This window comes from Rattus norvegicus, chromosome 16 (genome assembly GCF_036323735.1).
Source record: "Rattus norvegicus strain BN/NHsdMcwi chromosome 16, GRCr8, whole genome shotgun sequence".
Classification (NCBI taxonomy): domain Eukaryota; kingdom Metazoa; phylum Chordata; class Mammalia; order Rodentia; family Muridae; genus Rattus; species Rattus norvegicus.
Window position 1 is genome coordinate 78482451 of NC_086034.1, and position 144179 is coordinate 78626629.

The 144179-nt window shown below is 39.3% G+C and overlaps 1 long non-coding RNA gene across 4 annotated transcripts; it reads right to left on the reverse strand.

Moving 5' to 3' along the window:
• Nucleotides 1-41750: 41750 nt before the first annotated feature.
• LOC108348424 (uncharacterized) lies at nucleotides 41751-106500 on the reverse strand. 4 transcript variants are annotated; one of them, XR_005495061.2, is made up of 6 exons: nucleotides 106311-106500; nucleotides 96935-97067; nucleotides 83887-84039; nucleotides 53097-53196; nucleotides 44943-45056; nucleotides 41751-42168 (listed from the first exon to the last, which is right to left on the reverse strand). It is a non-coding gene; the product is annotated as an uncharacterized LOC108348424 (long non-coding RNA). The 4 variants fall into 4 exon arrangements; XR_005495062.2 differs by lacking the exon at nucleotides 83887-84039 and having other exon boundaries at nucleotides 106311-106484; XR_005495064.2 differs by lacking the exons at nucleotides 41751-42168; nucleotides 44943-45056; nucleotides 53097-53196 and adding an exon at nucleotides 81718-82535.
• Between the last annotated feature and the right edge of the window lie 37679 nt (nucleotides 106501-144179).

The window sequence follows — 144179 nt, forward strand, 5'->3', positions numbered from 1 at the left end:
GCGCTCTTGGGTTTCTAAGACCCTTATGTATCTTGCATCTCTGGTGCTATAGATTCTGAGGTGGTGGTTGTCATAACACAGAGAAGCTACTGATCCTGGATTTCTAAAACCTGATACGTGGACAAAGCGATAAGCCTAGAGTAGCAAGATTGTATCTGTGATCAACAGACTCTCGTCACTCTTGGTAGGTCCTCTTATCCCACTGCTGGTTAAAAACTGTTGACTAGAAGGACTGCCTGGGCTGACCTCTAGATGCACCTAACCCTTGGGAGACTTGAGGCACCAGGGAATGGGGAGGCCTGGAAGAGTGTCGGGGGTTGGGGGGACTTGGGACTGTAAGGACATCCTCTTGGAGATGGGAGAGGAGGAATGGGATGAGGAATTGTCAGAGAGCAGAACGGGAGGGAGAGGATGACTAGACTATAAAAGATGATTAAAGATAATGATAAAAATCTGTTGAGTAGATTGCTATCACTCTAAGGTAGATTGTTAAGGTCTGTCAATCTCAAAGACTTTAGAACAATGGTTTTCAATCTGTGAGTTATGGCTTCTAATAGGGTCAAATGAACTTTCAGAGGTTACAGATCAGATATTTACATTACAATTCATAACAGTAGCAAAATTATAGTTATGGAATGGTAATAAAAATAATTTTATTCTTGGGGGTCATCACACACAAGGAATAGGATTAAAGGGTCATGGCATTAGGAACCATTATTTTACAATCCTATTTTTGAATTAGCAATTCATCAGTAGATGTCTGTGCCTAACCTTGCACCCATGGATGACATTTTTGCTGCTCCCAATGGAAAGTGCTATTGAAACTAAAAGTATAATTCAGTGTACTCTGGTCATTATTCCAGGACAGGTTCTGAAGTATACTTTCCTCATAGCACTTCAAGTAATTCTTGTTTATAAATGGATGTCGATGATGCTTTTTCCTTATTAGGAAAATTTTCTAGGAATAGGGAGACAGCTTGGGCAATAAAGTGCTTGCTTCACATGTGTGAAGTACTAAAGTCCTGCAATCCCAGCACTGCAAAGGGGAAGATGGAAAAAGGGGGATGACTGGCAGCTTATGGGTAAGCTAAACATGGCAAGAATTATGTCCGTGAGAGAACCCACCTCAAAAAATAAAAGTGAAAGTTACCTGAGGACTACCACTGTTCCTTAATCTCAAGCCAAAATTGAAGGCACTTGTATGCACAGGTGTGGCCATTGTCCCCACAAAAGAATGGTTCCTATTCTATTCCTAAATTGTATAAACACACACACACACACACACACACACACACACACACACACACACCTCTTTCAAGATGTTGAGAAATATTATACTTAATGTTTTTAAATTAATTAAAAATCTTCATATCATTGATGATTGAGAATTCAATGGCTTTTTAAAAATTCAGTGATAAATCCAATACTCTTGAAATCCGGAAGCTTGGCAGTTCAGCATTTGACCATTTTCTGAGAACCTAGAATTAAGAAATCTACCAGGGGTTATTAAAATCTGATGAAAAGAGTGTTTTCAAATTTTTCCTTTCTGTGTCTCTGGCCTTAGGCCTTACTCATTACCCCTGATTTTAAATTTTCTACCAGACGCCCTACTACAAAATCAGCTGGGTTCTAATCAAGTCATTTGCTTGCACATTGTCCATCGTTTCGTTCATTTTCCTGCAGGTTTTGATCATTTGCTTGCTTTATTCCAGAGTCATGCCAGATCTTGAACCTAACAAGAGATGGGAAGAAGAAAATAGTGGCAGCACTGACGAATTTCATAATCCAGTGCAAGAAATAAGAGAACAAAATTTTATGAATAATATGAGATTCCCAACTTCTAGTATCATAGCTTGCAGGTATTCAGTAACAGATGAAGGGTGAGTGACGGTGAATGCTACCCTTCTCTGGGAAATCTTGATGTTTGCAAGTGTGAGATATATGTCAGAAGTAGACAAAGTCACAGGATATGAATGCTAATGACGTATGTGGAGGCATTGAGTCTTCAACTAAATTATCTCCGAAATGATCACAGGCTGTCACTGTCACTGTCATCACTGTGAGATTGTTTACTGATTAAGACTATTCTCATCCTTCAAGCACATGGGCATCCTAAGAATGTGGCATTTGGCCAGTTTGAATAAACTGTGTGTTTGGTAGTTTGAATGAATAAAGTTTCCCCATAAGCTCATGTATTTGAGCACTTAGTCCCCATTCGGGTGCTACTTGGAAAGGTTTTGGAAGCTTTAGGGGGTGTAGACTTGGGGGGTGAAGCACATCCTTGTGAGCTGGCTTTGAGGGTTTATAGTTTCACTGTACCTCATCTCTTCTCTGCTCTCTGTGTCAGATAAAATCTAGTTAGCAAGCATCTTCCTCTTTTCTGCTGCTATCTTGTTGTCCTGCCTTCCCAACCATGGAAGACTCTCCTTGTAAAACACAATCAGTCAGAATAAACTTTCTTCCTTCAGTTGCTTTTGGTCATGGTGGTCTTTTGTTGGAGCCACTAGATAACTAGTCATGCTGTTTCTTTCCACGTGCCTTTGACACTTCTCCTCTGTGCTCTGCTCTTCACAGTGTGCACCAGATCTCTGTGTACTGACAAACATCAGACTGACAATGTTTGCAACCTGATGAGGCAACACTTAATATTAACTATACCCAAACCCACATTAATACATAGAATTTGCAAATTAGTACCAACTATAATTTGCAAATTGAAGCTAATTAGAAAGTCCTAATACAGTGCCTCCTAAAAAGGCCAAAACACTTTGCATAGAAATAGCCAGATTAGAAGTCTCAATTTTCCAATTGCCTTTTGGCACACAATTACCATTCCTCTGAGCTGTCCTCAGGACTGAAATGATAAACACGTGATGTTAGTGAGGGCACAGAACTTGCCACAGAAATTTCTCTTCCTAGGATCGTGTGTGAGCTGCCCTTCTGCCATGGAGCCCACTGTTAGCCAGTGAGAGAATTTAATAACTTCAAGTTTTATGGTAGATAATTCCTGAAAAGAAAGATGGATCATGAGTAGAGTTTAAGAAACAGCAAATATATGGTGATATACAAAATATTTCCATGAAAAAACGTTATTTTTGAAAATTGTACACACACACACACACACACACACACACACACACACACACACACTTGTATTAGTGCTTACAGGGCCAAAAGAGGGCATCAGATCACTGGCCCTGGAGTTATAGGCAGTTGTGTTCCCTCCTTTCAACATGGCACTGGGATCCAAACTCAGGTCCTCTACAGAGAGGCATGTGCTTTGAACTGCTGGACCAGACTTCTAATTTTATTCTTTCTTTTTGTGGAAATTTTAGTGCTAACAAAGAAAAAAGATCAATAACCATAATAAATTCATAACTAATAAAACTTATTCAAAGTTAAGTCTATCAAGAATAAAAATCAAGAATAAAAACAGAAAACTAGGGCAATGACTCAACATTAAGAGAATTGCCGCTCCCCCAAAAGACCTATATTCAGTTCCCACCACTGTCCTTGGTGGCCCATAGCCATCTGCAGCTCTAGCTCTTAAGGATTTGCCAACATCTTCTGACTTTTGTGGGCACCTATGCTCACATGTCATACACTACTCATATAATCACAGAGACATGCACATATAAATAAACAAACACTTAAAAAGGAATATAAGTAGGTACCTCAAGCAATGAAGTAGAATTATGCATAATAAAGTACTAGGCCAATAAGAATGTTTGCAATAGCAAGGAGGAGCATGTTGAAAGGAGGACAGGAGGTGTATGTAATACAACTGACTCTCCAATTCTTAGAAATCACAAAGAAAAGCAAAATATTTTCAGAAATTGAAAGTGTTTTAGAAATTAAAGGTCAAAGAAATGTTTGTAATGACATATAAGTAAGTAAAATAAAAATAGGCAATTCATAAAATTTAGACTCATTTTGATATTTCCCAAAACAAATCAAGATTTTTCTAAGATCAAGGACAGATAATATTTAGACTAGAATCAGGGATTCCAGACAAAGTCACAAGAATGAAATAGGGAATAAGCACATTTTAAAAATGTCAGAAGACATTCTGACCACCATCTACAATTATTAATAAGAACCTGAAGGAAAACTGATGAATCTGGCAGCATTTCCACAGACTCAGAATGGAAAGGTCAGAAAACCATATACCAGTGGTGTAGTTTTGTTTTCCCAGGGTTAAGAATTGATTGCTGGAGTCGGGGCACTGGTTAAGAATACTTGTTGATCTTAAAGAGAGCAAGAGTTTGTTTCTCAACACCCAGTTTGGGCAGCTCACAACATTCTGTAACTCCAATTCCAGGAGCCCTAATACCTTTTTCTGAACTCTGTGAGAAACTGCACAAACCCACACACTGATGCATACACATACATTTTAAAAATAATAAACATAAATCTTAAAAAAGAAGTAATTATTAGACTGATCTATAGTCCAGTATACCCAGTGCTTAAATGAAAGCTAGGGATCTAAGCACAGTTACAATTTTGGGAGGGAAGGCAACATGGAGATACACAGGGAGAAGGGAGTCATGCCGTAGGTGTAACACATCCGTATGTCTGAATACAGCCAAGGAATCCTCAGGTCAAATCGAGCAGGGAAAGATTCTCCCTGGAGCTATCAGGAGAACATGACTCCTGACCTTCACCCTGTACTATAATCCAACTTCTAGGAGTAAGAAAAGAAGAACTTTTTTCACTCAGAATATCCGTGTGTGTGTGTGTGTGTGTGTGTGTGTGTGTGTGTGTGTGTGTGTGTGTGTGTGTGTGTGTGCATGTCCGCACGCGAGTGCGCACTTACATGTGTTTTGTTATGGCAGATCTGGGAAACTTCAATTACATTGTTCTGAATATTTTCGAGTAACCACATCATACTTAAGTATGTATGTGCTTCAGAAATACTGAAATCCCCCTTCACGGAGCACACCACTAAATCCCCTTGTGATGTCAGTACAACCATACACAACCATTATATTGGCAAAAATTAAAAGTTGAGGACAATTTTGTAGTTCATTTCATAAATAAATTGAAAGTCCCTATATTAGGATACTATGCAGAATTAAGAAATACTAGTCTTTTCTATGACGATAAATATGTATAATTGTGTCGGTGTACACATTTTAATGACGTTTTGTATGAGTAGAATTCACATAGTGTAAATGTTTTTCTTCTGAGACAGTATTTTTCAAGGTAACATATCCTACTGTTTTAATCAAATACAGCCAAAATTTTCAAAATTTTAAGCAGGGTTGTATCAAACATGTTGAAGGTTTTAGTAAACTGAAACTCTGAAGTCTGATTGTTAAAAAATAACAAAGCTTTTTTTTTAAGTTTTAAAAAGGTTTTTGATTGGCTTGAGATTTTTGAAAATTTTGGAAAAACACAAAATCTTGATAAATAGAAATTTTGTGTAACTTAAAGTTTTGGCAAATAATCTGCTAAGAAGAGGTGATAATAAGCCTCAGATTATTATCAGGAAGCAGGATGTATTTTAGACTCCTGTCCTAACACAGGATGCATGACATCATGTAGACCATCTTTTAAAGACCATGAAATATTAGTGAGCTATGTTTATGGGACACACTCAGAAGTTTATTCTCAAAAGAAATGTTTAATATAGGTTCAAAATGTTCAAAAGTGTTCCCAGACTAATTTCATCTTATCCTCTAGGGGCATGGAATCCTATGTGAGCATGCACACACTCCATGGGGCTTTTATAGGTCAACACAGTCATTTACGATAGAAAACAGACTTGGTGAGGACAATTTTGGTACGGACCTGATGGTGAGAAGCTGGTGGTAAAATTTAGCTCTCCAGAATCTCCATGTTATTACAGAGCCAGGCTTCCAAACTGGCATTTGGCTTACACATAGTCTATGTGGAATAGGACCCTCACTCCATATGCACTTCTACAGTTTACCTTATCTACTCAAACCAGGGTTCTCAGGAGAATAAATGGAATGCAAAACATACACATGGCACGAACACACACACACACACACACACACACACACACACACACACACACAGAGGGGGGCGGGGGAGAGAGAAATAACAAATACATGGGAAAGAAATGTGGGCCAATCAGAGCAGGTGTTGGCCAATCATTTGCTATCAAGGTACAGTCATCAATGATAAACTTTCAATAATACCAGAAAAGAATAAAAATAAGGGTTCTAATAGTAAAAAAAAAGAATCTTTGTTCTTTTTATTTTATAATAAGTAATTAAATTGGTTTTGGCTTGTCATTGAAAGCTAACGTTCATCTAGAAGGGTTTGAGGAGGCTTGTTGTAGACAATTTGAATATTCCCCTTCATATTCATGTCTGGGAATCTCAGCCTTGGTGGAATAGATGGTTTGATAATGGAAAGATCACTCCTGGAAAAAAACTGTAGTCTGGAGCTGGCAGGAAGAACTCTGAATTCCTTCCTTTATTTCTAAATTTATACAGTAAAATTGTGTAGCTTTTTTATTATACCATATGGACTCAATACGTGTTGTGAACATTGAATTAATGCCATTTTGAGGTTTTTAATGACAAAGATCATGATTAATGTTCAGAGTCACAATTTTAAGTGTGTTCAACCCTGAACGTTTCAAGGGTGTATTGATGAACAGTTCCTCCAATTTCAAGTCCTGCTTTTTTACCTTGAAACCAAGAGCCTGTGAACAAAGGAAGGGAGGTGTCCTGAACTCAAGCAATACAGTTCATTCTCATGATTGTGAAACTACACATTTGGATATAAATGCTTAGGGTGCCCAGTGACTTTATGCTTATTGTAGTTCCTACATTTATTCCATGGGTTTTGCAAAAACGGTTGACAGGAAGATGATTATTAATGAAATTCCTTTAAGCTGTAGATACAGGTCATCTGGAACTAGAATGTCAAAGATCATCATGTACCAGATACCTAGGCTGGATCTGCAGACCACTTGGGCTTTTTATCTTTTAGTTTTTAAGGTGGCTCTCTTCTCTCCTGGAATCTTGCACACGAGTCCTTTTATACCAAACGATTGTGGAGCTCTTGAGAAAATAGTAAATATTTCTTAGAACATTTCAGTGACTCTCTCTGTCCATGCGTGTCTGTCTATCTGACTTATTTCTATCTTTGTCTCTTTGTCTCTTGAGACAAGGAGAGGGAGGGGGAAAATAACTGGATGGTCTGCTATGAGGTTTCAGTATTAGGATTTAATTTTTCTCTAACTGTAAAAGAGAAAGGGCCATTTTCTTGCAAGTCTGTGTGAGTCAGATATTTCTGTCTGCCCCAGTCCTCATGACAGTTATGTTGGATCATTTCAGCATAAATTATTCAGAAATTCTTTAGACATTTACACTTTCATATAGCTCCTGCACTTATCTCTGGGACACAGACACAAGAAGATCCCAGATCTGGGCAGACAGCTCCAATAATCCAGCGAAGGACTGAGACCTTTCTCCCTTCCCTTGGATAGAAAGTAAACCCTGCTGTCATTAAGAGGCTGCCAAGATGGTGGGATGGTGGCAGCTCTCACAAGGCACTGTCTCGCTGTGCCCACTTGGAAGTCACAATCTTACCATGGGAAATCATATCAATAGTTACTTCTGTGTTTTTTATTCAGTGTGTATATAACAGGCACCTACTCATTACTGTATTTTTAAACAATTCTGTGCAAGGTAGAATCATACAGTGTGGTTTATTCAGTTACCTCAAAGATATGTTCATTTAATAAAATGGAGCCCCATGCTTCTTTTCTAGAGACATTATGTACAATTTAAATTCTAGGTAGTATTTGTTTTTTTATTATTCTTTAGCAAACTAAAGAAAAGCTCTGCAGCAACCCCTATTGATGTTTTGAGTGATGCCAGGTTCAATTCTGATTTACTTATTTCAATGTGTTTAATTTATTTTGTCCTTTTATAATAACATATCACTATATTATATATGAGATGTGTTCTTAGTAGAGAAAGAAACACATAGAAGACAAGAAGAACTATTTCATTGTGGCTAATATAAGCTCCTGGTAACTTGATACCTACAGTGTGCTCTACTGAGGCTTCCTATAAAGTATATTTTTCAAAACACACACACACACACACACACACACACACGAATATGCACATGCGCACGCACACACACGAATATACACATGCACATGCACACACACACACACACACACACACACACACACACACACACTCCTAAAAAGATTTCTGCAGGAAAGGATCTTCAAGGTTTTATTGCACTTAAATTTGGAGTAGTAGTCATGTTATTTATTGGCTGTTTTAAGGTTTTATTATTTGATGGACTTTGTATTATGGGAACTTAGTTTCTCTTACAGCAGTTTTATTCTCCTCAAATGTGTCCATTGTATTTGTAGTCCTTGTTGAACCCACGCACTTTATTACATAGTCTCACTGGAATGTGACTCATTAGACCAACTGTTCTTGTGAGATCATTCTTAACTGGTGCTCATGAATGTCCTATTCAAACTTCCAATATACCTCCTTCTAAAATATCACTCATTTTAGGTCTTGTTAAGTGAGAGGAAGAACTTGTATAGCTATAACATCCTCTAGTGCCTTGAGCTGATATAAAGACCATCTTTGGATGGTGCCAGTTTGGCATCCCATCTAAGCAATTCATGCGTGGATTCTCACAAGCCCTGTTTTGTGTTGTCACGGTGACTTAGCCAAACCTTCTTAGTCCAAGTGTGATGGGGGAAGGATGGGGTGGCTGACCAGAATTCTCGTCATCTCATTCTTATCCTCCAAAGATGTTAGATATTATTAGTCATATTTATGCTCACAATAAATTTATAATTACGGATCGTAATATATATCACAGAACACGAGGAAAAGCATTTGATTACGACAGTCATTCTCAACTTCTGTTGTCAGCTGAATGACTCCAACATTAAAAGGCTGCTTAAAATTGCCTGTCATAGCTCAGTTACTTGGATTGTGTAGCTGGACCATTGTGTAGTGGAATATCCCACTCAGAACTAATCATTCCAAAGCCTAATGTGAAGATGGTTTAATAGTATCCAAAATTTCATCAAAGACATCCTTTTAAAATTCAGAAACAGTTAAGTCTCATTTTTATTTATATTTTCGTTTAATAGCTTCAGTGAGTCACTTAGATTTTAGAATGTGTTTCAATCAAGGGAAAGTAAGATTAGAATTTAATGACATATGTTTGGATAATTGGTATTTTTAAAATAATTTAAAGTGAAAATTTTCAAGGAAAATTATGGATGATTGTAAACATTTTAAAATTCAGGTGCAGTATGATAGGGATATTGTATAAAATATTCATTCTAAAGTGTTGATTAGTATTTAATAAAAGTTAGATGAAGATACCAAATCACATAAGAAAATCTAAATTTCAAAATACTCCTGCTGTATCTGAATGTATTTTTTTGATCAAATACTTTACAAAATAAATTCAACATTATGGAAATATATCCTTTCTCACTTGGCTTAAGAATTTTCATTTTTGAAGCCTGGTATCAATGCTTTAAAAGGGGAAGAAGCACCACATGTAGCAAACTCCGTGAATTTAAATTATTTGTTCTAGTAACAGTTTATAGACACCAGTGCAGTATTTATGCCACACTGATGGAGCTTCATATCAGACACTAAAGAATGTTTTTCTTTCCATAATAAAGATATACTAAAAACAAGATAGTTTTTGTTTTGTTTATTTAATTTTACTCCTCTTTGAGACAGTGTTTCATTATATAGCTAAGACTAGCCAGCGACTTCTTCTGTAACCTCCACTGGCCTCCAACTCATCCTTCTCCTTCCATTAGGATCACAAATAAGCGCCACCATGAGTGGAAACATAACTGCTTTGACTCAAGAAAGCAGTAGGTACTATTTGATGATAACCTTTCTGTTGTTTCATCATCATCTGAGCACTAAGTAAAGCCCACCTGTGTATTCATAGATGCGTGTGAGTGTGTGTGTTTGTGTGTGTGTCTGTATGTGTGTAGTGTATGTGTGTGTACATGTGGATGTGTGTGTTTTGCATGTGCACACAGGTGCCCATTTTGTATAAAATTAGCTGTGAGCTCACATACAAAATCAGTTTATTTTCTTTCTTATTATTTAAAGAGATTGGGTTCCAACCAACAAAATAAAGCAGATGAAGGAACTTGTTTCCAATCATGAGTTCTATCTCTCAAACCCACACGACAGAGGAGAGAACCAACTTCTGAAAGTTGCACTCTGGCTTCCACATTGTGTTGTAACACATTTCCACAACAGTAACAACAACAGCAGCAGCAACAACAACAACAGCAACAACACACACACATACATACATACACACACACATACACACACACACACATACCCCCCCCCACACACACACGCACACACACACACGTTAGGATCTGAATAGATAAGAAACAAGAGTTCACCAAATACTGATCCATCCATGGCTTACTTTCCTCATCAACACAGGCAGGGATCACTTTGAGCTCTTTATTTACCACCTACTAGGTGGGTGGTTGGCAACCTTCCTAATGCTGTGACCCTTTAATACAGTTCCTCATGTTGTGATGACCTTCAGTCACAAAGTTATTTTTGTTTGTTGTTTCTTCACAACTGTAATTTTGCTGCTGTTATTAATCATGATATAAATATCAATGTTTTCGGATGGTCATAGGCAATGCCTATGAAAGAGTCATCTGTTATCCCAAAGAGGTTGTGACTCATAGTTTGAGAACCACTGTATTAGGTTGAAGATTATTATACAAAATAATTCTGAAACTATAATGTATTTGCAGGTGTATTCTGGAGTACATTTTAGGAGATCCTATAACAGAGACTCTAAAGTGTGCCACAGTGGACGGAGATGGAAGGAACCATGTTCATTGGCTAAGGAAAAAGCCAGAAAGATCTTTGAATGAAGTCATGATATTTGAACCCAGTCCTCTTAAAGCACTAGGCTATTCAGGAGAACAAGGCACCCACATACATATATGTGTCAGTGTGTATAAGAGTATGAGAGAGAGAGAGAGAGAGAGAGAGAGAGAGAGAGAGAGAGAGAGAGAGAGAGAGAGAGTGTGTGTGTGTCATTGGTTCAATACTGTCTAGAACAGCGGCATTGTACAAGGACAATAGGTTTATGACCTACCAAACAGTATGTGTGAATGTGTACATCAAATAATAAAAGCATTGCTTAAGATCACTTAACTAAAGAGTTAAATTTTCTGACATGTCAGGGTTGGGAGACTCAACTGGTTATTTAGATTGTTTTGAAACTGAGAGCTTATGTCTCATGGCTCCTTGGACATTCTTGGCGTTTCTCATGAACACAGCATGAAGAGAGGTCATACTTGATCGTATTTCCTGTAAAGCTTTATTTCTTGCTGAATATTTCTTGAAGATACTTTTTTTAAATACCAGGAAGCTGGTGTTGTGAAATCTTAGACACAATTTGGCCTCATTAAGACTACATTACTAGAATGTTTTATTACAGCATTGCCTTTAGTATCCTTACAGGATATCATGTAACCTATTGTAAAGGCATCTGAAAGAACATGTATGCTAATGCATATGACCGTGTGCTCTTTGGGAGGTTATAAGCAGATGGCCCTCAGATTCTGCTGGAGCTACCATTAGTCAGCTGAAAGAACGATCTGTTTTATACCATTATTAATGACCAGTGTTCACATGTCAATGTATGTAGGAACTTATGTGTATGAAATATGCAGATACGTTTACATTTTTGTAAATGACAGAGTTATATGCCTCAGCGAAATGCATGCTTCCTGCATGGCAGTGGAGGGTGTTGGGATGGTCAGGGTTTACGTAGCAGTCAGTCTTGGTTTTGGTACAGAAGAGTCCTGAATATAAGATTGTTATAGTTATTTTCATGAATCTTGTAGGCATGCCTGTTCAAGAGAATTAGGTAGATTTATGGGAACTGGAATGTAGTTTTTATGGTCAGAGTTCAATTTGCTTATCAGAAACTAGCCTGACTTTCACTGTACCCTGATCATTCTGCACTCCCACAGTGAATAGGAATTCCCATGATACACTGTGGTAATCACAAGGTTAGGTCAAGTTCTAGGTATCAGGGAGTACAGATGCAATGCAGTAGCAGATGCAATAAGATATTCCCTTGCTTTGAAGCCTCCTGATAGCAGGATGATGACCACTGTATTACCTGTGATTTACTGATGAAGTAACTCTTCAGAGCTTTGACTCATTTGTCACTAGGTTATTTGTTCTGTTGTTTTAAAGTTCTTGGCCTGTCTTGCAGTTTTTAAAAACCATTTTATACCCTGTGTCTTTTTCATCCTGCAAACCTGCCACACCTTTTAGTCTGCTCTTGCGGAGCTGATCTCCCTAGATCAGATGACAGCCTAGTAGCAGAATCAGTCTTTTGTTGCAGAATTCAGTTCTGTTTTAATTCTTTTCCAACCAGTTGGTCCATATCCTCCCTCAGCCCCTCTGTCTCCCTTTGCTGTAAAGTAATAGGTTGGGCTATGAAACTCTGAAGAAAGTTTGCCCACTGAAGACATTAACACCCTAGAGATCTTTTCAAAACGCATTTAGTCTTGAAAAACAACTTTGACAAAATGTTAACTAGATTGATAACTTTTTTCTTTTTTAAAATAAACTTTTGAATGCATTGCAGAAACTAATTTGTTTTTTGCAGTCTTTAAGTACTGCATCAGGGAAAATTTATACCCCCTATGTTAGGGGATTGCCTAATTAAACCAGGCTTCATTATAATAAGAAGTCTGGGAACTGAACATCACTTAATAGAAAAATTGAATTTAAACAGAGAGTGTCTATACAACTCAACATTCAGTGAATTTATGTTTACCGTCCTCAAAACTTCCTGCTGATGTTCTCTATTAAATGCACAATGGATTTCTTAATTATTTCGGACTACTTGTGGCTTGAAGTTGGATTTGTCAGATACTCCTATTTGTCTTCATTTCCCATTTGCCTAGAACCCTCATGCTTTTAGTCTGCGTATCTTTGTTATCCTGAGTTTCTTGCAGACAACAGCCAGCTGGATTTTATTTCTTCTATTCAGCCAGTCTCCATCTTTAATTGGAAGATTGGGATTGGTCACATTTACATTTAAGTGATTGTTAAGTTTCACAGTTTAGTTTTTCTCTTCTTCATCTTGGTAGTTTATTGTTTATTGAGTTAGTAATTTTAACTCCCCACCCCAAATTCTCACTTGTTCAATAATTGTTCTAGTGAGATTTATGGTATCTCAAGCTTTCATGATTACATCTACCTTCCACCCTTATTTTCAGATAAAGTATTAGTGTCTTCTGAAGTGCTGGCTTAGTGAACTAATTTTAGTGTGACTGTCATGGAAGGTCTTTTTATTACTCCAACTTGAGAGAACTTTTTATGAATACAATAATCTCAATTGGAGTTGGTATTCTTTCAGGACTTCAAACAGGCAGTTCAAGTGCTCTCCTGGCAGCATTTGGGGCTCCAGCTGAGAATTCTGATATCATTGGAACAGTGGTGCCTTCGTGAATGAATTTTAGTTTCTGCCCTCCAGCTTTAGGGTTTCTTTGTGTATCTTAATTGAAATAGATGCAGAGATACTCTTCCTGGGCACATCTGAGTGCTTTGCACTTTCTGTACTTGATGCTTCTTTCTGTTCTAGTTTTGGGAGCTTTTTGCTTTGTTCACCTTTAGATGAACAGTTTTTCTGAATGTTTAGTTTATACTGTAGTTTCTTTTCAGCACTAAGATTCATGTCCTCCAGGGATTTATGTTTTGGGCAGGAATGTCTCCCCCTTCCTTTTATTTCTTCTGAATAGAATAATCCCCAACCTAGTCTTCAATCCCTAACATTCTTTCTTATTACTGTTTCTGTTCATTGTTTAATTTTTCAATTTTACATTTTATTGTATTATATTTTTCATTTTTCATTTTTTCAGAATTTTTTCCTCTTTGCACCTTTGCCTATCCAAATCTAGAATCCACAGCTTTGAAGTGATATTTACTTGACCGGTCTTTGAAGTCACTCGTTTCCAAACCTGGACTTTTGACTTCCTCATTTCTCATTGTCTCTAGGTCAGTATCTTTGGATTCAGCTGATGATATAGATCATGAACTTTTGGAGTTGTCATAACTTTCTTTTTCAGACATTTTTGTGTTTCTGTGTTACAATATATGCCTCTTTGTGATAATTTCTCTTCCCTATTTGGGGAAATCTTCTTAGTGAGAAGCCTTGTCTTGATGTGTAAATACTCAGGATCACTCATAAAAGAGAAAATAAACTGCCGTCAGAGTAACAAAATTAAAATTAACCTAATATAAATATGCAGTAAAAACAAAATAAAGATGATTACCATGCCACAAAAATAATCACATAGAACCCTGGAAAAGAGATAACATTTGAAATGTAAATAAATAAAATAACCAATAAAAATTAAAATAAAAGTAAAATAAACATTTTAAAGGTTAAAATAAATAACTAAATAAAAGCCTCAAAGATATTAACTTAGCAGAGTACTACCTCTGCCAATTGCAGAGCTAAGAATGTCTGTGGATAGCATCTTAGGCCTATAGAATAGCTCCTCCATCTTTTTCATACCTCTCAATGGTTTTGAAACTTGTCTTGATCTGTGCCTTCCTTTGTTCTGTACAACTGTTTAAAAAATAATACTGTAAAACTGTTTCCATGATAGAAAAAAAAATCACATAATAGAAAGCAGGTAACAGTGTCTATCTTACTGAGAAGTTAAAAAATATTAATGTAAAAATGAAAACAATGAAAGCAATTATAAAAGCATGAAATAAAAGAGGAATAAGAAATGGGAAAAGACACAATGTTAAGTAAAAGGAAAAGGCAAAAATGGGGGTCTGAGTACAGGCAATATTAAAATATTCAGTTATAAATGAAAAGAAATGTGAGTGAAACTAGGAAAAGAGGAAAATAACATTAAAATAAAAAGTAAAGGATGTAAACCAGAAAATATGTTTATGTGTATAGAAATGGAGAAAATTGTTTCTAGGTTATCTAATACTGGAGTCTGATGGATCCTGGGGAACAGTGTGGCAGGTATTATCTGGATTCTATCATATTTCTGCTCCTACTATACAAGTTGATGTTGTACATAGGCTGAGAGTCAGTAATACTATGGCTATTTTGTCACTATCAGAACTCAGTTCCTTTAGCTCTCCTTTGCACAGTGACAATTTCTGTGCTTATATTACTACTTCTTCATATGCATTGTCTCTTATGTTGTGGATGGCATAACATATCAATGACTGTTTTAAATTTACTGTCTGACAACATAAAAATCAATGTCATTCATATATATTTTTCTAAACATATTTTATCTATGAAAATTTTTTTCTAAATTGTATATATAGCTTTCATATATGTATATATGCCTATTAGATTTAGAAAAACATATATATATTTTTTTTCTAAAATTGTCTGTCTCTTCAGTCTGTGTTCCCTTTGACTTTTATAATCATCCCCAGCCTTTTGTTGCAGACTGTAAATGAGATGTAAGACAGCAGAGGCTGAGATGATGCTGAGAGGGTGGGGTTTTACATGTATTTGAGGAGGGTTTAGCTGATGAACGTTTACTTGTTAGTACTTGCTGTAGATGTCAGACTTTTGTTTGCTGCTCTCCTGTGGTGTTGAGCTTTATAGTAAGTCTTGCTAATGTAGAGTATTCTCATTAGACTTCTACATCTGTAGTGACTCACTTTCTCTAACAAGGCCACACCCCCTAATCCATCTAACCCTTTCAAACAGTTCCACTCCATTAAAATATATGAGCCTATGGAGGCCATTCCTAGTCAAACCATCACACTGTGTTCACATTTTCTGAGAAAAGCCACCTAAAGATGAATTTAGTTTGTCTCAAGGTTTGAAGGTCCTGTCCATCCTGATGTGGAAGTCAAAGCAGCAGGAGATTGGAGAGGCTGTTGAAAGCACACCCACAGTCAAAAAGAAAGGAGCAACAACTACCTTTCCTTGGCTAATTTGCCTATGCTCATCTAATTCTCTCTTTTTTATGCAGCCCTGGGTCTCAGCCCAGTGAGTGGTGCCACCCACAGTGAGTGGGGCCTTCTATCAATCAAGCTATTTCCTCACAGACATGCCTTTAGTTCTGTCTTCCTGTGATTCTAGATATCATCAAGCTTATAACTGATAACTAAATTTAACGATTATGTGCCTGAAATGCAGTGTATTGTATAGACAGTATGACCCAGTAGCCTAAAGATGCTTGCCAGGCAAGCCCAAAGACCTGACTCCATTCTCAGAACCCTTGTAAAGGTGGAAGTAGGTAACTGACTGCACATAGTTGTCCTCTGGCGAAAAGCTCTCACTCCCTCTCTATCTCCCCCTCTCTCTTTTTCTCTGACTCTGTCTTTCAAACACAAATACAAATCAAATCTTAAAAAGGTATCTATCTCTTAGGATCTAAAACTCAGGTTTACCTAGTATCCTGTATTCTATCTGCCAGCATCATTGGGAACATTTCAGAGATGTTGATTCCCCACTTCAGATCTAGGGAACCAGACTTTGTATTCTAATCATAATGTGATTAGTTGGTCACCATATTCAAGGCCAAGAAGTCCCTCTCCTCTGGACTAGTTTCCTTCTGCAAGGAGACCCTTGTGGCATGAGGTCCTTTGCTGCTTACTGTCAGGGTAGCCATGGGAATTGAGTGTATTTGAAAAGAAGCTAGGATCCTGGACATTACACATTTCTTGAAGTATCTAATTAAACAATCATAGGGTTTCATTAATGTCATATTTTCTCAAAACAATTTACAAATTAAATATAGTTTGTGGTATTGAAAGGTGTTACAATTTTACAGCAGGAAAGCATTAGGGCATTTATTACTTAAATACCATTTTCTGTAATAAAGATACTTCCGTTTTTCTTTACTCTTTCTTTTGAGAAAATTACACAAATGAATGTGTGACCAAAGCCACCATGGGAGTTTAAATCTCAAAGCATTTAGAAATATATGGAAATGCAATCTCATGTTTCATTGGGCTGCCCTTTCCCTTATGGCCATGTGTAATTGCTTTCATTAATTACCTCAGGTATTTCACCTCAGTGTTTCCACAATAAACATTTTTCTATAAATTAGATAGACTATTTTTGTGTAGACATGTATAAAAATATACCCAGAGTCGCAAAATGTATTAATACACACACACACACACACACACACACACACACAAAATCTGCTGAGTCGGTTTTGGAGGTGTTATTTTGTGTACAACTTCAGACCTAAAACTCTGTATTTGTAGCCAATTAAGGGCTCATCTCTAGGAGAAGCTAAATCTCCCTTTCTCATTCATTAGTCGCCTATATGTTTCATTTTTGTTGTTTTGTTTTTGTCTAGAATGAGGCCTTGTGAGATTTTCCTCTTCCATATTTGCATGTTTCTTGGTATTGCTTAGGATTTTTTTTATCCATTCCTCCTCTGTTTCTCCTGAGAAACGGGAAGATTCCAATGGATATCAGCCAGCCCTGGCACATTGCAGTAATTCTAGAAGCATGTTCTATTAAGGGTAGAAAAGGCAGCCCAGTAATAGGAAGGAGTCCCAGAAAAGGCAACAGAGTCAGACCTTGCCTCTGCTCCCCCTTCTCAGAGTCCCACATGAAAACCAAGCTACACAACTGTAACATATGTGCAGATGTCCTAGGTCAGTCCTGTGTGTGCTCCCTGGTTGGCGATTCAGTTTCTTTGAGCCCCTATGGGCTCAGGTAGTTGATTCTGTAGGTTTTCTTCTGGAATCCTTGGTTTATCTGTTTTTTAATCTTTCCTCCTTGTCTTGCACAGGGCTCTCCAACCTCTGCCTAGTATTTGGCTATACGTCTCTGTATCTATACAGAGTTGCTAGGCAAGGCCTGTCTAATGACAGTCATGCTAGGCTCCTGTCTGCAAGTATAGGGAAATATCATTAACAGTGACGGGGTGAGCTTCCTCTAAAGACATGGGCTTTAAGCTGGACAAGTCAATGTTTGACTGCTCCATCTTTTCCCCTGCACATCTTATAGGCAGAGCAAATTGTAAGTTGATGGTTTTGTGGCTAAGTTGCTATCCCAAACCCTCCATTATCATCTTTCTTGGTTCCAGGAGATGACCGGTTTGGGTTCCATATTCCCCATTGCTGAGAATCTTAGCTTGGATTACCCTTATAGATTACTGGGAGTTTCCATTGCCTTAGGTTTCTAGCTCATCCTAGAGTTGCCTCCTTCCCTATTCCAGTTTTTTCTCCCTCCATTCTCATCCTTCATGTTTCCATCTCCATCCCCAACCCCTGTCCAATCTGCTACCCCCATCCACCCATGACAATGTTCAGTGAGATTCAAGCACACCTACCCCCACAGCCTTGGGCCTTCCTTATGTCTAGGTTACTTTGTGTCTGTGGATTGTAGCATGGTTATCCATTACTCCACAGCTTTTATTCTTTCAGGGATCATAGTTCCTATAGTTTATTCAGGACTTCTTTAGGCAAGCACATTATTGAGCTGTCATTGGTATAGCTTCCCTATCATTTCTATAGGACCCCTTCTCAAGGTAGACTTCATGGAAGACATTCTCACAGAAGAGGTCTGACTCAAAAAGTCTTTCCATGCCCTTTCCTACAGTGTTTCCCAAGTTTTACATTCAGGAGTTGTGTTATAGATCTATAGATTATAGTTGTAGGACTGGGAGTCCCACAGTCAGTTGACCATACCATTATGACCTCTTGTGGTTTTCTTTTTGATGGCAGAAGAGAAATATGCTTACCTATGGTTCTAAGGATAAGTTCTAGGATGAAATTTGGAATTATGCTGGTCTAGTAAAGTAGCATTTTGTAGAAAGAAAATCTTGTGTATTCTATGGATGCATCACCTGTCAATCAAAGCTTATGGCCTATGCAATAGGCAGGAAATAGAAGGTAGGGCATCCAGGAGGACAAAGAATTCTGGGATAGAGCCATGTGCAGAAGATCCACCCAGAAAGTTGTGAGGAAACAGACACATGGTACCCAAGCACCTATAAGGCAGAATATAAATTAAAATAATTTGTTTATCTAAATTATGATCTAGTCAGAATAGAGCATATAGCCAAGATATTTGTAAATATATTTTGTGTCTGAGTTTTATTTCTGGGAGCATGGTGCTGGGAGGAAGAATCAATCATAACTTCAACAAGCACTTGTCAATTCTCTAAGATCTATGACTTCACTAGCTCTGGGTAGTTGACTGTTTAGCACCAGCCATGGTTTCTCTCCTCTTCAGTGGTCCTTAAATCCAATTAACCAGTTGTTGATTAATGACCAGATATCTGTGCTATTTCACACTTAGTGACTTCTTGCCATGCTGGTAATTGTTGTGGTTCATACGTATCATGGATATGCTACTGGATGCTTATCTCTCTTGGCCTCTTGCACAAAACCTTCTGGTACTATGAAAATAAGAGTGCAGTGATGAGGCTTTCAGGTCAAATGTGGCTGAGTCTTCTGTGTCCTGATTCCAAAGTTATAGTATCTTCATCAACAAGGACTTAAATTCAGAACTCTGAAGTTTGACCAAGGGCAACAACAGTAGCCTTATATTGGCTTGATCATCACTAGGATTATGCAAACCAACAACTCAAATGGAGGTGTCTATTGCTATGTACTGGGGCTTTTGTTAGATAGTCCATAGCTCTTGAGGGAAGCACTAACAGTCCAGGTGACATAATTTTCTTAATTATTTATCTATAAACAGCCAGACAAGAAGACAGATAGACTTATATGTCCTATATGTAATTTTAGTTAGTAAATTTAAATTAATATGGGGATGGGAGAAGGATGTCAGTACAGAAGTGGAGGCAGGCAAATAACCCAAGGGATGTTTGACTTTTTTATTGTATATTTGAATTTGCTTTTTCTTTTCTTTTTTATTGGATAATTTTTATCTACATTTCAAATGTTGTCCCCTTTCCTGGTTTCCCATCCATAACTCCCCTATTCCATCCCCCCTCTCCTTTCTTATATAAGGGTGTTCCCCCACCCAACCACCCCCCATTTCCTACCTCCCTGCCCTGGGATGTTTGATTAAGTCTAAAATTATTGTATTTTTTAATGTGCCCAGGGAATGATGTCAGCAACATGGCAGAGCTGGTAGCACCTCCCTTTTGTCCTGTTGGAAAAATACAGATTATACCATAACTTCAGGTGGAGGGTTGGGAAATAAAAAACCCCACAGGAACTGTGAATGTCAACTTCATAAGAACTCTTGAAAATTAACAAAAGCATAGAGTTGCCAGATGAATGGAATCAAGAAAAGGGAATTGTAAAATGGGTGGAACTCATGAGCATGAGTTTGAGTTTGTTCTGTCTAACCTCTACTGGTGTGGCAGCAGGGTGCAATGGAAGCAGCTATGTAGATGGGCTCCTTGTCCAAGAGGGACAGCAGGGACAAATTCTGTGTCTACACTGGCAGAATTATTCACCTCTAACTTCACTAACTCAGAACTGAGTGTAGAGGGAGGCACATTGCCGATGCAGATATCTGGATTAAATGTGTACAGGCAGTCAAAAGTCCCATAAGTGTGAGGTCTCAGAAAGCCTTGGCAATGCTCAGAAGAGAACTGAAAGTCCTTACTACCTCATTGTTAATTATTCTTACGCTCAGCAGAAACATGGCTAAGTGCTGGAGACAAGAATAGATTCTATCGGAGGTTATTAATCTTGGGTCTGGTGGGTGTGGAGACTCTGGTGGAATTATTAATAAGTATAAATCCAGCTCAGAAAAACGAAGACAATTTTGACAGATGTAAATGTTGTGAAGAATTTAAAGCTCTGTAAAATGTGATTAACAGCCCCAAACTGTATTTTAAAACGTCAAGTTAGAAAAAAAACCACGTTGCACAATATAATGTAGTTACATCATGCATAGTATTATATTTCTGCCATGTTAGTCTTACGTGAGTGTTACTCCTTGGTGACGAAGGCATAGGATGATGATAATCAAGTCCTCAGTATGAAGTGCCTCTGGAAGGTGGACTCATTTTACCACTGATATTTTTTCCATCTAACAAAGACTCTGTCTTACAACTTTTGTTTCCATGTTTCACGATGAATAATGTAATCGTGCTGATTTTTAGGTATAAAAATTAATTCTCACCATAAAGAAGCCAAACAATAGCAAATAAACCATTTTATTATATGCTTTTTAAGCAGAGAATAATGTTTCTAAATTTGCTTAGAATTATGGAGCATTTAAATTGTCATGATTTTTGTTTATGGAAATCAGTAAATTTGTGGTTTACAGCAACACAGAATTTCCCTTTGTGTTCCATTAAAGTAACCAATAAATCACTTTGTCTTTGCTAGACTGTATGCAGGAGACTCTGAGTAAGACCCTATCGGGGATTAATGTGGGATTAGAATTTATACCTTTGAAAATCAGTTGAGTAATTCTATCTGTGAATGATATTGATCACCATGATAGTTTACAATTGAATAGTTCACATGTTAAGGAGTAGATGTGGATTTTCCTATCATCAGCAAACAGTGTTAAGATACCTGAGGAGACTTACATTCTTTCTCACAGTGGATGTACTCTCCTGGGTTTACTTGATGAACCAACCACAGGGAGCTGAACATTTTATAATCATTGATAATAGCAACCATCAAAATGATTAGGCCACTAAACACTGACATGGTAGTTGTAGCTTTGTAGGTAGTGTTGTGTTAGGCCCTACATGACCAAGAGTCTCGAAATATCACAAAAATAAAAACTTAAGCAAGAGCCCCTGTGTTTCTATGCTTAGTTTCAAACTGGCAGATTTAGCTGAATAAAGTCTAATTAAATCCCAGTGGGTAGCCATGGGCTGTTTGATGCAGGCTCCACAGGATAAGTCCCACCATCTGGAAGGCTTCATGCTGCAGACATTATACCCATGCTGACAAAGAAAACGAATGGAGCAATAGTTATCAAGCAAAATGTATCAGGGAAGAGGAATAAATAAAGATGATTTATTAAAGGTGCAGGGGGTAGGCATGTGACTCGAACACAAGACTTGGACATTGTTCCAACATCCCTCTGACTTGGTGTCCTTCAGCTGTAGCTACAGTAGTAGGTGGAGAGGCTGCCTGACTTATAACACTAGTGGGAAAGTGTGCTAACAATGTAGCCTCATGGAAGTGTGTGATAAAGAAAACTGATTCGTTCTGCCAATCGCAGCTAATGAAGTGCTGTAAGTCAGGAAGCCTTGCTTCTGCTGTGGTAAAAGCAGCTTCAAAGGCAGAAAAGTGTAATTTGGCTCACCATTTGAGGGAGGGAAGGCACACAGCACTGTGAGGTAGCTGGTCACATTGTGTCTATGCCCAGGAAGCCATAGGCAGTGAATCCTTGTGCTCAGCTCACTTTCCTCTTTATGCAGTCCTGGACCTCAGCCCACAGGGTGATGGCACCCACAGTCAAGAACAGTCTTCTTCCTCTTTAATTAAATCTTTTTGGAGATATTCTCGTGGAGACAATGAGTAGTATGTTTCCTTGATGACTCTAAATCTAGTTACTATGTCACAGTAGCTTGATTTGAGGACTAACATAAAGCATAAACTTTATTTCACACTTAGTCCACAGATCAACACGTCAGTTGAAAATACTCAATATCACAATACCTTCATTTAGGATATCCTGTCCAAGAGTTGACCACAGGCTTGTTAATGATTAATACTGATTATCACATTGACCAGCTCTAGACTCATATGGGAGCTAATTTTCTAGGTAAACCTATGAGGAATTTTGCAGATTAGGTTAGTTTTTGGGCTAGAAGGATTATTTGATTAGGTTAATTGAGGTGGGAAGACCCACCCTAAGATAGTTGGTATCATTCTTTTGGAGCCTACAGTGACAAAAAGGAAGAAACATTTAACACTCACTTTTTGACTGTGGACTTGATGTGCAAGATATTGTCACATTGACACTCCCACCAAAATGGACTCGACTTTAGCCTGAAACAAAGCTTTAATCTTTAAAGGTATTTTGTTAGGATATTTTAGAACATTTATGTACTTACTCACTTTGCAAGTCTATATCAGCCCCTCTTCTCCTCCCAGTAGGCCCTCACACAAGTCCTCTTCTCTCATTCCACCTCCCCCCTTCTTCTGAGAAGGAGAAGTCCCCCTCTGGGTGTTACCATCAACCCCTCCCATCAAGTCACTACAGACTAGGTACTGAGATCAGACAAGGTAGTCCATTTAGGGGTGCAGGACCGACAGGCAGGCAACAGGTACAGGGAAAGCCCCTGCTGCAGTTGTTTTGGGACCTGCATAAAGACCAAGCTGCTCATCTGCTACATATGCACAGAGGGGGATAGGTCTAGCCCATACTCACTCTTTGGTTGGTGATGCAGTCTCTGGGAGCCTCCAGGAGTCCAGGTTAGTTGACTGTCTTCCTGTAGAGTCCCTGTCCTCTTTGGGGACTCATTTTCTCTACACTTTTATAAGACTTCCCAAGCTCCATTTAATATTTGGGCATGAGTCTCTGCATCTCTTTCCATTGGCTTCTGGGTGGAGCTTCTCATAACTGGGAGGACAGTTATGCTAGATTCCTGTCTGCAAGAAGAATAGAGTATCATTAACAGTGCCAGGAATCGGTTCTTGTCGGTGAGATGGGTCACAGTTTGGGGCTGTCACTGTTTGGCCATCTCCCTCATCTGCTCTACCTTTGTCTATGCACATATTACAGGAAGGACACAATTTGGGTCAAAGGTTTATGGGTGGGTTGCTGTCCTTATCCCTCCACTGGGAGTCCTGCCTGGCTACAGGAAGTCGTCACTTTAGAATCTATATCCCCCACTGTTACAAAGCTCAGCTAGAGTCATCCCTATAGACCCTCTGGAGCAACCCACCAAACCAGGTCTCTGTCACATCCTAGAGTTTGCGCCCTGCCACCAATCTCTCTTCTCTCTCCCTTGTTCTCTATATCTGTATGATCTCTTGCTCCCTCCCATCCTGATTCCCTCCCATCCCCACATTCACCAAGTTCCCTCCTTCCATCATTATGACAAAAATGATAGCCTGTCTGTTTCTATACCAATGCCATGCAGTTTTTATTACTATTGTTCTGTAGCACAGCTTGAAATCAGGGATAGCAATACCTCCAGAAGTTCTTTGTTCAGGATTGTTTTAGGTATCCTGGGTTTTTGTGTTCTTTTTCCATATGAAGGTGAGAATTATTCTTTCAAGATCTGTTAAGAATTGTTTTGGAATATTGATGGGGGTTGCATTGTATCTGTAGATTTCTTTTAGTTAGATGGTCATTTTGACTATGTTAATTCAACCTATTCATGAACATAGGAGATCTTTTCTTCTTCTGGTATCTTCCTCAATTTCTTTCTCCAAAGATGAAGTTCTTATACTATAGATATTTCACTTGCTTTGCTAGAGTTACGTCAGGGCATTTTATATTATTTGTGGCTATTGTGAAGGTTAAGGTCTCCCTGACTTCATTCACATCCCATGTATCCCATGCGTGGAGTATGTCTACAGATTTCTTTGAGTTAATTTTGTATCCAGTCACTGTGCTGAAGGTATTTATCAGCTCTAGAAGTTCTCTGATAGATTTTTTTGGCTCCCTTGTATATACTATCATATCATCTGCGAATAGTGATACTTTGACTTCTTCCTTTCTAATTCGTATCTCCTTAATGTCCTTTAGTGTTATCATTGCTCTGCCTAGAACTTTAAGTATTATATTGAAGAGGTGGGGGAGAGTGGATGACCTTCTATTGTCCCTGATTTTAGTGGAAATACTTAATTTTTTTCACCATTTAATTTGATGTTGGCCATTTGCTTGCCATATACTGCCTTTATTGTGTTAAAGTAGGCACCTTGTATCCCTGCTCTCTCCAAGACTTTTAACATGAAGGGGTGTTGGATTTTGTCAATCATTTTTTCCAGCATCTAGTGAGACAAATATGTGTTTTCTTTTTTCTTTTATTTTTCCTTTCAGTTTGTTTACAAAGTGGATTACATTGATGGATTTTCCTATATTAAACCACCCCTGTATCCCAGGGACAAAGCCTACTTTATGATGGTAGATGATGTCTTTGATGTGTCCTTGGATTTGGTTTGTGAATATTTTAATGACTATTTTTGCATCAATGTTCATACAGAAAATTCGTCTGAAATTGTCATTCTTTGCTGAGTCTTTGTGTTGTTTAGGTGTCAGGGTGACTGTGACTTCAGAGAATTAGTTTGTCAAGTTTCTATTTTGTGGAATATTTTAAGGAGTATTGGCATTAGATCTTCTTTGAAGGTCTGGTATAATTCTGCACTAAAACAATCTGGCCCTGGGTTTTTGTTTGTTTGTTTGTTTGTTTGTTTTTTGGTTGGGAGGTCTTTAATAACTGCTTCTATTCTCTTAGGGGTTATAGGACTTTTTAGATAGTTTATCTGATCTTGATTTAACTTTGGTAAATGATATCTGTCTAGAAAATCATCCATTTCATTTAGATTTTCCAATTTTGTGGACTACTTCTTCTTCTTCTTCTTCTTCTTCTTCTTCTTCTTCTTCTTCTTCTTCTTCTTCTTCTTCTTCTTCTTCTTCTTCCTTTTTTCTCTCCTCCTCCTCCTCCTCCTCCTCCTCCTCCTCCTCCTCCTTCTGCAAACAGAGTGGTGAAGAGGAACTTGAGAAGCTGCTGGATTCTGAATTCAACAGAGAAGATGTGTGAGGGCATCACAGAATGCCCATGACTGACAAACTGAGGATATTCATGAGAGTATTGCATGCATACTTCCATATGTACATAACACCCATATGCCTTCATTCAAACATATTCCTACTTGAAAAAGACAAGGGAATGAATGACCGTATAGAAGTGTGGATGTTTTTCCTGTCAAATTTGTCTCTCAGTTTTTACCTTATTAAATGTTTTAGAGGTATGATTCCTGCTCCGTTCCATTTAATTCAGTGGGTATGCATTTTATTCTTAGTGACTCATTAATGATCAAATCATTTCTTCATTTTCTCTACTGAGAACAGTACAGATAACATCCTTATATGTGTCTTTCTGTTCGTGACAAAATTATTATCTTTATTCATCAAATCACACTATGCTCATTTCCTAGAACCATAAACTATAAACTTCCTCTGTATTTATGCTCAGAAAAAGGTCACCCTGCTTCAAGAAATACCATTTTTAATGTTTTTAAAGATATGTAATATTTGACTGACATAGAATTTATTATAAATGTAGTATGTTGTTAAAATGTGCATATTTTAAGATTGTGATTTACAATAATCACCTGGATTATTGTAATCCATAATTATATGGATGTTACATGTGTAAAGTGGTCTGAAAACTCCTTATAAATTTAAACATCCATCTACCCAAGTTGTTTACTTATGGACAGTGAAGATATACATGGCTATAAAAAGTTAATGGTTGCATCATTCACAATAACACTACACTAAGCTGGAAACCCCAAAAAACCCTTCAGGAACCAAACAGTTCTTCTGCATTGTTACTTACACTGCAAAGGACCCACTGCTGGTAGAACATTATGGGTGATGCTCAGATAAAATAGGTTAAACAGGATGGGATAGACACAAAACTATGTTCTTTGTCTTTTTATAGATGAACAGGTCAGTCTAAGCCACAGTAAAAGACATAGAATGTGATTGATCTGAGAAGCTTACTGTGTGCCAATCATTCATTAAAAAAATTGATATTGACCCAAGATAGAATGGACATGTTAACAGAGTCACACTTTTCTGTCTACAAGAATTTGCTTTGTGTTATTGTCATGAAATACTGGAGGAGACAACAGATGTCAGAAAAAAAAACTGTTCTCTGACCTCCAGACATGCTGTTGCATATCTTCACATGTGTGCATGCACACACACACACACACACACACACACACACACACACACACAGAAATAATTGTAAAATAGTAATAAGAAGTGATAGTATAATGATAAAATGGAAAATAGCATTTTTGTTAAATTTATTCTGAGAAGTGATAGATTGAATTTGTATCTACCTACCATCTGTCTAGGTGTATTCTCTACCAGTTATCTATCTCTCATATAAATTCATCTACCTTTCATCCACATAGATATTCCTTGGTTTTGTGTATCCGTGCGCACGTGCCCGCGCGCACGTGTGTGTGTTATATGTCTGTGTATGAGAGAGAGAGAGAGAGAGAGAGAGAGAGAGACAGAGAGACAGAGAGACAGAGAGACAGAGAGAGACAGAGAGAGACAGAGAGGGGTAGAAAGGAGGGAGATATATATATATATATACATATATATATATATATAGAGAGAGAGAGAGAGAGAAAGAGAGAGAGAGAAGAGAAGAGAAGAGAAGAGAAGAGAAGAGAAGAGAAGAGAAGAGAAGAGAGATTGGTAAATCTCACAACCTTATTTCTATAAGCTTGAAAGCCAAACTTGTTTAAGGTTAGACCCTATTCCCACACACACTATAAAAGTTGAATCTTTATTAAGTCAACTTACTGAGACACTAAACCTTTCCAAAGCATTTCTTCTAGATCTGTCAACATATAAGGCTTCTGAGCACCCTTTGCTTTGTCAAATTGAAAAATAATAAAACAGGATATAATGGAAAATACAGTGAGAAAGTACATTGTTACTCATATAACAAAACTACCCTTATATAATTTACCATCATGTTATTCCTAATAAAATAAGAATAGTTGAACTTCAAAGATCAAGTGTAAATTAGTCATGAAAATTGTCCCCTGACTTCAGTAGGACTGGAGATATTTATGCAGGAGAGATTAATATTAGGATGTGTGTCTTTTCCCATTAAGTTGGACATGGCATTTACTGTTTTCAAGCTGAGTGGCTATGATCCCCCACAGAGTGTATCGTAAGATCAGGAATGAGTCTGTTAACATCCCCACATTTAGAGAAGTTGGAGCCCCAATGGGGTTATTACACAGAGATCACCAGGTTTCCTGCAGTCCTCATGAAGCCCTACCAGAGGTTGTATAAGAGCAGAAGATTAACAAGGGAGGAAGATGGGAATCCATATAGTGTAGCCACATTTAGACCTATGAATGTGGAACAAGCTTTCCTGAATTTTCCATGGTTTGGGTCAGGTTCTTGAATTTTAGAGTTACCCTTACATCATACCTCCATGTGAAATAGCTTCCGCTGATGATCCCAGTGAATGCTTGAGTCATCAAAAGGGATTTGGACGAGTCTTCTCTTCAGTGTCTGCTCTATCTAGAGTGATTATGTATTTCTTTATGACTCCCTAGGGAAATCAGGTGGTTCTTGTCATTGTATCACATGACTTCTTTGAAGTACAAGGATGAGGTCATCTTCTGAAGATCAGGAGATGTCAGGTGCTCAGAGCTATGCAGGGAATAAGGAACATCTGGAATTGAATTTTTTTCTGAAAAGCCCAATCTGAAGGTCTAACAATGTATCACAGAAATTAAAAGTTGCCAAGGCTAATCAAGCCATCAAATCTAAGCTAGATCTTAGAGTAATAAATATGCCAGGAACTTTTGGATAGCTTTGTTTTGGGCAGCAGCAAGACAGAAGAACTCCTGCTGTAGCCCTGGTAGAAGCAAGGGATTTATTTTCAGATGACAGTGTTAATCCTCAACCTCATTGAATAGAGAAGTATCTCCATGGAAGACTGGCTCAGGAGGAAAAAAAAACCTGTCCCCTATATAGGTGGCACCATCTCCATGCTGGAGACCTGGGTAAAACAAATGGGGTGCAGGAGAGAAAACCAGAAAGCTCATAGGCATATTATTTTCTCTTCTCCCTACCTCTTCCTCCTCGTCCCTATCCCCCTTTGTTTCCAGACCAAAGATAGGTGATTGGCTCACAGTCACATGATTCTGCAGAGATGTTCTATACTGACTTGAAACCATAGGCGGGAAGCTCAGGAGCCATAGTCATGTGAAAGCTGAGCAGATGGCTTTGACCATGTTTGATTTCCTGTAAATAATTTCAGTTATATTAATAATAGCAGTTACTATTGCATATATCATGCAGACTGTCATGCAGAGATGAGTCTCATGAAGCGCTACTCCTCACTGGGCAGTCAGTTGGTGCTGATGAACCAGGTGACATTTTCCTCAGTGGTATAGTCCCCCACCCTCACCCCCACCCCCAACCTATTCAAGTTAATGCCACTCATTCTTCCTGCAAGCATCTGTGATTAAACTCAGTGGATCAAAAATAACAGACATTGAAGAAGGAGAGGTTTGTAGGAGGAGGAGGGGAAAGAGGAGGAAAGGGAGGAATTTCTTAGAAGAAAGGGATGAGGGAGAGTAATGTGGGGTGAAATGACTAAAAATTCAGTGCATATGTTTATGAATTTGTCACTTTTTAAAAATTTTTAGTTAGCATAATTTTTCTGTATACTTTGCAGGGTACACTTATAAAACTTACTTTGTCTGTATTGTGAGAAACAAACTCAAAATTATACTCCAATTTTACATTTTTAAGAAAGGTAGTTCCTGTCACCGTTTAGCGTGTCTTTATCATTTCTGATGTATCGTCTACTAAATTGTACAGAAGGGTTATCCTACATTTAGTGAGAATATTAATTTTAGTCTGCAGAATCCAGGTTAGGAGTCTGTTAATGAGCTGTGGGCATTTCAAATTTATGATTTATTTTTATTCATAATCTATGTGAGATTTTGCCCGTGTATACATATACAAATCATGTGTGTTAAGTGCCTGAGGATGCCAGAGGAGAGTGGATTGCCTGAAACAGAAGTTCCATATGATTGTGACCCACCATGGGTGCAACCAGTCCTATGTCCTCTACAGGAGTAGCCAATACTCCAAACTAATGAGCCCTCTCCCAAGAAATGCTTTCTAAAAGGCTTCCACCGCTGTAAATTTTACAAGTACTCTTTATTTCCAAGTTCCAGAAAGATTCAACAGAGCATTAGATCCACGTGGCTTACAGGGTATCTATATAGCCATTTAGTTTTAAAGAACATTTAATTGTTCAAGGCTTATTAAGCCTTTAATTTAAAATAAAACAGGAAGTATTCTGTGATGAGAATGTTCTCTTCCTGTTGAATCAGATGTTTAAAAGCTAGGGAAATTCTTTCTTACAAGCAAGTACAAGTTGGGATCGGGCTAAAACCAACACAAATGATGCGTTTTTCTTGAATAGAAATAATAAAATATGTTTAGTTCAGATATCAAACCCATGCAGACATCTTCCAGGATAAGTGGCTTTTATTATCCAATGACTATGTTTTTCTAGGTGACAAATCCAAATCTTGAGCAGGCCCTATGATTTGGGTGTGGTAACCATGACTCATTCAGAACTCCTTGTGCTGTTCCTAATGGAGGGCCTCCTGAATTATACCTTGCCAGAACCAAAATAGCTATTTTTAAATGTTCTAAAAAGACATTCTGGCCGGTTAGGACTGCATTGTTAGTGTCACAGTTGTGATGTTTGGCTGTTCAAATAAAAATGCTGGTCATAGACATAGAGTGTAACACCTGTAGGATTGACCCATCATTGGGTACAGCTCCCGGACACACGGAACTACTGAATGTGTTAACTCCAGTAAGGAAACCGGGTGGAGTTTGAAAGAAAGAGGCACCTCAGTGATACCTTCTGAGATACACAGCCATGGTGATTCAGAGAGTAGAACAGAATTATGTTCCTGTCCTGTGACATTGCCTTTGTGCATCACAGCAAATATTGCAAGTGCACTGAGATCAAACTGCAGGTGCAACAAGAATTCAGGCATAGACGATAGATATCCTAAGGGCAGGGTTCTCTGCCAGGACAGGAGAACTTTTAAGTTACACTGATGGGGTGCTGGTGCATGGGAAGGTGAGGGTCATTGCTGTGAGAGTGGCGGACCATGCCTTAGACCTCCCTCCTGGCACACAAACCAGGACACCAGGTGTGAGTAGTTTCAGGCCGTCTTCAGTGAAGACACATACTCTCTTCTGTAAGTCTAAGCTGTTAGTATGTTCCAGGAGTCATGTGATAGGAATTTCCTGGCTAAAAGTCTCAGTGATCATCACAGAAATCTCATGAAGTGGTGGTTACACCCTATTTTCCAGGGCTAGAGAGATGGCTCAGTGGTTAAGAACATTGACTGCTCTTCCAGAGGTTCTGAGTTCAATTCCCAGCAACCAGATGGTAGCTCACACCATCTTTAGTGGGATCTGATGCCCTCTTCTGGTGTGACTGAAGACCGGGAGAGTGTACTCATAAACATAAAATAAATCCTTTTTAAAAATGTTTAAAAAGTAATCTACTTTCTACAGATGAGATAAATATGTGACCCAGATCAGTTCATAAGTAATTGAGCAAACCAGCTTGTAAATGGGGGTCTAGAAATGGTATGTCTGTGGTGACTCGTAATCTAAAACTTTTTGACAGTGTGGCTACACTGTCAGCATGATACTTTCTAGATTTCCCATATGATTTTCTAGTAAAACCACAACCTGTAAAACCACAGGCTCAGGGACCAGTTTTTATTTCAATACACTTTAGAGGTGTATTTCCTCATACATATGCCTTTTAAGAAAAAAACAGCATTACACATCTAATTAAAGAAGGCATCATAAAATTTTGATTTCGTCGCTTAATGGTAAAGCTGAAGACAAAAGGAGCTTGACAGGATTCAGCTTCAGAGAAGCGTACCCCAGGGCTAGAGAGGTGGCTCAGTGGTTAAGAGCAATAGCTAATCTTACAGAGGACCCAGGTTCAGTTCCTAGCTCCCACATAATGGTGCACAACCATTTTTAGCTGCAGATCAAGAGGATTCAGTGTATCTTCTGACCTACTTCATTCAGCTCCTACATGCATATGTGTAGGATATGTGGTGCACTCAGGTGTACACATGTATTCACAAATAAATACATACTCTTTAAAGTGAGACTGCCCTAGCTATATTAGAGGGAAAAGCACTGCTCTGAAGAATAGTCGTGCATGAGGCAGGGTGAGAGAGGCAGGACCAGAGACCACCCAACAGCCACAAGTACCACACAGTCTACCTGGTCATGCTTCTCCGCTGCTGGATCTACTCAGGACACATTCAGCTCTGACTGAGCAGCATTCTCTACTGTTCACTCCTATTTTGGAAAGCTTTAAGCAGCCTCACGGTCCACCATGCCCCTCACCAGGGAACCCCCTCCCATACCGTTGTCTCTCAGTGAACACTGTGTCTGGGCATGCGTACAAGAGATTTTCTCACGCTACTCCAGTTTACTTTCCAGCCTCTTTCTGGCTATTACCTTGACTAAGCGCTCACACACACACACACACACACACACACACACACACACACACACACTACCTCAGTGTATTCCTGGTTAAGCAGAAGGAATAAAGCAAGATGAGTTTTCTCATGAGAAATTCCCCCAAGAGGCGACTGTAACCAGTTGTTCTAGAGAAACTAAAGCCAAATGTTAAGAGCAGGGTAGCAGGGTACTTGTGGTTCCGTCTTCTACTTCTTCCCTTGGGGCGTCCAGGTATTGCTGTACATGTTGACTCTTGCCCTGACGTGTCTGGGTCAGCAGATTCCTCATAGGACGGTGAGTCGAGGGAGATGGGAGTGGGAGTGAGTTGTGGGGGTGGGGGCGGGGGCTTCTCCAAGATTTTTAGTGTTACAGCTCTTGGGTTACAGCTCTTTTAGGTAATAACATTCAGCGAAACGGCTCTCTCGGATGATATTCAGCGAAGCAGTTTGTACACATACACTTTATTTGGGATAAACCAAGGGGTATGTTTATGAACCTTGGAGAGCGGGAAGGGGTTCTTCTTAGGCTGAAGCTTAAGGTTCCCGGGGATACCTCATTTGCATGGAGAGGCATTCCAGGAAGTTGAACCTGTAATTTCACCGAAGATGACATGACATTCTTCAGGTGGAAGATTGGGGGTCAGCCTGTCCCCCATTCCCTGATCAGGCAGAGAAGAGGAAGCTCCGTTAAGAAAGGGAGTCCTCCATTTTGCACCCTGCTGAGGAAGCCTGTTTAGACCTGGTAGACAACAGCTTTATTAGCAGGGAACAACAGGTAGTCAAGATCAGATAGGACAGGTGAGTTCTAAGACTCTTTTACCCCCGTGTTTACAGATAATTTCTCTCCTCACGCCAGGCTTCTCTACTTCAGTTCTATATTTTCAGCACACAAGGTCATAGCTTTATTTAGAAATGTACTGTTTTTTCCTAATTAAAACAAGATATGCTAGTGAAAGGGCGACTTGTGAAGAGCTTGTTGGGGGTCTGGCACAAGAGTGTGGTCTTGAGTCTCATCCAAATGTGCTGAATGCATGCACCAAAGTTTAAATGAATAAATTAATTTCAAAGATACAAGATGCTGGACTGTGATAAATAGCCCTAAAATAAAGTGGCCGTGGATGTTCTTCCACAGAGAAAATGACGAATGGGATTAAAGAAGCAGGGAAGGAAAGAGATAAGAGCCCGCAGCAAGGAGGCTGTAAGGAATCTTGCCCTCCCTGAAACACTCAGTTGGGAGGAGTCAGATGGTGAGTTTTCCCAGCTCCCTGACTGCAGCTGTGGGCAATGTCAGGCAATTCTGGTTGGAGATTCTAGGCCAGTGCTCAGTCTTAGCTTAGCCACTGAGAGGTGCAAGGATGGTTCTGGCTGGGAGAACTAGGAAGGACTTAGGGGAAAATCCAGAGTATAAATCTTACTCCTGTGAGTAGCTATGATCCAGATTTCACTTATACACAGAGACCCAGGACTAGAAAACCCCATAAAGGACAGATAGGGACGTTGTCTCTATAGCTCTATAGGGGCGTTTTGTACCATGCACTTACACCTAGGAAATGTTTTTATTTCCTCTAGAGGAGGTACAATTCTGTACCAGTGTGCCTGTTCTGTGTCCCTGGGCTGTGTGTCCCTGTTCTGTGTGCCCCTGATCTGTGTGTCCCTGTGCTGTGTGTCCCTCTTCTGTGTCCCTGTGCTGTGTGTCCCTGTTCTGTGTGCCTCTGTGCTGTGTGTCCCTATTCTGTGTGCCCCTGTGCTGTGTGTCCCTCTTCTGTGTCCCTGTTCTGTGTCCCTGTGCTGTGTGTCCCTGGTCTGGTTCTGTGTTCCTCTTCTGTGTGTCCCTGATCTGTGTCTCTGTGCTGTGTATCCCTGGTCTGTGTGTCTCTGTTCTGTGTCCCTCTTCTGTGTCCCTTTTTAAAGAAGTGATTTACTTTATTTTTAATTATGTGTAGCTTCTGCATCTGTACATGTATGTGAAGTTGCTTTGGAGTCCAAAAGATAGTACCAGACACCCTGGGAACAAACTTAGGTCTTCTAGGAGACCACTCTACCTACACCTTTAACCTGCTAAGCCATCTCTCCAGTCAGTAGTATTTTTCTTTACGTTTCTAATTACTTTTACTCAAAGATAAGTATTCAAGAGAGACTACATTAGTGCTTGCATTGCATTGAAATCCCGTGGTATTTTTTCCTGCTCTTGTTTTATGTAATTTCTGAAATCAAGGAAGATATTAGAGTCCACCCACACTGGTTATGATCCCCAGTGTCAAAATTCTAGGCTGATCTCCATGGTGCAGCCATCAGTGCTTGGTTTCTGACAGATGGGAAAAAGTCTCAACACATGTTTGTTTGTTTGTTTGTTTTCATCTGTCAAAGGTCTGTACCACGTGGGCATCTGGAACCTGGCGGCCTGTGACTGGGTTTCATGTTTGAAGCTTTAGTTCTGCTGTGAACAGCCATCTCTTCTGTCTTACACATTTTCCCTTATTTCATTCATATCATCTCATGGTTTAGAACGTTCTCCTCCTATGCTAATGTACCCAGCCTCTTTAGACCAGCCTGGAAGCTAATGTTATGGTTATAAATAAGTCTTCAAGTACAAAATAACCTGTATTTGTTCTTTATTTATTCTGAAGAGGATGTACTTTTATTTTATAGGAACTCTTACCACGATACTTTATTGCACAATCAGCTGGTGACACTTACATAAGTGTCTCTCACATTGAAAATACTGGAGAGAGAAGTCGAATTGTTGCACTCTTGCCTTATTTACTGCAGAGAGTGGGGACACTTAACTAGACACGCTTTCAGAAAATATCAGGGCTTAACCATCATGTCTTCTATAACTCTGTGGTTTGGAGGATCTGAGATGAACTGAAATTAGGAATAGGCATCCCTAACGGAACCCCACAGACTCAGGATAGGAAGCCGTGCTGAATCCAGGCTCCCCATCAGGAATCAATGCGGAAGGTCATCAAGCATGAAGAAATCTGAAGAAAGAAAGCTTTGACTGTGAGGTGACAGACATACAGACTGGCCCTATTGTGGTTTCCTTTCTCACTGTGTCAATGTTCCAGAATATCAAGTTGCACACTTGGAATCTATAATCAACTTCTCAATGATACTTCATAACACTGAAACAAATGACTATGCTAATAAGAGGGGGAAAGAGAAGGAAAAAGAAAAGAACAAACAAAAATATCCACAGGATAATATTGTCATTGTTCAGCGCAGGCACTGAGACCCAGGTCAAGTTTGGCACCAGCTGGTTATTCCTTTCAAACTCTTAATAAGGAGCTGGAGACAAGGAAACTGAGGTCCATTGGATTTAAGGAACAGAGAAATCATGTCCTATCAGGGATCAAGACAACTCATCAACTTCCTCTACTCCATCTCACTGATGACTCTTCCTAATGCAACACATTCTTCTCTTTTAGAAAATGTTTGGTTTAAAAACATATAAAAACATTCCATCTGAAGACTTGAGGTGAAACTTAGTAGAAGATGGTTCCCGTACCATTTGCAAACCCTGGGTTCCATCCTTTGTACTGAAGAGAAAGGAACAAACAAAACAGCTTTGCCATGTACAGTGCTATGTTTCGTTCATTTTTAAGATTGTACTTACTGAGTAGCCCTTCCCACAGGTGTTCTAGATCTCCTGCTTTCTTTGTGGGCTCCATAAGCTGAGACACTTCCTTTGATTCTGTGGAGACTAGCCCACATCTACAACTTTATGTTAATTGAAATTATCAAAGAGAATAGATTATCCTTAAAGGCCTCTTTACTTGTACTGTGGTGTCTTCCCTGCAATTTCAAAGAGCTGAAAGGAATGTTTAAAGGTCAAACAATGCCCCAGGATTTCATTTCTGTATTTTAATTGAGGGGCGTACAAATGCATAGTTCCCATGATCCCAGAAATGTGTCTAGGGACCTGGAGGCACAACAATGTTCATTCCTGCTTGAGTTGGCTTTCTCCATGGCGGAGAACATGACCAGTGAAGAGTGAATGGGGTGTAACTAAATGGTGAGCATGAGTTTAACATGTGGGAGGCAGCAAGACACAAGGCAATGAATTGCAAGAATGAAGAGTATTTACAAGGAGACAACAGGAGACTGTCAGGCATGGGGGGACTTAGTGTTTGAGTTTTTGTCTCACTGAACCAAATTAGAGTCTGTGACCTACCCCAGGGATGCTTCTCTTATCTATACAATAACTACCCCCAAACACTCTCTTCAAGCCCAAATTCTTACTCCATTTTCACTTAATTAGGCAAAGTAAACTAAACTGCCAACCCTGGTAGTAGTGAAGATACAGACCAACATCCCATATAGATGAAAAAAAAAAGTTGGGGATACATATATTAAGTTCCAGACATCTGTTCATATTATTATATTACTTGATGACAGCAGTACTCATAAAAAAACCAACCAACCAACCAAACAAAAAACAAACAAACAAGCAAAAAAGCCAGACTAGTTCATCCTCAAAGTCCAGTAAGCAGTAGCTTCAAGAGACCAAGCACAGAGTGTTGGTGAGTAGAGACATCCTGCGGAATGTGTGCAGCTGGTGACTACAGCCTGGGAATTCAGTGCACCAATATTCAAAGTAAGGACCGGGAGAAATGCAAGATCTCAGCAGCTGAGGGATGAGTAAGTGCTTACCAATCCTGCCTTGCAGTTGTTCCAGGAGCATTTAAACCAGTGGCCGTTCTTAGTGTAGTCTTCTTAGTCCTGAAAACCAGATGCCCAGTGAGGATTGTTGCTGGGAGCATCAGGAGAGGGCAAGGGGGGATTTTTTCAATCTTCCCAAGCCTTTCCTTTCCTAACCTCCTCTTCTCTTCCCCATCCCCTTCCCTTCACTACACTTCTCTTCCTTCCCTCCTCTTTTTCCTTCCCTACCCCCTCTTCCCTTTCCTCCCCTCTTCTTCCCTTCCCTCTCCCCCTCTTCTTTCTCCTTTCTCTTTCCCCCTCCCCTTCTCTTCCCTTTCTCTCCCCTTCCCTTTCATCCTCTCCTCTTCCCTTCCTCTCATCCTCTTTTCCTTTCCTCCCCTCCTCTTCTGTTCTTTCTCCCACCTCACCCCAAAACTTAAAGTCATTCCAAGAAGTAATTTAAAGCTAACAAACGAACACAGATGTATGTTCTGACATGTAGTGGATTCATTGGTGTCCAATGAGAAGGTGAGTGACTGGGATTAAATGAATAAGTGTACTTCTTTGCCTCACACAGAGACATTGCTGTTTTGACATTCCCCCATGCACCAGCATTAGTGTAGAAGAATCAACCTGTGTCCTGAACCCACTAGGTAATAGCCACGTAACAAAATACACTAAATACAAAAATCAGTAGCAGGCAATTAAACTGATTTCTAGAAAATGAGTTCACGTCTTCCTCCAAGTGAACAGAGGGATTGGCTGTATAATCTTTGTTAGTGACCTGCATCCATGTAGCAGGAACAGTGGGGCCACCTCTATGTAAATACTGGGGGCCAAGGAGCCACAAAAACATCTCTTACAGGAGGACCTAATTGAGGACTGCCTGAGAGACCAAGGATTGCTGATGAGACAATGCCAGCCAACGGAGAACTGCTGATTAGAAGAGCTGCTTTCTTGGGACCAATGGGTCATGGGTGGAGGGTATTAAAGGAGCTTACAACAGTACTCAGGTGAGTTTGCTTGTTCTCACCTACTTCTAGACTCTGTGTTGTTGACTTTGTACCACCACATTGCCTCCAACTCCAAGGGCAGGCAGGATCAGCAGGGGAGTAGTCCAGGGCTCAGGCAACACATTCACTCTGGACAAGTGTATCAGTAATATTCATTTTATTACTTATAGAAGTTCAGTGAATATCAAGATAAGTTTGCATTTAGATGTGATTTTTTTCATCTGTTTTATAATGTCTTAGTTTTTAAGTTTCATATTAACATTGCCCAGATCAATAGCAACAGTGTTTTGGTCCTATACCTTTCAGATTATACAGTTCTTTGTTCTCTCCTCAGGTAGTTAATGTTTAATTATAATCGTCATATAGAATCTTGGGATACTTCCTAAAATATGACCCTGAAATGCAGATGGTGTGCTTTTTGTTGACATCGGCTCCTTATTTTCTGACATGTAATGTTACTGTTAAAAGAAAACATGCCCGCTAGGCAGGGGTGCCACCCACCTTTAGTACCAGTACTGGGGAGGCAGAGGCAGGCAGATCTCCATGAGTTTAAGGCCATCCTGGCTTACAGTGTGAGTTCCAGGACAACTAAGGCAACACAGAAAGTCCTGCGAGGGAATGAATCCATTTTCATTCTTCTTCCTATCTTTCCTTTCTCTGTTATTGTTTTGTCCTGTGATATTTAAGAGAACATTGAGTTGGTTATCACTGTTTATATGCCATGACAAAATAAAAACCCACCCACTATTGAATATCCAGTATTAACCGATTCCACTGCATTATTGTTATCTATTAAACATCCTGGCTCTTGAAAAACCCCGGGAAGCCACTCATACACGCAGTAGTAGATGCTCAGTGAGCTCGCCAAGTGCAGTAAGACGGCTATGGGTGGTTAATACTCAGAAGAGCCACAGGGAACTTGCAGTGCAGCTGCATGGTTTTGTCTTTAATCCATCCTTAGGAATAGATAATTTACTAAATTGCTGTTGTGTTAATGGCTACTCATAGCACTGCCATAAGTCAACAACAGATGGGTATAAAAATTGGAAGACAGTGCAGACATGGTGTGATAAGGAACAGAAGAAAGAACGAAACAGTGAACTAATCAATGACCTTAGTCCCTCACACTGCTATAGTAAAACAGCAATGTTGGTGGCTCTCAAGCTACTGTGCACTGTTCTGGAAGCTGGAAGTTTAATGTCAGTTAGCATGAGCAGGCTAATTCTAATGAAATCTCCTCCCCTCTCCATTTGGAAGCTGCCATTTCCTCTTAAATCCTCAGATTATAGTTTAGATATAAAATGTCCCCACAAGGCTCATGTTGGAAGTCTCAGTTCCTACCTAGCAGACTGAGACCTAATCAATGGGTTCAAGTATTGATAAATTAATAAACTTGTAAGATGAAGGAATTGCTAGGAAGAGGAGCCTCCTTGGAAGGTGTGGGATCGCCAGTGACGTGCTCCTGGTGCAGCCCATGGCATCCATCCTTTCTGCTGCTCTCTCTGCTTCCTGGTTGCCTGGCAGTACTTTACTTTATGTTGACTTACCTTCTATGGCTCTGTGGCCTAAAAATAATGGTACCTGGTAGCCATGCATTAAAACTCTGAAACTGTGTGCCCTAGTAAATACTGGTCCCTGAAACTGTTCTATTCAGATGTGTGTCATGATAACAGAAGTACTATTAACCATGAAATAACACAGTAGATGATCTTTCTGTGGTAATCCAGAAGGAGCTGCACTCTCATGAACTAGTTGCTCCCACAACCCCACAACCCCACAACTCCACAACCCCACAACCCCACGACCCCATCCCACATATAAACAATTATTTTTCTTAATTGTATATATCTCTCTGAGAGTACACATGTGTGTTTTATGTACATGAAGGTATTAAAACTGTATGTGGTCATGGAGGAAAGAACTTCACGTTCAATGTCCTTTCCTATCACTGTCTTCTTGTCTTTTGAGGCAGATTTTATCTCAAAATGTGTGGCTTGTGTTTTTTCAAATAGGTTGGAAACCTCACTGACTCTCCTTTTTCCATTATAAATATGTGGGTGAATGTGTGCAAATATGAGTGTGTGTGGTATGAGGGAGTGCTTGAGTGTATGTGTGTGGGGTTAGTGTGTACATATGTGAGTGTGTGTGGTGTGGGGGGGTGCTTGAGTGTTTGCGTGTGTGTGTGTGTGTTGAGTGTGTGTATATGTGTTTGTGTATGTATGTGTGTGGTGAATGTGTGCATATGTGAGTGTGTGTGGCTGTGCATATATTTGTGTGTATATGTGATTATGTGCAGTGTCTCTGCATATATGAATGTGTGTGTGATTGTCTGCAGTGTTTGTGTGGAAGTGGCACCCACATGTTACAACACATGTATGGAGATCAAAGGAAGTCTTTGGGGGAACTGGCTCCCACTGTCTGTCTTATTCCAATGGGGCCTTCTTATATCTGCTGCAGTGTCTGTACCCATCTAGCTTCTGGCTGATTCTCCTCTCTCTCTCCACTTCACTGTCAGAGAACAATTGTGCTACAACATCTGACATGTTTACGTGAGTCCTAGGACTGAAATCAGGCTGTCAGTTTCCTGTACCTAGTGCTTTAACCCTTGGAGCCATCTCCCCACCCATCACATCTGGGAAGGTAATGGTTTCAATGCTAGAGTTTACAGGTACAGAAGCTTTGAGTCCTAAACAATCCTTCAGAGACACAATGGCAACAAGGGTCTGCTCTGTATGAGATTTGTATCAAGAAAGTGTTGTGAGTGCTTAGTTGCTAGAAAAGCTAGTTATACCCATCTTTCTGAGGGGGCATTTTCCCCACATGGGCATTGGCAGAGGATCATTCAGTTTTCAAACTAGGGTGAAGCATTTTAGACCTTCCTTAAACATTGGGTGGTGAGCCTTTTATTCCCTGAGCCATCTCTCCAGCCCACACCGGACCATTCTAAGGGACATAATAAGAATAGCAGAAAAGAAAAGTCTGTGAAACTCAACATTTACAGATATCCATTGCTGGGGAAAAAAACTGACTGAAAAGCAGTATAATTTAATCCAGAAGATTTTTTTTAAATTTAAAGCCTTAAGGACACAGGCAACATTAAATCAATTTTATACGAGCATGATGAGGTGATCAATAAAGGTTTTAAAGCATAAAATACATTAGGATAAAATGATGCTGGCTAATGGAAGAGAACTGAAATCCAATGAGGACAACTCAGTACTAGGAACAAAGAGAACTGTTCCTGTCCTAAATGGAGAGTAGTGAGTGAGTTTCAAATTGTTGTGGATTGGGACTTCTCTGGCTGTGAACCCACATGTACACCATGTTTTGAACCCAGATGTACACCATGTTTTGTCTTAAATGGTCAGTTTCCATGATATTGGCCATCATATCCTATATGAATCATCCTAATCCATCACTGATATTTTAGACTCAAATTTAGAGGGATGAATGGTCATGTCATGTTTTTAAAAAATAAAACAATCACAGGATCGGAATTTTAAAGGCTGCCATTTTGGAGAACGGTCTCCTCAGCAGTATCCAGTACTTGTGTGGAGTCTGATTTCATATGAATGGCCTTTCAAGTGTTGCCTATCTCTGAAAACGCGGAAAGAGAATTTGTGGCATGTGGGCTTGTTGTATGAGTACGTGCTTATAATAATCTCTCTCTCTCTCTCTCTCTCTCTCTCTCTCTCTCTTTCTCTCTCTCTCTCTCTCTCTCTCTCTCCCTCTCTCCCTCCCTCCCTCCCTCTCTCCCTCCCTTCCCCCCTCTCTTTCTTCCCCTCTCTTCCCCCTCCCAATCTCTCTGTCTGTGTGTGCACATGCGCATGTGTATAGAGTAAGAAAAACATACAAAGAGGCAGGGAAGATGTGTATATGACATGGGGAAGGGGGAAGATGAAGGAATGTGTCAGCTGACCACTGTGATGTCCTGATACTGCCTTCTCCAGGGCGCATGTGTGAGTTAAAATGGAGACTGTAGACCAGTACTAGCCACAAGCAGAACTTAAGTATAGATGAATTGTTATTAATCATTAGTGGAATTAGCAGCGAGTTGATTGAACATTTTAAATCATTGTCACATGAGTTGTTTCCGAGAGTCCAACAGCCACCGCTTTGCGTTCTTCCAAACTGACCTCAGTCCACATCAGCAGGCGGGAATCCTTAGGAGGCCTGAAAAGGGAAGAAAGAATCGGGTTCCACAAAGCCTTCTCTTCTCCAGCAGTCTTGACCACAGATTCAGGCACTGGTTGGATGCTGGGCCATGTGAGGAGCAGAATCTGGAATTTGAGATGGTGCGAACATGTGATCACATGACAGACAGACAGGGAAGCATAAGAAGTGGATATTGGGCAGATCTGGAAGATGTACACCAGCTACCATATTGAAACCCCAAATTTTCCACAGTCATTATCTTTATAAAATGAGATATCCTGAACAAATCACATTTTCTCCCTTAGAATCAGGATAGAAGCAAGCCGAAATGTTTGTATTCTGTTCATCATTACTAATGATAAAAATATTGATACTGATTATTACACTTAATCTTTAGTTTGTATTAGATTGTTTCCTTTGGTGAATTTTCTGTTAGGTGGATGGTGGCATGGTATATTCTAATTGGACACAAATTATAGTAATTTAGTCTCAGAAAAAAAATGTGAAATCCCACAGGCTAATAAGAGAATTAGTTACTTCTTAATATTTAGCAATGGTTCCTGTTGTGGAATCCCCTGGTGCTATTTGTATTTTGATGCTAATTCTGCTTCATCAAGAGGGGCTGCCACGATGATGAGGAGTGGATCATGTACTCTTGTGGTTTCCGGTGAACCTTCTCCCCATTTTAATTGGTCAAGTAAAGGTTAGAGCCAGTGATTGGGCAGTAGAAGGGAAAGGTGGGGCTGGAAGTTTTAGAGAGGGAGAGAGAGGAAGGAGGAAGGTAGACGTAGAGAAGGTGACTGAGAAGAGAGAGGAAGACAGAGGAAGAATAGGTGGAAGGAAGATGGAGTAGAATCGTACGGAATGCAGAAGCCACAAGTGGCAAGGGATCTCATAGCTAGGGAATAGAGTAGTGCAGTGGTAGAGCTGCCCAATATAGGTGTGCAACTTATAAATATTATAACTGAGTCGCGTGCTATCTGCACAGGCTTATTGGAGTTGGAGATTTACTGCAACAGATACATCTCGTTTTAAATGTCACACATAAGTTTAATTAAATCATAGAGTGGGTTATCAGCGATTACATGAAAGGCATTTGCAAGTCATGTGATTTTAAATATAAATAATTTTAGATTTGTAAATTTGAATGAGGAAAAATGTCATTGAAACTTCAAAATGCCCAGTATTTATGGATAAAAAGACACTCGGTGTCTCTACAGAAAACAACTATTGACTCCCGTGAGATAAATGCTTAGCTTCATTTATCCCGAAGGTCGAATATTGACTTGAGGCCATTGAGGTCACTGTTTATCTCAAGTGAAAAATAAGTCTTCATTTTTTTCCGTGGAGTCAAATGCCAATACATGTTGTATTACAAACACTAAAAATAGACTACAGTCACTCTTTAATGTTTCAGCAACATGACAGATTTCTGGGAGGGTACAACTTCTTTTGCTATAGTTTTACAAGAAATAGAATTTACCAAGATAATGGATTAACATTCTTCTTTCTCCTTTTTACCTTTTTATATGTCTTCCTTTTCTATCATCTATATCTTATCTAATCTATCTATCTATCTATCTATCTATCTATCTATCTATCTATCTATCCACCCAACCACCCATCCATCCATACTCACCTGTCTGTCTGTCTGTCTATCTATCTATCTATCTATCTATCTATCTATCTATCTATCTATCTACTATCTATCTCTTTCTCTCTGTTCTTTTCATCCTTCATGTTTCTTGAAAGTTGTCATCTACCTTACAGACACTTAAGTTCACATTCATTATTTTCCTTATGAAAGAAGAAACCGCACATGTCTTTATGTGTGCATCTTGTTTGTGTGTGTGCACGTGCATGTGTGTTTGTGTGTAAAATGTCAGGCTTGTACCCAAAAGACATAGCTGCATGCTTAGTGCTGTGTTATCTGCTGCTATATTTACATCTCCTTTACCTAAAAGTGTGCCTTCATTACCATGTTGGGGAGATAACCAGTGGCAGAATTTTCTGGACTAATTATACCATTTGAGGACACAGCTGGCCTAAATGTGCCTGGGCTAAAGAATCAATTCAGTATTTCCCAGGATGCATGACTTCTAGTGTTCAAAGGGGGTGTCTTACATACAAGATCAGGTGTCATGTCACTGCTCACAGGGGCTCAAAGGACAATGCCGTTATCTAAGTTGAGCTTTCTGGCACTGACTACTGCGTGTGACAATGACTGACACAGGCTGAAGTGGGTTTACTGACTCTGCCCTGCCTACTCTAACATCTCAACCTTCTGGTTTTCTACATGTTTAGTCCTCTCCCCAATACACAGTAAAAGGGAAGCAAGGCAAGTCTAGTCTCAGATGGCTTAGTCCTCTCTGAGGATATTTGCTGAGCGTGGATGGCTATGGCTTTATAAATATGCTCAGATGAGACAACTCTCTCAATCTGTGATCCTCTTGCCCATTTCTGGATATTACCACAGCAGATATTCAAGAGAACAAGGCACTGGTCCATATTTGATGTCTTAGAAGGGATTAGAAAAGAGCAAGTAGGACAGGCCGGAGCTGCTGGCACAGACTTCTAAGGTATAGAGTGTAGTGGGAGCCTGTTCAATTCTGATAGAAGATTTGCATTTTAACACTGAAAACCTTGCATCTTGGGGGACATTAAAGAGTCCTTCAGTCCTGGGCAAAATTTGCCCAACCTGGGTATCATGAGAAGGTTTTATATAGGGGATGCTTTTAAAAGACAGATACTGTTGACTCTGAAAATAGTCCCACTCTATCTGCTGGGACTGCTCAGTGCACTCAGGGACAGTGTAGCCTTGCAGAGTGGGGCTCAGCCTGAGCATTCTCCCAAGCCTCCCATGCATGGTCCAAATACTGTTATTGTAGAAAGTACTTACCAGTGTGGCCACCAACATCCAGTGTCGGTAAGATGCTGGGCTCAAGGGGTCTCATGTCAATGGGATGAGGAGATACCAGGATGTTCACTGAATTGAAGCACTGGCTGTGTCTCCCTAAGATACACAAGGTTCCTGGGCTTGGAACGACTTCTCTTTATATAAATGTCATCTATCTTATTCCCACAGAACTTACCAATGTTGTCACAGCATTCAGAACATTCACCTCTGAGAAAACCAATGTCATAGAGCAGAGTTGTGGCTACCGAGGTGTAGATGGAGAGTATTCTAGTAGCTGATGCCTTTTCAGGATAAGATCCTATGGTATAGGACCTAGTACACAGGTTACCATTCAGGCAGAGCATAGGTCAGAGGAAAAGGCAGTCAGAGACTTCCTCACTGGTCCTAGCAGTGGGGAGTTCTTGTCAAGTGGCAACCAAGTGTGTAGGCTGGTAGGAAGTCATCAGACTACACTATTCCAACAGTGTCACAAACTTTCCCTGCTTCTATGTCATCACGGAAGGAATATTCCTTCACAAAGACCACTAAGTTAACTTTGTTTGAATCACCAATAATGACTCCCATAAGGAAAATGTCTCCCTTCCAGCTTTTGGATGTTCTTTCTGCTATGTAGACTTTGAGTCTTCCACAGCACTCCTAATAAACGGGGCCTCAAGCCTAAACCAACTGGAAGAGGTTACTGTTTTACTTTGCTACTGTGTAGCTCTATAGATGTGAGGGAGTCTTCTGTCTTCACAACTACAGGTCTTCTCAACACAGTGTCAGAACGGTACTTCAGTTGGATGACAATAAGTGGCTGAAAGCTGGAGGGAGGCATTCTCACCTAAGGCATGGGTATTAGTCATTGATTCTTCATGGGATTGTGCACACTGTCAGAAACAGGGCCAACAACACCTGAAAATTTCCAGGTCTGCCACCCTCAGGCACATGGAAGGCCACACACTCAGCCTCAGTGCTGCCATTTTCCCACCTGCCTTAAGCCTCAAAGGAACAATGAGCTTGACTAAGAGAAGCAGGTTTGAGGTCCTGCCTGTTGAATGTGGAGCCTGACAGTGCTTCAATATAGAACTCAAAGTAAGCACAGACTTTTGAAAGAGGCTATGGCCCACCTCCTCATTTAGAAGTATAGGTGTGAAGGTGACAAGAGATCTGAAGAATCTGGGCTTCACTTGGGCTTCTGTTGTGCACCCGATACAAAGGCCTACATTCTGTATTTCCAGGCTCCATCCCTGACTGAAAAGGCAGACACAGAGGAGCCAGTCTCCAGACTACTGGATCTCAGTGGGACTGTTTTATCAATGAGGCTCATGGTGCAGCCCAGCATGTCGTCAACTGGCTTATACTCACTCCCCTAATACGGGTAAATTATTCATTTTGAAACTCCTTTTGGTACAAAAATATTCAGTAAGACAAGTACATTTTTTGCTTAATGCACAGGTAGAAAAACATAAACAAGCTGTTTGGCCCTGCAAGTCCCATCAATTCTGGCACACAGTCGTTCTCATGACAATATCTAATGCTTCTTGGCTGTGCCTTTGTAATTTCCTTTAAAAGGTGTCCTACTGGCTTATTGTCTGCATATGAAGAACTGCTTTCTTAGGCCTGATTTGAATTTTTTGTTAACTTTTATCTAATCCTCTGGCACGGCCATCTATCAGCTTCTCACTGAGATTATCTTGAGCAACTCTTGTGGAGCACTGTCTAATTCTCCTCTGAATTATTGTGCTTTCCCCAGCCACCTCTCCTTGCCAGCAATGAACTGCCTGTCCCACTGTTTTTCCTCGTGGAAGAAAATGCCTCCGTTAGGCACTGATCAGTGTATCGGCAAAGCGACTGTTGTTTGCATGGAAACCACCACTATCTAGCCATTAATTTTCTCTTCCCTTTCTGTAGTCTGTGACTATAGTTCACAGGACTGTCCCCATTTCCCAGTCAAAAACCAGCTCTTCAGAATCCAGTATAAAGAAGGCCTTCATCTTGTTGAGCCGCAAAGCCTCTTTGCCTTGCTGAAGCAGACACATAGAGTCTCTGATTTCTTTCCAGTCAACAGCCCCAAGTCTGCAGTGGGAGTAGAGTTCTGTATTCGAGCACTGGAGGTACAGCTCTTCCTGCCCACTCCTCATCAGCACATTCTCTACTTTCTTCCTGTCATGGCTAGTGTCCTGATTGAGTCAGCACAGTTGGTCATGGTGGTTTAAAAGCACACAGGCTTACAGTTTCACACCTGGAATCAACGATCTTTTCATGTATCACAGCTCCCTTTCTTTCTAGGATAGTGAGCATCTGGGGAATTGGCAGCCCCCTTTGGGAACATTGGTATCGAGTCAGCTTGTTAAATTGGCTACAGGTCATGGACAGTCACAGCATGTCCAATGAATATAATTAGATTAGAAGGCTGGTTACTGGGCACCACAGAAAGCTAAGGCCCTGGAAAGGAAGTGAGGTAGGTCACACACTGTGTTTGAAAAGATCTCATATAAATGAAAGGGACCCAGATCCTAAGTCCTTTTTTCTTAAATAAACTCCTGGCACATCCTGAAGTGATTCTGAAGGGAGCTTAAGAGGGTCACTCAACCCTCTGAGGATTTCTTCTCACTAGACTTGCAAACAATCTGAACATCATTTTGCCAAGTCTTTCTTATATTCTGAGCCTGATTCTAAATTTGTTTGAGATTTAAAAATAAAAGTTTTACTGTAAGGCCATGGGATGGTTAAATAAAATCTCAGGTGACTTCAACAATGAGCCCTCTTTCATCTTCAAAGGGCACAGATTCCACAGGATTCCCATCAAGTGAAGACTTCAGTGACTGTGGACTCTGGGGGATGGGGCAACAAAGGAAAAGAGAATCTGAAGTTGGATCAGCAGTGGGCCAGGCTTGACTAGAGGAATACTAGCAGTGAGCCAGGAATGATTGGGGCATCTGTCATTGATATCCTCGCCTAAGAAGTCAGAATGGCTTAAGGAGCTTGTTCTCTGGTTAAGGGACCAGAGAGATTATACTCAGTGTCTGGTCCACTGTCTGGGTCTTTGCCACCTTGGCTCTTAGTTGACCCAAGGATGTTTTTATTTTTATTTTTAAATAATTCTATCAATTAATTCTGTGAAAGCATGAGATGTAGCTTACCTTGGCCATTGAAATCTCACATCCATACTTCCCTGAGCCCTGCTCCTTGTTACTGCACATGTAACCTTAGATTTGTATACTAATAAGCATCCTCTAACTTACCATGATATATTTTATATTGAGTGCATATGACAGCCACATGGCTAAGCTGTGAATTTTCCATTCTCAGGACTCTCTCCCCATTGCTCATCACAGGCTGAGACCTAGTGAGGCACACTCCCAGCTACCCATCACCTTAGAATGATTATCACCCTACACATTCAAGTTATATCTGGTTGCCAAGCTTTCTTGTTCCATTTAAAATGTCTCTTTGCCAATTTTCAGATTCACATAGGATGTCTTAGCTAAAAAGTTAGCAGAGACAGCCTCTACTACTTTTATTTTTTATACATTATACCTTTTCTTTTTTAGTATAGTATTTTAAATTTACCTTTTGAGGATATCAGATACATATACAAAGTAATTTGATAACATATATTTGCTCCCTTCAACTTGTCTTCCTGATCTTCCCTAATACACACACACACACACACACACACACACACACACACACACACACACACACACACACATACATTCCAAACAAGTCATCATCTTCTACTAAATCTACACATCTCACAGAGTCCAGTTAGAGTTTTCCATGTGCTCATAGGTGTCATCTCTAACTCTTAGATGTTTGGAGTTAAGTATATGTCCCATTCAGTATGCACCTTGAGACAAATGTACTGTGATGTAGACAGCAGTCCTTCAGCCCCTGGGTCACTGAGAGGCTTTTAGAGATAGTTGTGAGCCATGCAGGCTTCCTCCTGCTCACATTGGATGCTGCCTTAGTTAGGTTTTCCATTGCTGAGAAGTGGCCATGACCATGACAACTCTTATAAGGACAGCATTTAATTGGGGCTGGCTTACATGTTCAGAAATTCAGTCCATTATCATCAAGGTGGGAGCATGGCAGTGTCCAGGTGGACACTGTGCTGGAGAAGGAGCCAAGAGTTCTACATCTTGATCAAAGGCAACTAGGTAAATATTGACTTCTGGGCAGTAGGAGGAAGGTTTCAAAGCCCACCCTCACAGGGACCCACTTCCTATAACAAAGCCACATGTCCTAATTATGTCACTCCCTGGGTCAAACATATTCAAATAACCACAGATGCCATTCTGGTTTGTTCATATGCATGACCCCTGGCTAGGATTTCCAAGTGAGGTTTCCAGCAAGGGAGATATTTCATTGACTGATACCAGGGCACTGCCCTAAATTCTCCCCTTTAGCTGGGAGGCTTTATATCTCATTGGCTGCCTCTAATCCTCATACTGTGGGCAGAAGTCCCTGTTACATGTAGGAATATTTCTAACTAGCCCACAGTAGATTTTCTTCTAAGGACTCTCGTTTTGACTCACAGTAATTATGTGTGTTTTCTTAGGTATCTCTCCATCTAAAAATCTGTCGCTTATTCACACTTAGAAAGTTCCATTTGTCGTGTCAGATTGTGTAGCCATTTGCCTGTGGATGTCACTGCTCTGTTCAATTCTATGCCCATCATTCTAGACACAGTGAAGCTGAGCTCGGTGACTGCTCCCAGTAGCCCAGCTCTGAACACTAGTTCTCTTGTTTTTATAGAGAGACACATAGAGAAATCACAACTTGTTCATCATGTATGGCATAGGATCTTGAAGAATCATCATGGATATCATGACCAATGATCTGAGAGGCGACACAGCAGGGAGAGCATTAAGGGAGGTCCTCAACATCACCTAGTATAACATTCTCAGGCCTGGGCCCTGACCATATCTGAATACATAAAAGTTCAGCACATGGATATTTACCTGCCTTATACTTTAGTAGTATAAGTATATATATATATATATGTATGTATTCATATATATGTATACATACATATATATTATTATGTATAAGTATCTAATATTATATAATCACTTATTTTCTATCAATATAGACAAAGAAAAAAACTAACATCATTCTTCCTTATAAAAACAAAAACCTAAGAACAGATTTGTGATTTGTGCGCTATATAAATGTGCTGAGTGTTGTAATGTATGTCAGTGGAGACAGGGTTGGCCCATTTTTTTTACAGATACTTACATTTGTAAAACATGATCAGTGATCTTTGGGAATAGGAGTGTCACTTGCAAATCATACCGATGCTTACACAGTTACAGACTTTCTGAGGAGCAGGAAGCCTTCTACCCCGTCATACCCAATGTGCTTCATAGAAAACAGGCTTCAAGCTCTGAGAGACAAGTGCTCTCTGAATTAACAGACCAAAGGACTCAATAAACATAGCCACTTGATAAAGTCTTATTGCCCAGGGTAACACAGGTTTGGATTCATGCTAAACAGTGACTCACCAGGAGCCTGATTATGCGCTGTGACACCTATTGGTGGTAGGGTTCTGTTTTATTTTATTATAGTTTAGTCTCATAGATATGAAACAAACTTGACCTTGACAGTTAATGGAAACCAGCCTTCAAACCTAGCTGCAGAGAGGATTCCAGAGAAACAGGACTATGCCTGTCTTCTCAAACCAAGCTCTGATCTTCATCTATGGCACAAAGAAGTAAAGAACAGAAAAGACAATTGGAAACTTTGGACCCAGCTTATGGGTCCTAAATATGTGCCAGGCTAGGACTATATTCTCTGTCTCGCTATTTGTGACTCTGTTTCTCTGCCTTCTCTTCTCTTCTCTTCTCTTCTCTTCTCTTCTCTTCTCTTCTCTTCTCCTCTCTTCTCCTCTCTTCTCTTCTCTTCTCTTCTTTCTTTTCTTCTCTACTCCTCTCTATTGTTAAATTTTTAGTGTGTGTGTGTGTGTGTGTGTGTGTGTGTGTGTGTGTGTTGCGTACTTCCATTTGATGTCTGTGATGTGAGCACATATTTACCATGGTGGATATGAGAGTCAGAGGATGCACCTTGGGAGCTATTCTCATTCATGTGGGTTCCAGAGATGGAGTTCAGATTGGCTGGCTCTCTCAGTAGGCACTTTTCCCCAACCATGAACCCAGTCATTCTCTCATGATTTTTGTTTCTTTTTGACAGAGTTTCACGCTATAGTTCAAACTGCCAGGAAGTCACTGAGTAGCCCAGACTGACCTTAAAATTAGGCATTCCTCCAACCATAGCCTCTCCAGTGTAGAGAAGAAGAGCTCTTAAAACCCATGGAGTGTATTACACCTTGTTTCTAATGAGTGTCTCAGAAGCTCTCATATATTCTAGCTGCTTATGGTTATTTGTTTTAATTGTGAGAACACTTGAATCCATCATTATCAGAAACCCTTGAGAATGAAGTACTCTTCTCCTCCCCTTGTATCATTGATTTATTTGTATTTCTATTTTTTTAAACATCTCTTCTGAGGTATGGCACTACTCATTCCAATGCAGGGCTTAGCACAGACTAGCATTTATATTCTACAATTCCCTTCCTCCTTTTCATGATTATCCTGTGCAGGATACAATGTGCAGCATGTAATACAGATCTCCATTACATACAATATATTCTATAGCTATTTTACATAAAGTAATACTATACAACATTAGTGGATTATGGAGATTTTAACATCAACGATTTGTTTAATGCTTTTCTGTTTAAATTTGAATGAGTTCAATACATGTACATAGAAACTCTCACAAGCACAACACCTTTGGAGTACCAAATAACAATTTTTAAAAAGTTTGAAACCAATAAATTTAAGAGTGAATAAATTTCTATGTGCATTTGAAATGGCACTCCTGGCTATATAAAATTAATTTATACATATGGTGAATTTTGATATGTTGTGTAGAAACTCAATGTGTGCACAGTTCCAACTATCCTTATTTCTGTGTATTATCAAGACCAATGGCAGATAGATGGTCCCAGGGCCACTTCTTCAGTGCAGGAACAGGCCCGAGATCTTGCTGTGGTCACTGAGAGGGTCTACTGCCAGTTGCCCTTGAAAGAGTAGTTAGCATTTGAGGACCACCAGTACCATTCATTAACATGCACTGAAAAAAAAACCCATTTGTACCTCACCCATGCTCAGCTCCTTCCCAGGTACAAGGAGAAATAGGCAGTTAGGGATCCAGGAACACATTAGTAAGAACTTATACAGAGTGTCCTTTCCAAGAGGATACATGATTATGATCAGCGGCATTTGTGGATACCAGAACTTTCATCTTAGACCCTGTTGTATACTCCATTGTCACATGAGATTTCACTTACAAAATAAATGGATTCACAGGAAAAGGTGCTAAGGATGTTCACCATGAAACCTTAGTGTGTGTGCCTTAGAACCTGTGCTGCTGAAGGAATATGGTAAGGCTTCAAGCCACAACCTCTGCCCCAAAAGTTCAAGAGTATTTGAAGACTGAGTGACTTCCAAGTGATGGAAACCACCTTGTGCTATTTCCCTAGGCAGCACTAGGGACAGTTGAGGTGGAGGAAGATCTCTGCCTACTGGTAACACACCCCCTCCCCACTTTCCTAATTATCAGAACCCTGGACAGTTCACAGGATCAACCCACCAGGGGCCTCAGAATTAGAACATTGCCTAAGACTAAATTCCATTCTTGTCTGAAAACCTGGCACTTAGGACAGTTGTAATTGAGTCAGAAGAATGAGGAAATGTAAGTGGTTGTCAATCAAATTCATGGCAATTACTGTGGTAATTCTCACTCCCTCTGCAGCTTGCAGTCTCAGAATTTGTATTTCAAGGACTCCATTTATAGATGCCTGTTGGTCCTCAAATGTACTAGCAAAGCAACCAAGGGCAGATATAATCTAGTTAGATTTCTAACGTTTCTCCTAGTCCCAGACAGACCGGGATACGCCCACATCCTTACATAAATTTTGGAGAGGGTAGACGTTACTGCAGCAGCATGGAAAGAACTTTTTATTTAATCTTTAGACAGGCAAAGGACAAACAAAATCTATAGCCAATTCAATTACCCAATAACAGTTAAAATTTAACATGGTTAAATCACAAGATTATGAAATTAGCAGTGACGTCACTTACTTACCTGCCAAGCTCCTGTCTTCGCTGTGATGTATCATCATCCCTCAGTTATTTGCACTCTTTCTAGCATCTTTGATTACACACTGTTTACAGCCCAATTCCACCTGGAAAATTAATGCTGGGAGTTTGAAAGTTTTACAGGGGCTTAACTTTGTCCTTGCTAATTTCTTAAAGAAATGTCATTAAATATTATAGTAAAAAATGTACATGTATGAAAATAAGTAAGTAGATAATATGCAAGAGTTACTTCAGAAATTGAAGGAGGGTTTTATATATCTGAGACAAATTTGCTGAGCTTTGAATTTTAACATTAGCTTCAGTTAGTCCTAGAAATCGGAATGATATGACCACTGCTACCCTCCTTCCATCATCTCCTGAGCTCTTTGGTGCTCTTGGTTCATGTATTTCTGTTAATCTCCCCATATACCTAAGTGTGTCCATGGCTCTGCTCTTCCTACACACCCCTCAGAACAAAACCTATTTTTCTGGTATTGGTGTTAAGGAAAGGAAATTCTGGCATGTTGAATCATTGATCTTTCATACCTGCTGATTTACTTGCGTCTGTGAAAGAACAGAGGGACTCCTTTACAGCACCTACAGCAGAGCTCTGATGTTTGAGGAAGATCAAGGCAACCCAGAGGAAGCACGTGACCATGAGTTACAACACGGATGCTATACACACTCCACGTGTTCCCTTGACATACTGTTCTAGCATGTGAGGCTACAGTCAGGAGAGGAGTTTTTCTGTATCTCTCCCAGAGAGTAGATACACAAAAATGATTGAAATATAACAAAGAGGCAATTAAAATGCTTATGCATTTTTAGTTCCTCTCTCATGTATGAACAAAAGTAGATGGGATATTCGTGTTCACTGATAGGAGTTCTGCTTTGTCTATTTGTTTCTAATTTTCTATCACCGAGATCCTTAGTGGTCAAAATTGTGTGGACCGTGATCTCTGTTGTTGATCTCAGCATGACCTTTAAATGAGTTTATTCGTCTCATGCTTCCTCCACACTGTTGTCTCTATCCTTAAGGGGAGTTTTACCTTCTGTTACTCGTGCTGGATGGCAGCCAGGCTGACTCAGGAAGGACTGTTCACATGATAAAAGACCAGGCTGAAACCAGTGCTGTCTTCTCTATCTCCAGTGTCTTAATTATCTGTAATCGTTGTGATGAGCAGCAAGACAAGGAGCCACATCTGCTCAGGATTAACCGTGTACATTGAGTGACTCTTGATGCTGAGCTTTTAAGAATGTCTGTCTATCCCCACCTGTATTGCCAGCCCTCATCTCCCAGGGCTCTCATTCATCACTGCGCTCATCACTTGCCAAAGTCTGTCTCCTTGCTTCTTCTAGATTTCTCCAGGCTCAGGGACAAGATGTCAACAATGTCTGAAATTCCGCTTGAACCAGGTTTTGGTAGAGATTTCACAGCTTTTACTCTGAGACTTGATGCCTGTTTTCCAGCTAAGGGTTCAAGTCATTCATTCATTCCTTTCTTTATTATTTGTTTTTTGTTTTCTTCTTCATTTCCTTGACAAAGGTACTGCAGTGCATTACTGTGAGACAGAACCACTATATAGGTGGATCAATTTATATCTGACAGTTTCCTCACTATCAAGATGAGTATGTATGATAGATGAATACAAAGTTGCTAACATTGAGAAGGTCCTCTAACTCAGCAGGAGGTTGCTGTGAGGTTTTAAGCACATGAAGAATCATAATGAAACATTTAATATGAATACCATATGAACTCTGTGACCTAACACTGCAAAAATATGGGCAATGTTTACAGTCATTAATACACTGATGTATATAAATTGCCCATTGACCCACTATGATTTTACCATATTTAAAATATATGATTTTCTTTAAGCAATATATAAAGTCCTTTATATGTACAGTGCAATTTTACTTGAAATGTTATGTCATATACAGTTACTATGTATTGGCTGACAAGTATCAGATTGTTTAAAAGTATGTTCCAAAGTGGGAGCTGCTATGACATATTTAATCATATGCTAAATATATAGTTCTTTTGTGGTTTGGTTCTCATGTTTTCTTTGATATCATATTGTGTGACGTGTATAATATAGCATATGTACATATTCTTGTGAGTACATGCGATGTGAATGTATGTTGGGCTGTGTGCTGGGGGGTTTCCATGGAGATCTCTGGTCTGGCTAGGTGCACGGGTTCAGGTGAAGGGAAGAGAACTCAGGCAGGGATGGGGAATGGCCTTTGCCACCTCCGCTGCTGGTGCTGCTGTGCCTCCTGCCACTGCCACAGGTTGTCAGGCCAGGCTTAGCCAGCAGGGGACTGATTAGCCAGCTTAGAGTGCAAGGGGGCTTCTGGAGGCGACTTCAGGAGAGCATATATCTTTCCCAAGCAGCAGTGTTACAGCTCTCATGACAGAAGCTCTCAGATAATGGACTAATTCCTGCACACCTTTAATCCTTCTGAATAGAATTCTTAAATACAGTTTTGGGATCGGTCAAGGTCTGGCAGCGGGTATCTCCTATTGATTTGGCTCAAGAGCTTGGGAAGACCTCATCAACATATTTGGGGGTGTGGTCCTGCTTCTATTTGACTGATCTGTTTGGCACCTATGTGACTTGTGGTCACATCCTCACCTGTGGAGGAGGGGCTTGGGGCAGTACCCTAGGTGACTAATTTGTCTCAAACCTCTCTACAGGTGGCTGTAGAGGGTTGTAGCTACATGAGAGGGGCCTGATCTTCTGGGAGACTGGGAATCCTCCTGCGATCCCTTTTAGGGTCCATGGGGATCCGACCTATTTCAACCAGAAATCAGGGTACCTTTCATAGCCCACCACTCCACAAATGTATACATGGAAGGTACAGTTGATATCAGGTATCCTTTTGAGACAGGGACTCTCATTAAAATTAGATGTCACTGGTTGAGCTAGTCTGGTTGACCACTGTGCTTCAGTGATCTGTCTTTCTCCTCCTTGGCCCCAATATTGGAGTGGCACAATGTTCAGCTTTCATGTGGGTACTGGAATCTGAATTCAAATCCTCATGCCTATGGGCAGGCACTTTACCCACTAAGTTTATGTCTGCAGCCTACATCCTTTCTGTTCTGTCAGTCTGCTATTTTGAGGTTAGTCCAGTCTGTTTGTAAACATCAGGCAATTAAGGCATGTATACTGAAACAGTTCCTCTGCTCTGGACAGGGAGGGAGGTGGGGTTGCAGCTGTTCCCTTTGTGATAGTCGTTTCCACAGCACAAAGCAGGACACTGGTGTAGAGACCCACTCCCTTCTTCATGCATCTGGCAGGATGCTAATAAGGACTTTTATTTTCAGAACCCAAGGCAATATTTCTGAAACTATTATCATTGTACAATTTAAGTGTGCCTGTCCTGAAAAAAAAAATCCTCAATCGTCCAGTGCCAATTTTCTATTTTGACCCAATTTCCAATAGGAATGTGACTGAGGGGCCTGTGAATGATTGGCAGTTGTTTTGTGAGCTGATGGTGTTGATGGTGCTGCTACCTCAAGGCTGGAAAACACGAAAATATATAGATTTTCTGCTTGGTGGATTCCTTCAAGAACTGTCAGAATGATGCCACTGATTGAGTGTGGCCCAACAAGAGGCAATAAGCGCAAAAGGCTATAGGACCAAAATTATATTTTCCAACTGGCTTGCCTCGTTCGTCTGTTGTGCTGTAGTTTTTACTTGAGTTTGACAGCTAATCTTTGGTAGGTGTATGGTGATTACGAGTCTCCATCTCGCAGCAGCAAGGTTTAGAATCAGACTGACAGGGGTCTTATTTTAAGCATTTATCATTCAAGTATTCACAAATATCCAAGTGGCTTTCTGTAGATGTATTGTCAACCTGAAACTGAAGTAGTCTGGTGTGCAGTTGCTGTTATTAGACCAAAGTTACTGAACACTGAATGTGGAGAAAGAATATGGACATTCCCCTCTGTTGTCTGTCTTCTGAGAGATAGAATGTGCAGTGATAAGGCTGGGCATAGAAGTATGAGGACAAATTAACATAGGGAAAACAGACTGCAAAATAAAATTAACATAGGGAAAACAGGCATGAAAGACTGGTGCCTTCTATTTATAAATGGCAGTAGGTGACTGTCAACAAGACAACACCGAAACCCGGCATTGAAATATCCCTTGTGGGTACTGACTATTACTAAAACTAAGAGAGCAATGGATGTGTGCAGATTCAGAAGATGAGGAGATGAATTTCAAACACTGACTGAAATTAAAACTGAACAAGGGGCAAGCAAATATCAGACAGAAATGTGTATAGAATTAATCATGTCGAGCTACATTAAGAGGTTGGAGTGAAAGTAGAATTGCATATTTTTTTTAATATGTGGATACATAGAAGGAAGAAAAATACAGAAGTAGGCATTTGCTTGGAAATTATTTAATAGATTAGTCTAAGGGGTGTTTTATTTAGTAGTCTGCATATATAGTTTAGTAATAAATATAGGTAGATATTTTCACTCTTATTACAACTTCTCATATAAGTTACATTATCAGACTTTTCTCTAAATGAAGCAGCAAAGGCTCTAGGAGGAGGAAGAATTAACCTACCAGCTCCCTGGCTGACAATTAGCCTAGCGAGCCGAAGCTACCTTCTTTCAGCCTATAGCCTATGCCTTCAACCCTAGGACTCTATACATCCCTGTATGGTCATCATGCACCTATAGGGACAGACTTTAGTGGGATTTGATCTGACCCAGTTATAGATTCAGATCTTATGGCCCTACCTCTAGAACACTCCTGGAACAGAGGCGTTGCTGTGGGAATCTCATTGTGGATAGCTTCTGGGCAAACACACTCGACCATTGCAATAAGTAATTTGTGGGCTTTAGAATAGCTTTGAAGCAATCTAAAAATGGTTAACGTGACATTAAGGGGCCATACAAAGCTGTGGTTTAAATTTACATCTAACACCACGTGCTTGACATTAGAGACCCTTTAGGCTAACTGCAGTTTCTCATTACCTCTCCACTCTGGTATTGTAGATAAATCCTCTATGAAGTCCTGTTACATGCACCCCTCTTATCCTGCTTATCCTTGACCTCTGAGATTCAGTTCTCTGATATCCATGGCATCATTCAGACGAGATCGATGTGTATAAACTCTGCAACCCAGTGATTATCTCACTCTGTTCAGGACACAATGCTGACACACAGCATAATCTGCCACCTGCCTTGGATAAATCCCTGTGGGGTAGTATCCTATGCTAAACATGTTTACTACTGTGATGTGTATCTCTGTGTGTATGTGTGATCAATGTCTATATGTTGATATGGACTGTATTCATTTTCATTTGAAGACTTCACCAGGTTTTTAGGAAATAAATGTCCTGTTTCCTGACCCAGGACACCATTTAACATGTAGTCAGGTAATTGTCATACCCCTGGAGGACCCTCTTGGCTATGACCATCTCTGTAACCTTCTATGTTTCTTTGACTGAAAGCTAGCCACATAGATGGACCCAGGACTTCCAAAAGTCCTTTCAAGTGATGTAGCTACTATTTAATTGTTTTATGTATAGCAGTTTGGGGTCTGTAACCAACCATCTGATAGGTTATTATTTCTGTGCTTGTAAAATGAGCCAGTTCAAGCCAGATTGTATTATATTAAAGGGAGGCTTATTGGGAAGCTGCTCTTGGGCAGTTTCACTGGACTCAGAGAAGTCTCCATGCAGGGCAGCACATGTACAAAGAGAGAAGGGAGGGAGGGAGGGAGGGAGGGAGGGAGAGAGGAAGAGAGAGAGAGAGAGAGAGAGAGAGAGAGAGAGAAAGAGAGAGAGAGAGCGCAACATATCTGGATTATATAGAGAAGAGCCTCTGAGGAAGGATATCCCATTTGGGATCCAAAACTAAACAGTAGCTTTTTATATTAGCAAATAAATTTTTTTTACTAATAAGAACCATTAATTCCTTTTCCTTCCAAGGCCCCAGGTATTTGAAATATTCAGAAAATGTTCTGTAGACTTACTTCAATGTAAATGAAGAACAGATGCAAAGCTTTTCAATGAAATATGGTAGGTGCAAAATGTATGCTTTGGGGAGATTAATCTGACATCTGTTGTGCAAAAAGAGCTCGTTCTTTCAACAAATATTTATTAAGCATCCGCAGAGTGCCAGACAGTGTTAAAGGTAGCAGGGTTACAGCAGTAAGGAAAACAGATGAAACAGACACACTCTGCTCTCCCCTAAAACATAAAGTATATTAAAGCGAGGCACAGTAGGTTCTAATTTATATTATGTGTATGGTACATAAAATATAACCACATAACAAGTGTAATGGGGACAGTTTTCATTAAGAAAATTAAGCAGTATAAGCAGACTTGAGTTGAAATAGGTGGTGACTTTGCATAGGATGGTAACAGATAGCGTTTTTAACAAGCAGACATTAGAAGGCCTAAAGTTAAATGCACATGAATATGAGCATGAAAAGCAGTGCAGTTTAAAGGAGCATGGTTCAGATAGATCTCAGCATTATTCTTCTGTTGTATAAAGGTGTTGCAACTCACCTCAGCAGCACATAGCTTTAAACACCGTAAGTCATCTGCTACACAGAGTCTTCTATGCAGAGGTATGTCAGTTACAGCTACCAGGGTTATGATAGTAAGTAAAACAGGTGAGCCAGCTATACCAGAGAACAGATTCTGCTTCAGGTGCAACCAGGTCCTCTTTTTGGTCTTTTGGCTATTCCAAAGTAACATCAGACAAACAGAAGCTCATCGGGACTCAGCTTTCCAGTTAGTGTTTGAAAGCCAGTTCTTAACTATGCTGTAGTGTCTCCCAGCTTGTATGTAGAACAAATTCCCTCAGCCTTCACCCCATCCATATACTTAATGGCTGATACTCAGTTTACCTTGTGTTGATCAACACAGGGATGCCAGAGAATCTGGAGTTGCCCCTAGGCATATAAAGAAAGGTAGACAGGGTGAAAGGGAGGCTAATTTTGGTGGGAAGAGGCAAGACTGATATGGCTTGAGGTGCAGTGTAGCATCTTGGGAGCTGAGACCATGACTCCCATTCTTAATATTGCCCTCCTGTTTTCTGTTGGCCCGGTAGCTTGAATTCATCTTCATGTATTTGTAGTACAGCTTCTTCAGTCTCCAGTTCTTAAGCTTCACTCTGGACTATCTGAATTTCTTATCTGGGTTCATAGAGGGTAGCATCTTCATGGCCAAAGTGTGGACTGTTTGGCTCAGTGTTTGACCTATGGTCAGTGCTCAGTCGTTTATAATAGAAGAGGGTGGGGGTGTGGTTGGGGGTGGAGAGTTGATTAAGTGGTTAAGAGCCCTGGCTCTTCTTCCAGAGGTTCTGAGTTCAATTACCAATAACTACATCCATTTCACAACCACCTATAATGAGATCTGATTCCCTCTTCTGGTATGTAGACACAGATGCAGACAAAGTGTGTGTGTGTGTGTGTGTGTGTGTGTGTGTGTGTGTGTGTGTGTATGTGTGTATAAATCTAGAAAAAGTAAAAGAGATGTGGATGGGAGTGGTTAAGTAGGAAAGAAGAGAGTAGAAAAGAATGAAATAAGAAACTGTGAACACAGAAATAAGAGAAGGAAAAGCATCAGCTCCTCCCTGTTCAGGTGAGACTCAATGTGGCCATTGTCCATGGGGTATTATGACCTTGACCTGTCCATGTTTTTCAAATAGCTGTGCTTGTTGTTGAACAGTGGGGACCCTGTGTGTTTAGTTCTTTCTAGATGCAGAAGTGAGAAGGAGACACAAGCATAAACCACTCGAAAATTTTAAGCTTAACGTTTAGTAATAGAAATTGTGTTTACCAGTGTGAGTGCTAGGCAGTTTTCTCAGTTTCTTTGTTGTGCTGGGGATAAAGCCTAGGGCTTCACATGGCCCACAGGCTCTCCACTGAATACCTTGTGGGATATTTTGAATCCCAAATTCTGTATCAGCTTGCATATAGATTGCAAGGCTGAACATGAATGTTCTGAAAGTAGGATAATGGGGACATTCTGTGGCTGGCTTCTTAGATAGGTCATTTCCCCTCCAGCTCTATGAGAAAAACCTCACTGGTCTTTCTGGCTTCTGTACCTTTGAGTGGCCAGCTAAGTAAGGGATCGGGACAGCTCTGAAGTTATGCATTTGGGGGGTGGGGAGGATGAACCAGAGGCTGATATTGGCTTGGATAAAGATGCAAACAATATAAATGCTAATGGTGAATTAGTTCTTAGAATGAGCAACCTCTGTGAGTTTCCATAATAAACAACAGCAGCAAGGAAATCAGATTAACCATTCAATGAGTTATTAGGTGCTTGGGGAAATCCTCTCACATGATAACACTTTGTTTTTTATAACAGTGATGAAACATGAGGGGCTGTGGTATATTTTGAATAAAGCCACAAGATTCTAGGTGAGTAAATATATATCTTCTCCCTCCTCCTCTCTATATATTATGCACACACACACACACACACACACACACACACACACACACACACACATATACACATTTTAATAAATTTTTCCGTAAGTCCAGAGGATGTTATGAATAACACTAAAATTCCCATTGTTAACTTTCCAACTGTATTTAGTGACTAACTTTGCATTTGCAGTTTGGAAAATGATCTACTGATGCAGGAACTGGTAAAGCTGTTTATTAAAGCTGTGAATTCAGATTCTATGAGCATACCCATCCAGCAAGAACTCTTGAAATCTGAATGCCCAGAAGATACTGCCTATACCAGATTCCTGGATAGTCATGGTGTATGAATAGCAAGGTGCCGACAAATATGCAAATGAAAACCAAAACTTGGCCTAGCTGTAGCTTTAGCCTCAAGTTTTAGGAATGCCATCTAAAGCATGACATACTCTCTCTCTCTCTCTCTCTCTCTCTCTCTCTCTCTCTCTCTCTCTCTGTGTGTGTGTGTGTGTATAATATGTATGTACTATTACTATAAGTGTGGTAGTGGTATGATGTTGTAAGACTCAAGAAAAGCCCCTTGAGCCCTATATTTGGGATGTCTCACTCACAGAGACACAGAGACAGGGATCGATGCAATAAGCAAGAGGTTTAATAATCCAATACACTGGGGTGACCCTGTAATCGAGACAGAGGTGACCCTGAAGAACAAAGGCCCATATCCTTTATACTGTTTCAGGGTATAGGCTTTAGGTTACAGCATGAGTTGGTTATTTCTCATAGGTGGGGCCTATTACCTTTTGAATTCATTGGTGCCCGCCTGTTGTCCTTTGAACTCATTGGAGGCCCTTGGTGGGGAAATATCTTTGGCATGCAGAGGGGTTGGTGAAGGATCCCCGCTAAGGGTGGTTAGCTCATTTCCTGGAACAGGGTGTTTTCCTAAATTCCACCTGGTGTTTGCCTAAGGCAGCCTTTGTCCTTAAGTTTGAATCTTAAGATGCTGAGTTGTGTGATCTGTTATGTCTATATGCTGTATGTATTGGTGTTTGGTGTGATGAATTTGTGTAGTATGGTGCGTGTTCTCTGAAAGGATTTCTGGTTCAGCAAGGGGCAATGATATATGGGAATATAACCTGCTAGATATGCTGGGGGACAGCCTTTCTTGCGTGGCCACATGACTGAAATGAAACCCACTGCCTTAGTGCATCCTGAATTAAAGGAACGATCTGCTTCAGTTTTTATAAAAGGGTATATGTGGCACTAACAAGTAGCATTTTAAAATTGGGAGGTTAGCAATCTTGCAGGGTCTCCTAATTATTTATGAGAAATTTGAACGGAAAAATTAAAATATAGTTACAGTTAGTTTTAAGGTAAGCTTTTTTTCTTTCCGTTCTCTGCTTTCAGATTAAGAACTAAAGAATCACAGGTATGATAATTAACAGGAAATCTGGCCTTGTTAGTCCATCACTGCTGCTGGATGTCTGTGGATAGAAACTGGCAATCAACACCACAAGTGTCAGCCCCACTGACTTGCTAATGACTGGAGGTAAGGAGCTTTAGCTCATGTCAAGAACTCTCCTTTGTGTTTCTGACTTGCACTAAGTTGTCAGTGAGAAACAAGAGAAATGCTGTGCCCTTGGTTTGCACCTCATACTCTTTCCCAAGGAGTCATTTAAATAATGTCCTTGAGAAACAGCTTAGATCTCATAGTACTCTTTCACGGGGAAATTAAAAGCCTATGGTACACATTTCCCATGAGGGTTATTTTGCTGTGAAAATATATGCATCCAAATCACGGGGCATACCAGACCAAAGCCATGACAAAAGTCACGTATGTTCTGGATGAAGCAGACCAACATCAGGGAAACCAAGTACTGTAAAAGGTGCAAAAGGTTTCTAAAGAGCTTTCTATTTTAGAGCCACTCATCTTCTACAAATCAAGTTTGTGTTAGAAAAAATACAGAATAAAAATTCTTAGTACACACGTAGTATCTGACAAGCTAGGTCCATGTGTTGTTAATATTTATTGTAAGTTAATATAGCAAATTATCACTTCCTTCTCCTGGGTCTGTAAAAAAAGCATAGATTGTACAGGGGTCTGTAGAAATCACCAGCATCAAAAGGTTCTTTTAAACACTTTCAACCAATGTGTCCTCAACTAATCCATCCCAGTTCTACAAGGTCTAAGAAATAACATCTAATTGTTCATTTTTAAAGGTGCCTTGAGCAAAATTGAGAGTTGAAAATTGCTAGAATTCAAACGTGCCTGATAAGCTTTGAAACAAACAGGACCTAAAAGGTAGAAGGGAACTCAGGCAGTTTGAGGCTGAGGAATGAGGGATCATAAATCCCAGACAGATCTTAAATATCACACACTGCAGCTTGCTCTCAATCAGGGAAGAGAGGAAGGGATGGGAACTCAGGTTTTAAGAAGAGTTCCTCCCATATCTGATCCTGTTGAAAGAATAAAAATGCAGCTAAGAAGTCAGAAGTTTAAAAAAGCCCCAAATACCTCAAATTCCAGACCCTGCCCTCTACCTGTAGGTAAAAGGTCACATTTCTTTCTTTTTTTTTTTTTTTATTAACTTGAGTATTTCTTATATACATTTCGAGTGTTATTCCCTTTCCCGGTACCCGGGCAAACATCCCCCTCTCCCCTCCCCTTCCTTATGGGTGTTCCCCTCCCAACCCTCCCCCCATTGCCGCCCTCCCCCCATAGACTAGTTCACTGGGGGTTCAGTCTTAGCAGGACCCAGGGCTTCCCCTTCCACTGGTGCTCTTACTAGGATATTCATTGCTACCTATGGGGTCAGAGTCCAGGGTCAGTCCATGTATAGTCTTTAGGTAGTGGCTTAGTCCCTGGAAGCTCTGGTTGCTTGGCATTGTTGTACTTTTGGGGTATCGAGCCCCTTCAAGCTCTTCCAGTTCTTTCTCTGATTCCTTCAACGGGGGACCTATTCTCAGTTCAGTGGTTTGCTGCTGGCATTCGCCTCTATATTTGCTGTATTCTGGCTGTGTCTCTCAGGAGCGATCTACATCCGGCTCCTGTCGGTCTGCACTTCTTTGCTTCATCCATCTTGTCTAATTGGGTGGCTGTATATGTATGGGCCACATGTGGGGCAGGCTCTGAATGGGTGTTCCTTAAGTCTCTGTTTTAATCTTTGCCTCTCCCTTCCCTGCCAAGGGTATTCTTTTTCCTCATTTAAAGAAGGAGTGAAGCATTCACATTTTGATCATCCGTCTTGAGTTTCGTTTGTTCTAGGGATCTAGGGTAATTCAAGCATTTGGGCTAATAGCCACTTATCAATGAGTGCATACCATGTATGTCTTTCTGTGATTGGGTTAGCTCACTCAGGATGATATTTTCCAGTTCCAACCATTTGCCTACGAATTTCATAAACTCGTTGTTTTTGATAGCTGAGTAATATTCCATTGTGTAGATGTACCACATTTTCTGTATCCATTCCTCTGTTGAAAGGCATCTGGGTTCTTTCCATTTTCTGGCTATTATAAATAAGGCTGCGATGAACATAGTGGAGCACGTGTCTCTTTTATATGTTGAGGCATCTTTTGGGTATATGCCCAAGAGAGGTATAGCTGGATCCAAGGTCACATTTCTTGAGCCTGCTCTCCCAGGAACTAGATAAAAGGACTTAAGATAAGGCCCTTAGAGAACAATCTTGAGAAGCAGGGAGCTTCTCCCAGGAACTGATGGACCATAAAGTAAACAATCTTGAGAAGCAGGAAGCTCCTCCTTGTGATTTTTCACTGGTATTCTGGACATTTTCCAATGATGCCCTCCCTACCCACTGCGGTTGAGGTTTCTTCCTTTAAATTCCCCTTCTCTTAGTTACTGGGGGTCGAACTCCACTGCCCCTGCGTCTCGACCCCAGTGCAGTGGTTCCTGTCAATAAACCTCATGTTTATTACAGCAAGGACGTGAGTTCTTGGGGGGTTGCATCATCCCGAGACTCGAGTGAGGGTCTCCCCGCTCTGGGGGTCTTTCACTGTCAGCTATGGGGTTGGGGGACAGGAGAGAAATCCAACCAACTCTGCTCAGTCGAGGGGGAGTGAGGATTAAAAAAAAAAAGACAATTAGACAGCATTATAGTATGACTCCAGCAAGTGCTAAAACAGCTTCAATTTCTCACAGTCAGCTTTTATATAATTCTAGGGACAAGCAAAGAATATGGTCAGTTTTAAGGCATAGACAAAGTAGTCAAGGGACAAACAAGGCATAAACAAAGGTCCTGATGTCACTGTTTCTAGGGACTTAACAGGATGATCAAGTAACAAGGAAATACATTCCTCAGCTATATTTTTCTTGAGGTTACTTTCTTGTGCAATGTCAAATATTCTTGCCAATTTCCTAGATGTGGCACCAAAAGCTCACCATATCTCACTCTTTTTTTATTTCATAAACAAGATTATGTCTGTCTTAGGTTGTTCTGAAAAAGAATGCCTTCCTTACTCTTCGTTGAAAATGCATTATCCAAAGGAGAGGAGGACACAACAACTGCCCCAACACCAAGAGTAACTGAGATTTCCAGGTTCCAGACACAGGACTGCCCACCCAGGTAGGGTCACAGGTCCCTTCTGGTCTGAACCTGAGCAGACATTGGGCACTGGCTTCACACATAATCCTACAACATCCAGAGGAAGCCAGAATCCCAGGTGCTCTACCATGCCTAGAACCAGAGGTCCTCTGAAATGCCCAGGGTCACAGGATCATAGAGGAAGCTGGAGTCCCAGGAGATGGGACACAACCAAGATCTTAGGATCACAGGATCCCATAATCAAAGGATCACAAAGACAGCGGGACTCTGAGGAGTTCTGACACAACCAGCATCATAGGAGGGATAGGCCACAGTCAGAGACTGCAAAAACAAGTAACACCAGAGATAACCAGATGGTGAGAGGCAAGTACAAGAACCTAACCAACAGGAACCAAGGCTACTTGGCACCATCAGAACCCAGTTTTTACACTGTAGCAAGTCCTGGATAGCCCATCACACCAGAAAAGCTAGATTTGGATTTAAAATCACATCTCACGATGATGATAGAGGTCATTAAGAAAGACATAAATAATTCCCTTAAAGAAATACAGGAGAACACAGGTAAACTGGTAGAAGCCCTTAAAGAGGAAATACAAAACTCCCTTAAAGAATTACGGGAAAATACAACCACACAGGTGAAGGAATTGAACAAAACCATCCAGGATCTAAAAGTGGACATAGTAACAATAAAGAAATTGCAAAGCAAGACAAACTTGTAAATAGAAAACCTAGGAAAGAGATCAGAAGTCATAAATGCAGGCATCACCAACAGAATACAAGAGATAGAAGAGAGAATCTCAGGGCAGAAAATAACATAGAAAACACGACACAAACATCAAAGATAGTGTAAAACACAAAAAGGTCCAAACCCAGAACATCCAGGAAATCCAGGACACAATGAGAAGATCAAACCTAAGGATAATAGGTACAGAGGAGAGCAAATATTCCCAAATTAAAGGGCCGTTAAATATCTTTAACAAAATTATAAAAGAAAACTTCCCTAACCTAAAGAATGAGATGCCTATAAACATACAAGAAGCCTACAGAACTCTAAATAGACTGGATCAGAAAAGAAACTACTTCTGTCACATAATAATCAAAACGCCAAATGCACAACACAAAGAAAAATATTAAAAGCAGTCAGGGAAGAAGGCCAAGTAACATATAAAGGCGGACCTATCAGAATTAAACCAGACTTCTCACCAGAGACTATGAAAGCCAGAAGATCCTGGGTGTAAGTCATACAGACCCCTCTAAGAGAACACAAATTCCAGCACAGGCTAATATACCCAGCAAAATTCTCAATTGACATAGATGGAGAAACAAAGATATTCCATGACAAAACCAAATTTACACAATATTTTCACACAAATACAGCCCTACCAAGGATAATAGATGGAAAACTCCAACATAAGGAGGGAAACTACACCCTAGAAAAAGCAAGAAAGTAATCTTTTTGCAATAAATCCAAAAGAAGATAGTCACACAAACATATTTCCACCTCTAACAACCATATTTCCTTAACATCTCTTAACATCAATGGACTCAATTCCTCAACAAAAAGACATAGACTACCTGACTGGATAGGTAAACAGGACCCAGCATTTTACTGTATACAGGTAATGTACCTCAGTGACAAAGACAGACACTACCTCAGAGTAAAAGGCTGGGAAAAATTTTTCCAAGCAAAGGGTCCCAAAGAACAAACTAGAGTAGCCATTCTAATATCAAATAAAGTCAACTTTCAACCAAAGGTTACCGAAAAAGACAGGGAAGGATACTTTATACTCATCAAAGGAAAAATCTACCAAGATAAACCTTCAATTCTGAACATCTAGACTCCAAGTGCAAGGGCAACCACATTCATTAAAGATAGTTTACTAAAGCTCAAAACACACATAGCACCTCACAGAATAATAGCAGGAGACTTCAACACCCCACTCTCAGCAATGGACAAATCTTGGAAATAGAAACAAAACAGAGACACAGTGAAACTAACACAAGTTATGAATGGATTTAACAGACATCTATAGAACATTTCCTCCTAAAAAGAATATACTTTTTTCTCTGCATCTCATGGTATCTTCTCCAAAATTAACTATATGGCTGGTCATAGAACAGGTCTCAGCAGATAAAAGAAGAATGAAATAATCCCATACATCCTATCAGATCACCATGGACTAAGGTTGCATCTTCAAAAACAATAGAAAGAACAGAGAGCCCATAAACACATGGAAGCTGAAAAACTGTCTACTCAAATTAGACAACAAAAGGAGATCAAAGGGATACAAATTGGAAAGGAAGTAGTTAAAATATCATTATTTGCAGGTGATATGATAACATACTTAAGCAACCCCCAAAATTCCACTGGAAAACTCCTATAGTTGATAAACAATTTTAGCGAAGTGGCTGGATATGAAATTAACTCAAACAAATCAGTAGCTTCCTATATTCAAAGAATAAACAGGCTGAGAAAGAAATGAGGGAAATGATACCCTTCACAATAGTCACAAATAATATAAAATTCCTTGTTGTGACTCTAACCAAGCAAGTCAAAGATCTGTATGACTAAAACTTCAAGTCTCTGAAGAAAGAAATTGAGGAAGACCTCAGAAGATGGAAAGACCTCTATGCTCATTTATTGCCAGGATTAATATAATAAAAATGGCCATGTTGCTGAAAGCAATCACAATCCCCATCAAAATTCCAACTCATTTTTTCAAAGACTAGAAGGAACAATTTTGCAAATTTATTTGGAATAACAAAAACAGAAGATAGCAAAAATTATTCTCAACTATAAAAGAACTTCTAGGGGAATCACCATCCCTGACCTCAAGATGTATTACTGAGCAATAGTGATAGAAACTGTATGGTATCAGTACAGAGACAGGCTCAGTGGAATAGAATCGAAGATCCAGAAATGAATCCACACACTTATGATCATGTGATCTTTGACAAATGATCTAAAACTATCCAGTAAAAAAAGGATAGCATTTTTAACAAATGGTGATAGTTCAACTGGCAGTCAGCATGTAGAAGAATGCAAATTGACCCATTCTTAAAGCCTTGTCCAACACTCAAGTCCAAGTGAATCAAGGACTTCCACATAAAACCAGATATACTCAAACTAATAGAAGAGAAAGTGGGGTTGAGTCATGAACACATAGGCACAAGGGAAAATTTCCTGAACAGAACACCAATATATAGCTGTCTCCTGAGAGGCTCAGCCAGAGCCTGACAAATATATAGGTGGATGCTCACAGGCAACCATTGGACTGAGAATGGGGTCCCCAATGGAGGACTTAGAGAAATGACTGAGGTAACTGGGGTGGTTTGCAACCTCAGAGTAAGAAAAACAATGTCAACCAACCAGACTCCCCAATTACGAACTAAAGAGTACACATGGAGCAACCCATTGCTCCATCCACCTATGTAGCAGAGGATGGGCCTTGTACAGCATCAATGGGAGGAAAGGCCGTATGTCCTGTGAAGTCTCAATGCCCCAGTGTAGGGAAATGCCAGGGCGGTGTGGCAGGATGGAGTGATGGAGTGTGTGGGTGCGTGGGTGATCATCCTCATGGAGGAAGGGAGTGGGGCCATCAGATGGGAGGTTTCCAGAGGGGAAACATGGTAAGGGGATAACATTTGAAATGTAAATAAATAAAATATCCAACAAAAGAAAGGAAAATGGGGGGTTGGGGATTTAGCTCAGTGGTAGAGCACTTGCCTCGCAAGCACAAGGCCCTGGGTTCGGTCCCCAGCTCCGAAAAAAAGAAAAGAAAAAAAAAAGAAAGAAAAATGGGGTAAAAAGGGAAAAAAAGAAAATGCATTATCCAAATGAATGCATTTCAGTCTTAGGTTGTTAAGGCTCTGCGCAGAACCTTACCTATCATTGACTGCCAGACTGTTAAATTAATGGCTTTGTCTCAGGATCCGTTTTAAGTTTCAAGCCATGTATTTTTTCCATCAGCATTTTGGTATTGTTAAAGGGAAGTTTGTCAAAATAGGCAGGAATAAAAGTATTACCAGGACAAGAAAGGCCAACATGATCAAACTATATAAGCCATTCTTGAAGCTTGACCAAGATGGGAATACAGATATTAAGCCCCAAATAATTTTACCAGCAGTATCTGCAGCATCAAAACACAGTGGAGCATCGTTCTTTAAATTCATAATCTTGGTACGCAAAGTTAAAATATCAAAAGAGGTGTTAGAAATATGCCAGATATCCTGCAAGTATCTTTGAATTTTCTCCCAATTATAGTGACTGTCATTGTAAATTTTAGAAGTGACACAAATCCATTGCTAGTGTCACACTTGAGATGGCTTCTTACTCTTAAAAGCTGAACCTCCTCTCCAATAATTTGAATACCATCATAAAGACCATCAATTCAATGTTTCAAATGCCTATCTGTATCTTCTTAAATACTCAGAGCATTAGTAACATTTTTTGCTGAGTGATTAACAAAAGTGGCTGCTAAAGTTGAAAAGTTGCTTGGATGAAAGCAATTGCAGAAGCAATGGCACTAGCTATTAATGTAATCAAAGCTGCTGTACTGGCAATAGTCAAGCCCACTGCCCTCTCTTGCTTCTGCTTAAAGCCTGACTCATTGCATCCAATATGTGTAAGCCTTTTTCAGAATACCAGAAGTTCAGATAAATTTACAGGAATCATAATAAAAGCTGGTTGATTTACTACCATTACAGATAGACCATCATCCAGTGAAGAAACACATCTGGACAAACGACAATTAAAAAAAAGAATCATTGAAGTCATTAGCAGAGCCAATAACAAAAGTAAAGATGTAGGTGATGTTAACACAGGATGTTACACTTTCCTTAACTCCAGACCCTGTTTCACTTTTGTCCACAGCAAGTACAACATCATACAAGGCAGCTGTCAATTTTCAAATATGTCTTTGCAAATGTGAAGAACCAGCCCTCCAAATGCCAACCATCATTTTCTTTCTTCCAGTATTGGATTGATTTCCGGACCAGTCTATGACTGAATCGGAATAACTGGTCACATGAAAAGAAAGAGAAGGGTCTTATAACAACTTCTTTATTTGATCAATTTTTCAAAGAGAGTTTCGAAGAGAGAGTACAGTCTCCATGTACTCTGTTTCACAAGGCCTAATAGCTTCAGGCAAGGCAGCTTGTCCAGTCTGGGTTATAGATAAGCAAAGGTGGGTCAGGAACACATGTCCAGTACAGCTTCCCTGTCACCACTGCCAGGGCACTCAGCAAGCTCACAGTCAGCACCTTTCTTTGTCCCAGCATCAGCATGTCCCGTGTCTCACCAGTTGCTCTGGCCGCCATCATGCTCCTTTAGCTTCCTGTAAAAAACCCCACAAACATGCCCTCTTCCCCATATTAATACCTGATTGGGACCATGCCGTATGCCAGTAAGGAGATCTTTCCATTTCATCAGGCATAAGTAGGCCAAGTTGTAGGGTGCCATGGACGCTCAGCAGGAGGGACTTCCCTGGCATTCAATGTCAAAATATTCAAAATAAAATTTGGTGGTAATGGAGTAGTCAAATGGTGAAGGAATATACAACTTCCTCCCCTGCCGCTTTTTGTTTTATGTAACTGAGTTTTTTAGAGCTTCGTGGGCTCATTCCATAATTCCCTTTATGTGAACTTTATTTTACAAGAGGATGTATTTACCATAGTATTGAAATTCATACTTTAGAAATATAGTGAACAGATATCTCTTAGACAACAGGAGCAGACCCATGCCTTTGAGACCTAGTAAAAGCTATTGGTTTGGGTTAAAAGGCACAGAAAAAAATTTTTCCTCAATCCAGGGGATTAGATATATAAATTATACAGAGATGTTTTTAGCATGATGCGAAAGCATCTTTAAGTTTATATCCAGACAACCAAAAAGGAATTAAAATCTTAAGCCTGTGATTGAATTGTAAACTGTCAATATTCCACTAGCTTTATATTTACCTGTAATATTTTTAACTGTAAAGCTTCTTTTGCAATATCAGAGCATAACCATAAGTTTGGAAGGCAAAACCAACTTTTAACAGTGTTAAAAATCCAGTCTCCCTAAAATCAATACCAAGTGCATTATTTTCATGTTACAAAGTTTGGCTGCCAGTTCTTGTATATGGATGCATGATGGTGCAGCTTTTAATACCTTATTAAAGAAACATTATTTTAAAGCCTATCTTTTAAAACTCTGGCTTCTATGACAGGAATTACATAAAGTATTACCCCAATTTAGCAATATCTTTAAAGACCTGTTTCCCTGGGTTTGGTTCATGCCACTTTTTTTTTTGCCTGAATTGAATCCAATTCTAAGTTTCCAGCTTTAAGCAAACTTTCTGTTACCAATGTTACAAATTTTAAACTATACTCAATAAATCATCAGCCATTAATCTATAACCAAGACATGCAGAACATATTTATACATTTAGGACCAGTCAAAAACAAATATGAAGTAGCTACAAACATTTACATATTTAGACTAGACAGACAAAATTTTTCTTCTTTTTTTTCTAGCTGTAATTTCAAGGGAGTGGCACCTTGCCACCTGCTGAACCCAATAATCAGTCACAGAGATTTTTGTAGGAGAAACAGCCGTCAGCTTCCTGTCCAGAATAGCTGAGAATAGCCCCTTTGAGGGTGGCTTGTACAGACAGCAATCCCTTGGCAGGGCTTCTCCAGAAGTGCTAGACGCCTGACTACAGGCTCAAGGCTCCAAAGGCAGTTTATCTGTTTTTGTTTCTCAATTCAGACTGTTGTTGTTGTTTCTTCTCTATAGTCCTTGAAATGAGATAAAACTAAGTCAAAGGGTGAATGGCCAGCACCAAAGTTTTAACCATTTTTTCTTTTGCATATGAAACACAGAGCAACAATTAATCAATGAAACAAAACCAGACATAAACTGGCAGACATGGACAGACTGACACACCAGGGACAGTCATTAGACAGAGAGGGAAGAGAACCAGATGTCCCACCAAAGGGACCCAGAACTAGGACTTTGTATTCACCCAGTGAGAGCCAGAGAGGAAGCAAGATGTTTCCAGACCTCCTCTTGACTTCAGCATCTCTAAGCATATGCACAAAAACCATTCTACGATTGTCCTATCCCATTTTTACAGGGTTTACTCACCGTTGGCCCAAATTTCCTATAATTTCCTGTGTGCACACTCCCTTTTCTTTTGGTGTTTTTCACTGAACCTCTCATACTTGAGCCTACATATTGTGGGCACCATTTGACAAAGGCCACTCAGTCAGTCAACAGGGTCTCCAGGAGAGAGTAGGATTAAAGTAAAAAAAAAAAGACAATTAGACAACATTATAGTATGAGTCCAGCAAGTGGTAAAGCAGCTTTAATTTCTCCCAGTTGACTTTTATATCATTCTAGGTACGTGCAAAGAATATGGCCAGTTCTAAGGCATAAGCAAAGTAGTCAAGGAACAAACAAGGCAAAACCAAAGTGGTTAATGAACAAACAAGGCATAAAGAAAGGTCCTGAGGTCACTGTTTCCAGGGACTTATCAAGACACAAGGAATACATTCCTTGGCTGTATTTTTCTTGAGCTTAGTTCCTTGTTCTAGCCCAATATCAATTATTCTTGCAAATTTCCTGGAAACAGCATAAAAAGCTCTCTACAAAGGCCCAGAGAGCTAAGAGAATGAATGGAGATAAACAGCATAGGGGGTTGGAGTTGGGGGACCCTCTAGAAAGTACTAGGAACGTGGGAGTTAAGAGACTCTAAGGACTCAATGGGGGTGATCTTAGCCAAAATGCCCAACATTGGGGAGTGGGAACTCAGAAAGTCTACCTTCAGTAGATAGGCATTGCCTCAAGTGAAGGGACATGGCTACTAACCCACAGTCAAAATTTCTGATCCAGAATTATTCTTATCTAAAAGAACTGCAAGGACAAAAAATGGAGAAGAGACTGAAGGAAAGGCCTTCCAATGACTGACTCAACTTGTGATCCATCTCATGGAGGGCAACAAGGGCTGACAGTATTACTGATGCTCAGATGTACTTATAGAGAGGAGCTCAGCATGGCTGTCCTTTGAGAAGCCCTACCAGCAGCTGACTGAGACAGAAGCAGATACTTAACCCAAGCATTAAACTGATGTCAGGGACCCCTAAACACACACCATGGTTAAATTAGGTGAGGGATTTCAGAAGCTGAAGGGGAGGTTGACTCTCTAGGAAGTCCAGAAGTCTCAACTAACCCAGACCTCAGGGAGCTCCCAGAGACTGAGCCACAAACAAGGAGAATACATGAGCCAGTCTGTGGCCCCTGGCACAAATGTCTTACTGGTCAGTGGAAAATATGCTTAATCCTTGAGAGATTTGAGGCCAAGGAAGGGGGAAGTCTGGAGGGGGAGCAGGAAAGGGATGAAGAACTCTGGGAAGGGGGACTAAAGTAAGCACAATGACTAGATTGTAAATAAAATAATAATATTGTTACTTTTAAAAAGAGAAAAGAAGAGTCCTCTGTGATCCATCAGTCAGTTGGCCAAACTCCTGGGCTAATGGCAGAATGACAAAGCCATAACGTAAGCTGTCTTGCCTTCACTCCTCTGAGTCTGCAGTGCTCACTTTCATGGTGAGGATCTTTGTTTCTCCCAAATGAGATGCCCGCATAGTTCTGAGACACACACAACTCATATGGGTTCGCTCTGTCCTCCCCTGTGAATTAGTTTATTTGTAGATAAAGTCACAAAGACTCCCCATTCTAGTTTTGTTTCCATTGCTATGGTAAGCATCATGGCATAAAGCAACTTCAGGAGGAGAGGGTTTATTTCATCTTAGATTTCCAGTTCATAATCCATCACTGAGGGAAGCTAGGGCAAGGGCTCAAGACAGGAAATTGAAGCAGAAACCATAAGGAACGCTCCTTACAGGCTCACTGTCCAGCTCAGTCTGTTACCTTTCTTCTATAGCCTAGCCAATCAATCTTAGAACAGTGCCTTGTAGAGTTGGGATAGGCTCTCCCATATCAGTCATCCATCAACCTCTCACAGACACGGCCACAAGCAAATGGGGAGGTAGTTTTCCAATTGAGGTTCTCTCTTCCCAGGTGACCCTAGGTTGTATCAAGTTGCCAATGAATCTCACCAGACACTGTCCTTCATTTCTCTCACATTCAGGATCTGTATATTAAATTTCTGGCTCTCTCTCTTCACTGACCACACACCATTGCCATCTATACTGTTTCTTGTTATTTCTGCTATATTGACGATTTCGGTTAGGAAAGCTATGTGTTTTCCCTTTCAACCCATATACATGGTTTACCTCGTCTAGCAATAACCTCACGATTAACAAATTCACATCATTGGATTGGGGCAGGAAGTCTTGATGATGATTATAAAAAATGTTGTCATTGATTTCAGAAATAAATGTTTCTCACTTTGACTGTTTATGACAATGATATTGTAGAAGAGAATAGTGGCATAAATTATAGCACTGTGTCTGTGTTGGGAGGCTTAAGTAAAGTGTTGATTTATATCAAGCTTGAGCACATCAGACATACAGTATAAAGTGAGATCACTGACAGTAATGAATAATAGCTAAACTTGGTGTGACATATAAAAATGATGGGCTCATCGGAAAGCAAGCAAGAGAGGTTCAAAGGCTTGGATAGAAAATAAACACCAGACTAATTCTGAACCCTCATGTGTGAATGGAAATAGAACGTGCCCCGACTCAAAGGGCAAGTGCTCTATAAATGCTGCTGGTAGAAGTGATAAATATATTGAGAAGAACAGAGAAGAAATTATATAAAATAGAGATTTTAGACAAATGTGCTCAGTGACCCATTAATTTAATGAGGCATGTAGGTGGAGAACACGGGATAGGCTTTCTAGTAAGATTAAAAAAATACAGGTTGGATAAAAGTAGCTGTAAAACAAAGAGTTCAAATTTAATTCTGTTTCAGTGACCAAGGTGTTGACTCCCCTGACAGATACATTGTTCACAATGATGTAAGTGGGTAAGAGAACTCAAAAGAGAGAAAAGAAGACCTCTGATGAAGTTCAGGTACATTGTGGTAGAATTTGAAAGAAGACATATTAAATCTTTCTGGAGCCAAAGAAACCCCTGGAATTGAATAAAAAGTTACCTTTGAACTTAAGTACAGTAGAAAAGTGTTTCTCAACCGTCCTAATGCTGTGTCCCTTTAATACAGTTCCTCATTTGCAGTGACCCCACAATCATAAAATTATATTATTGCTACTTCATAATTAAAATTTTGCTACTGTTATGAGTCCTAATGTAAATATCTGATATGTGAGATATCTGATGTGCAACCCCCAAAGGGGTCATGGCCTATAGGTTGAGAAACATGGCAATAGAGGAAAGTTTGGAGTCACTGAACTAAATACAAGGTTTAAGAACTTTTTTTAAAGAATAAGACAAGAAAGCATGATGGAAGAAAATAATTATAAAAATAGCAAAATAAAATTAGAAAGCAAGATAGATGTAACTAAGTATGATGGCAACTATTCAAAATCTCTAATAAACGTGGATAAACTGTTGAATGACATACATAAAATTCAACGTTGCAAGAGAACACTGAACATCTTGCAGACATTAGAAAGAGAGGCTATTTTGCCAGACGTTTATAATTTTAGGATAAATTGTATAAATTCACAAATTCTCATCATTCGATTACTAACTCAAGGAGAAATAGAAGAATCCTGGTGCGCTCTCTAGTCAAGATACCAATTATGTAACTAAAAACCTATATAGAAAGCTCCAGGTCAGATGGCTTCACTACTGATTTCATGCAAATGAGTATGAAGCAATTCATATTGATTTTCCTACTGAAAGGAAAAGGAAGATGAGGTAGGAGAGGAGGAAGAAGGAAAGGAAGTGGAAGAGAAAAGGAGGAAAATGAAGTAGAAGAGAAAGGAGAAGGAAAAAGAGGAGGAAGTGGAAAAGGAAGAGAAAATGTTTCTAGATTCTTTATTGGAAAACATAACTGATTTTGACTATCTGCTAAGGATGAAAAAAGATAAGAAAATTCAAAATTGCAAGCTAATTTCTCTCATGAAAATAGGTCTAAATTTTCTTTTATGGTACCAAATTAGGTTTGCCAATTTAAGAAGTTCATTAATCATAATTCTAATTATCTTTTCATGTTCTTAACACTTGGTAATCAATTAATTTCATTCCATAAATTAAGAATGAAAGCAATGATCATACTGTCAATTGTAAAAACACATATGCTGTAGGTCAGCAGCTATGGGTAAATACATATTTAAAAAGTGTGAGAAAAATGGACTCCTTTAATCTTACTTCTCCTGTGGTACAAGAGGCTCTATAGTATGACTCACACTTAATGACTGAGTATAGGAAATGTTCTCCTGAGTTCTGTCTTTTAAGGATGCAGACCCTCACCACCCCTATCCAGCATAGTACCGAAAAACAAAGCTAGAGAAATAAAACATGGAAAGGTAAAAAGATGTAGCAAGATTTGTAAGAAACAAATATGAGTTGTAGAAATTTTAAAGACAAGGGAGTGTAATAAAGTTGTAAATGTGAGAGTGTATATAAATCTAGCACAGGGGCTGGAGAGATGGCTCAGCTGTTAAGAGCACTGGCTGCTCTTCCTGAGGTCCTGAGTTCAATTCCCAGCAACCACATGGTGGCTCACAACCACCTGTAATGGGATCTGATGCCCTCTTCTGGGCAGACATTCAGGCAGAATGCTGTGTTCATAATGAATAAATAAATCTTAAAAAAAATCTAGCACAGAAGTCAGTCTAGTATTAATTGTATGTCTATACACTAAAAGTGAGTGAAATTTTCCGACTATATGTTCTTATGAAAAATACCTGACATAGCCCAAATAGGTAAATCTGTCCTCACTACCCTCTGCTTCAGAGGATGTACTCTACAAGCCTGGGCTCTGTTCACTGTGCTTGTGAGGAGGCTGAGTGTGTCAGTGGTGTGAACACGTATTAGGGGCTGCTCACTTGAAGATGAGCAGAGAGCAGAGAGAGGGGAGGGCACTATTAATCAAACAGATCCTTCAAACACATGCTTCCAGGAGTGTCCTACCTCTCACAAGGCTCCTTATCACTCCCCCAAAGGATAGCACCACCATCTGAGGACCAATGAAACTCACAATTCTGTGCGGGACATTACATATTCAAATTAGAGCAGCAAGCAAGTAGAAAGAGTTCAGTGTAAATTGTATGCTGTAAAGAAACAGGCGACTGTGAACACATTTAACAATGACACCCAAATTCGAAAAGCAGAAACTTACAGCATCCAGTTGATACGATTGGGAATAACAGTAAGAAATTTATATTAACGGACAGATACACTTTCTGTATTTGGGGTAATAAGATACAAAATATCTTACAAAGGACTTCTGTTTCTCCACACACTGATTCAAGCATTAGGTACTGTGTCAGTGAGAAGTCCGAAAGCAATTGGACTCACTTGTAAACTTGAACAACTTATTTATTGACACTGCTGGACTTATAAAATTCACGTGACAATTAAGGGTCAAGATTGAGTGAGAACAAAACTGGGGGACATCTGAGGCTGAAAAAGGTTTGTTAGTGTTGTAGAAAATATTTAAAAAATGCAGGATGCAAGGTTCCTTCCCGCCTTTGAACATTTATGCTCCTGGATGAAGCACACACATAGTCCTTTTCTTTTAATATGCCTTAAGTAGCACAATAGCTGGGCAGCTGGCTATGATCCATATTGTTAGACTCTACTTTCCCATCGATAACTCCAAATTATCCCTTACTATTTGCTAGGTTCCATCTTGGCTCTTCTTAACTACAATTAGTCAGTCCTCTGTGGTCCAGTGCACTCCTCTATCCCATGGTGGCCCATTTCTCCTTCCTTGTGCTCTCTCGCACACCAGGAAAACCTAAACCCTGCCTATCTCTCTTTTCCCCAGCAACTGGCTGTTGGCATCTTAATTTACCAATTAGAATTAACTCTGGGGGCGGTGTCCTGCATGTTATGTGTCAACTCCAAATCTTGGAGGTCATCCCTCAGCACTAGAATAAACAGTAAAAGACAAAAACCTCAGCAAATTAGAAAGGTGGATTCATTTAAATTGTGGTATTGACATAGGTAGAGAAACAGAGAGAAGGGACGAGCCTCCCAGTGTTATTTGATTTTGCTCATGGCAAGGATTGTACTGCAGGATAGGACAAAACAGTAATTTTTAGACAAGCACTAGACACGTAGGGTATTCATTAGGAAGTGCTTCACATTTTAGTAAGCCATAAACATCTGTTTTACAGAATTAGTTTTGGTATGGATTTCTTAAACAGGACAATTTTTAAAAGATGAATAAGGAAAATATGGATAAATTAAATCAAACCAACACTCCGTTGTCAAAAACATTCTATCAAATGAGTTCAACTCAATATTCAGACTGTCAGTCACTTTCATATTTGACAAAGGCATACAGAATTTAGAATTCTCATGAGCTCCCAAAGGTGACAGTCACCTAATGGAAACGTGGAGTGGAGGAACGTAGACAAGTTAAGCATGCAGTAGTCAATAGAGAGCTCTGTGAGTTGAAGTGAGGGGGTATTAAACCCACCAACATGCTCTAAATAAGAGTACAAGGCATCGTAGCCAAATATTATGAGGACAACAAGAACTGACTTTCACTGCAAAAAAATTTTGCCATTTTCATAAATTATTTCCACTTATTTGGCCATCATTCTAATTCTACAAAATGCTGAAAAGCAAACCATATATTTTGCATCCAAGTATTAATATGTACATATAAACAAATACATATATATATTATACATGTAGACATATACATCTTATACATATATGTGTCTCATCTTTGTCCTGCTGTTATTGCTATAACTGAGAAAGCTTGTATTCTAGAGAGCCTGTTCCTCCGGGGAGTCTCTAGAAGGTCCCATGGCTCAACTTTTCTCTTTCCCTCTACTGAGGGAAATTTTTATATTGTTGCATACACACTTGTAAACTCTGATAGAAATGGTTCATCTTCCAGCTGTTCTCAACATGTCTTGACTTTTGGGATCTTTTATTTCTTTCCTGTTCTCTTATCTTCCTGTCACAGAGATGGGGTAAGCCCATTCGCCAGACCTTAGGGTACACTTTGAAATAAATATCCTTATGTCTGAAACATGGAGAGGCAACCCTGCTTCCAGAGTTAGTTTCCCAGGAAGCTCATGAACACATGATAATTCGTTGATATAATAATGCATTATCAATATATTAATACATGAGTCTATAGATTCACAATTCAACCTTGACTAAAGAACTAGTAGTGGTGATTTAGAGTGACCCTTATGACCAATGAGAAATTTAGCCTGCTTGGGAAAGCCTGTGAAACTTCATCCCCTCACCTTTGGCTGTGGTAGAACCAGGAGTTCAAAAAGAACCAACCATCATAAAATCTACCATGCTAAATTTATATCATATTCATACAAAATGTATCTTTAAATTGTTGGTGGACATCCATAAGTTGGCAAAGGGAGAGCAAAGAGACAGTGTTCCAGCTGTTCAGGTAGAGGGAAGACAACTAGAATTTGGGTATGTTGGAAGCTGCTGTTGGAAGCTCCCAGATCCTTCATCTTTCTTGATGAGCTGTGAGAGGACAGGCCTCTGGTGTCACTGGCCTGAACCGCTATGGGATGCAATTGCCTTGCAAAAAGTGAGGGCTATTTCCCGTGCAAGGTGTGAAGAGAAAGAGCAAAATGGTGAAGATCCCTTGTTTAGCATAGCTAGTTCAACCTCTACATGGAGACATTGAATGTTTGTCTCATTGATTCAATAAGATGAAATCCACCTTTAACTACTGAATGCAGTCAGTTCTGGGAATGTTAGCTTGAGACACGACCCCCATTCCCCCTGCCTTATTTATTTATTTATTTATTTATTTATTTATTTATTTATTTATTTTGGAGGTAGAGGTGGGAATTAAGGTTTAGCAGAGAGATGAGAGATTTAAGCACCAACAAGCAGACACAGTGTTGTGCAAAAGTTGTTCAAAAGCCCTGAAAAGAGGAGCATGCTGTTTATTTAATCCAGACCGTCTATGTATATGTAGGACAGGAAAGTCGCTAGCATATGACTCATGTTTTCTGTACGCCGACCTTGCCTTCTGCCTGTGTTCCCATGTTTCTCCATACTCAGTATCTCCTGTGACGCTGTGTGAGCCTCCGTCTACCATATTGTTCACCCTGTGCCTGCATCTTTCCTTAGACATGAATTTCTTCTCCAACCAAACCACCCTCAGCATAGTTTCAAAATAGTTTGCTCCATTCTCCAAGTTCATCCACTAGATAACCTCAACAGAAGGCAACTGCGTTTCTGTTGAACTCCATGCTCTAGTCAAGGGACTGTCAAATATTTCCCTCTCTTTTATCTCAGCAATGTCGTCCTTAGCACATAATTTGTTAGCATTCATATTTTATTTTCTACATCCCACATTCTCTTTCTTAATTATTTAGTTTGAGTCTGCAAAGGATATGCAGAACTTTCCTGTATACAGGACTCAGAACTATGATATTATATTTAGAGATTTCTTTCTTCCTTTTCTGATTGCTTCTTACATCCTTCCTTCTACGTCTTTCCCTCTCACTCCCCAGAAAACAGTTTTGTACACTTTCTAGTTTATCTTTCCTACATATACAATTGAACCTTCACAACTCTGTGTGCTAAAAATATCAATTTAATCTTTATTTGATTTGTTTAACACACATTCAAGTAAAAACCACTTAATTACAGCTTACAAAGGTTTTTTCCTTTTTTCAGCAGTCAAACAGTTCTTCATTGTGTAGCAGCAACACATACTTACACACTTAGAGACCATTGCTCTTCAAAGGCACTCTCTTCACTGGTAATACAAGTTGCTTCTGATGGCTTTTATGACAAGTCACATTACAAAATGCCATGGTCATTTGCAGTCTGTGCCACTGGTGTTGTACCTTCAAAGTAGACTCTCAGAAGAGTAGGATTGATCACTAAGGCATGCAGAGGCTATGTGCCTGTGTTCATTTCTTGTGTGCCTCAGTTTCTTTAAGTACTAGGGAATCTCCCTCCAGATGTGCTGAGAGATTTGCAATCCCATCAATAATAGTCGAGAGTGCCTGTTTCCTGACAGCCTGGCAAGCAGGTCGGGCTTACAGCAATTTTTAGAAAGGTGTGTCAGTGTGACAGGTGAGAAATGTTTCCTCTGTGTGGTTTTAATTTCCATTTCTCTACGAACGAGTAACTTGAACATTTGTCACAAAATCATCTCTATTTTTTGTTTGTTTGTTGTGTGCTTTTTTTTCGTGTGCTTTTTTTGAATTGTCTGTTTATCCCATTTTTCATTTTTTTCTACTGGCTCTGCTCTCCTTTTCCTTCCCCATTCACACACGAGAAGCCACTTGCCTTCTTCGCTTGTTGAGAAATTTATTTTCCAGGATGAGTGGTGTCTTTTACTTTTCTTATATAGTCTTTATGGTTACTTTATTTTACTCTGTTATACTGTGGTAAGAACAATTAACATGAGATTCATACTTTGACCATATTTTAATTGTCCACACTTTTATGACAGAATTGTTTACTGCGAGTCCAATGTTGGAAAACAAATGGATAGAACTGGTTCCTCTTTCTGAATTAAAACCACGTTTGAAAGGGTTAATAACAGCTTATTTTGCCTCCTCTCAGACCCTGAAAACAACAAAGCCCTCCTCAGTTCTAAGCATCAGGCTATTTTAGGTGCTCCCTATAAGATGCAGCTTTCCTGGGACTGATTATATCACTCAGTGTGGTGTCCTCAAGATTTATTCATATTACCACACGTAGCAGAACTTCCCTCCCTCCCTCCCTCCTTCCTTCCTTCCTTCCTTCCTTCCTTCCCTCCTTCCTTCCTTCCTTCCCTCCATTCCTTGCTTCCTTCCTTCCTTCCCTCCCTCCTTCCTTCCTTCCTTCCTTCCTTCCCTCCATTCCTTGCTTCCTTCCTTCCTTCCTTCCCTCCATTCCTTGCTTCCTTCCTTCCTTCCTTCCTTCCTTCCTTCCCTCCTTCCCTCCATTCCTTGCTTCCTTCCCTCCCTCCTTCCCTCCTTCCTTCCTTCCCTCCTTCCCTCCTTCCTTCCTTCCCTCCTTCCCTCCTTCCTTGCTTCCTTGTGTATATGTCTGTGCACGAATTGGATGTTTCTGCACCACATTCATAAAAGTTCTCACTTAGAGCAGAAGAGGGTGCCAGCGCCATGGGACTGCAGTTACAGATGGTAGTGAGCAAACTTGTGTGAAGGCTGTAAACCAACCCCAAGTTCTCTGCAAGAGTACCAAGTGTTCTTAACCACTGAGCCTTCTCTCTATCTGGATTTTCTTATGTGTTTTTAAACGACTAAATAATAATTCATGGGTAGTCTTCAAAATTAGAATCAGGGCTACTGTATGGGGTATCTTTTCTAGTTCCTAATCTACAATATAATGGCAGTAGTCACTGGCCTTTAATACGCAAAGAACTAAACTTAGGTCTAGAACCAAACATGCAGCCATATTCATACCTATTTATTAGATGTGTCTGTATGAACTCTCATGTCTATATTTTATAATTTCTTTTTTCATAGATGTTGGGGATTCCATCTGCACTCTAGCATGCCCCTGACCCTGGGGGCCAATGAGCATCTGGATGATTTTTGTAAAGCACAGTCTAATGGTGACTATCAGAGACAGAATGCTCTCCCCAGCATCAGAAGCTTAGAGGTGGCATCACTCCCATCCAGCTCTGGTCATTGCTATCATCACCTCTGTGTCAATCTGACCTACTCAAGAAAGGCACACCCTTCGTGTGTCTCTGAGAAAGCCTTGTTTTAAGTGAATCCTTTACCTTAGTAATTGCTTTCCTCTTGTGGCACAAACTGTAGTATGCTTGATTGATAATAGAGCCCCTCGTGTCATCCTGCATTGACAATCTTCTGCATATTTTCCAAAATGGTGTATGCAGCAGTCAAAGAGCATAAGATGGAATTCAGGAAGAGTTCTATGACCAAAAAACAAAAAGAAAATCAAAATAACAGGATACTGTGGGTAGTTGATTAAACTTACACTTTTTCCTTATCTACCTGAATGTCCTTAAAACAGAACAAATTAATAGAGCTTAAACACGCATCAGATACATAGCACTCCAGATTTCTTGTTAATGCCCCCAAATTTATAATTTTAATTCAGCTTTTAAGACTCTCTTCTGTTTCATTTCCCATTGGAATGTTCAGCAAACTAGTTAATCTAAATTAGTCAGAGTCCCACCCAACTGCAATCCTTTCTCCTCATTCCTTAGGGCTGGGAGTTTATTTCCGTTATGATCACATTGGGCAGCAACAAGGTTAATGATTGTAAATGTTTTATAGTTCTTAAAATCTTGCAATAGACAACTGTGGAATAAATGTGCACTAACCTTTGTTATTAATTCTGCAAGGCATTTTTCTGACAAATAATTTGGTCTGGGCTGGAGGTTTACCTGTTAATGCATACTCATTACCGGAAGTGTCCAGAACGTTTGAATAAAACTGCAGTGACTTTGATAAAGGTGTGCAACATGTTAAATTGGCTAAGTAATTATTCTCTTGCTGACCATTTGCCCTGAAGTCCGATGTATCTGATAAGTCTTAGGTGAAACCTAAAATCAGATGTATCCATTTTTAGGCCCACAGTTCTTGGTAAAATATGTAGCCATATAATCACCTTTAAAACTATGGGAAACTGCCAGGTTGTGGTGGTGCACGCCTCTAATCCCAGCACTCAAGAGGCAGAGGCAGGTGATTTTCTGTGAGTTGAAGTCCAGCCTTGTCTACAGAGTGAGTTCTAGGAAAGCCAGGGCTTCAGAGAGAAACCCGGCCTCAAAATAAATAAACAAAAACAAGCAAAAACAAAACAAAAAGACAAAACAAACCACTAAGGTGAACTAATTTTTTATCATTCCCAAAGCTATTGTCACTCAGCAGATATGAATTATCACTTCCTACAGGAAGCCCACCGCACCCACTGACCTATGTTCGGTCCCTATGATTTGACAGAGTCAATAGCGTCATAAAATAAATTACATGTCTACATGAATGGTTTCCTTCATTTAACTTATTGCCTTTTAGCCTGATTCAGGTGGTAAAATGTCCCTTGTAGACTATTGCGGTCCCCAAACTGTTGAACGTACCCCTTAACCGCTCGCTGTAGGGGAACCATATTGCTGTTCTGCATCATTTCTTCAGAATTACAAATGCTGGTTTTATTACCACTCACCACTTGTTACACTTTTTTTCAAGATTAGAGCAATTTATTTTATATTTTTCTTTTTTTTAAATCTTTATTAGCTTGAGTATTTCTTATTCCCCTTCCCGGTTTCTGGGCCAACATCCCCGTCCCCTTCTATAAGGGCTTCCCCTCCCCATCCTCCCCCCATTGCCCTTGTTGACACGTTTGCTCATGTTTTCATACATTTATGAGTGTCTCAGTGAGCCTGTTAGGTATTGTGTGGCATTATTCCTGGGGAGAGGTGACCAAATGTCTACCCAGTCCAGATAGGGAGGAGATGACAATAAAGGAAGGCTACCACCAGAGTCCAAATTGGTGAGCCAATGAAGTTCATTTGGGTTCCTTACAGGAGCATGCGTGAAGGGTTGCTTACAGCGGGTACACAGACAGGGAATGAGACCCTGATGCTTTTTTCGGAACAGGAGAAGCCTAGTGAATCTATGCAGCTTCAGAAACTACCTGATATTTGTGTGTTTTACGTCATGAATTTTAATGAGCCTCCTCATAGGAGGGCAAGTTTCACCTCTTTTTTGTGTCTTTTGAGCATCCCTCCTCCCTTAGATCATAGGGTAAATGTATTTTTAACTTTATAAGAAATTCCCGATCCCCCCCCCCCCCCAACGTGGCTATACCATTCAGCATACACACCAGCTCCTTTTCTGCAAGTTCACACTGCCCCACAGCTTTCTAACTATCGCAGTGTTTAGGACTATGGTGGTTTCCTTTCGGTAAGCAGCCCTGTTTTCAGTTTGCATTTCCTGATTCCTCTGGGCACCATTGTGTGCTGTCTTCCCCCTCGGTCAGCTCTCTGCATAAATGTGCTGCCTCAATGTTCCTGGGATGTTTTCTCTTTTAGTTCTGAGTTATGAATGTATACAGTGGTCACACAATTCTACACCGAGCTTTTCGAGCATTTTCTTTCCGTGCGCCGCTTTTGCTCATTTTGAACAGACTTGGAAATTGGAAGTCATTGAATCACATAGTTTGAACGCTCAGCTGGATAGCGCTTCCATATGGCTGCCCCATCATTTTACTGTTGGCCCTTTTGAAGACTGCTCGATTTTTGCTTAATAGGCTTGCGGCTTTAATGAAGATCACCTGACTGTATATTTGTGGATCTCTTTCTATTTGGGTACGTGATGAATAAACACTCTTTCTCCAGTTATCACACAGCCTTGATCATTTACAGCACATGGCAATGCTTAGAGCCTGAGTGTGAGACTTCTCATTTCACTCTTAAGGAAGTTATTTAATGAGTGTGTGGCGTGTAAAATGGGCTGCCTTTAGAGGTCAGAGGAGAACTTTTGGGAGTCACTTCTTCTAAGATGGGGGTGGGGAGTCTAGGAACCAAACTCAGGCCAACAGGCTTCCAGACAAACAACTCTATCTGGTGATCCATCTCACCGGCCGATCCATTACCTTTAATTTTCACAGTATCTTGCCCAGTTTTTAATCTCATATTTTCAATGCGTATTTCAGAATTTTCTCTCTAATCAATCCCTCATTTCAAATTGATTTAAAACAACTTTAAATCAAGATGGCAGAGAATGTCTAAGTGAAATAATATGGAAAAGAGGCCCTTATGCGACTGACTTTTGATTTCTAAGTACAGTATGTGCTTCTGTTTTTTAATTTCTCTGATTTACCTTAGGCTCACATAGTTTTAGCACGGAACTGTCCACTTTATTGTTAAATTAACTCTTAACTATTCGTCCGTTTCAATGATGACAGTTCTGTTTCTATTTCATTTCCAGTTATCTACAGCTAGTATTAAGCAAGAGAATAGAAACTTAATACATTGGCTTGAACTCCATCTTCCGGTATGGTTTACATATTCACTTTGCAGTTATCTTCTCTGGAATTTGCTATGCAAATAAAGATGAATGAATGCATTGCTTTCCTTCTGCCCATGCTTTCCTATTTTATTGGTTTCTTAACTCATTTCACTGTTTGCTTCCCTGACCCTAAAAAACACACTCATGCATTCATTTCTGCATTACCAATACTACTGCCTGCTATCAGTTTATTTCTGCTGAGATGGCCTTTCGTAGACTGGGTGTGAAGTTCTGGTTTTAATGAAGTATTCTCAACAAGAACAGGAATTGAATACTACAAAAAATTTTTCTTAACTCTGCTTCTCCCCCACCCCGCCCTCTGTGTGTGTGTGTGTGTGTGTGTGTGTGTTTGTGCCTGTGTGTGTGTGTGTGTGTGTGTGTGTATGTGCGCACACACTCACGCCTGCCTGCCTGCCTGCCTGCCTGTCTGTCTGTCTGTTTAGCTAGCTATTGTCTGGAGCACCTGATATGTTGAATAAGCAATTGCAGGGCCTAGTGTACTTTGTTGCCCTAGAGAGACATCTGTTCCCTCCTTCCAGAGTCTGTCTGGATCTGTTCTAGGGTAGAGGGTTCAGGGTACTATACAAGTTCTGCGCCTACTCTCCAGATACACAGCTTCACATTCTGCCACAGCTGTTGCTGAGGTGGTGCTGGTTCTGGTACCTGCTCTGTCTTCTCATGTTTCGGCAGTTGAGCCCACACACATGAGCTCGTATGAGGTCCAGTAGTCACAGCTCTTCTTCGTGTCTTCTCAGTGGGTGCTCTCCCTCTTGTTATGAGTGCCCCTTTACATAAAGGCTGCTTTCTCCTATGAAACTGGGAGGTGTCTTTGACCAACTGCACTTTAAAATAATTTCTTATACATTTTGTCATGTTTGCATAGTAATTTCAGTTGTGAACAATAGCGTTGGTTTTTCTCTAAGAGCTTAAGCTTAACTGACCCCTATCACTACTGCCCCGTTGACCCTCCGGCAGTTCCTGACACTTATCTCCCCAACTTTTCTCTGCTTTCTAGTCTTTAAATACTCTCTATTAAGTCTTTTAAATATTTTAAATACATTATATATTGAACTACTCTGGATGGAAATTTTCTTTATAGATTGTGGTATGTGTTTAATATTCCATTTTATATTGAAATGGACTGGCTTTTTGAAGAAATGCCTGTTTGGGCTAAGATTAGGTTTGCTCAGGCTTACTGAGATTTCTTTGCCCTGACCCTCATCCGTCTCTCGTCTCTCATCTCTCGTCTCTCGTCTCTCTCTCTCCCTCTCTCTCTCTCTCTCATGCACACACACACACACACACACACACACACACACACACACAGAAATTTCTCCAGAGACATTATAGACATATTCAACTTGTATGTGCCCACAGTAATAATTTAATGTACACATTAGCAAAATCACACAAAAAAATCAAAATTACAATATAGAACAATTGACTGCAAGCCACATTTTAATCTTTAAAATGGCCTCATGTTTCCAGAAGCTTCATAGACAAGCATGAGTTGAAGATAGAAAAAAAGGTCAAGAGAGCTGAAGTCAGGCTTGAAAACAACATGGGCCATTTCAGAGCCACTTTTCTTCAGTACTGAAGCCACAGTACATGAAGCCCTTATGAATTATTGCTCCGAATCACCCGTTTGATGCATGTTTATTTTAACTGGTATAATCAACATTCATCTCGATCCCAGGGTACAGTTCACAGTACATGCACCTCTGTATTGCTTTAATGGGCTAGAGACAGAACAGTATTTCAGTACAAAACGATGTTCTTCAGATGTGCAGTGTGATATGACCTCCCTCTCCCAGCTAGGAATTCTGGCTTTTGGGAGAGAATGAGAAAGATTGAAATTAAAATCTGTTTTATCTGACTTCAAAAATAGGATACAGAGTTTAAATCTGAAGTCACTGAGCTCATGTTAGATTTCCAGGGCTTATTCCTCAAATACAGGCAAAACTTTATCCATACTGAACCTCCTTACAGCCTCTGCTGATGACCTTTCTGTTTGCTTTTCTTGTGAACTTGCTGGTTTAGAGCTAATATGTAATACCTTTGTGTGTCTGTTTTATTTTTCTTAGTAAAATATCCTTCAGATTTATCTGTACTTCTATAAGAGGGCAGGATTTCATCCCTATATATTTTTTTCAATTACATATGTTAAGATCTATCAGCCAATAGATATGCATTTATATGTAATTGTTTCAATTTTGTGTGTGTCTCTGTGTGGGTATACCTATAGATATATAGAGGTCAGAGAACAACTTAGAGGAGTCCATTCTCTCCTCTCTATAGGTCTTGGGAGTAGTACTTAGCTCTTAGGCTTTGATGCAAGTGCCTTTTCCTTCTGGACCATCTTGCTTGCCCAGCATCTTGATTGTTAGAAGAATGCAAGAAACAATAGAGTAGTTCAGTTTACAATTTTATTTTCAAAACTATTAGTTTAATAATTGGGCATCATACACATGAAATGTAAGGTGATCATATCTGAGCTATTGGAATTATCCTCCATTGCTAATGTGTACTCCTAACAATGGTACAGGGGTTGTGTCTTTCCACATCTCACCAACAGCCATTGGCTTTACGGCTGTGAGAAATGCCAGAAGACAGCCCATCCCTGCTTGGACTTGGACTTCCCTGTTGCCTAGCAACATTAGCGTCATTTCATAAGCCTGTTGGCCACTTGAACATATTCTTTGAGGAAGTATATGTTCAGGCTTTTAGCCTATTAAAAGCACATTTGTAGATTTAGAATTGAGTTATAATGTGCTCCCCATCTGATTTCAACACCAGTTCTTTATGTGAAGTGTGGATTGCAGGTCATATTTTCTGTCTTTTCTTTTTTTTACTTTTCCTTCTTGTGAGCAGAATTTTAAAAATTTATTTACTCCTGCTTTTATGTTCTGTGCTTTGATATCTGAGCAAAGAGCTAAGTCCAATATCAAGATGTATAAATTAAAAGATGTTTTTCTTAAAATGTAGAGATACAGGGTTTTTCTTGTTTTCTTTAGATGTTTTAAAGATTGAGACACTGTGTTTAAGATTTTAGTCTGTGTTGAGAGGACTTTTGTGTATTCTATGTAAGTTTCTGATTTTGTTCCTTCACATGTATGTGTGAAGATTTCTCAGTTAACTGTTTGTTAAATAAATTGTTCCCTAGGCCTCAGTTTAATTCCCAGCACCCATAATGGGCAGATAACAAACAATTTATAACTTCTGTTTCAGGGGATCCAAAGCCCTGGCACCTGTGGGAACTGGAACTTACATAGTTATATCTGCACACAGATACACAGATACACACAATTAAATAATGATTATTTTAAATACATACTTTGCCCCCATGAATGTGTATGTACCACAGATGAAGACATCAGATCCTCTGAAGCTGGAGTTACCCACAATTTTGAGCAATCGTGTGGGTACTGCGAACTGAATCCAGGTCCTCTCTAAGAGCAAGAAATGATTTTAAACACTGACCTACCCTCTTTTGCCCTTGTAAACAACAACATTTTAAAAAATAAGGAAGTTGCCCTCGGTCCTCATAGTGATTTCTAGGGACTTGGATCTGTCCTGTGGCTTATCTATATCTGTGTTTGTGCCTCTGTTAGGCTACTTTGAACATTTAAAGTCATGAGCATGATGTCTAGCTTTGTTCTTTGCAGGGACTGTTTTTGGCTGGTTGATGCTTTTCTCAACAGAAAGTTTAGGCAAACAGGATCCACAGAAGTAGGCAAGACCTTTGAGCTCTTCAGGCTGGATGCTGTCAGCTCCTCAGAGTGTTTGTATCTGGACAGATGTGTTCAGATAAGTGTTTGTAAAGATGGCCACTGGGGGCCAGAGTGCTCCAGTGACTTCCCACAAGTACCTGAGGTCGTGGTTACACAGAGCTCTCTCCTAGCTACTCCCTCTCATCCTTTTGCCAGGAAGAAAGCTCGTAGTATGAGGAGGGCTTTCTGGTGCTATCCTGTGCTGACTGACCTGTTGCTGTTTTTCCATATTTTTTTTTCTGTTTAATTTTGTTTCCCTACTTGGTTGCCACCATATCTTAAGTGTACCTCTTGGCTAATGAGTGGTAATGAATTGGTACTTTTATATTTGTTAAATCTGTTCTTACCTTACAGAGGACTGGTAGATTGAAGCTCTCAATTTTGGATATTTTAAAAAATTTAACCGTGATTTCTTTTAGGTTGTAAATTTTGATATTTTAGGTTTGTTTTATAGTGTAGTGTATTTCTTTTTTCTCATAACATTATATTTATCATGAGTCCTCAATTTGATTTTTTTAGCCTACAGATATCGGTGCTAAACTAAAAGTTATTGTGCCTGCTGAATGGTCCTTAGCTACAATAGTACTTCATTGCTATGGATAAGGGCAGAATAATTCAGGGGAGAAGAATACATCCCTAAAATAAGAATTATATACCTTCAATGTACCTAGTAATGCTAGCACTTATCATGAAACCTTCCACAATAATGGATGAATTATCTATCCATAGAACTTCAGTATTATTCCTATTCTAATTTCACGCAGAAAAATAACGGGAGAAGAAAGCCTAAGCATTTAAGAAGCTAGACTCAAAACTGGGAAATGTTTCAAAGGAGCTGTAAAATCTCTTTATGCACAAACAAGTTTTAATAGGGAAGTCTTCTTTTTCCTTTTTTTATGAGTTAAGCTCATAAAATAAGGGTGTGACTGAGGTAGGAGAGCTGATGACAGGGGTCTATATGTGGACCAGCACCACAATTCATGCTAGCAAGGGACATAAAGGGTCAAATAGTCATTGATTTCACTCATATTTCAACACTTATATTGCCCCAAATGCTTAATTTTTCATAACTCATTTGAATAATCTGATTGAATAATCTGCTATCCACTGTGTGTATTATGTATGTATATGTGTATATTAGTGTGTTAATATGTTGAAATATACACACATGGGTTCCTTTTGCTGTGTGGCGATTATTTTTCTTGCAATCAGCTTAAAATTCTCCTGTCTCCGTTTCCATTTCAATTTCTGTGTTAAACCACCCTAACTGAAGCAGCTTAAAGGGGAAGGGTTTATGTCACTCACAATTTTAGATCTATCATGATCAAGAACAGAGGGCCATGAGTTAACATATAACAGTGTTAAACTCACTCTCTCCACTGTTACAAAGTTCAGGACCCTTTGCTAGGGAATGGTACCACCTATGATGGACAAGTCTTCCAACATCAGTTAAGAAACTCAAGATAATTTCTAATTCTGCACAGCTATATCCACAGGGCACCTGATATAGACAATCCCATATTGGTTGATACTATATGTTTCTATGTTGGACAATTATAGCTAAATTTTTCAATGGAAATTCGAGTAAGGATGTCAGATTGAGAGAAATTTCCAATATATCTGTTTCTATGGGCAAAGGGGAATAACTCTTCTTATGAAATTGACCCCATCATTCTGTAAGTGAATTTGGAATGAGTCATGTACCACTTTATTATTACAGGTAAGGGCTACAGGAGTCCAGCCTGACTGTGTATCTCAATGGTCACAGCTAAATCAAAACATTCTTTCATGATGTTTGTGCTTATTTAAAATGCATGTTTGTGCAAAATGCACTGCTATTGTATTGTGTTGAAAACCCAGCCTGAACACTCTAATTGCTAGCTGTTATGAAGTAGCTGGAGATACTGAGAGCCCTCACAGTCTGCACTTGGGTTGTGGTTTGCCCTGAAGTTATCTGTATTTTGATGCTAATTCCACTGCCCCAAGGACAGCTGCCTAGTCAAGGACTCAGAACTCAGATGACTTCACCAGAACCACCTCCCCATTGAATTTGTAAATTACAGGTGAGGGGCAGGTACAAGATAGAAGGAGGCCTGTCATTGGAGGAGAAGGAAGGATGGGTGGGAGAGAAGTCTGAAGGAAGAGGAGGAGACAAGAGAGAAAGGAAGAGACAGGAGGAAGAGAGAGGCAGAGAAGCCATGGCAGTGCAAGATGGCAGGTGATGTTAAGATTCTGCTCTGTGTATTTACAGGTTGTTATTAATGTTCTCAAGGGATGGATGGTACCAGGCTTTGTATGTTTAAGTGGGCAATTATATCTTATCAATTGGGTCAAAGATTATTGTGTTGTGTGTTCTTTTATGTGAGGGTTTGAGTATAGGAAAGTGTGTGGCTGGGATGTGTTTCCGCCAAGATATCTAGCAGATATCTTGGGGCACTGTGCTGCGGACCAAGCCGGTAAAAGACAACTATAATTATTTATTTATTATATTTTTACAACAACACACCCAGGTTTGACCACACCAATCAACACACTGTATTGAGTGACTGTGGTGAGACAGTCCTTGGGAGAGGTGTGTGCTGGCCTACATCCTGTGAGCATGTGATCTGAGAGGGCATAAGTTCACACCCTCTGCCCAAGAGAAGGAAGACCTATCTTTTTGATGCCTTCTCGCTTCTCTTCACATGTAAGTAACATGCTCACATTCTGCAGTAACATTTCTTTGTCTTGTTTAATGCAAAATCAGTTATCAGAGCAGCGAGCTGGAAACAGGAAGCGACTGATTCTGTAGTTGTATTTCAACCATACTCTGAAAATCCCAAAGGCCAACTAGATAAATGCACCAAGTGGGTGACTGTGCTAATGAGCTCTGCCTTGCAATCTATGGGAAGAAATGACGTAGCTAAGTCTGTCCACAGGGGACATATAGAGTAGAAGGATGCAGAGCCTGTGGAAGTCCATGATAAATCTCTACCAATAAAGTTGTATGGGTCCTAGCGAAACAAGTGTGTTGAGTTATCATCTGTCATTAAAATGTGTTTAAAATATAGTTCAGACTCAGGGTAGGTATACAGTTGACACCCACATTCATACTGTTACTTCTCCAAGATGGAGATATATATTATTTGTACTTTAAGCAGTCCCTCCATAACAGTTTGGCTTATGCCAGAAGCTTATTTGCTTATTTTTCTAAAATTAGATGACCAGTGATAACAGGTGATTATTTCTCTTCAGAATAGAACAAAAAACTTATCACAAAACCAACTCTGTGTCAAGCAACTTCTAATGAAGAAGAAAACATTTTAAATGCCTGAAAAAATAAGACAGCACTTAGGAGTTCTATTACATTGTCACTCATTGTACTTCGAAGGTCTATAATCATTCAAACATGAGAAAAGGAGTCAATTGGATCATCGACATCAAAGCAGCAGGCTGGAGTCTTATCTGTTGTGTGTTTCAGGCCAATTATCTTTTAAGTACATGTTTACCAAGGTGCAGAGTGCTAGGCCTGCAATGAGAAGAGGAAATGTGGAACAAATGGTCAGATCAGAAAAGGGTCTGAACAGGGAAAGGTCCTCATGCTTATCAGAGCCACACTGCCTAGGCAGCTGCTCAGAGTACCGCACAGTGTTTTACAGCAGAGAAGACAGGCCTGTCAACAGTTACAGAAATGTAACTACTATGTGTGCAGAACTTTATGAATCACCAAAGTGTACACAAAGGTGGTTAAGGAAGTGCTATAACATTGACAATCAGGCCCCGTGTATATATTATGTGTACATGTGTTCCTCATACACCTTTCTGAGAATGATTTCAGCATAAAAAGAGCTTTCTTTTTTATTGGATATTTATATATTTACATTTTAAATGTTATCCCCTATCCCAGTTTTCCCTCTGGATCCCCCCATCTTATCTCCCTCCCCCTACTTTTATGAGGGTGCTCTCCCACTCACCTACCCACTCCCACCTCATTTTCCTGGCATTCTTCTACACTGGGGCATCCAAACTTCACAGGACCAAGAGCCTCTCCTTCATTTGTGCCCAAGAAAGCCATCCTTTGCTCCATATGCAGCTGGAGCCACGGGTCCATCCCTGTGTACTCTTTCGTCAGTGGTTTAGTCCCTGGGATCTTTGGGAGGTCTGGTTGGTTGATATTGTTGTTCTTCCTATGGGGTTGCACACCCCTTTAGCTTCTTCGGTCCTTTAACATCTCCATTAGGGTCCCCATGTTCAGTTCAATGGTTGGGTGTGAGCATCCGTGTCAAGAGTCATATTGATACAATCAAATAACTAGCAGGTGATTTTCCTGCTTCAGATTATTATATAATCAGCGACAGATTTACCCTTATTAAGCAATTATGTAAGGGAATTCATTTTAGGAAAGATTCCTGGTATTAATATGCTTTTTGTTATTATTGAACATATATAATAATTAAGTAGTAGCCCACCCCTTTGGAGCAGATCTCTGCAAATCTATGAAGATGTACTGTCTTGTAGGGATGCTACGTTGACAAATAGATGACTTTTTAAGTCTTAACGATGATCCTATAAGAAGTTCTAAAATTATATCAGTGATTATTAAACTCTTTTATGGTGGGACTACCATTAGATCCTTTTCTGTTAGTCAAAACTGCAATGTGAACTCTAACAGTCTCCTACGTGTCACCAGTTAATTTCTCTTAGATGGTAACCAGACTTTCTCCTACTCAGAGCACATTCCAAGAGCTTGTAAAATAAGTAAAAGGAAACTAATGATTTATTGTAGGTGCTAGGACAGAAGATAAAATATTGACTAGGTTTATTTATACAAAACTTCACTAATAACTTAGTTATAGTTTTAAACCTTCAGTGAATCTGTGGAGCTGAGACAGACTGTGGATATTTAGTTAGATAATTACTCCTAGTAGATATGCATGTAAACATTTTCTATTGTAAAATTCTATTTCAATTTATGATTTGATTTTTTTATGTGAACTTGTGAACTTTTAAACATGTGTTCTGAAAGATGTTTGTTTCACTGTTGAGGACAAAGAGAAGAGTCAGAACTGAGCTGAGAGGAGAGTTGAGAGAACAGAGCTGAGGAGAAGTTTTTAGACAGAACACTTTTTAGACAGAACTGAACCCAAGAAGAAGTTAGAAGTATAGGCATGGCATTAGGAGAAAAGACATTGAGAGTAAAAACATTATTGTGACATCAGAGCAGGAAGAGAGAGAGCAAGATTAGAAGGAGAATGCAAGGTAGAATAGGTTAGAGACTATAGGTAACATAAAACCTAAGAGAGCAATGTGCACAATGTAGAGGGAAAGAAGAAAAGAGAAGCTGCAGAGAGAAGGGACAGGCAGGCTTCTCCTTACCATGGGGCAGAACAGGTCATTTCTTAATAACAAGGCAGGCTTAGTCTTATTAAAAGGAAGAAAGCTTTTTTTCTTACACACTTGTGTTTAATTTATTTAACATTAAAAGGGTAGAAGCTTTTTTTTCTTTCACTATGCAATAAAGATTGGAGCTCATGTTTCATCCAGAGTGAGTTCTTTCTTTCTGTACCAGTGCTTGGTCTTTTGCTCCAAATGCATATGTAAGTATGAGTGTGTGTGTAAGTATGTAATTGTGAGAATGTATGCAAGGTGGGCCAAACTCTTGAGAGTGGAAACGTATAAATGCACATTTGTGAATCTGTATATGAACTTATGTGAGTTTATGCATATTTGCCTATGTAATATTTTTTTTCCTTCTGCAAGTGCTATTCTCTTCTCTTGGTTCAATAGAAGTTTATTGCTCCTAACTTCCCCCTAGCCCCACAAGCAAGAGGCATCTGGACAAAAGGGAAAAGTCTCTAGTAATTAATCCTTTACTTTATCTCCTGTTGCTTTAGAATGAGGTGCTAAGTGCCAGAGACTACAGTTTCTGGCTTCAGAGGAACACAGAAGTCACATCAGCTACAGTAGTAAAGTAACTTAGACCTAAATAAGTAAACTTTTTATTATTATACAGCAACCCTAAATATCTCCTAAGACAAGGTCTTACCCTCCACCAATGCTCTTCCACCTCCACTATCTCAAGAAGAACTGACAAGACAGAAGACCTCCGCCAGGGCTTCACCCGACTCCTCGCACATCCCTGCACATCCACCTCTGTATTTGTCAGGTTCCGGTAGACCCTGTCAAGAGAAAGCTATATCAGGCTCCTGTCAGCATGTATTTCTTGGCATCTACAATAGTGTCTAGATTTGATGTCTATATATGAGATGGATCTCCATGTGGGCAATCTCTGGATGGCCTTTCCTTGAGTCTCTGCACATTTTGTTCCTGTATTTCCTTTAGCCAGGAGCTGTTCTGGGTTGGAAACTTGGAAATGAGTAGGGGAGCCCATTGTGGTAAAGAGTTACTCACACACACTTAACCCAGAAAGTAGATTGAGAAAATGTTGCACATGTAAAACTCAGTTGAAAATCCTGGCTGTAAAGATAAATATAGATGAATAACAATGAATAGAAACAAAGTGAATTTGTCTGGCAACAAAACATTTCAATTTGGCTTTGAATTCCATGTAGCATTTAGAAATGAAACTACCAATGGCTTGGAAGGATTGCATGATAAAGGAAGTTCTGGCCCAAGGAAGAAAAATATTAATATCATTCAAGGCAAAATTAAGGAGGGAACCATTACTATCTGATGAGAACACAGCTACATATTCATTTAAAAAACCTCAAATGGGCATAAAAAATTGAAACTATATGCGGTACCTATGGTAGAGAAGGAAAGGGTCCCAGCAGGGTTAAGCACCATATTTTGTGATTTCAACAATTTCACCAGGGTGTTCAGAGCTCAGTGTTTTGATTTGAATGTGAGCTATCCTCCATAGTCTCCTATGTTCAAACACTTGGTTCCAGAGCACTTCTAGGGAGAGAACATTGTGGGGTTCACTAGTGGTAATGACAGAAAGGAGGAGTTGGACCTGGGGAGGGTGTTAACTTTAATTTAATCAATCAGTCATTCCTGGAGGAAATGTTCACAGATAAGTGAGAGCAACATTTGCCATTAACCAAAGTGGAAACAATGTATTAGCAGTCTGCCTGCTGAGTTCCATGTGTGGTGTATACAGCAAAACAGTTCTCCTCAGGTGGAATCTATGTACAATAGCAGCAAACCAAGAAAAGGAAGGCAAAATAAATCTAAGCTACTGGGCAAAGATGAAGAGGAAGTTTATTTTATTTTGGGAAAAGTGTGAACTATAGGCCAAACTTATAGGTATCAGCCTTCATAGGATTGATTTTTCGTTTTGTTCCCCTCTGTTTTTGTTTTCCTTCAGAGTCTCTCCCCAAGTGGCCACAGGACTAGTGATTTAGAAAGGCTCACTGGAGCATGCAGGGGCTCAAGCACAGATTTAACACAGTTCACAGCTCATAGAAGGTCACATTTAAATCACTGTTAAGTGCGTAATATTTCACTGCAATAACTATTTCAGAGGCCAATGAAAAGACAGTGAATTACTGCTAAACTATTTTGTCAGACTGAAATGAAGATGCCTGACAACTGCATGTGTTAGCAAAGATGCAATAAAGTACACATTTGCACACAATGATTATAAAGCCTTCACTCACTATATCCCCCAATTGGAAATAGTCTACAGAGCCACCTCAAGGTAAATCAGTTAGTGCAGCAGGATTTATCCGTCTAATGAAGGGGACTAGGGATGTTAATTCAATAGATATAGCAAGCAGAGTGATTCCATATAATTTATTCATATAAAATTTTAGAAAATAGGGACAACTTCAACAACAGTGAAGTCCTCATTTGCAGATTCAGAGGGTAAGATGTCTGTGGATGTGGAGCAAGTGGCCTCTTCAGGATTTTGTAAATGCTCTGGGCTTTTGTATTGTTGTGAGGCTTTGTGGACACCCGCACCATCAAGGCTTCACTGTCTTCAACAAGTTCAACAGGTGCAGCCTCTTATACTTGAAGGGGAGAGAAAGGTAATTTAAAACTATGAACTTAATGAGGTCATAGAGGCATTTCATGGTGACGATATCAGGAACCTTCTCTAACAAATAATAGATACCAAACCCAAGATGTGTTTAGAAGCTCTGTTTAAAATTTTGATGTGATGTGATTATTTGTATATAAACTGGTATCTAAAACATGCTAAATTCAAAGAAAAGCCTGTTATTGGTAGGAATCAGAAAAAATGACTTCCATAACACAAAGAAATACAGTCAGGAATAAATGACTTAAAATATAAGAAGCCATGTTGAAATCTTGAAATATACTGAGTACAGTTACTTCTAATCAAAAGAGAAAAACTTCAAGAAAGTAGCTCATTTTTAGAGTTGAATGATAGTGTAGAGGAAAGGTATCAGATAGGATTCAGTTAAACCACTGAATGAAAGGAAATGAACAGAGAAACAGAGGAGATGTGAACTATGTGAATATTAATGGTGTAAGTGGTAAAGGGTCTGAAGGAGGTTGAAGAAGAAAGTAATGAATAAGAGAAATTGAGCAGAAAGGAAACAAAGGAATGTCATCATAAGTTTATTATTCAAACATTAATAAACTAGTAAATACGAATAACTACCCACAGCCTTGAGATGAGTAGTACAGCCTTGATCAGTACTGTTTAGTTCTGATCAAAATGTCAGAGAACACTGACTTGTCATACTGCAACCTCCACCTGGTGCCGCCATCACAATGTGAAACTACCAGCGAGCAGGGGAGTAAGATGGCTCCATGAGGAAAGGCACTTGCCACCAAGCATGATGTCCTGAACTTGAATCCCACAGCAAGGAGGGAAGAGAGAATGGACTCACACAGGTTGTCCTTTGACTTTCTCATGCATACCTACTCATATAAGCACACAGTAAATAAGATAATTTAGCCCCCCCCAAAAAACAGTTATATTGCAAAGGTTGATAGAAAGACTTTGTTGAGATCATCATGAAACCTGTCCAATTCACTGGGCTAGACTTCACCAAGGAAACAGTAGACAGTTGTGCTAACTGTGACATTTAACTTCAGTTCATCACCAAAGCAAGCTGAGATTTTCTTAGCACTGAAGCCAAACAGGAAGATGAATGTGATGAGTTTATTTCCAACATAAAATTAACTTCAACATCTACTGTCCTGTGATGTTTGGAATTCAAGAAAATGTCACAAGGCATAAGCGATGATAGGGAAAAACAAAGGTCGGTCTGAGTAGGACGGGTCATACTTGTAATCTCAGTACTTAGAGGTAAGAGATAAAAAGATACATTCAAGGCTAGCTTCTGCTACAACATGAATTCACAACCAGCCTAGGATCCTCGAGACCTTGATCAAAAACTGTAAACCAATAACAGCAATAAGGTTGTGAAGAACTAAGGTAATCATCACAACGACCTTTGACCATGATATAAATGTTAAAATAATCACCAAGGGTAACAAACTTGGGACAACAACTTAACAGTGTAACGTGTGAAGTGTACTATGAGACAGAGTGATATTCTGCAAAGCCTTTGCTGGGCTTATGAGATTTCACAACCTGTATATAGAGTTAATTATCCACACTCTCAATGTAAGTTACCCAAACATACAGAAAAAGACAAAAATACACATACGTACATAATGCCTACCAAGTTAAACAGCCTGTAAGGGCTATATATCAAGAGATGTAATGTGTAAACACAGAGACAAAGTAGCCCAGAGGAAACATTTTCAGAACTGAACACATGATTGACATTTAAACACAGATCAAAGTCCCATGAGTATTAACAAAGTTAAGTAACATATCCTACCAACAGGAAAAGCAAGCAGCCACAATATGCCTATGGTCTGACTGATGATGGACAGGCGGTTGTCAGGTAATGTGGAGGAAACAGTTACAAGTACACACAGTCACAGGAACTAGGGCCACAATTAAAGTTTACATCAAACCTATGCAAACAAGAAGACAATTGTTAACAGTCTGTAAAGAACTCAGGAAACTATCAACCCTGAAAAAGAAAACACTCTATAACCTAAATGACTCTGTGTGTGTGTGTGTGTGTGTGTGTGTGTGTGTGTGTCTGTGTGTTGTATGTTATTGGTGAGCTCAATATTGTTACAATATCAATTTCAAGTAATATTCAGAGTACTGCAAAACTGACGAAAACCTCAGTAGAAAAAGCATTAGGATACAAGCTGTTTCAAACACTAGAAGAATTTACAAAGGATCTATTGAGTCAAAACCAGATGCCAGAAACAGATGTAAGCTTCCCAAACTACCCGCTTTTGTGATGTAGCATAAAGCTAACGTAAATGCAAGAATACAGTATAGGAAAATAAACTTCTCTGAAATTTAGGGAAAGGTGTATGTCCAGGTTATAGTGAACGATGATGCTAAAGTCCGTGAGTGAAGACATTTATTTTTAATCAGTTGGTGCTGTTTGAGAATTGGATATGCTTAAAAAATAACTCAACCTCAACCCCTCACGTTACAGATAGAAATATGCTCAAAATATGGATGTATAGATTTACATATATGATATAAGCACATGAACATATATGTATTATTAACAAAAATTGTCCCCATTATCCAGATGTGTAAGTTGTAAAAATAGATTGAGAAATTGTAAAAATAAATAGCAAAACTCTTGTGGTCTTAGCATACACAGCCTTTCGTCTTTAATCTCGGTTATAATCTTCCTACTTAAAAGAGAGTCTTTTACATTGACTTTTAATTAGAGTGCATTCCTTTTCAGAGATGTTTGAGTTATTTTCTTAGTGGTTGCCTGGGAGATTACAGTTCCGATCTCAACTTCAAACCATCTCATACAAGTTTTGAGTAATATAACTTAACTCGAACAGTAAAAGGGATCTTTTATCAATATAGTACCAGGTGCATTAGTCTACTCTGTGTCTTTGTCATAAAAATTACATATGTAGGTGTTATGATCCCATAAATACTGTTTTACAATCACTGCTTTATGCAAATGATGCTGAAATAAGGGAGAACTGGGTGCTTTTGTTAATATTTTCCTGCGTGGTTGGTTATGTTACTTGTTCTCAGTACTTCATGTGGGGCACTGTTTATTTTAATTGACCTCTCCTTGTGGTTTGACTTTATGGAAGGCTGTTCATGGCATTGCAGACAGTGTTCCGTGTTCTCCTCCCCTTTTCTTTCAGTGTTTGAAGACTGGGCAATTTCATTTCTCCTGTTTTCTGAGTCACCATTTTTCTTGTTGGTTCAGATTGACTGCTGAAGTTCTCATCTGTGTGGGCTATTGACGGTTTCTCTGTGCTTTGAGGTTATTTCCATTTTGTATTCCATTTGGTGGGGTAGTATTCACACCCTTCTCATCATTCCCTTCAAGACAATATCTATAGTTATTCAAACATGATTAGAATAACTGGTTTAAATTATGTATAGAAAGTCCAGGCTGTGCTTTCTCAGGGGCTATTAATAATTATATGTTTCTTTCTATATTTATTTTCCTTGTTTCCTCACATGATAATACAATTCCTTGAATCTGTTCCATTGACTGGTTGATTTTGAGGTAAGCTTTTCCTTTGTATCTTTGACTGGTCTGGAACTCTCTCTATAAACTACATTGGCCTCAAACTCATAGAGATCTGTCTTCTGAGTCCTTAGAATTAAGACAGTCATCAACCCTCTCAACTGTATCTTTATGTTTTAAACTAAATCTGTATGCTTTAAATAGTCTGAAGAGGCAGTCTAGAAATCAGTTTTGCCTTACCAAGATTTATGACTTGTGGCTGTTTTGCTGTCCGTTGGCCTTTCTGTCTTTTATAAGGTGTAGTGAGGCACACCCTTGAAAAATGGCTAACTAGAGGCTTTTTTAAGCAGTTAGGACTTGGGCATCTACTCTTCCTTGCTGAGAGTCAATGCTTGTTGCTGACATCTTCTATGTTCATGCAGGTCCTAGCTTTTGACTAAGCTTTATGTTTCTAGTGCATAGCCTCAGCAACTGTGTAGGTGACAAGGTATACATGTTCAAGACACTTCATGCATCTTTTGGAAGATCTTTAGAATACCATGTTCCAACTGGTATTTGTCTCACAGAGCTGTGACATTAAATGGTCCCATTGATTGTATTTGGAAAATTCTTTGGGGCCTGTATTTTACTACATGGGGTGAGCACCCTGCCAGGCCAAATCATGCTTGCTTTTCTAGTGTTATGTATTGAATTGTGCTCTGCAAAATCCACATATAACAGGTCAAACTTCCAACACCAAAGTGTATGACATTATTTAGTAATAGTTCCTTTGAATTTGAATCAAAATGATATACTTGGGTTGATCATAATTTTGTCTGATTCCTGTTCTTGTGAGGTGAGGAAATTTAGACCTGCAGATAAACCAAGAAGTATACACATGCTCAGAGGTATGTCCTTAGAAGGACATGAGAAGAATCTCCTGCAAGTACAGTAAACTGATGACTTTGAGAATCAAAGCTGCTAACACACTGACCTTGGACTTCTAGTCTTCAAAATAATTGAAATGAATTCATGCTGCTCACACAGTCCAGTCTACTATGTTTGTCTTTTTAATTTTTATTTATTCTTCCCTCATATATTACATTCTGAGTGCAGTTTCCCCTCCCTGCCCACCTTTCTACCTTTCCTTTTCCATGATCCACATACTGTTTACCTTTATCTCAGAAAAGAGAAGGCCTTGCTGAGGCATCAACCAAATACAATGTAACAAGCTACAATAAGACCAGGCACATGTTCTCTCATCAAGGCTTGACAAGACAATCCAGTATAAGGAAAAAGGTCTCAAGAGTAAGCAAAGAATCAGAAACAGTCTCCACTCTCACTGTTAGGAATCCCATATGAACACTGAGCTATCCAAACACATCATATATGCAGAGGACCTTTACAGGATCCCTGGTCTCTCTGAACCCACTTGAGTACCAGTCAATTGGTTCTGTGACCCACATTCTTGTGGTGCCCTTGATCCTTCTGGCTCCTCCAATCCATCCTCCCTCTCTTTTGGAAGCAACGTAATAAGTAAAGGAAATTAAGGGAATTAAATTAGAAAGGAAGAAGTCAAAATATCACTATTTGCAGATTATATAATGATATACATAAGCAACCCCAAAAATTCTACCAGGGAGGTCCTGCAGCTGACAAACACCTTCAGTGAAGGAAGTGGGTCCGAGATTAATTTAAAAACACAAATAAAAAAATCAGTAATTCTTTTATATGCAAGTGACAAAGCCACGAGAAAGAAATTAAACAAACAGAACCCTTCACAATAGCCATAAATAATATAAAATATCTTGGGATAACTCTAACCAAGCAAGTGAAACACTTGTATGATCAAGTCTTTGAAGAAGGAAATTGAAAATGGTATCAGAAGAGGAAAAGATCTCCCATGCTCACGGATCTGTAGAATCAGCATCGTAAAAATGTCCATCTTGCCAAAAGCCATCTACCAATTCAATGCAATCCCCAACAAAAATTCCAGTACAACAGGTTACAGACTTTGAAAGAACAATCTTGTATTTGTTACAACAGCTACAGCAAACTGATACAGCCGGCAGAGTTATATCCAAGCAGGAATGGGCATTTGGAAAGGATCCAAATCCCACTGGCGGTTCCTGGAGTACAGAGGAAGTTAGATGGCACAGTCACTTGTCTGGAAGGGTGCTGACTTTCAAGGGAAGAGGACGTATGGCACGCACACTTCTTGGCCTAATATCCTTCTATTCTCCAGGTTTGCAATCTGATCTGAAGAAAATCACCTCCCCTTTCTTGAAAACCCTCTGCACATGCTTGGAGTCCTAGCCCCTGTAGTAATGTGAGCCAAAGAAACTGTGTTGTCTTTAAGCATCTCATCTGTGATTTTATATGATAGCATCATAATATGAACTAAAATTTTCTGCTTTCTCTCTTTTCTCTGCTCCTGGTTTCAGTAAGCCCAGGACCCTTCATTAGTGTAGTCTGACTTTGAATACACCATATACCTCATGCTGGCCTTGAACTTGAAACCTTTATTTCTTCATCTCCAGGGTATTGGGATTACAGGTACCTCAAGCTTCACTAGATTTCTAGTGAGCAAGAATTCCCCTGGTCTTTAAATAGATCATTGAAAACAACACTCACTTGTCAGGCTTTCCCCCTACATTAATGCCACACTCAGAGTTGCTTACGTTTCATGGAAGGAATGAATGAACTCAAAAACAAAACAAAACAAAAACAAAAACAAAAAGAAACACAAACAAAACAAAAAAAACCAGAAAACAAAACAAAACAAAACAAAAACCCTGGATGACACTGCTGGTATTAAAGATGAGAATGAAGGCAACTAAGGGATGCTCAAGTCTCAGATCATGTCAAGAGACAGGACAGAGCGTCACCATATACTACTAAAGTTAGTTTCTGAGTTATTTGTGTCTTACGTATTTCTGATTTATTTTTGAGATATGCGTTATGAGTGTGTTTATTCGAAGACACCTTCAAAGCCACATGGAACAAATTTCCACATTAGATAACACCTAGACTTCAGGTGAAAAAGCAATGCTATTTGCTGTCATCCTTGTAATGTGGGATATGGACTAGTGATGCAAAGGAGATTGTGCAGGTGTGGAGAATGACCTGAATCTTGCTTTGGTGGGTGGGGAGCTCACCGACTGCACAGCCACTTTCTTGTGCATGTAAATGTGAAAAATGATAAAAAGGAAACAAATAAGTATCATGTATATTTCATTTTTAAACAGTGTTTTTTCTTAAAATATTTGAAAAAGGACCTTACTGTGGCAATCTGATTCTGCCCCATGTCTGCTGAACAGTCGTTTGTATACAGAGGGAAATGGGCCAAAGTAGATCTTTCCTTCTCCCTGCTGTTTATTGGATAAAAGATTTCATGGTGTAACCTAGCCTGGCTTTGAGCACACCATGTGTCTCAGGTTGGCCTTGAACTCACAATCTTTATTCTTTAGTCCCCTGGGTATTGGGATTACAGCTACCACAAGTCTGGCTGGATTTCTAGTGAGCAGGAATTCCCTTGGTCTTTAAATAGATCATTGAGAAGAGCACTGACTGCCAGGGTTTTTCTCTTACACAATTGCCAACAGAGTGAGTTTCCAACACTCTGAACCCTGGAGGCTTTGAGCATTTCCTCTAATCTCCCTCTTAGTCAATGCTCAGTGAGTGTGAGTGACAGACACAGACAAAGCAGGCTTCAGATGCTCTGAAGGGTAGCTGTGAGCACTGACTAGAGAGGGAAGCTGGAAGCAGCAAGTGGCTGCCATTCAACATCCTCTGCTCAACAAAAGAAAAAATAAAAAAAAGATTGAAACATGAAACAAGACTCTCCTTTGTGTGTGTCATCTTCAAACCCTTTCCTAAGCATCTCCAAGATGTCATTCTGCATGATTGAACCACTTTCTGCCTCCCACATTTGCTTCCTGTGTGCTTAGTTACCTTTTTATCATCAACGTCTACAACCTACACATCCTGGTAGTAAGCTGGACCTCGGAGTCCCCAGAGTTCATGTTTCCTTTTGCCTCTGTCATCTGCTTTCCTGCTTGCTCAGCCACAGACCATAAAGCAGACCTGTTTTACAGGAGTCACACATTGCCCTTCACGATGACATATTCAAACTGTGGAAAGTAACTGAACATTTGCAAAGATTCCATCCAGACTTACCTGGCTTCTGTGAGGTCTGTGCACCATAATATCTGTGCTTCACAAAGCTTTCCCAGGAGGGCAGTGTTCTGTGCTCTTCTCTGCTGTGACACACACTAGGTTGGCTGTCTCACTTACCCACTTTTATAACTTTCAAGTCTTGATATTTTATAGGGAAAACTTAGAACAAGAACCAGAGAACGGTTTACTTTTGCTCTAGTTCCTACTACTTTGAACACTTGCTAAGAAGGGTTAATGATGGAGTGTGAATTCTTATTTTCTTTCTGTTTCACACACACACGCACACACACACACACACACACACACACACACACACGCACGCACACACACACACACACACGCACACAGAGAGAGAGAGAGAGAGAGAGAGAGAGACAGACCGACAGACAGATGGATGGACAGACTCTATGAGCATGTAGTGCCAGTGGAAACCAGAAAAGTATATCAGATCTCCTTAAGCTGGAGTTACAGGACCTTGCAAACTGCCTCACATGGACTGGGAACCAAACCTGAGTCGTCTTTATGAACTTTAGGTGCTTTTAACCTCTGAGCCATTTCTCTATTTCTGGCGTGTGAAGTAACTTTTTCTGAGATAGTATAGCTCTTCTATTCCCCCTGGCCTACTATGACCACCCATTGATGAATATGGCTTCATAGTGCAACAAGGAACTACAGTGCGCCACAGTGATTGCCAGATCTACAGCAATGGCGATGGTCCTCTTAACTGCACTAACAGAAAGGAGAGGGTCTCCAGGTGATTCCGCTGAGCACTGCTGACCCAGTGATGCTGCTGGCCATTCTTCTCTGCCTCCCATCTGTTTTGGTGTTTGTGAGTGCTAGAGTACATAGGAAAGTTAGGATACAACTTCGATGCAGTCAGCACCCACCCACAATGAGAGAGAGCTTTTTGATACTGTAGCAGTTCTGAGTCACCCATTGTCTCAGTCAGAGTTTCTATAAACATCATGACCAAGAAGCAAGCTGGGGAGGAAAGGGTTTATTCAGCTTACACTTCCACATCGATGTTCATCACAAAAGGAAGTCAGGACTGGAACTAAGCAGGTCAGGAGTTGATGCAGAGGTCATGGAGGGATGTTGCTTACTGGCTTGCTTCCTCTGGCTTGCTCGGCTTGCTTTATTAGAAAACCCAAGATCACCAGCCCAGGGATGGCACCACCCACAATAGGCCCTCCCACCCTTGATCATTAATTGAGAAGATGACTGACAGCTGGAGGCATTTCCTCAAGGGAGGCTCCTTTGTCTGTGACAACTCTCTGTGTGTCAAGTCGGCACACAAAACTGGGCAGAACACCCATGTTTCCATAATTAACCAAGTAAGCACTATAAGTTCATTGGTTCTACAATTTGGATTTGGGTAGAACTTTTCCTTTTTCCATTATAAGTGCCCTAGCTGGGATATACAAGAATCTCTTCATCTTTTTTCCAGTAAAAGTAATTCCACACTTAGCCATTTTTTTGGGGGGGGGTGGAGCAAATTTCTGCTCCTCCTAAATACAGAATTGTTTGTCTTTTAGTGATGCAATTTCTTCTGTGGATAACTGACCCTAGGTATATCAAAAGATAATGAATTCAGATTACATCTATGTCTTGCCTGAGCTTTAGTTTCCTCATCGGGAGCATGAGGATATAAATACCTTTTCTCTGTGGATCTGAAGGTGATTCTGAACGTTAAGTTAAAGCAGGTGTCATTTCTAACACCGTAGACATAATCTGTTATCATGGCACAATTATTGTTATTTTATTGTTGTCTTTATATTTGAAGTGTATAATTTAAGTGTAAGTTGTAATCTTCAGTCCAGTTGTAGTTTTGAGTTTAAAAGTAGCAGATTGGGCCTCCCGAAAGTTACCATCATTGCATTCACTGGTGAGACTACTTTCTCTCGCATTCAATCTGTCCTACTGGGACCATTTACCCGTCAGTCATGCTAAGCCTCTTTTGGATTTTAGAATCATTTTTTAAAAGCCATAAAAGGCTCTTGTACAAATCATGTAAAACTGTTGTTCTGACAACATAAATGTTCTGTGCATCAAAAACCACATTAGAATTATCCAAGCGGCTATGAAAATGCATTCCAAAGAGGAGCCGTAATGTTTTGATAAGGACCCCCACCACAGTGAAAAGCATGGGTGTGAGTGAATCCCAGAACATCAATGCTAATGAGCTCTGGAGGTGTTTGTCACCACCAGGCAGCAAGCCTGGGGTCCAGGTCACAGGTAGGGGACTTTGGAGAGACAGCTATTTAAATCCAGCCATTGCTCACTGTGCATTTTCAAAAGGCATCTCTCTCATTGCATGTAGAAATTTAATTTAATAAAAATAATTACCCTTTTATATTATAATTTTATTATTTCATGGTAGTTCACCATATTTCTGTATTTCTCTGTATGTGTATGTGTGTGTGTGTGTGTGTGTGTGAGAGAGAGAGAGAGAGAGAGAGAGAGAGAGAGAGAGAGAGAAAGCGAGAGAGAGAAGAAAGAGAAGGGATGTGGAGGCTAGAGATTGATGTTATCTGTCTTTCTCTGTTTTTTATTTTTATTTTTAATTTTAAATTGCATTTATTTATCATATAATATATATGTATATTTAGCATATAATACATACATATATATGTTTGCATGCATGTGCATATGTGTCACTGCCCACATGTGGAGGCTAGAAAACAACTTGTAGGAGTTGGTTCTTCCTATCATGTAAGTCCCGTGTAGGTCTTGTCGGAAGAATCAAACCAGGGTCTTCAGAATTGGTGGCAGGGACTTGTTCCAGGTGATCCATCTCACAGATCCCCCACTTCATTTTTGAGACAGTTGCTTTAACTGGCCATGCAGCTCTCAGGTCTCATTGAAGCTCGATGGCCACAGACAGCCTCCTGACTCTTCCCTCCCCACTACCACTGAGCTCTCCATGTGTAGCTTTAATGTGGGTTCTGGAATTGGACTCAGGGCCTCCTGCTTGAGCAGTGAGTGCTTTATCCCCTGAATCACCTTTCTAGTTCAATTCTCAGTATTCCTGAAAGCGCCTTGATCTAGCCATATTCTAATCGTGTGGATGTTCTTTTCTCCGTGTATTAATTCCGCGACAAAAGGTGATTATTCATTCTCAAATCAAATTTCTCCATGCAATGGTACAGATGCCAATTGAAGAGTCATAGTGAACAATGGCTATTTGTAAATATTCATCTTTCTGTAGTTCCCTACCTGTGGCCTGGGCCCAAGGTTTGCTGCTTTGTCATGGTGGGCACCTCCATAGCTCACTGTCGTAGTCATAGTCAGGTGAATAACTACATGACCTAGAAGAGCTATGCCTATTGCAAGTAGAAGCTGTATGGGTTAAGGCTCCCACAATGCAAAGTGTTGTGACCAGTGCTCGCTGAATCAAACCAGGGTCCATTCTGCAGTTCTGACTGCTCTTGAGGATGCTCAGTTGCAGCCTTGGAAGTCCTTTCTAAGGCCAAATGACTGAGTGTCTCATTTCTCCCCCAAACTCAGCTCTAGAAAAACCTGCCATGGACCCCACTCACCAATTTACTGACCGTTGAGCATTTCCCAATAAAACTTGCATCAGTTGAAAATAGCAGGCAACAAGTAAACAATTTCAGTAAATTAACAATATGTTTTGTTGTTGAATAATGTGTTTTTATTGATCGGTGATAGGTAGGCGAAAACCAGTGCAAGTCAATAGTGAGGCCATTTTCATAAATCAATGTCAATTTGTGGCTTATGTTTCAGTTGGCTCCCACCAAACCCCAAAACTGATTTTGAAATTGTCCAAGCACAGTGAATTTCAAGGCGTGAGGCATGGAGCACAATGGACACTGTCTAGTACATGGAAACTCACAGTGCTCTCTCACACACAATGCTCTGGAATCCTCAAACCACTTATTACTTTTAAATCAGAAAATCATATATTGTTTTAAGTAAGTTTACTATTTTTGTCTTGGGACACATTCACAGATACCTTGGGCTATATGTGACTTCTCAGGACACAGGCTGGTTATACTTGTGAGATGATGAAATTTAAATTAAATGTTAATGACTTGTTAAGATTATTAAAATGCCATCTCTAGTATCTAGCTTTCCAAGTCTCTCATCTACTATTAGGTACCAGTTTCCAGAGATATTCAAAATTCCTTCTCATATAAAGTTAGAGCTAATGTGGTCATTGTAATGAGAGAGTTGGATGGCATATAACATATTTCAGGGTAGTTATATGGCTACAAGTGATTTGTTTCTATTCCCTTCACTCTGTGAGAAGTGAGGTACTTGACATCTGTTATATCAACACTCAGTTACTGATACCTGGAGTCTGACTGTGTAGATGCTTGCCTTGCATATCTTGATCCCTGAGAAGAGGATGAGGAAGGGCTAAGCCGTCAAAAATCTCAGAGGTTCAGTTGGCATAAATGTGCTGCTGGGAGGACTCTGCCAATCCTAAAGAACTTCACAAAATCTACCATTTTAAGGTGAGCATCCCATCCTACCATCCTGCACAGTATGGAATTTCCTCTTAGCTTGAAGCCACTTCAAAGATACATGAATAATCTCCTTGGGTTTTTGTAACAAACATAGGTAGCCTTACCCATTTGCCTCACAGGAAAACTTGCATTGGGCACATTGTGAAGAAAATATGAACAAGATATTGTCACATTGTCACAAAGAACAAAACTTTTCCGATGCTCTTAGTGACATCCCTCAGTCTCCTGTATGGGACTCTGTGTTCCATACAAGCAGATAAGGTTCATGTACTGTTGTTATCATCCAGGGGTACCATAAGAGGAGAATGGTAGACTCAAGACTTTTTATTTTTGACAAATCTTACTTTGTAGCAGTTTGTCATGAAGCTCAGTGTATAGACCAGGGTAGCCTTTCAAGATAGTGGGCTACAAGGGGTTGGGGATTTAACTCAGCCATAGAGCGCTTGCCTAGCAAACACAAGGCCCTGGGTTCGGTCCCCAGCTCCGAAAAAAAAAGAAAAAAAAAAGATGGTGGGCTACAAGCATGCATTACCATTCCTGGCATGAATCTTCAAAGATTTTGATATTAAGAAACTCTGAAGATATTTTCCTGAAAGATGGAGTCTAATGTATTCATATTCTATATTCTTGGTGGTCAGATCTGAGTGTCTGTATTACAAAGCAAGCCTCCCTGAGACACTCTTGGCTGGCAGTTTATTCCCAGCCTAGTTGCTCACATTTCTAAAATTTCTAGAACTCTTCATGTCTCAGCACTAAAACTTCCCATGTCTTGGGCAATTTTCTTCTGGGTCTGAAGTCTTAGTTTGGGAAGATGAGTGAAATTTGGAGAAGGAATCCACAACCCATATTGTTTTCCCCAGATAAGATTTGGAAGCCTCATTGCCTTTTGGCAATGGCCAGGCACAGGTGTCATCCTCTTGTGTTCCGTGGTTGCTGTGACTGCTCACATTTCAACCATAGGTTTTGGCAGCCACCATCTACTGTTTCCCCTGTGTCCATTCATTGGTATTCAGCTGAGGGACATAAAGTGTATCTGAATCCCCAGTCTTAACAGCTCACCTGTGAGGTGGTTTGATTAGTGACTGAACTTTGTGTTGCAATGTCAATTCAGTTTGAACCTTATAGGTTCACAGCCATGCACATTTGAATTCTGTTGCTGGTAATAAGAATGACCATGATCCCAAGCTTATATGACTAGAACATTACCGAAAACAAAGTATAAATGATAGTAGAAGAAGACAGGGACTTAACCAGGAAGGAAACCAACCTCAAACAGAGCAGTCTTCACGCTGTCTAGGTGAGGGTGTCTTCTTATTCTATGTTGCCATATCAATGCTTTGGGAGTTAAAGCAATAGAGAGTAGAAGGAAGGGGATAAAAATAGCACCATTGAACTTCAGTGGGTGTTAAAGTTGGGGTTCTCTATAGAAAAGAGATGGCAAAGAAATTTGTTGTATTAGGTTACATAGACAACCTAGGAAGTTTAACAGTGACTGTCTACATTCTAGAGATGTTTATAACCCATTGAAGCTCATAAGATGCATCATCAGTCCCAATATGGCAATATAGGTGTAGCGAATACTCGAAAAGCATTAGTCCAGGTCTGAAGTCTGAAGGAGGTGACTTCTAATGTCCATGAAGGAGGAGGACTGCAACATCTGAAACAACAGGGCAGATGCACTCATATCTTAGAAGCAAGGATCATCAGGTTTCTCCACACCATGCAACTCCCAAAGCTTCTGTCCAACCTTGAAGAAAGCACATTTACTCCTCAGTAGATTCTCCTGAGGATGTGTCTTCACAGGCCAGCCCAGTGTATCTGAACGACCCCACATCCCATCAGGTTGACAACCAAGATGAACCAATCATCAAAGGTGCATGACAGCAAGTACAGTTCAGCCCTTAGTGTGTACTAAGTACGTTAAAACACCATTCCTAGGGTTCTATGTCTAGAATTAAACATAAATATCCAAAGGAATGATGTTCAGAAGTTTTTCTTTTTCATATTTTTCCCTCTAAGTCAGTATTCTAGTACATATTAAAAGAACTTTTGAGCCAGAAAGAAGCTGAATTCCATTTTTAAAGTTGTTTTATCTAGATTTTTACCATCTTAAAGCCAGACAATTTAAAATTTTCATCTCTATTTGGATTCCTGATGATAATAGGCGCTTTCTTTGGCAGAGCACTCATCAATTTGCAAAGTACTCTATTTAAATGGTAGTGTTTCATCTTCACATCAACCCCTTTGCATAAGGAGCTCAGAGCAAAATATTTAATATTCTGATTTTTCAGGATAGGAAGGCTATGTGAGGGGTTGTGGCTTGGGCACAGTTTTTATTTACAATTCAAATGAAGAGCTGAAATGTGGCTCCCTTCCGAGATAAGAACTTATGCCATGTCAGTCCTGTGGTTTAGCAGTCCCCACATTCCTTACCAGAGGAAGACAGACTGCTGACATGTGCCCTCTCCTTCAAGAACTTTTAATGGGGTGATGAAGGCAGAGAGGCGCACAAGTGGTGCTGCTGATGGGCAGGGACTGCAGTTCCCAGTGTCTGCCCTAGGCATCTCCTCTTTCTAGTCTGATACTAGAAGCAGTTCTGAGTCTGCATTTGGGTTCGGCACTCTGCAGAGCTGCTCTTCTCACAGGTGTCTGTGGTGTCTCTTTCTCCTGTCCTTCCACAGCTGACAGGGATTTATTTTTTCGTGGAATGTAAGATAAAACAATGAAGTTCTTACTATCACTGGAGCCTATCCAACTATGGCTTTAAATTTCTCACTGAGAGACATTCAGCAAACTTTATTGTTTCTTACAATTTTTGGTAAGAGGAATCCAATTCAAAGCATATTGTATGCTCAGTTTGATGGAAGCCAGGGTGGGTCTTGATCGTAACTGATAAAGGTGAGTATATAAATAACTCGAGTGCATCAGATCGCCAGTGAGAGAGGAAACACTGGAGAGGTGTTCTCTATCTGTGACTTGTGTGCTTGTAATTGTTTCCCAGTGCTGTAGTTTAAGTCCAGCAACATGCAAGGCAATCACTCCCTTTCTGAGCTAAGTCCTAGCCCCTGGCACTTTCTATTATTTATCCTTTTTGTTTCTTTTTATGTAATGTCTAATATGCCCCATCAAAAACCAGTGCTAATCTCCACCAACTTTTTCTTTCTAAACCATGTTCTTACATGAGTACATGCACACAGGCACACCACATAAACACACACTTGCATACAAAGATGTGCACATATACCACATACATGCACATAGACACAAACAAATATACACACAGCACACACATACACACATAAATGCATTAGCCACATATATATGTATACAAATACAGGCATATACTCTAATATGCACACATGTGTAAACAAATACACAGAACACACACAAACATATACTATTACAGGCAGACACACACACACACCTCCTCCCCAACACATAAATGCATTTCTTCACATATACATGTACCCGAGCATAGGTACATATTTTGACATACACAGACAAATACATATACACAAACATATGACACAAACACATGCATCCAATCTAGTCATACATACAATCTCATACATATATACACATACACCCTACACATATGTATACATACAAATATAGGCACAGACAAACACACACAAAAACATAGACATACACACAATGCACTCTTTTTACATATGAACACACATATGAACATAATCACACATGTACACACATACATAATGCATTCATATTACACACATGCAAACACATGTATACATGCACATATATGCACACTAACATATATGCATATATATGCAATAAGCTCATCATGTGTGCACACAAACATGGAAACCATACACATGCATATAAACATACAAATATATATTCCATGATTATACACACACATGCACATACCATAGATACATGCACACACAGAGAAGCATATACACATGTGTGCACATATACATATGTATGTATATATACACACATGCACAAAAATAAGCATAAATGCATACACAAGAAGTGGAGTACATTATAGCACTCAGAGGTCCTCTTTCTTGTAGGATGAGAAACTTTTAATTTTTTGCCTTGTAACTGCAAATCTCAAGATAAATTTTAATCACTACATGTCAAATCAATTTGATGTGGATAAGGAGTCTATTTTTTACAATCTGTCTTTGAATATTCCAAAATAATATCTGTAATTAATTGCTAGCACCTGTAGAATCCATCTGCAAATATCTCCGGATCATGAGCTGTAAGGAGCTGACTGCAGTCATGTAGCCCTGGTGCAGAGCAGAAGCAGACATCTTGAATATATGCAAAGCCGTGAGAATTCATACATCAAAGTCACATGCCAGGAACTTCTCTCAAATTAAGTTTTTGTTAGTGGCCAGTTTATCCAGTTTTACTTTCCAACAAATCAAAATGCACTTTGTGATAACTGTCGTATGAGGTAAAAAAGCTTTTCCCCAGTTCAGTTCGATTTTAGGTATTAACAAACTACTAAGTGTGTGTGTGTGTGTGTGTGTGTGTGTGTGTGTGTGTGTGTGTGTGTGTGTGTGTGTGTAGATGTGCTTTTAAATACATTATCTATCTAAATGCATTTCACATTGGCATCCAGTCTGGCATCACGTCTGAAAGACAATCTAGACAGAGAAAGGGACACAGGGATATTTGTCAACTCTTTTGTTGAGGAAGGACCACATGTCCCAGGAATCAGTGCTTGATGAATGTTTGCTAATTACACACTGACTAATTCAGGGTGAATTGATTGCTTTTCTAACAGTCTTTCCAGGGCATCTCAGGTGTCATTGGAAACAGATCCATGGCTCTCTTCAGCGTTGCATCCTTCAGGTTGATGGAGAGGCTGAGTGTGCCTTTTAGACCATTTTTTTTCCACTACGCTGTTTGGAATTTCTGAAAAGTTGAATGTCATCAGCAACACTGGAGGAGAGAAAATATACAAACAAAAAACAAAGCATAAATTTTTATTTTGAATTTTATTGTATTTACTACCATCTTGAATTACATGGCTCAATTTTTCTTTTTTATTGTTTGTTTGTTTATTTATTTATTTATTTATTTATTTATTTATTTATTTATTTATTTATGGCAAGGTCTCTCTATGAGGCCCTGGATGTCCGGGGCCTCTTGGGGGATGTAATTATCAACTCTATCCATCAATTTTTCTTTTGGGATTCTCCTAATCTTAATTAATTATATTTTGGTGCGTTTTTTATAGATGTCTTACACTTTATTGAATTCACCCACACACATGTATGCATATGCTTACATGCATCTGTGTCATATACATATGTATTATATGATCATACAGAGTCTCAGCTTATTATACAATATGTCCTTAATGGATATTACGAAGTTAGTCTGTACCTTTATCCTATTTACATAAAGGAAAATATATGATACTCATTTGATCCAGCTGGTGGTAAAATTTACTTTTGTAGGTGACACAAAAATTGCAGACATTAATGTAGAAGAAGACAGAATTTTTGTGGACAGACTTTGGGTGATAATTGAAATCAGAACAAGCATAGCTCAAGGATTTATCTGTGATGTAAAATTTTCAAACTCACCTTTTCTAGAATTTTTGGGAAGTACACAGTGTCACATCAATATCATTCTGTATCTGTAGACATCCTGTTAAGCACCAAGGTGAGGGAAAATTTTCCTGTTCCTTTGGGTCAGCCTTTGTGTTCGTTCTCTCTCTCTCTCTCTCTCTCTCTCTCTCTCTCTCTCTCTCTCTCTCTCTCTCTCTGTCTCTCCCTCTCTCCCCACCCCATCTGTCTGTGTGTGTCTCCCTCTTTCTCTCTCTGAGTCTTTGTGTGTCTATGTCTCTCTGTCTCTGTCTGTCTTTCTCTGTCTCTGTCTTTTTCTGTGTATCTGTTTCTCTTTGTGAGTCTCTGTCTCTTTCTCTCCTTTTTTACCCTCTCTTTCTCTCTTTCCTTTAGAGTTACTGCATCTTGGGCTTCCAGCCCTTACATTTTTTGCATAGCTTCTGTGGGTGCAGACATGGGTCTTATCCAGCCTCCATTGAGGCAAGCATGGGTCTTATCCAGCCTCCGTGGAGAGAGGTGTGCATCTCATTTGTTGTCAGAAGCACTGGGCAAGAGCCATCCATACACACATGACTTCCTAGCACCTTATTCATAGCTACCCCAAAGCACAAGTTCACACTCTGTACTCTCACAAATCTTTGCACTTTAAAGCCAGAACAAAAGTATCTACTTTATATGACCAGCTTGACCCCAAAACAAGATATTTATGGAATGAAGGGTCAGAATAGCTTTCAAGGAATAATTTAATTCCAGGTCTTCGATGTGAGTGGTTCACCCTTATGTGTCTGGTCCAACTGTATTACCTGCTGACTTAGTTCTGACTCATTCCTGCTTTGGAGTCAGTTTAAACATTCTTCTACTTTTCTACCTAAGATGCTCATTATTTAGGAAATCAATGTTTCTATACTTAGCCCACACTTTTCTGAGGAAACCAGGTGGTTGAAGTAGAAAATATGAGAAGAAAATTTTAATTATAGATGTGTAATAAATCTGGTTATTCTCACAGGATTGTAGATATTAAAAGATCTATTAAGTTTCAAATTTACTTTCTATTGTGCTCAGTTTTATTAGACTGAGGCGGTTGTAGGTTAATATTCATAAGAGGTAGCCAGAAGAGAAACAGTACATCATAAGGATGATGAGTAGGAACCAATATGTATTCAGAACTTTCTTTCTGATCATGACCTCCACAAAGGGTGAGCACAAATAGAGCTGAGGGAGTAGTTCAGTCAGAGGAGATATCACTTGTCCAATAAAGCACTAAACCCTGGCTTATGTCCTGAACATAAACAGTGTCACTCCTAAAGCCTAGCACTGGGAGGCAGAAGTCACAGGATCAGGAATTCCAGGTCATAGCTGGCTTTGTTTCAATTTGAAGGCCAACCTGTACTTTGACATTATTCACACCTGGACTGTGTCAATAAAACAAAACCTCCCCTCAAATACAAATGTGAGACAAGAAGCAAAACGGGAAGGAGTCCCTTTAACCTATCTTGGAGCATTTTTTTTTCAAAAAAGAATAAGTAATTTATTTAAAATTGTTTTTTCAAAAATAAGAAAATAAGAAATTGTATATTTTATGTGTTCCACTGAGAAGTGAATCTCTATCAAACCATGCCCTGACCCTCTAGAGAAGGGAGGAATCACAGAAGAGCCATGATTAAGGAAGATCATGTATCTACCTATTTCTTTGGGAGGAGGAGAGGTGAGCTTGAAGAATGTGTCCAATTATTCCTATCTAGGAACGTATGAGATGTTTGCCTGACATTTAGATAAAGACAGCTACCAGTAAAGAGGAGGTAATCACATCCCAATACGGTCATCTAGGACGGAGCTTCTGATATACATACTCTCAAGCCCTTGTATTTGAAGATTCATGCAGTAGATTGAGTAGACTGTTAGTTTTTGGGCTCAGTGATTTCACTGAACAGTGATGTTACATCCTATCTTTGTAATCTCCTATTTAATGACCTCTAATGTACATTATCTTTTGGTTTAATGTTTAATAATGTGAGTTTTTCTGTCTTCTATCTTTAAGGAACTTTTTGTGGGACTGCAGGACACCTCTCTTCCTCCTGTATCTTCCTCTCCTGTAAAGAGACCATCTCATTCCTACAACAAAAACACTGAGAGGTTTTCTTTGAATTTTGAGTTAATGTCAAAAGTCACAAGATGACTTCACAGTGTGCAGTGTTCTCTTGACAGTGGATGAACAGAAGCAGTTTTAGTTTGATTTCATAAAAATGTATGAATGTATAGTTGCTTTCACAATAAATCAGAAACACATACACACATGTTTGTATTTATATGTTGATTCCCAAGACATTTGTGATAGCTGATAATCTGATATTGTATCCTCTTTTGGCCCCGCCAGTCTACAATACATGGTTCTAATTCAGCAACCATTCAGATGGCCCTGGTTCAATTAAATTAGTCACAAAAAATGAAACTAAGCATCTGAAATCTGAGGAGGGACTGGTAGAGAAGAGAAGGACTCCATTAAAATGGGAGGGAGAATTTAGAGAATGGGGTAATAGGAGCAATTCCCCATATATATATATGAATAAAGCTGTCAAGGAAGTAACTTATTTAAAGTATTTCACACTTGCATGCATAAGTTTTTATTTTTGTGCCTTTTCACTAAAGCTATACATGAACTTTTGAAAGAATCTCATTATTTCATTTATGTGTTTTACTCTTTGAATATGAGAACCTGCTCTTGAACTAGAGCAGTGGTTCTCAACCTTCCTAATGTTGGATAATTTTAGTACAGCTCCTCATGTTGTGGTGATACTCGACCATAAAAACATTTCATTGCTACTTTATAACTTTATGTTTGCGACTGTTATAAACTATAATGTAAATATCTGTGTTTTCTGGTGGTCTTTGGCAATCACCATGGGAATGGTCCTTTGACCTCCAAAGGGCTTGTGACCTGTGGATTGAGAACCACCTGACTGGAAGGTCTGTCTGTCTTCTGATGCTCACTTTTAGTACAGTCCTGTGATTTGCTGACACATGGTTATATATTTCGTGTCTGTGTTTACGGGGAGATTAGCATTTGAAAATAGCTTCATGAATTCTGATGCCAGACTTCTTTGGTCTTCAAACTATAAGTTGTCTCAGCTTTTAGGAAACATGGTAATAAAATTGGAATCATCTTCTCCCTAACTGCCCAGGCTTCTCTCCCCACCTAGATTCTGCCATCAGCAGTTATTATATTTGCTTTCATATTTCTTCCTATTCAGTTTCATATACCTTCTGGCTATCCATCAATCACCTTCATTTTAATCATTTCTAGTAAATTAACATATCAGCCCACTCTGTTCTCAAGTTCTCAGCACATACACCATTAACTGTGTTTTTCCCCTTATGTAAGCTGAGCATAGGTCGGATGCATACAAGTTTGGTGTGTATTGGCTGACTTCACACGCACACATGCACCTCCAGAATGCAACCTCTATGGGATATGAGACACACCTCTCACCACTCAGCTCTCCATGAGTCTACTGGTAAATGTTAACTCTCACAGGCCCCAGGCAACCGCTCTTTAGTTTTTCAGTCACTTTTATTGTTCCAAAACTTTTACAGAGGGCATGGCACAGGAAGCCATCTTGCTTAAGAGTGACTGGAGCTAGAAGGGAAGGGGTGATATGCTTCTGAGGAAGCTTTCCCTTATTTATTTCCTGCTGTTTGGATTTGACATCCTTCCTGGCAGGCGGTAGCAACTCTGAGACTTCCCAAGTGGTTAGTGCTATCTGGTCCACCTACTGCTTTAAGTTGCTCCAAATTGTTCTGTCACCTACCTCCTGCCCAAACAAAGGTCAGATACGTTGTCTTCATGTCTCTTCTCAGTGGCAGCCTATGGTCTTCTCTTCAAGAGGTATCCACAGGGTTGGGTCAGCTTGTCATTCTTTGGGGTTTCTCTTCTTCCACAACACTTCTGCTCAGGCCTTCAAACCGTGATTGGCTCCTGGTAGTTTTGACTTGTATTTCTTGGTTTTCATTATTTTTGCTGTATGAATGTATCACTACTTCAGACCAGATCACAGTTATACTTCATCTACTGTAAATCTTTAGGCATAAAACAGAAAACTCATCCTATGTTGTTATGGAATAATTCTTTTATAATTACCAGCTGAGAACTCATTAATCAAAGCCAAGATGCTTTTTAAAAACTGAAATTTCACAATCTATGAAGAACTAAGGATTTAGGAAAATATGTATAAAATAAAACAGTCACAAAAAATTAAGAAAATATGCATATAGATCCTATCTGATTAGTGTACAATACAGCTTATTTTTAAGATTTAAGAAATAAAAGAGGACAATACAGGAAAACAGGCATTGGAACTGAACAAATATTTTATCGCCAAGTATTTTAAATGTGTAAGAATTTGATTTTATTCATTATGACAGAAACACCAATGTTTATCAAAACACATCATTACCAAAGGTCTGGGGAGATGAAGGCCCTTCAGTATGTAAAATGGTAGTGTAAAATTTCCCTTCTCAAATGTGAGGAAATTCATCAATATTGATAAATGTAAAACGCTTTAACACTTGGATTCAATGGTTCCCTACTTAGAATTTCCTCTATAGACAAACTTTGCAGACACAATAGTGACAAATGAGCTCTTCTGCTCCTTGCATCCTGTTGTTATCAAAAGTAAAGATTAATTAAAATGATATAGTTATAGTTTCTACAATTCACACAAAAAATAAAATGTAATACAGTGCATATTTGTACCAAGCATGTTGCATTTGTGTTTCTATAATTTCCCTTATTTGGGGCCAACATTCTCTATGAAGAACCCAGAAAACAGGGGTTGAGTCTCTTGGTAATTAAAGCTTTCTACTTCCAGGGAAAGGAAACACAATAGATTTTGAAATAATTCTGTGACTTAGTCAGTCATCATATTAGCCCCTCACCCATGGAATATTACTGATTTCTCACATGGCAAAATGTAAACACTCTATGTTTGCTTCTTTGCCACTTTTACTAACTAATGAGGACCTTAATACCCCCTTCTTCATTTGAAAGGTAGGTGAGTCTTCAGGCTTAGATCTTAAGGGCCATGAAAAAGTTTTTATGACAAGACTGAATTCTGCTTCCATATTAAATGTAAAATTCCTAGCTACATTCCAAGCCAAGAGTTCAAGGCTTCTACAATGATCTAATAATGTCTGTCTGTCTGCCTCTGATTCTGTCTGTCTGTCTTTTTCTCTCTCTCTTTGTTTCTCTACTTCTGTCTCTCTGTCTCTCTTACACACACACACAAATACACACAAACACACACACACACAACCTTTTGACTGTTGATGTGTTTCTGGTTTAAAATATGAGTTTAAAGTACTCAAGCACTAAGATCTTATTGGGGTCACATTCTTGGCTGCTTTAAGATTTGGGAACTTAACACATTCCCCACTTAATTCCCATTTTCTTTCAGTATAAACAATGGACATTCTAGCTTGGGGAAGAGACAAGGTGATAACCAATGCCTTGGCTTTCACTGGTGCTCTCTTAGTATCACCTGCATGATCCCAGCAGACTATGGCTCTCTCTGTATCACCTACATGACTCCAGGACACCCAAATGGTCTGCTCATGCTTTTCACTTTGGTCGTTGATGCTGTCATTATTAATTTTTATAATTTTGCATATGGTTGAGGTTTTCCTAGTTTAGAACAAAGTGATTTCTAGTCCACAATAAGGAACAGAACTGAGTAATAGATCCAAGCTTTTCTTCCAACTAAAAACAGAAGAGAAATGAAACTATTTGATTCCTGATTTCTTAAACAAAAAAAAATTATCATTCAGAGCAATTTTTTATTCTTAATTCTGGTCTCTCTGCTATAAGAAAATGTGAGAAAACTATAGAAATAGCATGTAATAGCTTACTATTTGTGAAATATAAACATTTAATATTTCTTAATCATAGATGCCCATTGGATATATTAGACATTATTTGATACTATTTGTCCCTCATAATGATAAGTGGTATATAATTAAGGATGCATAAAAAGGTTTATAAAGTGATTTTATAATCTTTGGCATTTTGCACTTAGAATGAACTTAGCAGATGCTTTAATTGCTAAGATTCTAAGTATTTTGACCCCATGACACCAACTGTACTTTGTATTCTACTGAAGTTACCTGAATGTCTCCTTACTTAACTTGAAGAAAATGTCTTAAAGATAATCTTTACAAAGTACTAGATTGATAAATTCTCAAATTTAAAGATTGCAGTTTCAACTGTATTTATAATTAATAAGTTGTATTGAACCCTTTCATATTCTTATGACCTAACACCCAACCAAAAAACAAAAAACAAAAAACAAAACAAAACAAAAAAAAAAACAAAAAACAAAAAAAACAAAAAAACCCCAAAAAAACAAAAAACTTAAAGAAGCGAGTTTCCCATTCCCACACCCTGGCTCAGGGTTTGAGAATGCAGTTCATTTTTGCAGGAAACACCTGACAGTAGAAACCTTGTGGTATAATCAGGAAACAAAGAGAGAAAAGACAGGTGCTTAATTGATTTGCTGCTGTTTTTATTTAGCCTGAGACCCCAGTCCATAAAATGCTGCCACCCACATATGGGTGACCCCACTTCATTTTAACCATTCTTTTTTTTTTCTTTTCTTTTTTTCAGAGCTGGGGACCGAACCCAGGGCCTTGTGCTTGCTAGGCAAGCGCTCTACCACTGAGCTAAATCCCCAACCCCCCATTTTAACCATTCTTGAACTATCTTCACAAACATATCCAGAGAGATGTCTCCAAGTGATTCTAAATCCAGTCAAGCTTGCAACTGAGAAAGAACCCAGGTGGGTTCTTTACCAAGAGAAAATCTTGGAAGAGAAGCCAATGGCTATAGGGTTGAGGAGTTGATGCAAATCATACTTTATAACTACCATGAGGAAACACCCAGGACAATCTGCTCCCAGAGAGAGTTCTCTTGTTCAGTCTCGAGTTCACTGGTCATTTTTGAAATTTCTTTCCTGTGCCCTTTGACTAACAGTGACTATCTGTGTCTATTAAACATCTCACAGTACATATTACTTATTTATCTGACATTAAATACAATCATTATTGTCATTATTATGACAATCATTATGGCACATCTTCAAAGAATCTTTGCCTACCAAGAGCAGTTCAACCATATGGTGTCCTATAACTTCCAAATTAATTACAGAGGTCACATCTTTCCTATCACAATTCTTCAAAGAAGGACACCAATAAACTCCCTGATGGTCTTAGGATGTGTTTGGCAAAGCAACACCTTTGGGGCCAGCAAAGAAAGTACTCAGCCACACTGTACACTACAATGGCTATGAGCTTTGTCTATGGAATCGTAATTCTGACATCCATGGAAAGGGTCATGTGCAAACAGCCAGTCAGAAGTTGAAGTTGAAGAGACAGAATATGCATCAGGAACGTCTGATGTTCAACAAGAAATGTAAAGTGTGAGCTTGGAAGACAAGCTAGTGTGCTTGCTGTTAGGTGGAAGGCTTGGCCAGTTGTAGTACTCTTGATCTGCCTTCACAGCTGTAATCAGCCTATCTTCTTTGGTTAGACTGTATCATTTCATCTATATTATATATTACACCATTAAAAGTTCACAGGAATGTTTCCTTTTTCAGCGTTAAAAGGAAAGAACAAGAAAGTCTGTAATGGCAACTACAGAGACAGGCAATCTGGACTTGTTTATAAAACATAAGAAGGGATAGATCTGAGAGCTCAGGAAATTGTGCACAGGAGTGCAGTGAGACACCTCCCAGAGTACCATCATCATTTGTATGAAACCTTAATAAGTCACTCCACCTTCTGACACATTCTGAAGTTCTCATTCTGTTGGTTCTTTACTACCAGTCTTTAAATAACACCATTTTTTTCTATTCTAAAACTAAACAAACCCAGAAAATTTCAGCTTAAAATTGACCCTGATTCCCACCCAAACTCTGTGCACGCAACTATAGGAAAACATTTTGACCAAATTCTTCACAGTTCATTTCCTATTTTTTTTTATTTCATAGTATCCATTCATGTCTATGCCTGTTGTGATTCCAATTTCACCAACTTTAAAAGAATTTGTTTTTAACTTGACTAATCAGTTTATTTAACAATAGTAATAATGCTATTAAATGTGATGAAATATATGACTGAATTATACTTTGACTTAAACTGCTTTTCTCTGCTCATGTGTTGTGTAAAGGGATCTTCTGGAAGAGTATCTTCATGGTCTATCAGTCTCCACATTTCCTCACATGCTACTTTGAAGGCCACTGGCATTTTCTAGTACTGTACAAACTCACCTTCATGGTCACTGTACTATTCACCCTTTGAGTCCAGTTCACTTTACATCCCTCACAAACAATATGTGGAATTTAGATTGGAGTCTGGGCTAGGAATATAGTGTCTCAGAATAAACTCAAGAATGAAATTAAACTTCAGTAATTCAAAAATCAAGTTAATACTGCACCTTTTCCCACCAAGTGTTTCCATTATAATATTTCCTAGACTGCAAATTTTCCCATGAGTTTTGCGTAATTATCTGACCAATATAGTTGAATAGTTGAATTATGTGATGATGGTAAATTAAAATAAATATAACTCTTATTACCTATGATACAGTTATGACAGATGTACCACTTTTAACACAAGGGGCTCCTTGGCAAAGATTTTGAAGTGATGTGACAGGTTAGAGAGATGTCTCAGTGGTTAGGAACACTTGGTGGTCTTGCAGAGGGCCCAAGTTCAGTTCTCAGAAGCCACATGGTGGCTAATGGCCATTCCTAACTCCTATTCCAGATGATCTGATATTTTCTTTCAAACTTCTTGTGTACCAGGTATGCAAAACACACACACACACATCTATCTATCTATCTATCTATCTATCTATCTATCTATCTATCTATCTATCTATCTATATCTATATCTATATCTATATAATTCAATTCAATTCTTTTGTTTTTGAAAAGCTATTTGGTATAGATCAGTTAAACATATAGGTCTTACTCATGTCCACAAAGGACAAAGAAGCAGAAGAGGGACTTAGGAGTAAAAAGGGATTTGGTGGGAGGAAGTGGAGATAAGAGCCCAGTATATTCAGTGGGTTTTTGATTAGATAATATTACATTTATAAGGAATTGAAAAAGAATGAATAATCAAGATTCTGGCACTTCTTCAACTCTTTCAACATGTGTATAACTACTATAAATATGTAATTACAAAGTGAATTAGCCTCATAATAGGAAACCACATTGAGAAAATGATCAAAAGATTCGCATGTCAAACCAAGGTCATAGTCTGCTTCCGTTATTTGTACAATGTCTATGACTTTGTTAGGTAGAATTAAAATTATGGCCTTGAGAGTATAGGATGGCCTTGGTTCCAGACCCTGGGATGTGGCTTTAAACACTTAAAATTCCCAGAAGACTCATGGGTAGCTTCTTACCATCTTAGACCACATTGGGTATTTTATCCTCATGTTATAGCTGATGGTTCACGATAGCAGTGACACTTAGAACAGGGGATACTGTATCCTCTTTTGGGAGTTGGGCCTGATAGTGGATGTAGAGTCTTGCAAATAGTGGTTTCTTGTTTTATATGATTTGATATCAGTCTAGACACTGCAGAGTAAAGATTGTGCAGCCTGAATTCCACAGTGATGGTGATTCAGTCAATCGTGGATATGTGAGAATGTTCCAATAGAAACTTTGGATAATGAGACCCACTTGGGTTTTCATATTGGTGATTTTTTTTGTATATGCCTCACCATACATCAATATCTGCAAGACAAAAATTCCCAAAGTCAGAGGCCTTCTATGCTTAAGAGCCCCTAGAAGGTCCAAGTCTAAAAGTCTTCATTGATTGCTTCTGACTCAATTCCTGTGCTGAAAGAAATGGAGCCACGGGTGAAGTACTTTCTAGAGTTTTAAGTGTCTTTCTGGTAAATTGTCAAAACGAGGATGCAAAAGCATACCGCTGACTCCGTGGACAGTGTATAGTCAGTGTATATCTATGGCCCACTGATAGTATACATGATGTCAGACACTTAGGAAAGATAGTTTGAAGACCTGCACCTTTAATCTCCAGAAGGGATCTAAGTCTCAGAAAGGTGTCCCTCCATTATTGAGATGATAAATCTCAATTCTTGTCAATTCAGATGGTGAAGTTGAAAAAAACAAGCTTTCATTCCTCAAAATTAATCTGACTACAACTTTCAAATCTTATAGGGAAAAGAAGAAAATCTGGTTGATTGAATCATAGAAGACTCAGAGTCAAACTGTACAATCTTGTTTTGTCATAAAAATACCAAAGTTCAAAATAGTGTTGGTCTCAATAATGGTAAAAATGCATTTTCTAAAATTCACAAGTCATCTGGGATTAAAACAAAAATACTCAATAAACTGGGAAAGGCAAAAATATTTCCCTCAAGCAAATGCATTTAACATAGAAAAATCAGAATTCTATTGAAATATGGATCAGTCTTCCCCTAGAGTTAGGTCTTTGCATGGTTATTGATGGTTATAACTTTCATTTAACATTGAGCTGACAGTTATTGCCAACAGAATAGGAAGGAAAATCGAGAAAACATTGTAATGCACCAACCAAATGTACTCAATGCCATCCATTTATGAAGGACATTAAAGTAAAGCCAAAGTATTCATGGAGTAAAGAGTGAAACTGCATAAGACTGAGTCAGTCAAATATTGGGACGAATACAAAGTACATCGGGACTCAGCTTAGTTGCTGGCCCAAAGCTAACTCATGTCACTCATGTAAGCCTTCAGAAAACTTTATTCTACAGCTTCATAATTCTACTTGAATGTGTTCAACAATTAGTAATGAGAAAAATATTTATCAAAGTCTGCACATCAAATTCCTTAAATGCTTTGGTCTTTGTACTTTAAAATAGAAAAAAGTTACAACTGAAATACCATCCTACAGAATAGTAAAAACCCCAGTGTCCCACAGTCATGAGAATTCCTGTGGAAAAGGATCTTCTTACCAGGTGTCAGCAACGCTTGGAAACAGAGATAAACCACAAAAAAATTTTCACAGAAGATACTTCAACATGGATTACTCTTCTGCACTCACAGAACTTAGAATCTTTGTCACTTAAACTGGAGAGATTTGGGAACATATGAAAACCATATAGGTGTCCTTTATTACAGTTACATGAGTCAGATGTCAAATTCCCAAAATGTCCACTTTAATAATCAGGAATTTTGGTAACATCACATATACGTATTTTTAAATTTTTTAGTCTTTTACCACACTCATTTAGTTCCTCTGTGTGTGTGTATGGGGGTGGGGATGTGTGTGTGTGTGTGTGTGTGTGTGTGTGTGTGTATGTGTACACATGTGCTATGGTACATAGTGGAGATCAGAGGACACCTTGCTAACCTAGGAATTGACCTCATATCCTTGAATTTGACAGCAAGTTCTTTGTTCTTTTAGCCACTGAGTCAATCTTCTGAGCCTTAAATATTTTAAAGATTGATAATTCGAATTTATGAGCTATTTTCATATCTGAATAAGCATATGAGTTAATGAGGATGAGGTAGGTACTTAGATTGAAAAACTAAAATTGAGATATGCCTAGGGTATCTGTGTATTTCAATATTTATCTTAGGAACTTTAGTCTGAAACACTTCAAGTTGGTGCTTTTTAATGTCAAGTATTGATGTACAAATGTACATAGCAAGAAGACAAAAATAGTAATCTATTCCAAACCTCAGCACAGAGCTACATACCATTTAATACACAACAAGAACATGACTCTGCATCTTCATGTACCTCCAGTGTTTCTACTGATGTGTCTAAGTAAGTGCACAGTCTAATGAGTAAGATCCCTTTATGGTCTTTGACAAAACCACTTGTCTCAACAGTTATGAGCAGTGGCCACTAATGACAGTTGCCAATTACGCTGGATTCTTACAGAGCAACAGGACAAGCTTGGAGAGTGTAGAATCCATGCATTGTTGCCTGTTCATTAAAACTGAACTCACTCATCCATTCATGTGCAGTTTACTTTTTTTGACAGAGTAAAGAAAATGGAGTTGATTTTTCTAGAGCTCTCTGCTAGATTTGGGTGAGAGAGAGACAAATACAGTGGAATGAAGTTTAATCCTGGAATGGTGGCTTGTTCTGCCCCCTCAGTTTGCCATCCACATTAGTGACCTGTCAGCACTGTTGGCTAAAGATGCGTTTTGAGTCTATGGACTAAGACATAAACAAGAACACACTGAATATTGAACAGAGTATAATCAGAACATTGGAAGAAGGGCTGGATGGAAGAAGGTCAGGGAGGAGACTGCCTCCCTTGGAATTCTAAGGACTTGAGTTCCATCCCTTGGAGCAAGCTTCAACCCCAGCATCTGGGAGATAGAGATAGGCTGGTAACAGTGAGGGTGGTTAATTTCTTTTCTCATTGAGCTCATTAGTACCCATGGAAATCTCTCTCTCTCTCTCTCTGTCTCTCTCTCTGTCTCTCTGTTTCTCTCTCTGTCTCTCTCTCTTTTTCTGTCTCTCTGTCTCTCTCTGTTTCTCTGTCTCTCTGTCTGTCTGTCTGTCTGTCTCTCTGTCTCTCTCTCTCTGTTTCTCTCTCTGTCTCTCTCTCTTTTTCTGTCTCTCTCTGTTTCTCTGTCTCTCTGTCTGTCTGTCTCTCTGTCTCTCTCTCTGTTTCTCTCTCTGTCTCTCTCTCTTTTTCTGTCTCTCTGTCTCTCTCTGTTTCTCTGTCTCTGTCTCTCTCTGTCTCTTTGTGTCTCTCTGTCTGTCTCTCTGTCTGTCTGTCTGACACACACACACACACACACACACACACACACACACACACACACACACACACGGAATGGCAAAGGAGCAACCATCAGGACCCAGAGAGGAAGTGATTCCTAAGTCTTCCATACAAGCACCTCACTGCTGGCCCTGCTATCCCCAAGCCGTTGGGAGTCACCAATAGATCCACACCCCTGTTCAGAGAACCATAGCAGAGGCTGGAGAGGTGGCTTGTGACTTTTCAGTAGGTCCTGAAGATTGCCACCTGCCTCTGTTGCTCTAGGGTTTTTTATCACACTTCATGGGTCTTTCGTGTAGGGAAAGGAGGCTGGTTTGCAGTGTTTTCCTTCACGTTGCCCTGTTGCTGAACTAGAATTTAAAAAAAAAAACAAAGGCTGTCCTCTCTTCTCCCGTTCCTCCCCCTGCATGCATCCTCGCTGCCCTCTTATTTTTCCTTATCTCTCTCCTCCGACCCCTTACCCTATCTCTTTCTTGACAAAGTAGAGAAAACTAAGTTGATCCATGTAGAGCTCTCTACTAGACTTGGGTGAGGCAGAGCACTGTAGGAACCAAGTTATCTGTCAGTAAGTGGATGCCTCCCTCCCCTCCCCTTCTATCCACAGGCAGCTTTCTGTCCTTCAGGCAGCTTTCTTCTCTTATCCCAGCTAAGTTCCGCGGTGGGGGTGGGGCAGCATGAGCTTTCCTGCTGTTACTTGGGATTATTACTCTGAGATGCCCCTATTTTTGGTCCACGGGTTAATTTCAGCTGCATTAAATCTTCCACCTGGAGGTTGGACTGTGCTCTGCACCATGTATTGTTATAAATAGGGCCGCAGACAGGGCCAATGCATTGATTAATGACTGCAGTGGAACCCATGTCCTGGGGTTTGATACTCACTTTATGTTGCAGGCTCACATCGTTCATCAGCAGTGACCACGCAGACCGCACAGTCTGAAGTATTTTATTTCTTAATTACATTTCGGCTTTTGTGAGCTTGGAGTTTAAGTCAGGCGAAATTTGAAATTTGGAACTTCCAATGTACAGGAAATGGGCTTTGGTTTGCATGCGGAATGTGTCTGAGCAACCCCGAGCCACATAGCACATGAAAACTGTAGGGGCTTTGGGTGAACATCCTTAGGTTTTCTTATGCACTGAAAATATTAACACTTAGAATGTGAATTGTTCATCCTTATAATGAGATCGCTGGTTTTTCTATGCTTGGATACTGGAGTCAATTAATTCGAGTAATAATCTAAATGAAAAGTGCCTTTAAGCTTGTCACCGTATCATGAGACATCATTATTAACCTTTGAACTAATTTTCCTTGCAATCCTATTGAGTATGTGACTACTTCAAATGTTAATTTTAGTTAACTGTTTTGAGCAGGAAGTGCCTTTGGGGTTATCTCTAACTTTAGATGGATAGATTTCTGTTCCTCTAATTAAAATTATTCAATTAACTCAAACCCAGTTGACTGTGAGACCAGACAACATTAAACTCCTAGTTAATAATACTAAGTAAATAAACATTATAAGGAGAACGACTGATTCCCTCCTGGACACTAGATCGCTGGATGTCAAGTAGAACAAATCTTTCTACTTTCTTCTCAAGTCATTAGTCATTGAAGAAAATGGGAAATTTATGGAAGGAAACTCATTTTAAAATTTAAAAAAATGTTGAAAATATTAATATTTTGAAAATTTATTTCCAAAGTATTAAGCTCAAATAGTATGTTTTCATCTTAACATATATTTATGTTTTTTCTATTTTTTATTGGATAATTTTATTTACATTTCAAATAAAGAGTGTTTTATTCTGCTGAAGTCCAGCATACTGGCATCTCACATTACCAGAACACAGAGATAACCAAGTGAGCTTGCAGGCCTGATTTAAAGCACATTAGTGAAATCCGGGGTAGATGACTCCTATGTTAATCCATTGGGTCCATCTCTAGGGACATTCTATTACTTGTGTGTGAGGGCTGGAAACTTGCTGGGGAGATCTCAAAACTATTACTGAGGAAGTTGAGGAAGTCTAGAAACTGCTGCTGACCCATTGTCCTTGCCTCAGGCCAGGTGGTAGGGCAGCTTCTGAGGCCTGGACTTGCCTGGAATTACCCAGTTCTTAGAGACAGAGATTTAGGTCTAGTCTCCTTTATTGCCTGTTTGAAGCCTGTCATGGTATCAGCCCAGACTTCTCAGGTAGAAATGGGGTGTTGAGGAGAGAGATGTCATATGTTGTTAAAATATCACTTTCTGTTAATTTTTATTGGATGGTTTGTAATAGGAGTAGGAAATTCTAAAATGTTTGAATGAAAAACACAGAGTGATAATTGAATTTCTGGCTATTTCTATCCTTCTTTATTCACGTCTATGTTACTAATGGTTGGAAATTATGTCTATGTCTGAGAATACTAAACTTTCAGACATACCCAGATGTCTCCTCTGTGTGTGTGTGTGTGTGTGTGTGTGTGTGTGTGTGTGTGTGTGTGTGAGAGAGAGAGAGAGAGAGAGAGAGAGAGAGAGAGAGAGAGGAGAAAGAAAGAGAGAGAGAACCACCACCCTCCCATATCCAAGAACCACAGATCTGAGCCTCTGTTGACATCCCTAGGATCTAGTTTCTGTGACAACTGCTCTCAGGCATAGCTTCTCAATTACTTCATCAATTCTTGTTAAACTTCTATGCTTGTTCTGAGTATTTATTCTGTATAACTCTTCAGACCTCTGAAAGTGAAAACATTTCCTTCAAACTTTGTTTTTCAAAGCTAGTGAATGAAGAATTCTAAGTTTGGAGTGTTGATGTGTTGGGAAAAGAAAATGAGAAGAGTCAAACCGATAGTGATCTCTCTATTCCAGATTTAATATTTCACGTAAAGTACAGAAACGTTCTCCACATCCTTTTAAGTATATGTTAGATCTTCAGGGTAGGAAAGTCCATCATACAGATGGCTTATCTTTACTTACCTAGTAATCAGACAGCTGCACTTTAATACCCACTGCCACCGTTTCCCACATCACCAGTGACGTGAAAGCCACTGTTAAATTGCCTGGTCTCTTCAGAGATAAAGTGATTCTATCTGAAGTCATGGTAATGTTTTATATCAGATCTATCATCTTCGGTATCATGTGATTGTACTCTTAGTGGTCACAATAGTCATGAATCGAAGGCAATCATCTTTTCTTAGGATTCACAGCGTGACATTTTTCATTTGGATGGGGAATCGGAGACTGTCAATATCCTAGCTGATTTTGTCTTGAAAAGAGAGTGCTCTGATATGAAGAATCCCTTGTGTCAAAACAGGAAACTTATTGGTGACTCTTTGTAATCTTGAACCCTATTAGAGACATCCCAGTAGATTTGACCTTATTTTCTATCTTGGTATTACACTATTGAGCTCCTTTTTCAGAGGTATGTGGGGCCATTTGTCTTATCATCTGAGCACCTAGGATAATGTTGGATGAATATAACCATGAGGAAAGAATCACACAAATTAATAATGCACAATCAAATGCACAGTTGTTAAGGGACTAACTCAAATATATCAGATTCTTTCTTGGAGGACATTATTGAAATCTTGTCTGGGGAAAGATCAGTGACTCAGCAAGCTCTCACACACACAAAGCCTGAGGCAATCCACCTTTAATAAGGGTTTTCATTAGCAAGGATATTTCAGTAATCATGTATGAATGATCTTAATAAGACTTAGTTCATCTGCCATAACAGAGAAGCATATTCAACTGGCTGCGGCCTGACCAAAGTGAAGGATTTCAATAGCTCCATGGAATATTAGATCTCACTGCTCATGTGGAACATGTACCTCTGAGGTTTACCTTACCGGATTTCATATTTCCATTACCCAGAGGGCCAAGAAAGTGAATGTTAGGTTTTCCTTGCGGCTTTCTTCAGGGACCTGAAATCCTTCTTTGACTTGAAGCACAAGAGGATTGGAATAGGTATGAACACGGACATGTTCTCAATAGATAGTTCATCAAAATGCTGCTGCTGTTTAGTGCACATTGAGGACTTTGAATGAACCTTTTGAGAATGAACACTTCGAGAGATTACAGAGGATGAGAAACAGCTGCTTTTATTAAACATTTGCTTCCAGAGCAATAAAGGACTCTTCTTAAATACTAGGACTCAGCGATGGAATGAGATGATTGTCTGATGCAGATTTGTGCTCCCAATCCACAGTTCCCATTGTGTAGATTAATGTTCTAACAAGTTGTAATGTTACATGAGCATTATGGTAAATTTAGCTCATATCTTTTAATAGTTACTTGATGATAGAAGTAACTTTTTCTTTCTCAGGCAGTTGAAAGTTTATTTCTTGGATTCTTTTATTTTTTTATTTTATTTTATTTTTTGTCTTAAAGAGTTTCTAGCATTGCTCGAGTTTAAAAAATGCCCACATTATTTACATAATGATACAATTCATTCCAATAAGATTAACAAGAACCAATGAAGTTGAGGTACGTAGAGGTAGCAGTCATGTAGCATTTAAAAGTTACTGACTTTGTAAATCAGCTGGAATTTTTTTTTGATAAATATGATCAGTATTTTTTGCAAAAGCCCTACCATGGTAAGCATGCATATTGTAAATTGCATCAGAACCAAGCAAATTCCCACCCTTTTTCTCACGAGTGGTTCTTTTATTGGTATCACGCAGTAGATTTATTTCTGAATTCTAATGGGTTTGTTGTTGAATTGGTGGGGAAGCATCAGTCAGATGTGGTGCATGGAGAGAGTGATGGATGCCTAGCTTTGAGCGACAGACAGCATGATTTACATTCCTTTTCTGAACATTATTAAAAAGTAAAATCCTAGTTCCTTTTATATGCACATGCTTTCTACGTCTCATATCTTTTTCAGTTCATACAAGGGAAGGCCAATTATTTGAATATCATAAATCTGCATTTGAAAATGCCGTGTTTATGAGACATACAGGTGACAGTAGCTTCTATAACTGAACATTGGTTTCCACGGCAGCGCTTTCGTTCCTGATGCTTGCACAGTCCTCAACAGTTAGCCAGTTCCAAGGTAGGAAAACTGGCTTTCACACCAACACTGTCTTTAAAAGAATTTGAGGATGCTTACAACTAGCACACATCAAAGCCAACGTGAACTTTCAACTTCCACTTTTAGGAATGCCCGCCCCTGTTTCATTTTGTGTGGTAGAAAATACATTTTATTCACAGTGACACAAGTGTTCAATACGTCACACAAATGTCCAGAGAGATACCTTTGTCTAATAACCTCGTTCAGGCAAATCAATTCTTATGTTCTCTGTGTGCTAACAAACACCTTTAAAACACCTTCTCCCAAAACTAGCTACAGTTGAACCAAATTTTGGTTTGGGAAATAAACGAGAGCATTTCTTCTTCTTTTTTTCCCTCTTTGTTGTCTTCTCGTTGTTTCCCGTTTCTTTAAACGGCATTTTATACGTTATTTAGTTATGTTTAATATGCTACCTGAATTTTTATATGATTAATATGTCTTTCTTTATTTTTGTACTAGATTAAAAATAAACAGAATCTAAACAAAAAAAATAAAATAGAAGACAATGGGTAATAATTTTTATCGTTTCATGTGCATGCCTAGATAGGAATGGCCACCGATGCCTCTTGGTATATTTTAAGGGCAGAGCTGATTTTGCTGGTGGTAAATCCTTATATAACGGTGTGATTGCATATGTGTTCTGTAGTTGGAGTAACTATATTTCAATCTGAGTCTCAACTGGAACATTGTTTGGATGTGGCAACTATAATAGATATTGAGATCATAGGAGGCCTTGGGTCTGGAGCCCTGAGGGCAGTTTGCTCTAAAACAATCTGCACCTCACAGGTTAGACCCCTTTGCCCTTCCACTTTCCATCCCAACCTGAACCCACAGGTTCTCTTCCCTGATACTGAGCTGATGCCAGCAGAGTGCTGTGTCCTTTCCAATTTTCAGACACATGAACTACTCAGTCATGGTTATTTTCTTTCAGTTAAAAAAAGTACAATGTATGTGCTGCTCGAAGAAATTTAAAAAGGTGTTATCAATCATGGTGTTCAGTCTTAATATTCACATGCAGCTGTTTTGTGGAATGGTTTCTTCCACACAGGGTTACTGGCAGGAAGTGCTATACTGTGTGCATAGAATGTCATTTGATAGCTCCTTATCTCTGAGTAGGTTCTCTTTCTCTTTTCTTTTTGTATTTTTATCTGACTTAGTCATTCTCAATGTTAAAAGAAAAGAGCTTCATTGAAGAAAGAAATCGCTGGATGTTTATAGGAAATTCAGTATAAATTTGATAAGCTTGGGTAAAAACTTCATGAAGACTATCATGGAAATGTATATCTATCTGATTTTTGTTGTTGTTTGTGTTTTTTTAAAAATGTGTTTGAGTGTTTTACTTGAATACATGTATGCTGTGGCCAGAGTAAAAGCCCAAAGAATGAATCAGATTCCCTGGAACCGCGGTTACAAAAGGTTGTTAACGACCATATGGATGTTGGGAACTCAACTTGAATCCTCTGGAAGAGTAGTCAGTGCTCTTAACCACTGAGCCATCTCTCCAGCTCTTGATTTTTTTAAAAGGCAGTCTTCATTATTCATTCAAGCAATTTATCTCCTAAGTGGGAAAACAATTCAATAAATATTTAAATAGAACACACACACACACACACACACACACACACACGCGCGCGCGTGTGCACACACACACTGCTACAGCAAGGAAGGTTTGGGTTTTCAAAACTGAAGGATGCTCTCAATAGATCCCACTGGTCCAGTGGTAACCCTTCATTGTATCTCTCTGAATTAGAGTCTTGTCTAAACCCCAGATAAACACTGAGCAACATAGAAGTTCTCCAAAGAAAATAATCAGCCCCGAAACCAACAGGATATTTAATTTCAACCCTGGGAAGCATAAATAGAACATCTTGGAATCTTGAGAGGTTATTTGTTCTGTTTTTGATTTACCTACAAATATACCTCACCCCCAGTCCCCCAAAGTTATTGCCCTTTGCTGGGTCAGAGTCTCATGGTTCTTTTAGATTCCCATCATATGTGCTGCCGAACCATGTGGCCAGACAACTACAGGGAGAACCAACCGTAGGATGTCCTTTCAGATGAAAATGTGGTCTGAAAGTGGACAGGAATGGAATGCTGGGCTAGCTTTCAATTTATTTTTGTGAATTTTTAGTGTGGATGCCTTACAGGAGTTCTTGTCTCACAAAGCTCAAAGTCCTGCAGTTCTACTAAAGAGGTTACCGTGATTTGTATTCATTCACAAGGATGGCTGTCTCTGTGCTCCTTCAAGACTCTGCAAAGAAGAACTTTGGAATCTCTTCCACCAGGGTATTTTTAAACTTAACATTTTGCTCTCAAAGATATTCATATATATGCTTTGGTCTTCCTTTTTTATCCTCTGAGACTTTTTGTCCTTAAACTCTAGCTAATTCCTGAAAATCTTTTTGTTTTTCTTACATATTTTGGCAAAATTACTTTGAAGATTTTCATGGAAGCCATTAATGTCAACTTTTCATTTGAGCACTATGACTCAGCTTCCTGGCCTCCTGGAGTGTGCAATGTTCCTCCATTCCCATCTGTCATTTTATTATCATCATGGACATCAAATGTATTCAGCAGAAATGCAGGTTTGGCTCAGTTACTTAGGGACTTTTGCCTGGACACTGGGTGATTCCCCTCAAGACAGTTTCTCATGCCTCTGTTGGGCAATTCACAAATCTTCTTCTTTATACGTGGTTTGCTATTGCTTGCTGTTATCTCGGCCCTCCTGGCTGCCAATATGCATTCGGTTAGGAAATGAAGGCAGCAAGATAGTCCCATTGCATCCTCTGTGAATGAATACATATAAGGGAGGGAATGTGTTCCCCACTGAAGACAAAAATGCATGAATATATTTTAGAGTATAATATTGAGAAATCTCTCTGACTGATGCACAGTGTAATTTTGATGCTAAAACTTTTAGGTTTTTGCTTTCAGATTCCATAATGCCACTGGTTAATATATTTTTGGAGAACCACGGCTTGCTTTTTAAAAGTTGGGCATTTATTAAAAACTTTAAAACTATATAGGATACTTAATCAAACAAAAGCTATCATAACAAAGATGCAGACTCTAAATCTGAAAGAGAGTAGAGGAAATGTCTTGAGAACACGTTCAACTTCACCTTTTGATTTTTAAAAAAAGTTTTACTGTTCACCAAACAAACAAATGTATGCATATGCAAAATATAAGCATAGTATTCATATTAAAGGAATTTCTTCCCAGTCTTAGTTGCCTCATTCAAAGGCAATCTTATTCAACCTTGTGATTCCATAGCTCTATGTCATTAATAATCTGCACTTACAATTCTGCATTCTTACTGGGAGGGTGGATCATTCATCTAAACATGCAAGTTGATTTCCCACATGGAGGCAGGCAGGTTTTGTTTCCTGAGAATAGTTTCCATCAGTGCGTCTCCATGACTCACATGTTGATTTTCATTCTGATCTTCCCTCAATTTATACCATATTCATTTCAATATTAATATTATGACAAATGGAGGGATCTCCTACTATTGCTTCTTATAGACGCTAACTTGTTCGTTAATTCAACATTTTCATTTGAGTTATATATAGTTCTCCTTCCTATTCTATGTGTACCAATCTTTCAGGTTATTTTAAATTCTTGTGCTTTCTTGCAGTTAAGTTTCCCAAGAGACAGATTCATTGGAATTGGAGAATTCCATTACAAGGTCTTTGTGTCTACTGAACTTCTGCTACCTTCAAAGACCTTTTTCATAACACCCTTAGATTCGTCATGCCACTGACCTTAGGTCTCAGGTGCAATACATTACTCTGTTTGGTTTTATTAGAGGACATCTTCCCAAATAATTTCTTCAGAGCATGTATATATATATATATATATATACATATATATATATATATATATATATATATATATATATAGTTGATGTATTTGGTACATTAAGTCCATCTTTATCCTTTTCATATTTTATTGTTACTTTATTCCAACAGAAGACTCTGGGTTATAACTCAGTTTTCCTTCAGTTATTTCATTTTTTAAAAAATACATGCAATTTCTTTAATTTTGATGCCATATTTTGTCTAGAAACAAAGTCATCATATTATGTGGGTTGGTTTAGGTTGATGTCTTTATGAAGGAAGGCGGATACAGGATAGGATGAGGCTTGTCATTGGATGGGAAGGAAAGATGGATAGGAGAAAGGTTTCAGAAAGAGGAGAAGGAGCCGGGAGAACATGGTAGCAATGTTAAAATTCGTCTCTGCGGATGGATATAGGTTGTTATGTTAAGGGATGGGTGTTTACAGGATTTTGTGGCAAATTATATCTTATCAATTGGGTCAGAGGTTATTGTATGGTGTGTTCTTTCATGTGGCAAATTAATTGAGTTCAAGAGAAGGTGTGGTGGCAGGATACACCAAGCCCGCCACGAGATTGGGATGTGTTGCCTGGTATGGTAACAACCCACTAGGGGAACTGTGAGTGAAAGTAAAGCAGTGTGGCAAGGTGCCACACTGGAACAGCTCATGGACGGCCTGAATTAGAGAGTACCATGGGGGCCAGTGTGGAACCGCCGAGATAAATTAGCACTAGTTTCTATGGCTCAATGGAGCCAGAACTAGCCAGAGAGTGTGGGAACCCTTTGCAATGCTTTATTTTAATACAACAGGTATACCCATTATTACATATATTTCCAATGTCACTTCTATAGAGCATATTTATTTAAATAAGTCAAAAATTTTGACTAGTATAAACTTGGATATATATATATATATATATATATATATATATATATATATATATTTCTCAAAGAGGTAGAGCTTATACTTCTATTATTGTCCCAGGGAATTTAAAATCTGGAAGGCTGAATATTAACCTTTCTGTGGTGCTGTGCTTGCTCTATAACATGGCAGTTACGTGACTAGAATAGTGACCATCTGTGATCCCAGCACTTGGGGTGTAGAAGCAGGAGGCTCAGGAATTCATGATCAGTCTTGGCTTTATGATACTCTGCCTCAAAAACAAACAGACAGATAGACAAACAAAGCAAGCAAACAAGTGTCAGAGGTGTAATCATATATATGCCAGTACCATAAGAACTGTGTAGGTACATATCTATATGTTCTATGTTTACCTACTTATATAACACTTTTAAAGGGGAGCTATGAATTTGAGATAGAGTAAGGGGGTGTTTGTAGGGGTTTGAAGGAGAAAAAGGAAATTATTAACAAAATGAAGCAACTGGTGGATTTTAACAAAAATTTTCTCTGCCAGGCACGTTTTCACATTTAAGAGTTTTGTGCAATAGTGTCTGCCACCCCCAAAGCCCAAATTACTACCAATCTTTGTTAAATAGATGAAGTCAATCAAGGGACTACATTTTTGAAGTTTGCCAAGTTCGGTGTGTTCTTCCTTTGGGTAAATGGCACAGTTTATGCTGCTCACCTTTGAGGATACGGTGTAGCTCGTAGTATCCTCACCCAGACATGCACCGAAATATCCACAGTCAATTTGTGATGTTTTCCTTTAAACAGAAATGCTGTGTTCCTCAGCTCAGCTTCTTCATAAGAGCTCTCTGAGACTTATTTCAGATTGTATATGTTTGTTTCTGCTGGACATTGTACATGCATGGGGTCATTTGGAACATACGTCCTTCTATGACTGACTTCTATCCCAGTATGATAGGTGAAGCCATATTGAGAGGTGTAGCCAGATTATAATTTTTTTCCAGAGATCTATATCTCTTCATCTAACTAGGATTTCATAGTGTAAGTATACTAAATTTTGATTATCCATTCTTCAGTTAATGAACACTTTGGTAGTGTGAGTATCTTGGCTATTATTCCAATGAACACTCACTTACATGTTGTTTTGTTTCAGACCCATTCTTTCATTTATTTTGAATACGGTGTTGGAATACCATTGTTGAACCATAAGGTAACTCTATGCATAATCATTTAGTAAGATACTAGGATACTGTGAGCTCACCCCATTATATCCTAAAAGCCATGTGAAGACTACACATCTTCGCCAATGCTTGCTGTTAGCATGCTGCAGTTGAAGCCATGGCATACTTATTAAGGACAATTTCAGAGATTTTTCAGTTCCCTAATGAAATTTGCAAGGGCTTCTTTTCAAATTCTTGTAGGACATTTATACATCTGTTTGAATAAATATAGTTACATGTTTTCATAAATGTTTAGCAATTTGCATTATTGAGTTCCAATTTTTACTACCTATTAGCTACAAATGGCTCAGATTTTCAGTAATTTGCAGAGACTTAGCCCTGTTTCATTTCTCATATACTTCCTTGATAAGCCTTCTGAAAGTCAAATCTTCATTTGTGAGAATCCATTTTCTTCTTTCTTTAGTTGCTAGTGCTTTTTCGGTGCAGTACCTGTGAATCTGTAGAATTAATGCGTAGATGCCAAGGTGGCTACAGTGAAACCATGAAAATAAATTAGTGCTTACAAGCCTTTAAAAATTCAATTATTGCTGCTGGAAAGAAGACTCAGCAGTTAAGAGTGCTTATTGCTTTTACAGGGAATTTGAGTTCTGTTCATCTCAAGTTGCTTCCAATTGCCTGTCATTCCAAGTCTAGGAATGGCTACACCCTTTTCTGGCTTCTGCAAGAAGCCACACAAATGGGGTTGGGGATTTAGCTCAGTGGTAGAGCGCTTGCCTAGCAAGCACAAGGCCCTGGGTTCAGTCCTTAGCTCCAGAAAAAAAAGCCACACAAATGTGGTATTCATTCGTAGATACACACATACACATAAATAAGAATTTAATTTTTTATTTAGTATCTTATGTGATTTATGATACCTGGGCTCACATCTCTATATAAAATAATATTGCTGCTGTGTATGTTATTATTTGCATGAATAACTTGTTTCCTCTAGTATTATTTATGAAAAATTTCTCAGAATCAGTAGGTAATAGTGTAACTATGTTTGAAACATATTTAACATGGTCATTTTATATATGTATATGCATTCTTTAGGCAACATTACTCAACATGTACTAGTGGCCATAGTTTCTTATTTTCTTCTCCATCTGAAACAATAGCTGTACTTTGAACATATATTTTCCATATTTTATCAAACTTCATTTTTTTCTTATCTAAATAAATATTAAAAGATCAGTCCCTGATGCTTAGCTTCTGCTTCAGGGTATTTCCCTCTTCTTTGACTTTCTTGAAGCCTCATCCTCATCATTATCACTGATCAAGGGGTCCTTATCCTGTCTGCCTCTGACATCCTCATTGAACTCAGCCTGAGAGAAAGCATTCAATCACATTGCCGTACATGAAGTTGTACCTGTCATTTAAGGACAGGTACCACAATAAAAAAAAGATGAAGCAGAGGTGGGAAGGATAAGGAGAAAGTCAGGAGACACAGAGGTGTGAAAACCACAGCTTGGGGGCTTTCAAGGAAGCAAAGAACTGAAAGATGTCAGAGAGTCAGTGCTCAGATCATGGATAATGCGACACCAAGGTCAGAAGGGGGATACTTTCTGGTCAAAGTCAGCCAGGACCAGGACAAGAGGGAGCAAATCCCTATCAGATAAGTGCTACTTCAAACATAGTGTGCTTGCACCTTTAAGGCCACCTGGAACAATTCTATCTGATGGGAACATAGGGAAAACACATATCACACCTTTGGATATATCAAAAAGAGCAACAGCAAGATCCATAAAACCATTTTTCTTAAAACGGAGTTGGAAGAATAAGTATCTTGTGGGACAGTGATCTGGGTTTAGTTTCCAGTACCCATGTGTGAAAGCCAGGCCTGGGTGTTCACACTTTCTAATGCCCATGATGATAAGAAATGGTTGCACAAACCCTTGAGTCTCACTGGCTATCATTCTAACATAATTGGTGAGTTTCAAGCCAGTGAGAGGCACCATAAGATGCCTGATAAAAAGCATCTGCAAAATAAACCAACATTGACCTCTAGCCTCAACATACATGCACACGCATGTGTGCCGCCCACAAGTGTCCACCAACAGACAAATGAACCCCCAGATTTGTGTGTACCTATATACATATTCCTCAGATGCAGGAAATAACATTTCTTCAGATATGAAAATATGAACTTAATAACTTTCTTGCAAAATTTTTCAAGAAAATGAAGTATGCACTCTGTGCCGTGTAGGTGAAGGCTTAGACCGGATGTGTCAGTGTGGCTTACCAGCCCAGTGTCAAAATTGGAAAATTACAGAAGATACTGGGAAATTCCCAGTAATTACTTATACACTAGCTAAGTGCAGCAAAAGTGCTCTCAGATGGTAACCTTAAAATAGGACATGATCTTTAAAAAATAATTAATTAATTAATTAACTTTTGTTCCCGATCATTGTTTCCCCTCCCTCCTCTCCTCCCAGTCCCCCCTTTACCTTCTCTTCCAGAGAGACAGATTCCTGTTGTCTCTTCCAGTACTCTCTTCCCCCATCCTCCCAGGATGTGATCCCTCTTGTTTACCTCCCCACCTTTCCCCCCCATCTTGAGTGTGCATGTCCATGACACATTTACAGAGATTTATCAACTGTGGACCCATCAGAACAAGATAGGATTACATCATATCTTGATACGATAGGATACATATGTATCTATGCCTGATTACGTATGCAAAATACTTTCAAATTTTATTTTGATCCAGTGGAATAGTCAGTTGTCTTGAATTTTTATATTAAATATTTGTGTCTACTCTTCCAACCAAATGATGTTTTGTAAGTTGAAGAGACAGAAATTATAAGCACTGGAATAAAAATGCGTTTATTATTTTATAATCAGTAAAGTGCTACTCACCTGTTTCCTAAGAGTCCGATGCATGCCTTTCGTCAAGGAGACCTCTTAGATGGATGTTTACAAATGTTTAGATGAGGAAAGCCTGCTGGCAGAAATCTACAATCTTGGTTACTTGAGCGGCTGAGGCTCAAGTTCAAGTCCTCTATGGAACGACACACTGAATTAGTGAGAACCTGAGTCAAGTAAACAATAAAAACGACCATGCTGAGGTCTGTAGTTGGGTGCCTGCTTATCATGCCCGGGTTATGTATTTGATCCCGAGTGCTACCTCCAAAAATAAATAGATAAGATGTCCTAGAAAGCCAAGAAGGTGAAACGAGCAGCCAGCACAGGATATCCCGCATGCAGTGTTGAAGCAAATAGAACATTTGTGAAAATGTTGGTGAAGAAGCCCAGATGTGCAGCTGTTCTGAGTCTGTCACTGCTGACCATTGTCTGTGCAGACAAGAGGAATTAATTTTTAATTAATACATCTACCTACTAAATGGCATGCCTATAAGTTTCTATTTACCCAGCATGCACATTCGTTGACTATGATGCAGAGTCTCTTATGTTACTGGTTCTCCACATTGGTTGCCACCATTGCCTTTTATGCATCCTTTCTCTTAAGGGGGTGCAGGATTTTAGTCTCACACTGTGTTTATAGACTTCACAGGGGTCACTTATGTCTTTATTCTCTTCAGAGCATTCTTGGACTGCTGGCTCCAAAGCTCTCTTATTGAAGTGCGAGGCACATTTCATGGAATATATTATTCATGAAAACAATGTGTCCTCAAATTTCTTTTCTTATAGTTCCAGATAGTAAAACAGATCGTTCATTATTAATAAGCACATTCGTTAATGATTAATAAAATTATTAATGATTAACAAAAGAAAAACTCTTACCTCCAAAAATTTAAAAATGGAACAAAATTCATACAGTAATTTTTGGAAAGTTTGTCGACATAGTTGAGAGGGTCCAGACCTC